General features: G+C 44.9%; 6 protein-coding genes across 22 annotated transcripts in view; 2 read left to right on the forward strand and 4 right to left on the reverse strand.

The window, feature by feature from the left end:
• Nucleotides 1-357: 357 nt before the first annotated feature.
• KIAA0753 (KIAA0753 ortholog) lies at nucleotides 358-64054 on the reverse strand. Of its 11 annotated transcripts, none has more exons than XM_008010046.3 (19): nucleotides 63948-64054; nucleotides 58142-58302; nucleotides 51191-51815; nucleotides 47851-47957; nucleotides 46601-46663; nucleotides 45934-46149; nucleotides 43757-43967; nucleotides 33424-33653; nucleotides 31505-31671; nucleotides 29869-29985; nucleotides 28703-28792; nucleotides 28376-28465; nucleotides 21885-21963; nucleotides 20757-20840; nucleotides 17694-17879; nucleotides 16509-16590; nucleotides 12510-12630; nucleotides 11781-12005; nucleotides 358-1909 (listed from the first exon to the last, which is right to left on the reverse strand). In XM_008010046.3, the coding sequence occupies exons 2-19, from the start codon at nucleotides 58235-58237 to the stop codon at nucleotides 1792-1794; spliced, it is 2907 nt and encodes a 968-aa protein (XP_008008237.2). In that variant the 5' UTR covers nucleotides 58238-58302; nucleotides 63948-64054; the 3' UTR covers nucleotides 358-1791. The 11 variants fall into 11 exon arrangements, 9 of the variants coding, with proteins under 9 accessions (XP_008008237.2, XP_008008234.2, XP_008008240.3 ...); XM_008010043.3 differs by lacking the exon at nucleotides 63948-64054 and adding an exon at nucleotides 63640-63742; XM_008010049.3 differs by lacking the exons at nucleotides 46601-46663; nucleotides 63948-64054 and adding exons at nucleotides 46699-47095; nucleotides 63640-63711.
• LOC140708596 (uncharacterized) lies at nucleotides 59304-63427 on the reverse strand. The gene has a single exon (XM_073004646.1). It carries the CDS (start codon nucleotides 63319-63321, stop codon nucleotides 59896-59898), a length of 3426 nt encoding a protein of 1141 aa, XP_072860747.1. The 5' UTR covers nucleotides 63322-63427; the 3' UTR covers nucleotides 59304-59895.
• TXNDC17 (thioredoxin domain containing 17) lies at nucleotides 63823-66123 on the forward strand. Its single transcript, XM_008010042.3, has 4 exons — nucleotides 63823-64221; nucleotides 64748-64829; nucleotides 65241-65316; nucleotides 65949-66123. Exons 1-4 carry the CDS (start codon nucleotides 63912-63914, stop codon nucleotides 66015-66017), a joined length of 537 nt encoding a protein of 178 aa, XP_008008233.3. The 5' UTR covers nucleotides 63823-63911; the 3' UTR covers nucleotides 66018-66123.
• A 1150-nt stretch (nucleotides 66124-67273) lies between these two features.
• On the reverse strand, nucleotides 67274-74587 carry MED31 (mediator complex subunit 31). The gene is made up of 4 exons (XM_008010054.3): nucleotides 74461-74587; nucleotides 73566-73643; nucleotides 73189-73285; nucleotides 67274-67623 (listed from the first exon to the last, which is right to left on the reverse strand). The coding sequence occupies exons 1-4, from the start codon at nucleotides 74486-74488 to the stop codon at nucleotides 67431-67433; spliced, it is 396 nt and encodes a 131-aa protein (XP_008008245.2). The 5' UTR covers nucleotides 74489-74587; the 3' UTR covers nucleotides 67274-67430.
• A 27-nt stretch (nucleotides 74588-74614) lies between these two features.
• Nucleotides 74615-85435, forward strand: C16H17orf100 (chromosome 16 C17orf100 homolog). Of its 7 annotated transcripts, XM_073004652.1 has the most exons (9): nucleotides 75249-75574; nucleotides 80351-80488; nucleotides 80850-81130; nucleotides 81662-81741; nucleotides 81831-81991; nucleotides 82967-83110; nucleotides 83978-84078; nucleotides 84300-84457; nucleotides 85210-85435. In XM_073004652.1, the coding sequence occupies exons 5-8, from the start codon at nucleotides 81899-81901 to the stop codon at nucleotides 84361-84363; spliced, it is 402 nt and encodes a 133-aa protein (XP_072860753.1). In that variant the 5' UTR covers nucleotides 75249-75574; nucleotides 80351-80488; nucleotides 80850-81130; nucleotides 81662-81741; nucleotides 81831-81898; the 3' UTR covers nucleotides 84364-84457; nucleotides 85210-85435. The 7 variants fall into 7 exon arrangements, with proteins under 7 accessions (XP_072860754.1, XP_072860755.1, XP_072860753.1 ...); XM_073004651.1 differs by having other exon boundaries at nucleotides 81662-81991; XM_073004649.1 differs by having other exon boundaries at nucleotides 80850-81991; nucleotides 85213-85435.
• Nucleotides 85436-108229: 22794 nt separating this feature from the next.
• Nucleotides 108230-115022, reverse strand: part of SLC13A5 (solute carrier family 13 member 5) — a 29340-nt gene continuing 22547 nt past the window's right edge. Inside the window, exons 10-12 of the mRNA XM_037987379.2 lie at nucleotides 114231-114392; nucleotides 111013-111150; nucleotides 108230-109816 (exon numbers count right to left, since the gene is read on the reverse strand). Coding sequence (XP_037843307.2) covers nucleotides 109685-109816; nucleotides 111013-111150; nucleotides 114231-114392 — 432 coding nt within the window. The 3' untranslated portion in view covers nucleotides 108230-109684. The remainder of the gene's footprint in view (nucleotides 109817-111012; nucleotides 111151-114230; nucleotides 114393-115022) is intronic.

A 115022-nucleotide genomic window follows, 5' to 3' on the forward strand; every position in this document is an offset into this window, starting at 1 on the left:
CAAGGAAGATAAGGAAAGGTGCTCAGGTGAACTTAAAGTTTGTTTGGTCAAATTATCTCCTGTGCCTCGCTTTATTCATCTATACGATGGGAACAATGATGCTGTCCACCTCACAGAGATGAGGTGAGGATGAAGTAAGTTACTACATGGTGGGCCTGGTGAGCAATGCTCTAGCAGGTGCCCAATAAATGTTAGCTTTTATTGTCATTTGTTTTTTTTCTCGGTGGGAAGGGGTGGCAAATAATCCACTATACTCATATCACATATAAAAGTATTCTCAATGGTTTCTGTAAATCACATTTCACTTTGCCTGTGGGAAAAAAGGGAGATGTAAATTATTTCAAATAGACAGGCACATACTTTAAAATATTGGGTTTATTTTTAAAAATCAGCACAGTACAAACTGCCACACAAATTACTTTATACTAGCAATGACAGGTGCTCCTATTAATTCAAGTGTACACATTTAACTCCCCAGTTGAAAGACCTTGTAATTTACCTTGAAGCTCTTTACATTCTGAAGTTATATAAAATTAAGCAGGAAAACATTAACATTAAATGAAAATCAATTTTGCACAAATAAGTGTGATCGAGCAGCTTAAATCACCTGAAATTCTCGTACTTCAGAGAAAAATCCCAGATGACAGCACTGGACGGGTTATAAAGAGTTCCCTTATTCCCTGGGGGCGTCTCAGGCATTCTTTCTGCACGGTTCCTTCACTGAGCCTCAGGCTAGGAATTGAGAGGAAGTCTTCCCAGGCAGTGGCCTGATTCTTATGCACATTCTGTTTCTTTTTCTGAATGCAGAGTTTCTGAAAACACAGGCTTTTCTCTTGGAAAACATGATCTGTAAGATGTTGGAGGACCAGGCCATGATGGTTCTTAAGTTTCTTCCTTTCTCTGGGGAGACGCAGAGGTCTTCGCGCCATCCGTCTGTTCTCTACTCCCACTCGGAGTTCCTTTGTGGTATGAAATAGAGACACTTCTGACCTCATCGGAGACACAGCGGGCTCTGTACCTTCAGCCAGGCACAGAGAAGGCCTGGGCCTCTCCTGATTCGTCAAACTTCCTCTGAATCCAGAGAAAGTTTTTTATACCAGATTGTGTCAAACACAGCAATAAAATATGCTGAGGAACTAAAAATGTGAAAATCACCTAGGAATGGAACATTGAAGAAATGTGTGTTTATTATTGTGCACTGACAACCGGGGGTGGGCGTGGGAGGGCTCCTGTTTGTAATAAGCTGCAGCAGAGCAGAGGTTTGGCAGCATAGCCAAACTGTGCTCTCCCTGAGTCTGTAGCCTAGTAGGGCCAGAGGTCCTGACAGGAAATCGCCAAAGATGCAAAACAGGGGCCCGGCGATGGGACCAGCTAGTAGCTGCACTTGTGTTGGCATCAATGCCACCAAGGGTTCAACAGCAACCTGAATCCGTGTGTGAAATATACGTATCGATTATCTTTCAAAACATTTTCATCACCAAACTGAGCCAGAGGAATGAACATCATATTTCAATAGGAAAAGTACACATTCTGAAAATATTGCCATCATCAAGTCGTGTTTCCTGGGCACCGGTAAGTGTAATACATTGCATCATACATTTCTAGAACCATTGCCATAACAAAAGAAAATGCAAAGTGAGGATGACCTCCCTGGCACTGCCTTCCTTTCCGTGGGCAGCACCTTCTGGGCCTGGATGCACAGCTGAGGATGAAAATTTCCTGTGGGCCAAAACAAAGGGTAGTGCCATCCCTTCTCCAGTGTGAGACAAAGGGCCTCGCCTTGGAGAGCCTTTATGTAGCAGCCTCTAAGAATTCTGAGGTGAACACAGCTTCTGCATAATCTTCACACATATCCTGAAGTTCAGCAGCCACGGCACCCAGAGCTTCATCTACCAGCTCTTCTGAAAAGCTGGAAGACAAACAACACAACCAAAGGTATGCACAACGCCAGGCGCAGTGGCTCACGCCTGTTATCCCAGCACTTTGGGAGGCCGAGGCGGGTGGATCACCTGAGGTCAGGAGTTTGAGACCAGCCTGGCCAACATGGTGAAACCCTGTCTCTACTAAAAATACATAAAATTAGCCAGGCGTGGTGGCGTGCACACCTGTAAACCCAGTTACTCAGGAGGCTGAGGCAGAAGAATCACTTGAACCTGGCAAGTGGAGGTTACAGTGAGCAGAGATCACGCCACTGCACTCCAGCCTGGACAACAGAGCAAGATTCCATCTCAAAATATATACAATAAAATAAAATACAGTAAAGGCATATACATCCATGGATGGGAGTCATTCTTTTACTCAGCTGTGGAAATTAACAAGTCAATTCTGAAATCTAAATGGAAATTCAGAAGGCCAAGAACAGCAAGATTTTTTTTTTTGAGATGGAGTCTCGCTCTGTCGCCCAGGCTGGAGTGCAGTGGCTCGACGTGGGCTCACTGCAACCTCCGCCTCCCAGGTTCACGCCATTCTTCTGCCTCAGCCTCCCAGGTAGCTGGGACTACAGGTGCCTGCCACCACGCCCAGCTAATTTTATTATTTTTAGTAGAGACGGGGTTTCACCATGTTAGCCAGGATGGTCTCGATCTCCTGACCTTGTGATCTGCCCACCTCAGCCTCCCAAAGTGCTGGGATTACAGGCGTGAGCCACCGTGCCCGGCCAAGATACTTTTGAAGAAGGAAAACAAGGTAAGAGGCCCTGCTCTCCTAGACAGAAGGATGCGATGGTGCTTAGATCCCAAAATCCTGCTAGAGGGATGGGCCTAAAACATACACAGGATGGACTTCATCCTCAATGTGTTTGAAACCAGAGGCGACCAGAAACGAACCAGCTGCAACCTAGCCCCACCTCTAACAGCTGCCTGACTGGCCGACGGAGGAAAGGGGTGTGCCTTCTTGTAGGTGACAGGGCAGGACACTAGGGGATTCTGCACGGGTGCTCCTCTATACACACACACACACACACACACACACACACACCCCTTTATTTTCTGAACAGTGCAGGCTTCGTATCTCCCAAGTAGCCCTACAAACAAGGACATTCTCTTAAATAACTATGGTACAATTATAACAATTATAAAATTAACATTGATACGAAACTATTATCTATTCTACAGGCCTATCTATCTACAGGCCTTATTCAGATTTTGCCAACCATTCAAATAATATCCTTCGAAAGAAAATTTTTTCTAGTCCAAGATTCCAGTCCGGGATTCCATGTCGCATTTTGTTGTCATAGCTCTTCAGTCTACGGTAATCTGAAATAGTTCTTCAGTCTTTCTTTGCCTCTCATGACCTTAACATTTTTTAAAGAGTGCCTTTTTTTTGGGTGGGGTGGGGGCGGGGAGAATGTCCCTCAATTTGGGTTTTTTCCTTAAGATCAGATTCAGGCCATACGTTTTTGAAAGGGATGCCCCGGAAGGACAGTGTGTCCTTTCAGTGCACCATGGTATCTATTTGATATCCATTAATGATGACAGTGAATTTTGCATTACTGAGTTATGGTGATGTCTGCCAGGCTTCTCCCTTGTAAAGTTACTGTTTTTCCCTTTGTAATTAATGGTATAGTGGAGGGAGATACTTTGAGACTACGTAAACTCCTGTTTCTCATCAAACTCGCCTAAATCAATTACTACAGGGTTGCTAAACACGGATTTTCTACTTCCATCATTCCTTCTCCATTTAATAGCTGGCATTCTACTGTAATGAAAGCTTTCCCTTCTCCTTTACTTATGTATTCATTCCTATCAGTTTGGCCTTATAGTTTGGTCTTATTTTATTGTATAGTTTGTAATCCATTACTATTATTACTTATTTTGATGCTTGAAAATGTCCTGGATTTGGCCACTAGGCGCTCTTGTGAACTCTTGACATGTCCCCATCCTTTGAGCACTTCCTTTCTAGCACAGTATGTCTGAGGCTTATCTTACATTTTTCCAGCCCCAGTCTTGTAATCAGCCATTCTTCCAAGAAGCCCGGGTACCTCTTCATGGAGAATGGTATTTAGAAACCAAGATGTGGGTACCAGGTGTGCTCATTGCTACTGGCACCTCTGCTTCTGGGCCTTCTCAGCAGACAAACTAAGAAACATCCTGTATCTATTTCTACATCTATAAAAAACCATATATTCATCCCAACCTTCCCCTAGAAACCTTGCTCCCATTATTCACAATGTACTTACTTATTGGACCAATCCTAAAATATAAAGTGGTTTTAGAACTGTTAACCCATGCCACTGTGTAAAAGAAACCTACAAACTAGAATCCAGTTATGTGTTTATAGTTCTTTTTGTCTTTAGCCAGAGGTATAGAGTCAATATACTGTGTTCAAAAGTTATTTAGGCTTCATTCCATTAGTGTGATTATATTATTTATTTGAAATACAGTTAGGTTCATGTTTCTGTTTGTATTCGACTTAAGGCCCCCTTCCCATCCCTGTTGATTAAAGGGGATGTATAAGAAACATTAACATGGTTTCAAAAGTCAGAGTTACACAAAAATGGTAAATGCAGATAAGTTTCACTCCCCATCTCCTATCCCTTCTACCCCATTCCCACCCAGTTGTCTTTGTTTTTTTTGCTAATCCGACAATCCTTTGTCTTTTAATTGGCATGTAAGGTCCTTTTGCCTTTAATGTTATTCTGATATATTTGAATTTATGCTTCTAAAATAATAGGTATTTTCTACATTTGGCTCTTTGTTCTCTCTTCTTTCTTGGTTTCCTTTAGATTTTGTAATTTTTAAACTACATTTGTTCTTCTCTACTGACTTGGACATTACACACACTTTTATGATTCTTTAAGTGGCCACCCTGGATTACAAGTATCTATGACTTGACGTCTAACATTAATTGACATTCTTACCCTTTTTCCCACACAATGCAAGAACCTCAGAATATGAAATTTATCCCCTTCCTTACATTCTTACATGCTATTGTTACTATATATTTTAAATGTGTGAGTACACATACACACGCATCCATAAAACATCAGTATTGTTTCATACAGTCAATATTCACTTTAACTCACCTATTTACCTATTTTTAAAATTCATGCCTTCCTATATTTCTGACCTTCCATCTGTGACTGTTTTCTTTCTGCCCCCAAAATACTCTTTTAGTATTTCCTACAGTGAAGGTCTACTGGTAATTCAGCTTTGTTAGGAAACTCTTTTCTCACCTTGCCTCTTGATGTATCTTTCACTGGGCTTAGAACTCCAGACTGGTGGTTCTTTTCATTTGGAATTTTAAAAGATAAGCCAGGTCTTCCAGTTTCCAGTGTTTTTGCTTATCTTGATTTTTCCTCCTCCAGCTGATTTTAAGATTTTCTCTGTCTGAGATCTTTCAGTAATTATTATGTACGGATTTCTTTTTATTTTTCTTGTTTGGGGTTTTTGGAGCTTCTTAAATCTATGACTTGATGTCTTTTGCTACTCTGGGGAAGTGATGGCCATTATCTCTTGGGATGTTGTTTCTGACTCATTTTCTCTGTCTCCTGTCCTGAGACTCCAACAACACGTTAGACCTTCTTACCTCCTCTATGTCCCTTTCCCTGTCTTCTTCACTTTTCATCTTTTTTTGTGTGTCTCCGGGAATCACTCTGGATATTTTCTTCTGTCCTATGCTCCAGGTCTCTAATTTTTTCTTCTGTTGTGTCTAATTTGCTATTGAGCCCAACCAATGAATTCCTCATTTCAGAAACTTTATCTTTCATTCTAGAATGTCCATTTGGATTTTGTTTAGTTCCTAGTTCTATGCTGAAGTTCTAATTTGTGTCTTTTATTTCTGTGAATGCACTAGGCACAGTTATTTTAATGTCTCTGTCTGATAGCTCTAATATTTGTACCTGCTGCAGGTCTGTTCTTGTTATTGTCTTGTCTTTCTGTTGCCTGGTTATTTTTCACCATATACGAGTATTTGACAATCGTAGAAATAACTTGATTCCTAAGATGATGTTATTTTCCTCCAGAGAAAATTCATGTTTTCTAATGTGTGGTACCTGTGGGGCAGTAACAATCTAGAATCACCTCAATCCAGTCTGAGATAATTTGAAGCTGAGTGGAGTCCCTGAGAAGGCCTATTTATATCCAGGTCACCTGTACTTCCAGAGTGCAATCTTTTGGGGGCCCAATTAAAAGTGAGGAAAGTTCACTAGGACAATTCCCCCACTTTGGCAACCCGTGAATTCCAACGTCTGTCCTCTGATTCCAGCCTCTGTCCTCTGTTCTGAAAAGGCTGTCAGAAGTGCTGCTCATCTCCCTCCAAACTGGCTATCCAGTGCTCAACAAAGGGCTAACCTCCCCAGGGCTCTGTCTTCTCCAGGACCCTGGCCCAGTTATTCTTCATTACCTAGTTAACTTCTTGATGCCTTCAAGAATATAGGTTTTATTTTTAATACAGCTTTTCTATTAAAAGTTATCCTCAGTGGGAGAGGTGGTCCAGATTACCAAGTGCGTCATCACTAGGAGCAGAAGTGATTACCTCGTTTTTATATTTGCTTCACTTTCTATATTCCTATCACTAATTTATACCTAAACTGCGAGAGAAATACAAGGGTACTTCCACTACATTCCAACACATTAGGTAAAGTATCTGTTTTTCTTCTTCCTTTTTAAATCTTTCCCGTTCTGCTTTTCCCCTTGTGGAACCATCCCTGCTGGAGTACTCTGTCCCACTACTCTAATCTGGATTAGTTCTTTTCTATGCTCACTGAAAAATCTTATCCTGGAAAGGCTTTTGCCATTCTTCTGGAAGTTCCACTGTAAAGTCTAAGTTTACTAAAACCCAAGTCTTCCTCTTTCCTAATGCTCATCTTGCATTGGTAATTTAGATCTTTCAGTAGCATGGGAACTAAATTTTTAAACACTTTGCCCACCTGAAAATGTGTTTTTGGTTTTTTTTAGAGATTCAGTCTCCCTCTGTCACTCAGGCTGGAGTGCAGTGGTGCCATCTCAGCTCACTGCAGCCTTGACCTCCTGGGCTCAAGCAATCCTCCCACCTCAGCCTCCTGAGTAACTGGGACTACAGGCATGTAGCATCATGCTCAGCTAATTTTTTATTTTTTGTAGAGATGACGTTTCACTATGTTGCTTGGGCTGGTATCAAACTCCTGGGCTCAAGCAATCCTCCCGCCTAGCCTCTCAAAGTTCTGGGATTAGATGTGAGCCACCATACCCAGCCCTAAAAATGTTTCTGTTCTATCTGCCCTTATCTTTAATTGATAATTTATCTGAGCACATAATTCTAAGTTAAATTTTGGAAGTAGGCTCTAATATCTTCTAGCTTCTGGTGTTGCTACTAAAAACAATAGGCCATTCTCATTTCTGATTATTTGAATGTGTACAGTTTTTACCCTCTGGAATCTTTTGCCATCTTTCTTTTCCTTATATTGAGATGCTCACATTTCCTTTTCATAATGATGTGCTATGGTGTGTTCTGTTCTGTTGTATTCATTTATTCCTTCACTCACTCACAAGAGGACAACTGATGAACCCTTTCAATCTAAAGACAGCCTTCTGGGAAATTTTCTTATAGCATTTCTGTGGTAATTTCCCATTGCTCCTTTTTCCCTTTTCCCACATTCTGGAAGTCCAGTGATTTAGATGTTGAATCTCCTAGAACAGGCTTCTAATTTTAAAAATATTTCTTCTCTACTACCTAGTTTCTTGTCTTTTTATTCTACCACTTGAAACTTTTGACTTTTTTCTTTGGATCCTTCTAGTGAGTTTACTTGAGCCATCATGTTTTTAATTTCTAAGAACTTTCTTTTCATTCCCTGAAAGTTCCTTTTTTATAGTATCCTGTTCTTGTTTCATGATATAACAGTTTCACTTAGCTCTCTGAGAATATTAATTCTAGCCTGTTTTTAATGTTTTATTCTTCTCACTGTATTGTCTGCTTTGCTGCCTCAGAGTGCTTATCTGTTATAATAGCCTACGTATCTTTTATCAAATGTCTGGTCATCTCAGCTGTCTGCTCATTTTCAAGAACAAGAATGTCAAGCAAGCCTCCTATTTCCTGGCTCACCTGTTGATACAGTTTGTATAATTTGTTCCTGCTCAAATCTTATGATGAACTGTAATCCCCAGTGCTGGAGGTGGGGCAAGGTGGGAAGTGTTTGGATCATGGGAGAAGATCCCTCACGGTTTGGTGCTGTCTTCATGATAGTGGGTTCTCATGAGACCTGGTCATTTAAAAGTGTATGGCATTCTCCCCCACCCCTTGCTTGCTCCTTTTGCTATGTGATATGCCTGTTCCCCACTTCGTCTTCTGCCATGACTGTACGTTTCCTGAGGTGTCCCGAGAAGCCAATCATATGCCAACACCATGCTTCCTGTAAAGCCTGCAGAACTGTGAGCTAATGAAACCTCTTCTCATTATAAATTACCCAGTCTCAGGTATTCACAGCAATGCAAGAATAGCCCAATACACCTACATCCATGCATTCACAAGCATCTAATGCTTCTAATTCCTGAGTCTCAACCAATGTTCTTTACAGAAAAACTTGGTTCTTGCCTTCCTCCTCATTAGGCACTTAGCTTTCTCTAGCCTGCTAAGTCAGTCACCATTTGTCTAACTGCTTTATGGCTTCCAAATTCTTATTGGTATTTCTTGTTTGCTGTCATTGATGGTTTCATGTCTTTTATTCATTCTTGTAATGACATATAGTGGGATAGAGATATAGGAAGTAAAGAGAAATACATACATTCATTTGTCCTTTTCAACCAGAATTCACTTGATTGTTTTTCAAGCCAGGAATTCTTAAGAATTTGCTTTTAATAAAAGCACTGTCACCTTAAGCCTTTCCTTCCACATCACTCTTTTATTTGCATTCAGTTTATATCACCTGTTCATGCTAATCGCTGGAAGTGCTTTTCTTCAGGTATAATGAGGAATAAAGACATTAAAAGAAAGGAAAAAACTCAACTTTCTCCTTACCCAAGAGGCTTTAGATGAAGTCAACTGTCTTTGGATGCTTTTTAAAGATCTGATCAACGTAACTCTCATCTTTGGAATATTCAAACCATAAACTAAAAAAGAAGAGATAGAGGCTCACGCCTGTAATCCCAGCACTTTGAGAGGCTGAGGCGGGTGGATCACCTGAGGTCAGGAGTTCGAGACCAGCATGGGCAACATGGTAAAACCCTGTCTTTACTAAAAACACAAAAATTAGCCAGATGTGGTAGCCAGCACCTGTAATCCTAGCTACTCGGGAGGGTGAGGCAGGAGAATTGCTTGAACCCAGGAGGTGGAGGTTGCAGTGAGCCAAGATTGTACCACTGCACTCCAGCCTGGGTGATAGAGTGAGACTCCATCTAAAATAAAATAAAATAAAATAATAAAAAAAGAAGAGATAAAAACCAAACAGAGCTAGACTGTTCACATGCACTGTCACTTGGGGTCAAAGAACAGCAGAGGAAAATACTGTAAAAATCCAGGCATATTTTAATAGCTCTGTCCTCTACATTTTAACCTGTTATTCCTTACAGGCTGAGAGATTTTCCCTACATTTACCTAACAACTGTGAACAAAATGTATCATTTGATCAGGTGGTAAGAACACACCAGGAACAGTCTATCTTCCTTGGCTTTTGGATTTCCCAGTACCCCGGTTAGCCTAAGCAAGTCGGACAGGTTACAAGAAAATGAGTACATATGCTACAGGAGCATGTGTTAACAAAAGGAAGCAAGTCGAGTTTACTTCTTCTCTTCTCCCAGATAATCCTTAAGAATACATGTGAAGACAAATGTGTGTCTCTACCAGAACAAAGCATCTTATATACTTTGAAGGGTACTATGATGTATACCAAAGAGAAGTCTCAGGACTTCAGGGTCAACCTGAGGGCTTAAACACAAGTGATTATCCCTGATCCCACCCAAAATCCCACTGAAATACAAGAAAATAGATACACAAATACATACATCTACAAAAAGAGACACGAGTGGATGTGAAATGTCCAAGACTTTCAGAAGATAAAAGCACACAGAAGAATCATTACTGATTTAGCAGCATAGAGGGAGCTGAAACCTAAGAGTCTGTAAGCGGGGGGTGGGAGGGATGCCAGGCAAAAACAAGCCGGTTTGCCCTATAAAATATCATGAAGGCTCAGGAAGTGAGAGTGCTGAGAATCATGAAGGCAGAGTGCAGTATGGGGTAGAAAATGAGGAGACTGGCTGAAAATTTGCAGAACAAGCAGTTGGACTGACACACTCCACCCCTATTCTGGCAGCTAAGTGACAATCCCTTCTCCACCTCCACAAAAGAAGGAAGGTATATTCTTTGGAAAAAATAAACCAGTAATTTTTAATTCAGCCAAGTCATCAATCAAGTACAAAGGCAGACACTTTCACACTTGTAAGTTTCAAGAAATTTCCTCCAATACACAAAGCAGGATATGCTCCATCAAAATAAGAGAGTAAACCAAGAAAGCAGAAGACAAAGGCATCAGAAAACAGGGCATCTATTACAGGGAGATGTAACCGAACACGAAGGGTGATGAGGAAGGGAAGCCCCAGGATGAAAGCCATCCGGTCGATCTGGAGAGCAGCCGCCCGGACTCGGGTAGGAGGAAAAGGGGTCTCAGGAGAAAAAGTAAGGGTGGGGCCGAGTCACAGAGATTAACTGATACTTTTGATCCAGACAAAAATTATATTATTGAGAGGTTGGCTACTGTGTAGGTAAAGTTAACAAACATATAAAATAACTAGCAAATAAAAAGAAATGTAATCATAGTATACTACTATTCTACTACATAAATGTAATCATAGTATACTACTTAGCTCAGTGATGAAAAATATCTTGCATGTTTGTAACAAGGTGATAACTTGTGAAGAATTTAAATGTGGGCCCTATTTAAAAAGAATAGATTTACACATATCTTTTAATTAAATATTTGTACATAAAAAAAGGGGCTACCCATTCTTCAAAATTTAGTAGCTACAGGATCTTGTTTTGTGACTCCACAAAACTACGTTACCCACATAATGAAAGAAGGAGAAGGGTTAAAGAAAATATTGCAAAATCAGAGGCCTGCTACTGATAAAAGCAAATTTGTCCCCACCAAGAAGATTCCACAGTCATGGCTGTTTCCTGCCCAGGAATATTTTGTGTTCTCTGATGGGACAACATTAGCATTAACAGCAACAGGAAATCAGCTCTGACTGACTCCTGAGTATTGTACTTCTATTGCTGGGGGCTGAATGTCCGTGTTTCCTCCACATTCATATGTTGAAGCCCTAACCCCCAATGTGGTAGTATCTGTGGTGGGGCCTTTGGGAGATAATTAGGTTTAGATGAGGTCATGAGGGTGGAGGTCCCTCAATGGGATCAGTGCCCTTCTGAGAAGAAGAGACCAGAGTTCCCTTTCTCTGTCACGTGAGGACACGGCAAGAAGACGGCCATCTGCAAGCCAGGAAGAGGGCCCTCAACAGACACTCGATCTGCCAGCACCTTGCTCTTAGACACCCCAGCCTCCAGGACTGTGAGAAATACGTTCTTGTTTAAGTCACGCAGTCGATGGTATTCTGTGATGACAGCCCGGGCTGACTGGGACCCTCTGCCTAGGAAAAGAAGGCTGCAGAGCGCCCCTGTGGATGGCACCACCCATGCTGTTTTATGGCTCCCTGTGTCTGAAAATAGAAAGCCTGTCTCCTAGCCCAAGAACAACCACTGCAACTCCAGGGCCCCAAAGCATGGAATAAGACCTTGGCTAACCCTTTCTCCAGCTTTTTCTAAGTCAACAATTTCGCACTTGGTTCCTAAACAGAAGACCGTAACATTTTACTGACCTTTCAGCTATCAGCCACGGGTTGAAGGAGCCTACAGCCTCATGAGATACGATCCGAAGGTACTGCTCAAAACGACTGCAGTAGTCGCCGATGCTGTGCCGCATACCGGGTGGGACAAAGAGGGGAGCTCGACCTTCTTTCTGTTGAGAATCTTCTGCAAGGGAGAGAAGGGGGGCCTCTCTTTTCTCTGATCCCTCCTCTGTTCCCACACTTTCATCCAGGGAACTGAGAACAAATAAAAGTGATGAAAGCATTCAAGATCATCTGTAAGCAAGGCTAAACTGTTAATTTACCCTCATGGTTTGATAGCCAAAGGCTCATCTTGATTTCTCTTTCTCACAATGAACAAAACTCAACATCCTAACACCATATATTGCTCCCCCTTTTCAAGGAACCAACCCTCAACACAGTGGGAATACCCATCCCTTTGACAACAGCATTCTTAAAGCAAATCATGCAGTGAAGATCGCTACAACCTACATGTACTGATGTGATGCTTTCCACATTAAAAAGCAGCTAAATGTTACTGAACATGGAAAAGCTCCTTAAGATGCAACACATTCAATGCCCATCTTGTAAATATGCTATTTACTCAGCCACCCTGGAGTCTGGCAAGATCTTGCTCAAAGGAAGAATTTCTCTCTGTCTTATGGGAACTGCAGGAATTCAAAATCTAGTAACATCAAAGGGGACCAACTAGAATGAAATCAAAAGTGTCTCTGCACTTACTTGCCATTACAGGGCCTTTCTAACATGATGTTCACGGCTGGATCCTTGCGATCCACTGTCTTCGTGATTCTGATTAGATGAGGAGACAGGGGCTTTCCACATATTGCTGAGATTTTTTGGTCTAGAAAAGGAGGGTCATAAAATCACTGCATATAAAGAACAGTTGGTGTCCACTTCAGAGCTGTCCTAGTGGCCAAGAACCTGAGAGCAAGTTACATGGACATCTCTTAGGCATGATAGGGTTGGCTAGCAGGGCCATGGGAAAACACCCATTTTAAATGCAAAGGTGAATTTCTATGTTACAAAGAAACCAATGCGGAATCAGTGTTAAGAAATAATGAACTTGCTCTGAGGAAAGTTTCTTAAGGAGGTCTATGAAAAGCCCCAGGCTACATGGCTTCCATTAGGACCCAGCCACCCACTCAAGGAGTCTTAAGCAATTGGGTTTTTTAACCTTTAAATGCTTTGATTACTGAAGAAGAAGAAAAAAAACCCCACTCACACCTGAACACTTAATTAGTGGATTTAATTTGTCTCCGGGCAATGCTGAAAAAATCTGCATGATGATAGTCAAAACATTAATTTATTAACTATAACTTGCAGGCTTGACAGCTCTTCTGAGTTTCAGATTATTTATAATTTTAAATGTATTTCAAGTGTAGGAAGAAAATTTGTCCTTCTCTGAAGTAGGGAGCATCTATATGTCAAGCGACTTGGGTCACATTTACATGCTTATGATTTCTTGCTGTCAGAGAGAAGTATGACATAAGTCAGCTTTTGTAAAACTATTACTGAGAGTGCAATCCAATTTTCAATTGTTCTCAGAGGGGATAAGAGACATAGATACTGCACAATGCAAAGATCACTTTAAATTGGGTTTTGTGATGAAGTTAAACAAACAGAACAACCAGAAACGAGACTTACAACAATTCCATGATTCCAGAATGTGTCCAAAACCTCATTTCAGTTCTTAGTGTCCTAGAGAGCTCCTTTTAAATGCATACCTAGACTCTGGGCAGAGTCACAGATAGTGACTAATAATTTAAATCATCCTTGAAAACAGAGAACACTAAGTTCTCTGTAAGACTGTCTTCTACATGATGCAACCTAACTTTGTGGCCAGTGGCCAAACCATCAGGGAAACGAATTGCCCTCCAACACTTTCCTTTCCTCTGCTTCCACACAGAAAGACGCTAAAATGCCCAGGGCTGACTCAACAATGATGAAAGGGGCCCTCGGGCCAGTCCCGTTCTAGGCATGGCGAGGAACACACAATGACAACCTCTCTGCTTTCAAAGAATCTGTGGCTTAGTTGAGAGAGACCAGACACCTTCACAAATACCTTGAACACATGGTAGGACATGCCAGAAAGTGCTATGGGCGTTCACGGGCCAGGAAGGGAGCTAAGTTCCAGTGCAGAGATGCCAGGGAAAGCACAGGCCGAGCAGGATCACTGAGCCCGGCCTTGAAGAATGGCTTGACTACTATATGAGGATGAAAATGGAGGCTGGAGGAGGATTGAGGGGAAGAGAGAACAACAGGAGCAAAGCACAGAGCACGTGAAAACAGAGAGCACACAAAAGGTAGCACGTTAGTATTTTGTTTAGATGGCTCATCTTTTGGTCAGAATTTGAGAGGGAGAGTACTTTTTCTAACACAATACCTCAAAGTCCTATTTGACATGACGACATGTGACACAGGCTGCTGTGGTAAACCTTCCATCCCCCATTTCCTTTTGTCTTCATGAGGGTAGTACTCAGGGCGCTTACATTCCTTACAGGTAATGTTTAACCACACTTTACTCTCCTCCTTTTCTTGAGTAAGGTAGTAACTGATAAGCACAAGTCAAACAGAATTTGAGTAACATTTCCCAGCCAAAGTGGTGACAGTAACCGAGCCATTGCAGCCCAAATACATATGTATACATTTTGAAAAGTGGAGGAGGAAAGCAAAAGTCTTTTCAGTAAGTGGAACTAGAACACATGGAGATCCATCAGGAAAAAATAAAATGAACCCTAACCTCTACCTCAAATCATAGGCAAACTTTTATGCAAGATCAATCATAGACCTACACATAAAACTAAAACCATAAAGCCTCTAGAAGAAAACAAGAGACTAAGGTTTCTTAGGTCTTAGAAAGCAAAAACCACTCAAGAAAGAATTGATAAGTTAGACTTCATCAAAATTAAAAACGTCTGTTCATAATAAAACATTTTGGAAATAAGCAGCTGAGCCCACTTTTTTTCCATGGGAAAAAAATTTTTTTGTAAAACCACTATCTAAGTAGACTGGTGGCTGCCAGGGTGGGAAAAAGAAGAATGGGGAGTGATGAAAATGTTCTAGAATTAGTTGCACAACTATGCAAATATACTAAAAATGAAAGAATTGTACAGTTTAAAAAGGTGAGATTTAAGTATGTAAATTATCTCCTCAAAATTATTTTAGAGAAACAACAAACAAAAACATGTATCTGGAAAGAGATACCCAGAATACATAAAGAAGTTCTATGACTCAAAAAGACAAGCAACCCAAAAAAAAAAGTGACAAAAGATTCTGGATGCTTCACAAGGGAAGATATACAAATGCCTAATCATCACCTGAAAGGGTCCAGGTGGGAGGGCTCATGCCTGTAATCCCAGCACTTTGAGAAGCTGGGCACAGTGGCTTACACTTGGAATCCCAGCACTTTGGGAGGCCGAGGTGGGTGGGTCACCTGAAGGCAACATGGTAAAACCCTGGCCAACAGGCAAAACCCTGTCTCTACTGACGATAAAAAAATTAGCTGGGCGTGGTGGCGCACACCAGTAGTCCCAGCTACTTGGGAGGCTGATGCAACAAGAATCGCTTGAACTCAGGAGGTGGAGGTTGTGGTGAGCTGAGATTGTACCACTGCACTCCAGCCTGGGGAACAGAGTGAAACTGTGTCTCAAAAAAGAAAACAATCACTTGAAAAGGTTCTAAATATCATTATTCACCTTCACCAGGATGGCTACCACGAAAAAGACTGATGACACCAAATGTTGGCAAGGATGTAGGAAACTGGAACAAGGCTGCTTTGGTAAAGATTTGTCAATTTTTTATAAAGTTAAACACAAACTAATTTTATGATCTGGCAAGTTTGCTATTAGGTATTTATCCAAGAGAAAAACTTAAGATATACACACAGATTATACACATGAATACACTCATAGCAGATTTATTCCTAATAGCCCAAAATTTAGGAGCTGAAAGAAACAAGGAATAGATCCTTCCCTGGAGCCTCCAGAATGAACTTGCCAACACCCTTATTCCAATCCCTTAGGACTCACTTCAGATTCTGACCCCCCAGCACTATAGGAGAATCAATTTGTGCTTTAAGCCACCAAATAGGTAGCTTAAACTTGTTACAAACTTAAATTTGTTAATAACAGCAACAGGAAATAAGCAACACAGATTTAATATATTTATGACATAAATATATTTATAAAACACTATGGTGAATAAAAGAAGTCTAGGCAAAAGGGTACACATCGTATGACTGCATTTATATGAAACTCTAGACAATCAAAGCTAACTCAGAAAGCACAGTGGTTGCCTACGTGGCGGGGCATGAGGGAACTTTCTGAGGTGATATGTTCCGTATCTTGATAGGGGTTTGCATAACAGACATGTTATCCAGTTGTCAAAAACCACCAAATAGCACAGTTAGGATCTGTGCATTTTATCATCTGTAAATTTTATCTTGAAAAAAAGAGCCATAAGTAAATATTAAACTCTAGTTGATAATAAGCACACTTTAGGGGTAAAGTGTGCTACTATCTGCAACTTTGAAATGCAAAGATGAACTGATGGATGGATAGAGGGATAAACAGATATGTGACAAAGCAAAGAGAGTGAAATGTTAATTGTAGAATCTAGAAGGTGAGTATATGAGTGTTTATTTTACAAGTTTTTCAATTTTCTGTATGTTTGAAATTTTTCAGAATAAAATGTTAGGGGAAACATGGGGGAAACACTCACCATTGTTTTCTTCCTGCATCCAGAGACGAGGATCAGCATATGCGATTTTATTATATCTCTGACGAACAGACTCCTGGTATTTCTTTAAAAAAAAGAAAAAAGTTTAATTTATGAGAAAAAATGAGTTTCATTACAAACCGGAACTGGTAAAGATGTAAAAGTTCAGCAGAAACAACTGATACGGACGTATTGCCAGACATGGGCATCTGTCAGGCTAGGAAGTAATTAGCTCATGAGACAAAGTCTAAAATAAAATGAAGCAATTAGCATAAAGGCAGTCTAGCCAGCACTGGCCACTAGAAGCTGCTGCAGTGAGGAGATGTTCTGTAAGTGCCCTGTCCAATACAGTAGCCACTAACTACTGACTCCTTAGAATGTGTTTAATTTTCATTAATTTGCGTTTTAATAAGCGCCTGTGGCTAGTGGCTACTGTTTTGAGCACCCCAGGCCTAGACAACTACTGCCAAGGGGAGATTTCAAGACTAGGGTAAACTGCATTCTTGAAACTTTCAAATCCCCCCCAGAAAAATTGTTTTTCCTCTAATGTTTCTATTTAGCAGCAAAGCAGAAATTAGATTTAAACATGGTGCAATGAAAAAGAAAATGCTGAACTGAGAGTCAGGAGACCTGGATTCTCGTTCTGGCTCTGCCAGGATTTTTTTGTGACCTTGGTCATGTCACTTACTTCCTTATTGTACCTCATTTTCCTGCACTGAATAATCCAGGGGTTAGAGTGGGTGAAGCAGTATCACAGAAATTGAAGAAGATAAAATTATCTGTGATCTGACAGGATCACACTACGGCTGGGAAGAGGAGGCAACTGAATAGTACATACAAGCTGACAGATGCAAAAGTCTATGATTCCATTTGTGGGCCCGGGCCCTGGTCTCAGAGTTTCTGGAATTACACATCAGTGATATCAGGGGGATAATAACAATGGTCGCTTACTGGATTACATGGCAAGCAGTGTGCTGAATCCTCTATGCCTCTTTTTATCCTTAAAACTCCCTACTTATCAGAGGGGTTGACAATACCAAGGTCATACAGTTAGTTGGCAATAGAGCAGGGATTTAAAACTGGGACTGTGTGACTCTGACAGATGAAGCTGCAGAGGCATGAGAAGAAGCTGCACTCGGCAGAAGCCAGCCCCTAGCAGAGGACCAGACCCGGGGCCCCAGACCTTACTTCCATCTCTTCCATTCTGCGCATCATGATCTCCAGATCTGGGCTATCCTTGCTGTCCTCAATGGTGGCTAAGGTTTCAGACCCCAAGATCTTAGCATGAGTCACAGCCCAGAGCTCATGGGCGGAATCTTCCAAAAAATCATCAAGCCGACGAATGTTGTTGGATTCAAAATCAACAGTGGCAACCTACAAGATGGGATGGGGTGGGGAGGAGAGGCGCGGGGTGGATTAGGGGTGGGAAGACAATATAATGCAAACAGAAAAACATGAAAATTATTGTTAATCGTAATAAACCAACAGCACACAGATCCAAATGCCAGAATTTCTACGGTAAAACAAGATTCTCCTAAGTCAGTAAGTATCAAAAGCAATCAGAACGATTTTTATCACAGTCATTTAAATGATAGCATTAACCAAGTAATACCATGATTGTCCATGTAAATTATCATTATCATCTGTTTTTCCAGTTGGTAGAACAAATATCTTCTTTTTGCTACATTCAGGAGAATGTCCAATATTTTACACGTCACACATTCCAGAGGATGTGGAATCTCTTCTGGTGCAGTGCTTCTGTGAAAACGTCTGTTCATATGACATCACAAAGTTCAGGATTCTTTGTCTTTGAAACCCCGTACCTATCGTCTGGGAGAGCTATACCAGCCTTTCTTGACCTGCTATGTTGTACATTCAAAAAGCACTTTCCAGTTTCCAAAGCAATTTTACATGCTCTGTATTTCTCTTGATTTGAATACATGTTTATAATCTGCCCTGAAAGAGGCTTTTGTAAAGAATGTTTGCTGGGGGAATTAATTACATCAGGCAATGGGATGAAATATTTCTAGAATTAAATTCTGGTTCTGCCCACTCATAAGCCTGCAACTTTGGGCAAGTTTACTCGACCTCTCCGGGCCTCAATCCTCTCATGTGTAATATGGAAATAATCTTGTATTTCAGAGCTGTAGGGATTTCATAAGAGCTTGCATGTTGAGACACTTAGCATAGTGCTGGGCATGAAATAAGACACTCAATGAATGGTTACAGCGATAGCAATTTAAGAAACCTTTAATGATTCACAGAAGAAAATGTTAATGGCCAATAAAGATATGAAAAAATGTCCAACCTTCATCAAAGTTAAAGAAATAAAAATCAAACTCAATAACCAATGTAATAAAATTACAAAAAAATCAGAGACAACCGATAATGCTTGCATGTGTATATTTTCCATCTATAAAGAATGGACCACCAAAAATACTATGTCCCATCAAAAAAGATAAGAAGGTCTCAATGCAATGATACAAAAAGAGCAGAAAAATATACTATAAATAAAGAAGCAGAATATAGAACAGCAATCGGCACCTGCTTCTGGGGAGGTGTAACTTTTCATATACTTCTTCTGAATTATTTAAAATTTTGGCCATATGCATGTATAACTTTTAATTCTAACATAACTCATACATTTTGGAAAAATATATATTTAATGTGCAAGTTTAGTTAATGACAATAGTAGCAGCAATAGACAGATATGTTACAATGGTACCTTTACAAGAGCTTTTTCCGGATATGAGAGAAAATCTTGCCTATAAGTAAATCTACAGAGAGTTGTATTTTACTTGCAAATGTCTCCTCCATTTTAAAGATGAGAACACAGAGAATTTGTGTTCAAGGTCTCCCAGCTCTTTTGTAAGTTAACATAGTAAAAACAGTTTTCTCCTTCACCATGCCAACTTTGATGAGTTTGTTTGCTTTTGTTTGTTTTCATTCAATTTGTAAACCCTGACTCTTGATGGTGCTGCCTGGAATACTCTGCAGTGAAGCTGCTATTTAACAGCCCAGCATTCTAAATACTAGAGAGTTACTTTTCTGTTTCAATAAATTGTGTTAAACATCATGTAATGCCTACAAAATAATTCTAATATACAAGGCTGATCACTCCTAGTATACTCGAACATGTCTATTTCACTGCCAGCATTCATAATCACTTCATTTTCCTTTCATATTAAAGTGCAGTATGGAGTGGCCTCTCTGGGTTAAATGTTAGCCTCACTATTCCTCTAGAAAAAAAAATATATATCATTTAGTGGCCAAGCTGCATAAAACACCAAGCCATAACACAGCTGAATTTGTAATGGCCAAATGTTGACTTTTAGCTTTCGGTCTTAGAAGCCTCACCTCACATCAGATTATGTCATAAAACCTTGGAACGATAAAGTCATAATCACAGAGATTATGAAAATATGTTACAGCTGAAATATTGCTTAATAATCAGAATAGGGACACATTCTTGAAATCTACCTTCTTCCTGTCCCTAAGGTCACTGGGCCAATGGAGCTTCATTCCAATTTCCTTCTGCTCTGAAACCTAAGAAGGAAGTTGGAATGAAGCTTCCTTTCCTTGCTCTGGGCAATTAAAGCAATAAATATCTTTCTAAACTCCACAAAGATTAAATGGATGTAACCTGCACCTTCTGCTCTGCAGCTCTAAGTCTAGGCAAGGCAGAAACATTTCTACAAATATTAAAAACAGGTCCTCCAGAGGAAGAGTACAGAGTGGACAACAAGAAAATGTGTTTTTATTTTTCTCAAATGTTTTCATTTTTTTCCTGGGCCACCTTTTTCTCTCTACTAGGCCAGATACTGGTCACATATTAGGCACTCAAAATATGCTTGCCTAACAATAAATATTAGGCCCCAAGTATAAAGAAAATTAGGACAGTAAATGAGTGAAACTAGGTTGAATGAAAGGAAATGAGGGCAGCCATTCTTCTGCCGCAGGCCATCAACATTCAGGGCCACACAGGGCACCGACACTCTGTGATCCAGAGGGACAGAGCCACTAACACAAACCTGTGGCTCTAAGATTTCTGTGCCCTGTTTGCAAGGCTGACCTAAGTCTAAATACTAAAAATACACTGGAAGAATTAACATGCCAAATGTGAAAAATAATATTCATACTTCTAGAGCAGGATAATCGAGTGTTTGCAAAGTAATCTGTATTTCATTTCCATTACAACTAAAGACATTATCAAGCAATAATACCAGAATGCCAGCACCACACAATGCGTACCTCCTGTGCAGGCTGGGCTGTCGCTGTGTTTACTGACGAACCATCCTTCAAATGAGTATGTGCTTCTGTAGCAGAATTGACTCTCTATTAAAACAGACAAATACATTCATGGAGTATAAAAACTTACAGCTCCTATTAGTACAAATGAATTCTATTACCAGAATAACTTGTGTGGAACGATTCATCAGCTTTAGCTACATTAGACTTTTTGCAGCAATTCCAAGCACTTTGTCTTTATGGAAACAAATGCCACGTGTTGATCTTGGCTTTCCAGCCTTTTTCTTCTCTCAACTCTGTAAACATTGTCAGAATAGCTGCATGCTTTATGCAAGTCATTCAACTTCCCTGTTCCACAGCTTCCTCAATGATCAAATGAGGAAGTTGAACTACTTTTTTTTTTTTTCCAGCTAGTCTACAGCTCAAGACTACTTGATTTCTAAGAGTCTTCCTAGTTCTATGCTACTGAGATTTCCATGGACTCTAATACAAACTCAACATTTCTCTAAGAATAGAGAAGTTCAGTGGCCTGTTTAGGGATCCCGAATGTCATTCATCCCATTTAAATTTACAATATTCTTCTGTGGCCTCATCTAGTCATACACACAAGTTTGTTTCTATTTACAGGGTGGATCTACAGGGTCTGGCTATAGAATTGAGCTTACTGCTTATGGGAGGATGGCACAACCTCTTGGTGATACCATCTATAATTTCATCCTCAAGAAAGTACTGGATTGTGCACAGAAGCTGTCCTAACATCTTTCTCCTTTGGAAAAATAGAGCCCATCATTCCAAACCACTGAGGTGAAAAAACACAGTATTCGAGTGAAAGCTGCTATTGGAACACTGACTTCACCAACAGATCTATTTCATTCGGAACAGGGATTACAATCCCAACTTGTTTCCCAAACTAAAATCTCAACTTTCTCAAAAGGAGGACTTTCCCCCTGTCCCTTTATCTCTATCCCTTCTCCACAATGGAGGGCACATCAGTAGTGTGTGGTGGTCTGGGGGTATCTTCCAGCTGCCACAGAGACACTTAGCCCTATAAAGGATCAATGAAACCTCTGTAGCAACTCATTTTAAATCTAGAACTTCCAAAAAGCATGCAAATGAAATGAACCAGATTACCTGGGCCTTGATCAAGAGAGGCTTCAAACGATCCAGAACTGCCTCCTCTACCTTGTCTGCTAACTGGGTGGCAGAAACACTATTTAGAAATAAAATTGAAAATTAAAATCAAAGGCAATAAAATATCCTATTTTGCATATTTATTTACCACTCCAGGTGAAGGAAGATAAAATGACCATGAGCTTCTCTAACCCTTCATGGCCACACCAATCTCCTGGGGATCTTGTGAAAATGCAGATTCCAATGCAGCTGGTCTGAGTAAGGCCTGAGAGTCTGCATTTCCAACAAGCTCCCAGGTGATGTGACAGTGCTTGTCCTAGGCCTTACTTTATGCACAAAGATTTAGGTAACATCTGAAGTGTGTTAGGCACTGAGTATACTTTAAAAAAATAATGGTTGCCATTAACAGCTAAAGAGGATAGTAAACTGAACAAAAGAAACTAATTTTGTTCCCTCTCCAAATTCCACTAAAACAACCATAGAGTTAGCTTTACACTCACAAGGATAAGGAAGGAAAAAAATGGTGCTGGAAAACAAGGACAAAAGTGACAACTAACTTAGCTGAACTGAGGAAGCTGACTTCTCCCATCCAAGCACTAACCAGGCCCGACCCTGTTTAGCTTCCGAGATCAGACGAGATCGGGTGCAGTCAGGGTGGTATGGCCATAGACAGGAAGTTGACTTCTAAGGCCAGTAGTGGGAAAAACTAGAACCCACACAATTTGTACTGCTGACTTCACCAGGCACACAACTGGTAGTACCAGGTACATCTAGGCCTGGGCTAAGCTGGGAGAGGGTGGTTTAAAAACTGACGAGAAGAGCCAAATGACGTTTGAGAAATTAGACTCCTCGATCCCTTTCTCTACTCCACACACTATACAGCTGCCTCTTTCCAACTCTAGGAGAAGTCTGATGGCTCATTCTCTGTGTGAGGGTCTCTTGACTAGGGGCACCCAATCACAGTTGAGGCTGTAGGTACCATACCGAAAAGAGGCGGGGGTCACGTATGCAGGCTGAATGCTGTGTTATTAGACTCACAGCCCCCTTCCCCAGCTCGGCTCCTAGGATAGCAACATCCTGATTCTTACTCTCTGGGCCAAAGATCAGAAAACTTCTCCGGGCAGTCTGACCCAGGCCAAAGGAAAGACCTGAAGACCAACCTAAGTGTCCTTAACAAATAGTCCAGGTGTTACTTTCATCAGACGGTGCTGGAATAGCCAGATATCCATTAAAGAAAATGAATTTTGATCAGTATTTCATCTCATAAACAAAAATTAATTCTAAATGAATCATAGATATAAGAATAAATGGTAAAACTATAAAGCACTTAAAGGAAAATATAAGAGAAAATCCTTGAGACCCTAACATAGGCAATGGTTTCTTAGCTAGTTCACCAAGAATGACTAACCAGAAAAGAAAAATTGATAAACTGGTCTTAATCAGAATTTAACACTTTTAGTCATCAAAAGACACCATTACGAAGATCTATGGGTGGGCCATAGTATTGTGAGAAAATATCTGCTGCACACATATCTGGCAAGGGGCTCATATCCAGAAAATACAAAGAACTCAAATCAACACTTAAAAAAAACTCTAATGGGCAAAAGACTTGAACCGACACTTCACAATAAGCGCTAGAAAAGGTGCCCAACATCATTCGTCAAGGAAACACAAATTAAAATCACAAGGAGATCCCACCACATTCTTACCAGAATCACTAAAAGACTGACAAGCTCAATCATTAGCAAGGATGTGAAACCAGCAGAAACGAATTCGCATGCACTGCCGATGGGAGTAAAAAATGCTACTACTCTGGAAAATATATATGGCTCGTTTAATAAAATTAAACAACTGCCTATCCTATTACCCAGAAATCATACTCCTAGGCATTTACCCAAGAGAAATGAAAGCATATATCTACAAAAAGCCTTGTGCAGGAATGTCTGTACCAGCTTGATTCATACTAACTATAAATGGGAAAGCCCAAATGTCAATTCACAAGAGAATGAACAAACAGAATGTGGTGTATTCCCACAATGGAATACTACTCTGCACTAAAATGGATGAACTATGCTGATGCACACACAACGTGGATGAATTGCAAACATTTTCTTGAGCAAAAGAAGCCAGACACAATGGGGTAGATCCTGATAATTCTACTCATATAAAGTCTGAAGAGGCAAAGCTACTTACAGTAAAAGAAATCAAAGCAGCTGCCTCTTTGAGGGATGGGGGTGTGGAGTAGAGAACGACCAAGAAGGACATGTGGGAACTTTCTAGGTTGAAGTACAAATTATCTATCTTGATTAGTGTTTTGGTTACCCAGGGACATACATTTGTCAAAATTCATTGAACTGTACCTTTAAGTTCTTTGCATTTTACTATATGTAAATTATACCACAATAGAAACAATTATTTAAAAAACCAAAATACAAATGGCAACCCACATACTCTGTTTTTGATCAGTAATCACTCCCCCTACATTTAAACATGAGAAGATAGCCAAGATTACTAGGTATCTGAGGAGGGAAAGAAAAAGATTATGTAGGTCAAAAGGCAGGGGAAACGTGTAAATATATTCAGAAAGAGAACAGCACTGTATCCATAAAGGAGGATATGAGACTACTGAGTAAGAGATATTTGGAGACTATAACAGAGCTCTCAACAGTTTTTAAATTTTAAAATTTAAACACTGTGGCAGAAATCACAAGCTCAATAGGTTAAACGTTAAAGTTGGAGGAAATCTCCTACTGAGGGAGGGTAGGGGTGGAGGTAGAACAGGAGAAAGAGAGAAAGAAAACAGGAAGAAACAGGTAAGAAAATCAGAGGACCAAACAAGGAAGTCCAATATCAAAGAACAGGAGTTTCAGAAAGAATAGAGAAAACAGAGACAAGAAAAAAAAAAAAGGACAAAATAAAGCACAAAAACTTCTCAGAATTAAAGGAAATAAACTGCCAGACTGAAAGGTCTACTGATGAATGAAAACACACCCATAATAAGTCCTATCATTATGAATTTGAGCTACCCCGGGGAGAAAGCAGAGTCTTTGAGTCTCCAGAGAAGGATCAAAAGCAATTCTGATTTCTCATTGGAAATAAGACAATGAGCAGAAATGCTCAGATTTTTGCTTCTGAAGAGATTGAAAAAATGTACTTTCCCCTCTTCTTCCTGTTAATTACAACTAAGAATCCTGGACATTAAATATACGCAAACCTAAGAGGACTTAGAGAGAAGTAGAGAAGGCACATCACCTCAGGACACTGGGACCAAAAGAATGACAGAGCAGTGAGTTCTCTGGGATTTCTCTTTGCCTCATATATCCCAGAGTAGGTACCGGAGAAGCCAGCAACCCAAACACCAATAGGCACAGACAAAAAAGAAGTCTCCAATGCAAATAAAGTCTGCTCTCTCTATCAAAAGAACCAAGAAAGGGGCAGTCTAGAAAGATGGAAAACTTAGAAAATAACCGCTCGACTGCAGCCAAACACTGCAGAAAAACCCACGGCCACATGCCAGCAAAGACTGAGTGGAGAGCAAACAAGTACATGAAAAGATGTTCAGAGGTCACTATACACCCATCAGAACGCCTACAGGAAAGCAGAATGACACCACCAAGTGTGGGCAGAAATGCGGAACAACTGGATCCCTCCAACACTGCTGGTGGGAACAGACAGAGCCGCTCTGGAAAACAGGATGGCAGTTTGGAAGAAAACAAAACAAAACACCACTAGCACACAATCCAGCAACTGCCCTCTGGGCATTTATCCAGGAAAAAAGGAAAACTTACGTTCACACAAATACGTGTACACTACTGTTTACAGAAACTGTATGTGTAATAGCCCCACACTGGAAAGAACTCAGGTGTTCTTTTTTTTTTTTTTTTTGAGACAGGGTCTTGCTCTGTTGCCCAGGCTGGAATGCAGCGGCATGACCGTGACTCACTGCAGCCTCGACTTCCCAGGATCAAGTGATTCTCCCACTTCAGCCTCCCAAATAGCTGGGACCACAGGCTCAGATGTTCTTGAAGAGGTACATGGTTAAACTACAGTTTGTTTGTATCCACACCATGAATACTACTCAGCAACAAAAAGGGATGAACCACTGACACATGTGATGAGCTCCATGAATTCCCAGAGAATGATGTAAAGAAAAGAAGTCCCCGAAAGTTACATACTACACAATTCCACTTATAACAACACTCTTGAAATAACAAAATTATAGACAGAGAGCAGATGAGTAGTTGCCAGAAGATATTTAGCCAAGCAGTGAATGGGGGTAGGAGAGAAGTGGGTGTGGCAACATGAGGGCTCCTGGGGGTGGGAAGGTTCTGTATCTGGACTATACCAATGTTAATATCCCGGTTGTAGTACTGAGATGTATTTTCCCAAGAGGCTACCATCTGGGGAAACTGGGTCTTCGTGTGACTCCATGATTACCTTACAGTAAGAAGTTTAATTAAAAATCTCCAATAAAAATAATCTTCTATACCCAGTAAGGCTGCCAGCAAATATGAGAGTAGTAAGGTTTATCAGCAAACAAAGACATTTTCAGACCTGAAAGGTCTGAAAGGATTTATTCCCATTATCCTTTCTCAAGAAGCTAAATTAAGCAGAGTGTGGTGCCCTATGCCTAATCCCAGCACTCTGGGAGGCCAAGGCAGGAGGATCACTTGAGCCCAGGAGTTCAAGACCAGCCTGGGCAACATAGTGAGACCTTGTATCTAATTTAAAAAAAAAAAAAAGAAGCAGTTACAATAGCACGTGCTCCATCAAAACAAGCAAGTAAACTGAAGAAGATTACAACACAATATAGGAAATGGGAGGTCTAAGCCTAGATTCCTGGCTTGTCTTGCCCTTTTGCTGATGAAGTTTCTGCTACTCCCTGCAGACCTGTTGTCTGCTAAGGATACTCATCCCATCCCCACAGTAGCTGACCAGAAGCCGTGTGTTACAGCGCAGCCCCTCTCCTGACAAGGCTTCCTCCCGAAGTCCAATGGACCTGGCTCACCGACAGGCCCTCCAGATGGAGGACGCCCTGTGTGTGCAGGACTCACTCCTGACCCTGCTCAGTGACCTCCTGAGTGGGGCACCTACAAATACTCATGAAAGCACAAATCAGATTAGGATCCAGACTCTGTTCAACCTGTCTTCCCCTAGGAGTCTTCATCTGATACTACCAGCAACACTGCCCCTTTGCATGTTCAGTTACATTTGTGCCTGTTTCTCAGTTTTTAAAATTAAACAAGATATTGTTAGGGATACACACATAGATGACAGATTTATGAAGAAGACTAATGAAAAAATCAACACAAGAATCAGGACAGTGGCTGCCTCTGGGGGGAAAGAGGATACAACTGAGGAGGGATATGCTGGAAACTTCTGTAGCAGTGGCAATGGTTGATTTCTTGGCTTACGATGGTGGTGCGTGGATGTTCATTCTGTAATATTTTGGATTCCATATGTGCATTTAGTATGTTCTTCTATATGTGTGATATGTTTAATTTTTGAAGTAAAAACACACAAGAGGAATAAATGGGACACAGAGGATGAAGCTTTTGCTATATGGCCCAAACGACAAGTGCGTAAGAGTCACAGAGAATCAAATTTCAGCACAGCCTAAGGTCACAGCTTCTTAGCTATAAATGACCATGAAATGGATTCCCTCAGACAGTAGTGACTATCCCATCACAGAGGGTGTGTGTAAATACACTGGACAGTTCCTCAGTGGAGATAGTAGAGAGGAGCTAAAAGCATCAGCTCTGGGGAAAAGATCCTTCAAATCCCAAGATTCTGGGATTGTATGACTTGAAATCTTTACTACAGACAAAAAGTCTTGGCCTTCTAACGATACACCCACAGCCCTTCTAACCTGAGACTGAACACTACATCATGAATGGTGACAGAATGCACACAGGTTTCAGAGAGTATTCTGTTCATGTGACCACAGGGTGAACTATCAGAGTTGGAAAAATGAGGCAACTGCAGCAGCAGCTGGACTAAATCTTTTAACAAGCTTCTTTACGCCGATAGTGCCTACAGTTTTGAAAACACTTATGGAGTGAACAAAAAAAGGGAACCGCATTTGAAAACCACAGCCTGCATTCAAGCTAACACGTGAAACTAAAGTAGTTATATGTTGATTCACATGAGCAGAATATGTACGTGCATCATACTAATCTTCTGCCCTTGGAAGGGCTGACATCTGGCTAGAGAAAAGTACCTTTGAGGGCAGTCCAAACAAATACACATAAGACTCTGATCTTTCAGACAGAACTTCTCCACAATTACATATTTTTTTTCAGTTCTCCTCCAAACTCCACACAAAACAGGCATTTCCTAGCAAAAAAGATGGTATAATACACAAGTAGACAAGCAAGTATTCATTCATTCATGTAATGAAGTTAAGCCTTAACAGTCCAGGTTGGTTGCTAGATCTGGATCAATTAGAACAGGCAAACATCCACTATTCTTCCTAAGAAGGAAACACATACCTCAATTTTTGGAGTCTATCCATTTCTTCGGCTTTGAGCTCATTCAGTTCCTTTGTTCTTCTAGAAGTTTCAGCATCAAGCCAGTCAAGCCTAGAGGACAGTATCAAGAGTCACCCCAACTCACCTCAAGGCAGAGCAAGGACTCCCCTGAGCTCCAGTCTTGGCTCCCCACTTGGCTTCTTAAGTGACTTCACAGTCTTTTAAGGAGGCACAAAGCCAATACACATAAGGAGTGTAGCTAGGCCTAAATAATCTCTATTTATCATAATGTATAGAGATGTAGAACAGGCCTGCTTACCTTTTCCTGCCTCAGGAGTAAATATTTACCTCTGTTTTTGCATGTTGTCAATTTCCTTGGCTTTTAATTCTTCTAGTTCCTTCAATCTTCTGGAAGTTTCAGCATCAAGCCAAGCGAGCCTAGCAGACAGTCAAGAGTCAAACCAATTCTGCCTCGACACTGCAGGGTGCCATCATCACAGAAACAGACCAGAAGTCAGGATCCCTGCAGAGCACCAGTCCTAGCTCTATTAAGGTACTCAGTAGGTAACATAACCTCTCTGTACCCCTAAAGCTCTCTAGAACGTGTTCCATGTCAAAAGACATTGATGCACAACGCAATGAGAACCTGTCTCAAAGGTTCTCAAGAAAACTAGCTATCACTTGTACTTAGGGTTTCTTATTAGACTCAAACAAAACCCTTGCTATACCTTCAAGTTTAGACAAACAGTGAGCCCCCAGGAGCCATACAGGCATAGTGAAGTCAAATAAAAACAAAAAGGAAAAGTTAAATGTGAACAACTCTGTTGTATGTAAAAGTGCTTTGATTCCTTTGGTTTAGGATATATGAATATTGTCAAATTATTTAATGGACTGCTTTCATTTTTACTTTCCCATAATTGTAAGAACAATTTCAGCCAAATGAATACAGAGAAACCTGTTTTCACTGCTCTCTTCCTATGGAATGTTCTCATCTCGTTTCCCATATTGAAATCCTGCCTGTTCTTCTGGTCCTAGTTTAATTTCCATCTGCATCCATGAAGCCTAGACCTCTGCAGCAAGAAGTAACGCTCTCCCCTTTCTAAACTCTCTCAGTTCCCAGGTTACATACCATGTTCTATCTTAAATTATAGTTAACTACATAACTTCTCTATTGACTATAAATAAGCAAGGGCTGGGATTATGGCCTTTCTGCCCTTTTTAAAGTCTCCATAGAGCTCATAACAGTGTCATATACAAAACTAGCAACTGATATATAATTGACACATAAATAATTTATGAATGAATAAGAAAAAATAGAAGAGCTCACTATAAGCTACATAGTTTGACTGAAAACTTTAATAAACTACATTTTATGTATTTATTCTATTTTTAAAAATAATCTACATTTTAAATAACCAACTTTAAACATAGGAAAGAGAAGAAAGGGATCACTGCCAAGTCTATGGAAAAGGAGCTCTTTAATTCTCAAAGATCTGAAAAATACCAGCACAAACCTGGCTGCTTCGTGCTCAACAGCACCTGTCAGGTGACTTTCCTCTTGAGGACCTTCTGGCTGGAGAGGCTCTTTGGTGGCATCTCTGGGGCTAGATTTCACCTTTAGCCATGCGGCACTGAAAAAAATAGAAAAGCATATCTTTGTCATCATTCGCTCCGTATCCAATGACTCATCCAAGTAGGTGCCAGCTCAGAGACGACAACAGCATTAAATTAATGGTGATCTGTAGCACGGGGCCCTACGGTAGAAGCTGAATGTGAAGAAAAGTAAGATCCTCCTGCACTCAGGTGCAGTGTCAAAGGGGAGAAATTCTTCTTTGCTTCAAAGAAGCCATCACCATTTTAAATGAGAAACAGTAATCAATTACAGAATATTGGGTAAGTGTCAACAAAACTCTGTTACAATATATAAATTTGGATCACTAATTACATCTCATAGTATAAGGCAACTCTGTATCTTTATAAGGCCCAACAGCACTGTGAGCCTGGAAGCCTCACCCACCCTCCTCTACCCACCACACGTGCACTCTAAAAGGCAGTCCACTGTACATTTGGTCTGTAATACAAACTTCAACCATTGAGCTTACCAACTGAATGTACATCTCCATATTAATACTTGTATACAAAAATACAGAAAACAGAATAGAGTAATAAAAACAAAAAAAGCACATTATGAAATCAGAAGACCTGATTTTAGGTCTGGCTGTTACATGAATAAGACATTAAATTCTCTGAACATTGTTTCCTTAACTTGAAAATGAGAGTGGATGGATGAGCACAGCCATTCCTTCACATTCACCTAGAATCTTAGGGGCTTCTCTTCCACCGGGCTGCTCACCCTGACTTCTGATGGCTCCAAAGACAGAACCCTGCAATCACCCATCTTCTCCCTTGTTCTCCCCTGACATCACTGCTTTTTACTTCTTCCTTTTTTCCGTCCCACCTCCTGGTCCTTTCCATTGTGTTTTCAAGAACTACTGTCTCACAGTAAACAAGCTCCCCTTTATCTTCAACCGATTCCCCCGGAGATTATTTCCACCTAACCGGACCCTGCTCCTCTCCTCTCTAACCCTGTGGAATGGCAGCTTCTCATTCTAATGTGCTCTGAATGGGGATGACAAGACAGTAACGTCAACATTACCCTAATTGCTCCCTGCAGCTTAGACAGTGTTGGTGAGATCTATATGGCTTTATAGTTCATAATTATCTTGACTTAGGAGTTAGAATTATTTTAATATATTTATTTACTCAGCAAAGATATACTGAATGCCTACTACGTGCCTAGCACTGGACATTCAAATATAAAAAGACACAGTCCCTGGCCTCAAGTTACTAGAATCTATTGGCAGAAGAGACAAGTGAAGGGAAGCCCACCATCTTCCACACAATCACACATGTCCCGGTGTTGGGGTGGCCCATGGAAGGGTGTTCCAACCACAGTCAGGCAGAAGAAGGAACTAACAAGCTTCCAGACAAAGACTTCTCATGTATGACTCACCCAAAAAAAGCATTTCTGTTTAATGGAAAAAATTAAGGCTACTACTTCATTTGCTCCTTATAAGCTATAGGTTGCCTTTGATATGTGGAGGAAAAAGAGAATCACATACACAAATGGTCCCTTGAGTTTTCACATACCATTTAGGAGACGCTGGTGGGGATGTGGGGTTTGGGGGTATCCATGGTGCCTTGCGGTCTTTCACAGGCTGCCGGTTCATTTTTAATCTGGATGAAACTGTTGTCTGCTGCACTCTGCTTTTACTGTGAGGTTGGCTTTGTCTACTTCTTTCAGCTTTGCGGAGTCCCTGTGAAAGATAAGTAAGAATTATAAAGCCAAACAAGTATCAAAGAAACTATGGTTTCAACCTCTGACTCACTGAAGCTCCAAGTTCTCCATGTTATTCATGTATCCATTCAGAAAAACCTGAGTAGAAAGCACTGTGGCAGAAATTTGGGGGAGGGTGTAAATTTCATTGAAACAACCATGGTAGGGGGCGGGGTGGAGGGTGTGGAATTGAAATCCCTGGCTCTGCCTGACACCTTTAAACATATAAACAATATATAAAATACATTTTTATTTATTTACAATTAGTTTCCTAAACAAAAAAAAATTCGTATCATATTGTTAAATTATTTTTCTTTCTTTTATTTTTTTGTTTTTAAGAGACAGGGTCTCGCTCTGATGCCCCGGCTGGAATGCAGAGGTATGATCATAGCTCACTGCAGCCTCAAACTCCTGGGCTCAAGTGATTTTCCTGCCTTAGCCTCCTGAGTAGCTGGGATCACAGGTGTGAGATACCATGTGAAATAACAGGTTTGGCTAATTTTTTAGTTTTTGTAGACCAGGGTCTCACTGTGTTGCCCAGGCTGGTCTAGAATTTCTGGGCTCAAGTAATGTGTAAAACATTCTTCGTTAAAATACTTAACCTCTCTGGGCCTTAGGTCTAAATAGAATGAATACAGCTACTTAAAAAATGTTATCGAGAATGAGGCTCTGTCTCTGGAGAAGAGCACCCATTTGAATTCTTACAGGTTCAACCTTGACATCTCGATGATTCATGGCCGCCCCCTGCCATAGAAGTTTGGGAAGAAACAGACTTGATCCTAATCCATTATCTGTCAATATCTTGTGATAAGTGCTGACTCTCCTTTTCTGGAGGCCACCTGAAAATAAACAGATTTGCTACAGAAGCCTTTGGGCAAAGCCACCAAATGTCACCAATACAATAAGGGTATTCGACCAGGAGGTGGTCTTTTGGCCAGTTTTCCACTGATAGGGCCATAAGTAAGTTTTAAACAGAAGTTTAAAATATAACATAGTTTTAAACCAAGTTGTACCCTGCTGGCTCCCAAAGCCATATTAGAAAGCATTCACCCTAGCATGCCCTTTTATTATGCAGTAATTATCCTTGACCGATATTTATCTTCAGTAGGAACTAATTTTTTTTTTTTTTTCTTTAAGACAGGGTCTTACTTTGCTGCCCAGGCTGGAGTACAGTAGCTCGATCATAGCTCACTGCAGCTTCAAACTCCTGGGATCAAGTTATCTTCCTGCCTCAGGCTCCCAAATAGCTGGGACTACAGGCATGAGTTACCACACCTGGCTAATTTTGTTTTTAGTAGAGATGGGGTCTCACTATGTTGCCCAGGCTAGTCTTAAACTCCTGGCCTCAAGCAATCCTCTCGCTTCCCAAAGTACTGGGATTATAGGCCTGAGCCACCACACCCGGCAGGAACCAAATGTTAATCCCCTCAAATCTCACACTTCCAAATCAGAAGTGGAAAAAACTGAATTTTAAAATCTCCTGCCCAATTAGGATATTGGTATCATATTAGTTAGGATCTTACCAAACCAGGAATAGAAAGAATTCTCTATTCTAGTAACAATATTAAAAATTGGGTTTTTTTTGTAAAATATATGAACGACTTAAATAGCCAGACTCAAGGACTGTTAGCATCCAACTGCCTGAGAACTGGCTCCACCGCATACCAGTTTCTGTGGCCTTGACAACGTCAGATTAATACAAATGGGCCAAAAGAAAGGAATGATTTCATACTTGCTGTCGTGCTGGCGCCCGTGTATCTTTCTTCCTAAATGGCACATTCTCAGTCACAGGCTGCTTCTTCGCTGCTTTTGTTTTTGCCACGGCTAACACCTCATCTTTGAAGCTTGCACTTTGGTCTAGAATAAACGGTCCTTCTTCCGGAAGGATATCCGCATCTAATACATCAAGCTCACTCTGCAACCTCTGGGTCTCCGGAAGCTCCGTATCAGGCTGATACTTATCTACATGGAGATTTTTGAAGAACAAACTGAGGAAAATGCTATTCAAATCAAATCTCTGAGAATGATTATCTATACACAGATAGGCTCCAAATATCTATCCTAGCCTTGCTGAGAAGCAGATGTTTTGTTGTCAACACTGTTCTTCCTCCTATGACTATTACGGCAGGTTTATAAGCAGAAACCTAGGTATCACGATTGACTGCCTGAATCTTCGTTCTCATATTTACTCATTTACCTGGTCCCTTTGATCCTAATTCTAAAATAGCTCTTACATTTATCTCTGCCCTTCCTTCCCTTTTGCTATTACCCAAGGTCAGGCTTGCAGTATCTTGTGACTAGAATAACAGTGTCTCCTAACTGATCTCTTGTTTATCTTTACACTGTCTTCTGGCTACCAAAATTGTTCTTCTCAAATGTAATATTTAAAAGTCACTTCTGGCCAGGTACGGTGGCTCACACCTGTAATCTCAACACTTTGGAAGGCCGAGGTGGATGGATCACCTGAGGTCAGGGGTTCGAGACCAGCCTGGTCAACATGGTGAAACCCCATCTCTACTAAAACTACAAAAATTAGCCGGGCGTAGTGGCAGCCACCTGTAATCCCAGGTACTCGGGAGGCTGAGGCAAGATAATCATTTGAACCTGGGAGGTTGCAGTGAGCTAAGAAGGCGCCACTGCACTCCAGCCTGGGGGACAAGAGCGAGGCTTCATCTCAAAAATAATAAATAAATAAATAAATAAATAAATAAATAAATGTCACTTCTATACTCAAAACCTTCAATGGGTCCTAATTTGATAGAGAATACAGTCTGAACTCCATATAAGACAATTAACCTGCAATGGGAAAGGAAATAAAGCTGTATTTATTTGAAAATGAGACAATACAGAAAATCAAAGAGATTGTACAGAAAGACTATTACAGCTGAGAAGAGGAGTCAGCAAGGTTTCTGGATATAAGAAGATGAAAACAGAAAATCAGTATTATCTCCATATATCAAAATAAACTAATAGAAAATATAAGAGAAAAAAATCTCATTAACATGACAACAAAAACTATAAGGCATGTTGGAAGAAATCTAATGACAGAGGTATAAGGCTTTTACAGAAAAATTTAAAAGGTAAAGGACATGAAAGACAATCTAAATAAATTGTTTTCATGAATGAATAGACCACAACGATGTCAGCTCTCCACCCAAATAATCCATAATTTCAAACGCATATTCAATTAAAGCCCTAACAGATTTTTTTTCAATGATCTAAATAAGTTGATCCAAAATTCATACAGAGTAAAATCCCAATAGCCCAAATAATTTTGAAGAACAACCAGCGAAGTGGGGAGTTGGTGGAGGCAGCAGTCTTACTTGACCAAAGATAAAGTCTTAGTGAGAAAACATCAAAGGCAGTGTGGGAGTGATGCACACACAGTCAGAAATCAATGAGACTTCATGGATGTGACAAAGGCAGCATGATAACTCAGTGAGTATGAACTACATTGTTCAAAAAACAGTGCTAAGACCACCAGCATCCATAGAGAAAAAAATAAAACAGAGTCCTTGCCTCGCATTGGACACTTAAAGTCTAAATGGAATGAAGACCTAAATGTGGAAAGAAAACTTTAAAACTTTAATTAGAAAATACACGAGACAATCAGTATGACACCAGGGCAGAAGTGACTTTCTTAAGCTCAAATGTAATACTGACATATTTGAACTTAATTGAACTAAACTACAACTTCCATTTGACAAAAAGACATCCTTAAAGTCAACAGACAAGCCAAAGTCTGGAAGTAGATCTCTGTATAATTAACATAGGACCAATATCCAGACTATATAAAGAACTTCTACAAAACTATAAGACAAATAAACAATCCAATAGAGAAACAGACAAAGGATAGAAACTGGCAATTTAGACAGAAAATCTGAATTGTCAATAAAAATAGGAAAAGATGATTGACTTCACTAGAATCAAAAATATTCAAACAATGAGGTATTTTAAATCCATAAAAAGATGTGGAAAAACAAGTACTCTCACAGACTACTAGCATGGCAGTAAATTCCCCAACTACTTTGGAAAGCAGCTTGACTGCTATAGTAAAGTTGAAGATTCCTGTAAACTGCAACCCAGCAATCTCACTCGTAGGTATATCCTCAGCCTAAAGGAACTCTTACATGTGGACAGAGGAAGCCAGGAACACAGATATTCACTTCACTTCATCGTTGTTTATAAAAGCAAAAAACTGGGAACAACCAAAATATCCATCAATAAAAGCTGAGAAATAAACTATGGTATATTCATATAAGGGAAACCTATACAGCAGTAAAATTCATAAATTAGAATTCATGTGTCAATGTATCAATATGAAAAAAACCTTACAAACATAAGTGGAGGGGGTAAGCAAACTGCAAAATGATGCATACGGTAAGACATTTACATAAAACAATTCTATATATGACAGATATACAAGCAGTACAAATGTAAAAACAGAACGGGTCTATAATATAATAACAATAGTAACTTCTAGTGAGGGAGAAAGAGAATGGAATGAGGAGAAAAATACAAAAGGGGCTTCAACTGTACTGTCATCGGTTTCACTTTCCTCAATTTTAGTTACCCCTCATCAGCCCTGGGTCCAAAAATATTCAATGGGAAATTCCAGAAATAAACAATTCATACGTTTTATTTTTATTTTTTTATTTTTTTTTTTGAGACGGAGTCTTGCTTTCTTGTCCAGGCTGGAGTGCAGTGGCACGATCTCGGCTCACTGCAGTCTCCGCCTCCTGGGTTCAAGCAATTCTCCTGTCTCAGCCTCCCGAGTAGCTTAGATTACAGGGTGCATCACCACGTCCAGCTAATTTTTATATTTTTAGTACAGACAGGGTTTCACCATGTTGGCCAGGCTGGTCTCAAACTCCTGACCTCAAGTGATCCACCAGCCTCAGCCTCCCACAGTACTGAGATTACAGGTGTGTGCCACCACGCCTAATTTTTGTATTTTTAGTAGAGATGGGGTTTCACCATACTGGTCAGGCTGGTCTTGAACTCCTGACCTCAGGTGATCCACCCACCTCAGCCTCCCAAAATGCAGGGATTACAGGTGTGAGCCACTGCGCCCCGCCCATAAGTTTTAAACTGTGTATCCATGCTGTAGACGCTCCCTGCCTGTTAGTCACCTAGCAGCTGTCTTGGCGATCAGAGCGACTGTCTCGTATTGCAGTGCTTGTGTTCCAGTAACCCTTACTTGCCTTCATAATGGCCTCAAAGAGCAACTACAGCAATGCTGGCAATTCAGATATGCTGAAGAAGTTGGAAAACGTCCCCTTTCAGTGAAAAGGTAAAGTTCTCCACTTAATAAGGAAAGAGAAAAAAAATCATATGCTGCTATTACTAAATCTAGTAAGAATGAATCTTCTTTTCATGAAATTGTGAAGAAGGAAAAAGAAATTCAAAGCTAGTTTTGTTGTCACATCTCAAACTGACAAGTTATGGCCATAGTGAGTGATACTTAAGATGGAAAAGGAATTAAATTAGTGGCTGGAAGACATGAACAGAAATGTGTTCCAAATGACAGCAAATGAGTTAGGTGCTATCCTCAGTTTTGGGTATCCCACTTTGGGGTAAGTTTTGAAACGTATCCCCATGGATAAGAACGGACTACAGGTTGAGCATCCCAAATCCCAAAAAATCCAAAATCCAAAATGCTCCAAAAGTGGAAACTTTCTGAGCACCAACATAATGCTCTAGGGAAATGTTCACTGGAGCCTTTTGCATTTCAGATTTTCGGGTTTGGGATGTTCCATCGGTAGGTAGAATGCAAATATTCCAAAATCCCGAAAAAGTTTAAATCCAAAGCACTTCTGGTTCCAAGTATTTTGGATAAGGAATGCTCAACCTGTGCTGTATTTTATTTCTAAGAAACAAAATTCTGAAGTAATTAAAGCAAAAATGTTAAAATTTATTAAATTTAAGTAGTGAATATACAATATTATTCTTTTTATTCCTTTCTGTATATTTTAAATATTTCACAACAAAGGAAAACCACATTCAGACTACTTTAACAGTCAGTCAAGGGTCAGATTTCCTGTCACTACATCCTTTAATTAGGTACTTTAATTAGGTACTTATCAAAGCTACAGAAGTCACACAGAGGCCGGGCGCAGTGACTCACGCCTGTAATCCCAGCACTTTGGGAGACCGAGGCGGGCAGATCACGAGATCAGGAGTTCAAAACCAGCCTGGTCAATATGGTGAAACTCCATCTCTACTAAAAACACACAAACAATTAGCTGGGCGTGGTGGTGTGCACCTGTAGTACCAGCTACTCCCAGCCTGGGTGACAGAGCGAGAGTCCATCTCAAAAAAAAAAAAAAGAAGTTACACAGCAAGGAAATATAAATCAGAAGAAAAGAACGGTAAAACTAAATCCTTGGAGGCAGGCGGATCATGAGGTCGGGAGATCGGGATCATGAGGTCAGGAGATCAAGACCATCCTGACTAACACAGTGAAACGCCGTCTCTACTAAAAATACAAAAAATTAGCCAGGCATGGTGGCAGGCACCTGTAGTCCCAGCTACTCAGGAGGCTGAGACAGGAGAATGGTGTGGAGCTTGCAGTGTGCTGAGACCGCACCAATGCACTCCAGCCTAGGCGACAGAGCAAGACTCTGTCTCAACAGAAAAACAAAACAAAACAAAATTCCTTGGTCTGTAATTTATTTAACTCCCAAGCTTATATACATCAAAGCAACTCTGATTATAGGTCCTGATACCTTTCCAGTAATGATTTGCATAAATCAGCATGTAAATGCAGCATAAGTTTTAGGAGTGAGTTTGAGGACACTGCTGGTAGTGGGAAGGGAGCCACCATCCTCATCGCTGACAAGTTACACTAATGGAATCAACCAATGCAAGAACAGTTCAGAAGCTGCGAAAAAACTGCACCAGCCAACTCTTACATAAATCACAGGATAGCTGATCAAATCAGGCTCAGGCGTATATTCCAAATGAAGAGTACACAGGGAGGGTTTTCCATCCGAGTGGCTCCCTAGGGTATTTTTTCAGGGGTGGGTGGGGAAGAGAAGACCTTAGGAAATCAGAATGGAAGAATTCGGTAGAGTGATACCTAAGACAGAAACAGAAACTCTGAAATCCAGAGAACAAGAAAAAACAACAAATATAAAATAAAACTAGGAGGGCTACCACAACCTTAAGTGTTTTACTCAAGGTTCCCAAGGAGTGGCAGAGCCAAGTCTTCTGGCTTTCGGTCCCAGGTAAGTCCCATTCATTCTGCCTTGTCAGGGACCATAGAGCTGTTCCCCATAAATACATTTTCCAGAGAACTGAAGTTTACTTCTCTATAGCCACGAAAAACTCCTTTTTTTTTTTCTGAGACAGAGTCTCACTCTGTCGCCCAGGCTGGAGTGCAGTGGTGCGATCTCGACTCACTGCAACCTCCGCCTCCCAGGTTCACACCATTCTCTCGTCTCAGCCTCCCAAATAGCTGAGACTACAGGCGCCACCATGCCCGGCTAATTTTTGTATTTTTAGTAGAGACGGGGTTTCACGTGTTAGCCAGGATGGTCTCAATCTCCTGACCTCGTGATCCGCCCGCCTCGGCCTCCCAGAGTGCTGGGATTACAGGCATGAGCCACTGCACCCAGCCCAAAACTCCTTTTAAAATAGCCACCAAAGATTTGTTTTCTTAGTTAGAAAATGCCTAACATAATCTAGCCTTTTCTTAATAAATAACTTAGTGCTATTATTAAAACTAAAAATGCCACCTTAGATTTTTACAGCATTTAGCAACTAGATAATTTGCCACTTACAACAACTAAGTCACAAAACACAAAGACTATCCTTCCCATTTTATAGATGAAAAAATTCAGATTCAGGCCGGGCGTAGTGGCTCACATCTGTAATCCCAGCACTTTGGGAGGCCGAGGCAGGTGGATCACCTGAGGTCAGGAGTTCAAGACCAGCCTAACCAACGTGGTAAAACCCTATCTTTACTAAAAATGCAAAAAATTAGCCAGGCAGGGTGGAACGTGCCTGTAATCCCAGCTACTCCGGAGGCTGAGGCAGGAGAATCGCTTGAACTCAGGAGGCAGGGTTTGCAGAAAGCTGAGATCATGCCACTGCACTCCAGCCTGGGCGACAAAGCAAGACTATGTCTCAAAATAAATAAATAAATAAGATTCAGACAGATTAAGTCAACCCAGATTCACAAACTGGCAGGGGTGGGACTAGAATCTAGGTCTCCTTGGTCCAAATTTCCCCCCTCTGCCTCCCAGCTTTCCTACATTTGTTCCTGTAATGAGTTTTAGGTTAGCACGTTTTCCAGCTTCTCTCTGAAACTGGTCTCCATTTTTCACTAGTCAGCTGATGAGCACCTCAAATCTTCTAACTCATTCAGCAAACACTTCTCTGTGTGTAGGCCTGGAACATTCTCTCCATTTCCTCCAGTCTATCAAAATGAGCTCCCTAGCACCCAGAACTCAAGTTACCTATGAGTTCTATGTATGACTTGCTGCTCACAAATCTTTTCTTATTCAATTACACTTCTTCATAGAGTCTTTTAACAAGCACTTAAGTGCCTAACTATGTGGCAGATGCTGGGCTCATCATAGAGGATATAAGGACAAATAAATCTGACACCCACCCTCAAGGGAAAGGCTGGCAAAAGCAGACTTCTAAATTAGAAGGAAAACACTATATTAGTTCTACCTGCCTACCAACGAAGGAGAGCGAACATCCCATTAAAGCGAATAAATATCCAATGGTGAATGAACAAATTAGGTTTTTATTGTAATATAATAAAAAATAAACATCTGGTCTCGAGCCCAGTTTCTGGCCCAGAGCTCCTAAAACTCTTCTAATTTCCCTAGCACTAGGGGCGCTAGGTTCATCTTTTTTTCCTAATATTTGGTCTTTAACCCCAGTTCCTGACACAGAGCTCTTATCCCTTGGAATTTCCTGGCTAAGGAAGCATTTTTCTTTTTTTTTTCTCTAATGAGGTGACTCTTGGAGCTGGTCACCAGAAAGACCATGCCATGATTAGAAGCTTGGAACTCCCCAGTCCCGTCCTCCATCCTACAGGAAGGGGACAGGGGCTGGAGATTGAGTTCATCATCGATCATGCCTATGTGATGAAGCCTCCATAAAAATCCAAGAACTAGCTGGGTGCAGTGGCTCACGCTTGTAATCCCAGCACTCTGGGAGACCGAGGCGAGTGGATCACCTGAGGATGGGAGTTCAAGACCAGCCTGACCAACATGGAGAAACCCTGTCTCTACTAAAAATACAAAATTAGCCGGGCAAGGTGGTGCATGCCTGTAATCCCAGCTACTCGGGAGGCTGAGGCAGGAGAATCACTTGAACTCAGGAGGCGGAGGTTGCGGTGAGCCGAGATCGCGCCACTGCACTCCAGCCTGGGAAACAAGAGTGAGACTCTGTCTCAAAAAAAAAAGAAAAAAACAAATCCCAGAACTGCAGGGTTTGAGGAGCTCCCAGGATGGTGAACATGTGGGGGTTCCTGGAGGGTGGCTCCCCTGGAGAGGGCATGGACGCTCTGTGCCCTTCCACATATTATACTTTGTCCTACACATTTCTTCCATCTGGTGGTTCATCTGTATCTTCCATAATACCTTTATGATAAATGGGTAAACATAAGTAAAGTGTTTCACTAAGTTCTATGAGCCATCCTAGCAAACCCCAGGAGGGGGTCAAGGGAGCCCCAATTTTATAGCCTGTTGCTCAGAAGCATAGGTCACAACCTGGGACTTGTGACTGGTGTCTGAAGTTGGGTTGTCTATGGGACTGAACCTTAACCCGTGGTATCTGACTCTAATTCCAGGGAGACAGTGTCAGAATTGAGTTGAATTACAGGATACCCAGTTGGCGTCCCCTGGAGAATTGTTTGGTGTGGCAAAACCCCACACATTTGGTGTCAGAGGTGAAGTATTGACAGTCTTAAGTAAGTAGGAAAAACAGTTTGGTTTTTCCTGTCTCTTACAGTTACACTTGTGGTAGAAGTGGAATACTCAATTATTAAGGTTCCACAGAATAGTGGCAGATTGAGAAATAAATCAACTGAATTCTGGACTGATAAATATAACTTTCAAATCAATGAGGAAAAAATGAAATAAAATTTTGATTAATGTGGTAAATTACAACAAAGAAAAAAACTTTGGCAAATGAAACATAAAATCAGGCAGAAAAAAGTTCGAATATGTCATTAATCTCATTAAATGTAAGTAGATTGAATACAGAACTCTAAAACAATTAAAAACTCCAATAATAGGCCAGGCGCTGTGGCTCATGCTTATAATCCCAGCACTTCGGAAAGCTGAGGCAGGCGGATCACTTGAGGTCAGGAGTTCAACCAGCCTGGCCAACGTGGTAAAACTACGTCTCTACTAAAAATACAAAAATTAGCTGGGCATGGTGGTGCGCACCTGTAATCCCAGCTACTCAGGAGGCTAGGCAGGAGAATTGCTTGAACCTGGGAGGCAGAGGTTGCAGTGAGCCGAGATCGCATCACTGCACTCCAGCCTGGACAACAGAGTGCGACTCCACTTCAAAAAAAAAAAAAAAAAAAAAAAAATCAGAATACTCTGGGGAAAATGAAGGAGATAAACATTGAAAGGGGTAACTCAAAGGGGGACTTCTTAGATGTCAGTAATGTTCTATTCCTTGACCTGGATAGTAGTTATACAGATGTTTTTGTTTTCTGGTAATTAATTGAGCTATAAATCTATATTATTTTATGTACTTTTCTATCTGTATGTGTCACCCAGGCTGAAGTGCAGTGGTGCAATTTTACCTCACTGCAACCTCCACCTCCCAGGCTCAAGTGATCCTCCTGAGTCAGCCTTCCAAGTAGCAGGGATCACAGGCGTGAGTCACCACTCCTGGCTAACCTTTGCATTTTTTGTAGAGAGAGGGTCTACTTATGTTGCCCAGGCTGGTCTCAAACTCCCGGGCTCAAGCGATCCACCTGCCTTGGCCTTCCAAAGTGCTGGGTTTACAGGTATGAGCCACCGCCCCCAACTTGTATGTTCTACTTTAATTAAAAAAAGAAAAAAGAAAAAAAAACAAAGTTTACTGGATCTGTCCATACTTATTTATAGGTGATCTCATCTATCTAGAGAAATACAAGAGTTAACCAACAAAGTCCCATATTTCATCAAATCTAAAACATCAATTATAAGACACATCAGTATTTTACACCTCACCAGGAATTTTCAAATGTTTAAAATGTTTACAATTTTAAACTGTTACAATTAACTACAAGTTGTCATCAATTAATAATGATTTCAGGAGCATTCAAATGTGTACCTCAGACCAACAAAATGCAGTATTCTAACATACACATCCATAAGCAAAACACTTAAAACCGAGCAGGGAGATGGATACAGAATATGAACAGGCAAATTACAGAAGAGGAAATAACACGGCTAAGGAGCATGTGAACAAACGACAACCCTCACCAGGAATCAGGAAATGCAACAGAAAACAAGAAGATGCCACTGTCCACTGAGACCGGAAAGCTTTCAAAATTTTTTATATAACATACTTGGTGAAGATGAGTGGAAATACATACTGATGTCACCGCTAGTCAAGACATAAATGTGTGCCCACTTTTAAGGGGCAAGTTGGCAGTATCTGTTTAAATGCACATACTGTATCACCTAACAATTCCACTTCTTAGAATAACAAAAACTTACCTGAGGAAAAAAAAAAAGAAAGAAAAAAAAAATATATAGAAGGTATGTGTGTGTCTCTGTGTGTGTATATATCTCTATCATTATAAATAAACCTTTTTTTGAAGTAGGGTTCTAACTTCCAGCTCTATGGGAATTTGCCTGGGGTAGCCCAAACACTACGATGTAGCAAAAGGAAATGTTACTTTCTCAACCTTCCTCTATAGAATATTCCAGCCTGCAGCCTGAGAAGGCATCTTGGTTGCTATCTACTGATCCTACTTAAAGTTCATCTGTTGTGGGCTAGGTCCTAAATCCTGACTTTCCCCTCAGTGCAGTAACTGTTACAGCACAGATAATTGTAATGAATAAAATATCTTGCAATAAACACTTTAAGACACATACCGGCAAGAAGCTGCTTTGCCACGGAAGGTTGACTTGTCTCCTGTGGGCATGTGCCCTTTGCTGTGAGGGGCCTCCTCTCACCCTTTGGTGATATACTTGGCCATCTCTCTAAGGCCTTTTGGCTACCAACAGGAAATCTGCTCCGAATTTCACTGAAACATTTTTTCACCTTTTTTGGTGACAGTTTCTTTTCCAGGAGAGATTCCAAAGCCTGCCACGAAAACAATCAATTATTCTCTTAGTTTATCTCAGAAAAGTATGACTTTTAATCACAAAACTGAAAATAAGGACTCCAGGGAAATGTGTTATTAAATGGCTATCTCTAACAGTTAATACAATCTTAATTTTAAAAATGTTATTATTTAGGATATCTAATAAATAACAATTTCTGCGAGTACTTTCAGATGCGTAGCTCACTAAAGCCAATAGCAAAGACATAATGAATATGATTACTTTTAAAGGCATCCAAATCTTAAAGGATCATCATTTTAGAAATTAACAATAGTCTTCAGAACATTATCCCATCTGCTTCAAAAGCATTTTAATCATCAACAAAAATCTCATAAACTCAAATAGTCTTTCAAGTGGACACACATACTGTATCTAACATACATTTTCATGAACTAAAGAATACTTAATAGGTCAATAAGAGTAGAAGATCTGTGTCTCACCTTCCTAAAAAGAGGCATATCCTCTAATAAGTTCCCACCCATTCATTACTGGGAAGTCAGGGCCCAGTCTCCACCTGGTCAGTACAGATTAAGGACAACTGAACACAGTCAGGAAGATTTAGTTCAGAGAATAGTAACATAGTAAGACAATACACCGTAAGATGGTGTAGGGCCACAACAGGAAAAATAACCCATTTCTTGCATTTTGAAAAGCAGGGGAGATAAACATTCTGTTGAAGAAACATTATGTTAAAGGTACTCTTGTTCAAGCTCACAATGTAGGAGAGGGACTACAGAGTCTCTTCAGATCCTTTCTAGGATTATGAAGATATGTACTCTAAATGAATTTATTTCGGCCAATAAATGTTTCTTATGGATACGTTAAAAAAGCATCACATGACTTGAGATGTGGCCTAAAATTCTAAGGTCTGCATTTGACAACAGCATTCCTCACAGTGAGTTCTATATACACGAACGCAACCAATGAAAATCACAATCATATTTGCTTGACAATGAAACTGTGAAGGCAGAAGGGGCCTTAAAGACCACCGAGAGCTGGTTAATGGTGGTAGAACCGGAGTGTCATTTAGTCTAGAATTCTCTCCACTATCCACCTTTCTTCTACAGCTAACAGCTTACTATGCCACACTAACATGAAGATCACCTTTCTAGTTGTGGATGAAAATGTATGGCGTAGGGGAACTAATACTAGCATGGGAGTCAGAAGACAGAATTTGATCTCTAGCTCTCAAGAAAAATAACTGTTATCTCTCCAACTTTTGCTTTTCTAAAAAAGCTTAATCTGTACAACAGTAGTAAAACCCATTGCAAAGCATACTGCCATAGAAAGGTTCAAATGGCAAAATTATATGGTAACACCATGCAAACTTCAGAGAGCTATAAAATTGAGGTATCTTTGTCACCAGTGAAAAAAAAAACAAAACAAAGTTTACTGGATTTGTCCACACTGATTCATAGGTGATCTCATCTATCCAGGGAAATACAAGAGTAAGAACACTATCGATTCCTGTCTAATGCATGCCAGTTGTGATTTCTAGAACTCTCCAGCTATATCACAAGATTGAAGGTTCTGATTCCATAGACTGTACCTTTACGTGTTTCTTCTTTTCTAAAATCCATCTAAATTAAACACTGATATTCTAATCTAAGAATGCTTTACTGGTTTCCTTTTCTCTGCTAATACATTTTTTTCTCAAATGGCATGGGCCAGGGAATGGGACGTTCCGTTTAGTTAATGAACCTGGTTTAAAGTTGTTATATGTTTTATATTCAAGTCACCAATTTTTGAAGTAGTGAAATACGATAACATAGACTAGACTGTAAAAATAACAAAATAAAAATAAGTGTTTCTTCTGCCCTCTGCAAAGCTTTTAATTCACTAGGTAATGGCTTTGTCTTGTATTCTCCATAAATCCTAACGAAACTAGGTAATAGTAAGCATTACTTCCGATATACCTCTAACAAAAATTGGAATCAATTCCATACCTCAATTTGTTGCAGAATATCTATAACCACATCAGGAACAGAAGGGCCCGCATCCAGCTTGGCAGAACAAAGTGAAAGCTGGCGAATAAGGCTGCCCAGTTCCCTACACCGAGCAGGAAGTGGATGCTCCCCTCGGTCAGTAAACTGAGTGACAAACATCTGTAAGGCCCGAATGGCTCCTCGATGGGCAGCCGCCAGCTTAGACATTGCCCATGACTGGTAATAAACAAGATGAGAGAAGTTATTTCCATACTCAGAACTTGCTAACAATCACCCAACTTCTAAGAATATGCATAGCCTGTCTTCTTTCTGTATAAGTGCTTCCTATTGTGAAAACTTTTCATAGTAAAGTGAGTTTAAAGTTTAAAGTTTTCCAGTGACAGTCTTTTCCTTACTATTCCCAATTTCTTACACCAGCAGCAACAAAAATAAAAATCTTTTAGAACCTGCTCCTTGGAAGGCAACCATATTCAGAATATTTAAAGTGCTTGCTCCCTCACTAACAGGTTTCTACAAGTACTGAAAATAACATTAGTGCAGAGGGCCCTACCCTACACAATACTAACAAAACACTGGGAAATGTGATTTATAAGTAATTTATAACATTTATATTTATAAATATTTTTAATTTATAAATAACTTAATAAATAATTTAATTGCAGCATACCTTCTTAGTGTGTTTAATTTTATGTGGACTCAATTTATCCAATTCTTCCTGGATTTCTTTTACCTGTTTTGTAAAGGGGAAAAAAGAAAATTTCATACCTTTCCAGGATCTTTTTTGTGGAAAAGGATACATCGATATATCTCGTCTTGTCCAAATATAACCATTATTAATTCAAGTCACTTGAAAATGAAAAAAGGCTCTTCATTCATGCACCCAAAAAACAGTTACTGGTTTCCAGTTCAAGATGGTAAATAGGCAGTGTTCACCTTCATCCCTTGGTCCCCAGTGTAATAGGAATTTAACATGAAGGAGTGAAGGTGGAGGTGACTCTGGAAACGCAGGCGGGCCGGATCGTGAAGTCTTACGTGCCACGCTGAAGAGTTTAGCTTTCGTCCTCTAAGTTACAGAGAGCCACTAAAGTCTTTTAAGCAGAGGTCTGACATGGTAAGATTCATGTTTTAGAGCAATCTCTACGGCAACAGTGTAGAATAAGAACTGAAATAGAATCCAAAAGAATACAGTGCAAAACCTAACTCAGGCATGTTCTTTTCAATGAAAAAGTACAGTTTTTGGTTCAAGCAATAAGGCTAACATGTGACTTCACTGACCAGAAATGAGTAAAAGGCTCACTAATGTATAAGGCTCATGAAAGTCACAACAAACACTTTTTCAAAATCCATCACAACATAAAGAATGTAAATGCCTGTGTATCAGCCACTAAAGGTGTCCTCAAAGACACTTAACATGGTCTTTACTCTTTGCTGTTTACCAAATTATTTACTATTACAAGCTTCTATACATTATAAACATGAAATAGATGGGAAACTAACAAGGTACCTTTCCTCTAAGACTGGGGTCCACAGCTAGGACCAAGGGTTCAGGGTAACTGATCCACCTGACTTCCTATGCAAAAAGATGTGCTATATAATGTATAAGCATCTTGGGGGTGGGGAGGAGAGGCTTTTAATAGATTCTCTAAGGTCTATGACCTCAAAAAGTCAAGAACCACTGTTTAAGGAGTTTGGCCACACCCACCCACCCACCCACACACACGCACACACACACACGCAGATTACAAAAAGAATGAGAATTATTTGCCCATGTGTTCAGGAAACTGAGCCTCACAAATCTCTCAGAACTCATATGGGATACTCCAGTGCTAATCTTTCTGAGACAAAAGGAAAACGGAAACTCTCTAAGGAAGCAGTACACAAGGCCGACTGCCCTACTTCTCCCTGAACTTTTCACACCTGCTGCTGGAGCACGTAGAGCATTCGGGCAGAGCGAGCAGCTTGCTCCTGTCTCCTGACACGGATTCGACGTTCTTCATCTGGATCCAAAGCTTCTTCTAGTCTATCTGAAAATATTAATAGTTTTCCCCAAAAGTGGATTATAAACCATATATTAAAACTTACTTCGATTACTTACAGAAATAATAAAGTTGAAGATCTCTGGTTTTATTAAGAAAAAAATGAAGCTATCATAACACAAAATTTCATTTTTCATCAGCCAAGAAACCAGCAGTAACTGGACCTGTGTACTGACTGAGAGATGGAAGGGATATGAAGACATTTACTCCATCAAGCTCCTCTCCAGCCAGAATTCCCACTGGACAGCGATTTCACTATGAGGCAACTCTTACTATTTTAAAATTCTTTATATTGAGCCAAAATCTGTTATTCTTGCTATTTTTTCAAAAACTTTTTATTGGCCTATTGTTATGTTTAGCAAGATTAGTTTTACAATGTAAAGAAGATATTAATAAATGCCTATTGATCAGCCACTAAATATGTCCTGAAAGACACTTAACATGGTCTTTATTCTTTGCTGTTTAATAGAGAATAATCAAATGTTGAATTCAAAAGAGAAGTCCTGGCCAGGCATGGTGGTTCACCCCTGTAATCCCAGCACTTTGGGAGGCTGAGACGGGCAGATCACCTGAGGTCAAGAGTTCGAGGCCGGCCCGGCCAACATGGCAAAACCCCGTCTCTACTAAAAATACAAAAATTAGCCAAGTGTGGTGTTGTGCACCTGTAATCCCAGCTACTCAGGAGGCTGAGGCAGGAGAATTGCCTGAACCCAGGAGGTGGAGGTTGTAGTGAGCTGAGATCATGCCACTACACTCCAGCCTGGGTGACAAAATGAGACTGTCTTAAAAAAGAGAAGAAGAAGAAGAAAAAAAAAGATACTAAGATAGCATCTTATTATAATCTTTTGTTTTCTTTTTCTTTCTGAGGCAGAGTCTCACACTGTCACCAGTCTCACACTGCAACCTCCACCTCCCGGGCCAAGTGATTCTCGTGCCTCAGCCTCCTCAGTAGCTGGGATTACAGGTCCACACCACCACACCCAGCCAATTTTTGTATTTTTAGTAGAGACAGGGTTTCGGCATGTTGGCCAGGCTGGTCTCAAACTCCTGGCCTCAAGTGATCCGCCTGCCTCAGCCTCCGAAAGTGCTGGGATTACAGGTGTGAGCCACGATGCCCAGCCTTAATCTTGATTTCAAAAGACAAGTCCTTTCTCTAACACATTAAGATAGCAAGTCTTAAAATTATTTGAGTGCCTAGAGTCTTCATGCATTTCTCAGGAAGCATACCCTTGTACACACTGGTGCTCTACATCTTCAAAAGACTGGTTCAAAGAAATTGTTTCTGGAAAATTGCCTGAAGGAGATGTAATCTATCTATTCCTTTCAGGCTGTGGTTTCCAAATACACTTACACAAATTCTTATACAAAACTCCAATATAGTCCAATTATCAAAGAAAAGGGAATCTTCAATTAGTAAAAGTGTATTTTATAAGTTCAAATTTTTCATATTTACCCTTTAAAACATCAAACAATGCAAAGAATATAAGGCTGTTTTGAAGAAAGCAAAAATCTGAAGTCAGAAGTTGTACATACAGATGCAGTCTCATGAGACTTTATATGTCTAATTATTTTCATCTCGTTTGGGCTGCATGGTAGGGAGGAAATCCGGATTCACATACTTACACGAACACAAATGGAATGGGCTTAGGTGGGGGCTTTGAAGGCTCATTGCAGACGATTTCTGATGCAGCGCTTGCAGCTGTCTACAGAGCAGCATTGGGAAGCACAAATGGGCCTTCGGGGCTACTTTAAAGGGCGTCTGCAGCCAGGGGCTATCGCAAACTATTATTCGTCCATGAAAGGTTAGGTACAGAAATTTAAAGCATACATTTACGTGTTTCCATAGCAGTTTGCCACTACTGTGACATTTTTATTATAGTTCACAAAGTACTGACTTATGACACACTGAAAATTTATGTAAATAAAAAAACCAACCTAGTCCTTCCCCACAGAGGCTTTGAAAGCTCTAACAGTTCCCGGTACTAGGCCAGATCACCGGAGCAGTGGGCCTTGTGGCTTTGTTCCCCTGCTCGCAGGGCTTCCAACCAAAGTGTGCAGGGGGCCATGCCACAGGCTGACACTAAGGAATGTCAAGAGAAACAAGCCACAACATTTCTGTTATTTTTATACTGGAATGTTTTTGAATTGTTCATGATATTATACAGCACATTCTTGAAGAAGACCTGAAGGAGAAATTTCTTTCTGGCCTTAATATGTGGAATCACTGTTTTCCTTACACAATTGTTTTTTTCCGTCTCAGACTTTGTAAATTCTCCAAGTGATTGAAGTTCCCTCTTTAGCTGGCTCCTAGGAAGCTCGGAAGCAAATCTGTGACTCACCCCTAGTAAATGTTTTTCCTTTCCTTTTGCTTCATTTGCCAGTGTCGTCATGTGCATTTTTGTTTTATCTCATTCAATCACAGGTATTTCTTAAGGTACCTTAAATTCTTTACATAAGATGCATATATGTACATATGCATAAATTAAATTGAAAATGCAAAAAATAATTCTAGACTATGTACTGCCCTAGCGCAACAGTTTCTTCTGATGCTCAACTCCATACCCCTTGCAGTCTGAAAGCTGGGCTTGATTCCCTACTTGTTAGTTACGGTAACCCCAAATTCTCCACGTGGAACCAGTCTTCTACTCAGCAGGGAAATGCAAGGGCCCTGAGAACACTGCAGAACTGCAGAAACCCATATACAAGGATTAAACTTCTTCCTTCCTACCCTGTGCTCATTTTACACATATACCCACAACTTCCCTTGTCACTGGTGTGTACTCACCTAAATACTGCCCAAGTGAGAGCTGGTTTTACCTATAATATAAATACTTTATGCTCTTTTTCTGAGCAAATTGAAAAATAATTTTCCCAGAAGAGGGAAATCATTATAGGATAATTTGCACTCAGGTCCCAGAAGACCTAAGGTTCAGCCAACATTAACGCCACCTCCTAGGCTGGGCCCTCAGTCAGTGCACATTCGAAGGGCAGCCACAGTGAAAAAGTTCTTTCATGTCCCTCCACTGGAAAGAGGAGCTGGGGCAAGACACTGTTCAAACTCTAAGCCTAACTGCCTTGTCCTGAGTGCTCACACTCCAGTGAACCAACTCACAGAAGGAAGGAATGAAATTGCTGTAGGGGTTGAGGGTCCTCAAGGAATGCATTTAAACTACCCCATACTCACAGCCTTAAGTCGAGGAAAAGAATCTAATTTTTCTCACCTTTTTTAGTTACCTCTTCAATTCTGTGGATACAACTGCTCAGTTCTTTCTGGAGTCGCTGGACTTCTAGCAGGCTTTTCTGTTCACTTATGCTTTTGTGGTCACCTGTCCTGGGATGAGGCTGAAGTCCCGGATCACGGGTGGGTGGTGAATTTGCCACAGTGAGATCTGACTGGCCTGGATGAGATGAGTAAAGGTATACTTTGGCACCCGAGCTGGAGATTTCTACTTTGGACGGCTGGTGGCTGCACTGACAGGCTGCTTGACTCTTTGATTCCTTCCTTTCCACCCTGTGGTCAGGTATTTTACACTTAGTATGTCCACACTTCCGAGAGCTTTGAGGCTGACTTCGGAGATGATGTTCTTTCATATGTTCTTCAAATTGTCTTCGTTTCACATCTCTTCTGGCTAGGTGGACAGCATAACTAAGTCTCTCTTCTGATATGACAGAAAATGAAACAGAACCGCCTAGGTCAGGACCAACTCTACAATCTGCATCTTTACAATGGTATGATTCATTGTACGAGTGCTTCAGTTTTTCAATTCTAATGGCATGCGGGCAAGAATATCGGATTGCCAAGTTGCTTGAATGTGTAGGAACATTCCTATTAAACTGCAGCTGGTTCTTTAAAAAGCAAATAAAAGCAGACATCAGAAAAATTCCATATTGCACAGTTGGTACATGTCTATAACCAAATTTCTAAAATTTCGCCACCAGATCATTAGTGCTAAGAGGCATTTTTCTATTTTACTGATAGACACAGCCACTCTCCTACACCCTTGGGTTCATCACATACCCCTGGTTCTATCCTACAATCATCCAGTCCCATACTATTATCCTTCTGTTTACTAATGTCATACTGGGACCCACTTCTAAAAGTCGACCCAGAAAGTTTCAAGCAGCAACCACTAAGTCCTTCAATTTCCCAGTTATGGACTTCTGTCCTATTTCAAAATGTCAGGCCCCAGCAAGTGACCAATATAACCCATTGGAGCTTTCTTAAAATTTGTTCCATGGATAGACCCAAGCCATCTGATAATACTTCTTCATAAGTCTTCCTGAGACTTCATTTGGTGGCTGGATCCATCTTTTACCCTGCCCCTCAGTGTACCTCACTTGAAGCAGTCTACTTATGCTTTCTTACACAGCCTCAAGTTTTTGTCAGTTTTCCTCATAATAAATACAAGTTTTGTTTCATTTTGCACTTAAACATAAGCATGTTTCCATATCCCTACAGTTTTATTTGTCATTGTTGCATTTTCTAAAACCAATGAATGGTCTTTTCATGCTTAACTATAATGCTATTATTAAACATTTAGATTGTTCCAGTTTTTCCACTAATAGAAATATTACCTCAATTAATATCTCCATGCATTTAGTTTTTTAACCTTTTAAAATTATTTCGTTAGGATAAATGATCTGTTCTGGGATTATCAGTGTAAAGGAAAGAAAGGATTTTAAGGCTTTAAATATGTACCCTCCTTAGGTCTTCCAGAATGAACCTGTCAAAGACAGGTCAATAGCCTGAGGAGAATCCATGCCTACAAATTCAATGAACCCAGTCCTGTGATGCTTTGACCTTGGAGATGACCTCCCCAGCTCTCACAATCAATGTGTTTATACAATCACAGCCATCAAGGGTCACTTAAAAATAATCCATTATGACAAAACTTCAGGAAAGTATTTCAGATTTTTTAAAAGTAGTTAAAAAGCTCCCTAAAGAGAAAACAAGTAGTTACCATCTGAAAGGTACATAGACTGATGAACAGTGTTTGTCATTTGAGGTCAGGAGTTTGAGACCAGCTTGGCCAACATGGCAAAACCCCATCTCTACTAAAAAAAATACAAAAATTAGCTAGGCGTGATGGCGCACGCCTGTCATCCCAGCTACTCAGGAGGCTAAGACACAAGAATTGCTTGAGTCTGGGAGGTGGAGGCTGCAGTCAGCCGAGATCGAGCCACTGCAGTCAAGCCTGGGTGACAGAGAAGATTGTCTAAATAATAATAATAATTATAATTATTGAAGTATAAAAAGATCAAAATTCAATAAAAACAGGGAAAAACATGAGTAATTTATCAAAAAAAAGGTCCTTAAGTACGTACAAAGATGTTCAATCTCATAACACAAATTAAAAATACATGGAAATACCATCTCTTACCCAATCGATTAGCAAAAATTTAAAAGTATAGTAATACACGCTGTTGGTGAGGCAGTGGGAAGCAGGCACCCTCACAGAAGAGGTGCTGGTGGTCATGCAAATTGGCATAATTCTTATGGAAGGGAATTTGGCAATCGGTAACAAAAACACACGCATTCATCACTTTTTTCTTTTTAAATTAAAAAGCTTTAGAGCAGGAAAGAAAGAAAAGACACCTGAAAGAGACCCAAGCAGGCAACTTGGAGGACAAGTGTCACATTTACCTTTTGACCCAGGAGTCTCACTTCTAGGAGTTTACCCTGCAGATACACCGCCAACAATACATATGTATAGGGTTACTCTGTGCCATATTGTTTGTAAATGTAAATTATTAGAATCAATCTGAGTCCCCATGGAGGAGAGTAGCTAAATAAACAATAGTCTATCCACAAAATGCAGTAAAACGAAGATGTAAAAAAAAAATGAGGAAGATCTCTGTGACACTTCTATGAATTAATGTGGCAAGATTGGAATATATTGTTTAGCAGAAAGCACTAAGTGCAAAAAGTATATTTATAATACACTACCCTTCATATAAAAAAAGGCACAAGAAAATATATATGCGTCTGAATGGCTTGTGCAAAAAGAAACAGAAAACAAAAATCAGAGACTAATGAGCCTAGTTATCTACAGGTAACCGGTAGAAACAGGATGGAAAGGACAGAGGGAATGGGGTAGCAGATAACTTTTCTGAATATATCGTTTTGTATATTTGGAACCATGTTAATGTTTCACATATACACGAGAGACAGGAAGAAAGAAATGAATGAATGCAGGGAGGAAGAAGGAAAGGAAGGAAAAAAAATCCATTAAGGATAGTGAAAAACCCTCAAATAAATACCAACAGAAACCAATGAACCAAACTGAATCTCAGATAAATAACATAACCACGCTAAAAAGTGAACATGAAAAAATTAACCCCAGTAACTTTTGAACATAGTATTTGGACTATATGCCGTCAGGCTAAATTTAGACAAATGTACTCTAAACAAATACTGAACTCTAATTTTGCAGGCTTCGTTTTGAGCAGAGACACAGATTACAATTCAGAAACGACTTTTTGTACATTCTAGAATTGAGCAAAAAAGTAAATACATTGTGGATAATGAGAGCCAGCTTTCATGCTCTTGGACAAGGGAGTTGGAAATATGTAGTGTTGGATTTGAATTGGAGGTACCTGTGTGAACTTGTGAGTTTTAATACAAACATCTAGGCAGACAGACACAGAAAGATACACAGACAGAAACAGAAGGAAGAAGGGAAGAGAAAGAAAGAAAGAAAGAAAAAGAAAGAAAGAAAGAAAGAAAGAGAAAGAAAGAAAGGAAGGAAGGAAGGAAGGAAGCAGCTGAGAAAGTGTACATACAGATATGTGAGTATGGATGTGCATTTATGAATGTGTGTACATGTATGTATATGCACACAAGTATACATCTATTTCCTAGTTGTCCTCTGAGAGGGCCTAGAAACAGTGACAAAACAGTATCAAGGAGCACATCCAGCACCAGACAGTGATTTTTTAAATTTCATTCTCCACTGAAGAATCAAAGTCTCCTTGGATAAACGGTTAATTCCAGGGCCAGGACAAGGAAAAGACAAGCTGAGCCTGGAATAGCTTTTATTTATTTATTTATTTATTTATTTATTTATGAGACGGAGTCACCCAGGCTGGAGTGCAGTGGTGCAATCTTGGCTCACTGCAACCTCTGCCTCCTGGGTTCAAGTGATTCTCCTGCCTCGGACTCCCAAGTAGCTGAGATTATAGCTGTACACCACCATACCTGGCTAATTTTTTTGTATTTTTTAGTAGAGATGGGGTTTCACCATGTTGGCCAGGCTGGTCTTGAACTCCTGACCTCAAATGATCCTCCTGCCTTGGCCTCCCAAAGTGTTGGGATTACAGGCATGAGCCACCGCACCCAGCCTTGGAGTGTCTTTTTACACCATAAAGTGGTCAAAGACTGATAAGATCATGTCAAAGAGACACTGGGGCCAACTCGAAGTGGTTCTCACTGGCTAAATCAAAGACCATTTGAACATCAAAATAAATATCTGCACAACAAAATAAATAATGGGAATAAAAAATAATACTGAGTCTGTGCTGAAATAAGTAAGTAAGTACTACGAAAAGAAGGGAAAGTTCTTCCTTATAGTAGTAAGGCAACAAGTAAATGTAGAAGGAAGGGTAAAATTAGAAATCCCCATTTGCCAACCCTCATAATAAAAAACTGATTCAGGCAAAAATACTAAAAGTAGTTGGTGAAAGTTTGAGGTGTTAAAAAGACATTAACATAGTCTCCAAGACAAATAATTACAAAAAGCAAAGGAGTAACTTTACAATGGAAAAACTAGGCAGATACCACCTTCATCAAATGATGGAAGTCCACACCGCTAGTGCTGGGACTGAACTGGCAGCGTGTCCTTCCTGAGAGGGTGCACTGAGAAGCACTCGGTGTCATTCAGTGGTTCTCCTGCCAAAAGTGCACTACCTGAACGCCATTGTGAGAAGACATCAGGCAAGTCTAAACTACCTGAACGTCACTGTGAGAAGACATCAGGCAAATCTAAACTGAGAGAAAATCCACAAATAACTAGCCTATATTCTTAAAAAAATCAATGTCACAAAACATAAAAACAGACCCAGGAATCAGACTAAAGGAGACTACAGAGGCATGACAATGTAATGCACGTTATGATCTTGGATTTTCATTTGCTATAAAGGACACTATTGGGACAACGAACAAAATCTCAGTAAGGTCTGTAGATTACATGATAGTATTCACTTAATGTTAATTTCCCGATTCTGATAATTGTACTATGGTTATATAACAGAATTCTTTAGTTTTAGGAAAAAAATACTTAGAGGTAAAAGGGCACCGTGCCTGCAATTTACTCTTAAATGGTTTAGAAAATAATATATGTGTGTACAGAGATAGTGAGAGAGAGAAGGAGGGAATATGTAGCAAAATGTTAGCATTTGAGGAATCTGGGAGAAGAGTATCCAGGATTCTGTCGACTATTCTTGCAACTTTTCATAATTTAAATTTCATTCTGAAATTTATGTCAAAAAATTATGTCAAAAATTTTTTTTAATTTCTTTGTACACCACGATAAGATATTATTAAACGTCCACCAGAATGGCTAAAAAGACAACAACAAGTGTTGGCAAAGATGTGGAGCAACTGGAGCTCTCGTACATTGTCAGCAGGAACGTAAAATGGTACCACCACTTTGTAAAAAGGTCCAGTGGTTTGTTATAAAACTAAATATACACCTACTTCATGACTCAGCAATTTCACTGTTAGGTATTTACCCAAAAGAAATGAAAACATGTTCATAAAAAGATCTGTATAAGAATGTTCATAGCAGCTTTATTTATAATAATCCCAAATTGGAAGCAGCCCAGGTATCCATTAATCAGAGAATGGATAAACAAACTGTGGTATACTCATACTATGGAATGAGAAAAAAGGATTAAAAAGGAATAAACTACTGATACATGCAATAACATGGATGGATCTCAAATACTTTACAGCTAGTGAAATAAGTCTTAACACCAAAAAAAAAAAAAAAAATCCCATTTATATAAGGTTCTAGATCAGGGAAAACTGATCTGTGATGGGAAAAATAAGAATAGTGGCTGCCTCTGGAGGGGAGGAGTGGGGACTGACTAGGAAGGGGCATTTAGAGAACTTTTTAGGATAATAGAAATGATCTGAATCTTGATAGAGGTATGGGTTACACATATGCATGCATTTGTCAAAAATCAGCAAATGTGAAAAGATGTACACATTGTAATGTGTACATCTTTCACCATTTCTGATATAATATGTATATTGAAAGAAAAAAATCAGTAAATGGAGTGAATTCTTTTCTTCTTTTCTGAGATGGAGTCTCGCTCTGTTGCCCAGGGTAGAGTGCAGTGGCACAATCTCGGCTCACTGCAACCTCCGCCTCCCACGTTCAAGCGATTCTCCTGCCCCAGCCTCCTGAGTAGCTGCGATTATAGGTATGTACCACACCTTTTTGTATTTTTAGGAGAGACAGGGGTTTCACTATGTTAGTCAGGCTGGTCTCGAACTCCTGACCTCAGGTGATCCGCCCGTCTCGACCTCCAAAAGTGCCGGGATTACAGGTGTGAGCCACTGCGCCCGGCCCTAAACAGAGTGAATTCTAATGTGCAATATGCATGCCGAAGTAGTTTGGGTATTCATGTCTGCAATTGATTTTGAAATGTGTCAAAAAATAAGATGGATTGATGGATGGATCTCCAGAGGGATGACTGAGTGACAGATATGCAATGAAACAAATCAGTGAAATATAATGGAATCTAGGTGTTCATTGTAAAATTCAACTTTGCTGTATTTTTTAAGATTTTCATAATATAATGCTAGGGGAAAAGACATTTTTGAGACAACTGAGTAAACCTGAATAAAGGCTGGTTATTGGATAACAGGGAATTTTTTGGGTCCATTTTCTTAGGTTTAAGAATAGTATTATGATTAAGTAGGAGAGTTCATTTTTAGAAGAAGTATTCTCAAATATTTAGAAGTGTCATGACTGCAACTTACTTTGGGGTGATTCTGCAAAAATTTTAGAGACAGATGGTTGAGTAGGTAGAAAAACCGACAGAAAAAATTGTCAGCATTTCTGAATCTAGGAGGTGATTTCAAAAGTGTTACACTGTCCTTTTCTCTCAAATTTTCTTTATGTTTAAAAAATTTAATAAAAAAAATCAGGCAAAAACAGAACTACCTGGGTCTGAAGAACTGTGGGATCGCTCCTCCCATCAAGTTGGGTCCTAGGTGCTAGATGAACACAGGTGGAAGCTGGCTGGCCTGGTCCCATCATGGCAGGTAGTACACAACAATAGTGACAGCCTTGTCATCAGGCAACAGTCTTCCCTAAAACCATTCCTAAAACGAAGCAAAGCCACTTCAGACCAACAGCGTTCAAACAAGAGAATAGATAAAACACAGTGCCATGTGCCTGTAGCAATATACTAGAAGTAGCCAATAGCAACCTCATACTGAGAGTGATTGCTTAAAGACAGGTAAATGATAGTTTCTTCCATTTATAAAAGCAGCCACACTCTGGAAGTTCCCAATTTCAAAAAAAAAATAGGGGAACACTTACTATTTTAATAATAATCTCTTGATCCCTCTCCATTCCAAATTTCAAATCTCAAAGGTCTCCAGCAAGAGGTTATTCCCAAAACAGAGCTTTGCCATGGTAAAGTAGCACGTTCCAGCAGGGCGGTTTCTGGACACGCAGTCTATATTAACAAGTCTTAATACTAGTCAGAAAGCAGTATGCTTCACTCTACTGGGTGGCCCAAAGGCACACAACGCTCAACGACTCTAAGTAAACCTGTAGCATCAGAATTCCTTGATTCAAGCCAGGATCTGCCATTTGGAGAGCTGAATCATCTCTTTCAATCTTCATTTCTCCCCATCTTTCCCCCACCCTACATATATGTATACAAGGTAACAGATATGAAAGCACTCGGAAAGCTGTCAAGGGCTATACCCTTATCATTGCCTTGCCCTACTCTGAAGGCCTCATTATAGACTTTACTATCCCTGCCACTCACATACTGATCATGTATAGTGTTGTCTCATACTGTTATTTACCTATTTCACATGTGTATGTCGCATCTTCCCAGCCAGACAAGGCACCTTGAGGGGAAGGGCCTTGTCTTGCTCTTCTATTTCCCATAACAAAATGCTTTGAGCGTAGTACACGATTTAGCGTTTGTTAAGCCGATTTTCTGTGAACTGACTAGTTTTAAATCCCTGGGGAATTTGTTCTCTCAAAAAATCTGCTAGTAAATCAATTGGGAAATTCAAGGTTTAAAAAAAAACCCTAATTTAAGCTTTTGAATAAATCCAAAATTTGAAGACTAGACTTGTTTAAAGACAGATACTTCTTAGGAATATAAAGACAGCTTCTAAGAGTCCTTATTTCTAAGGCTGTAGACACACGGTGAAAAAAGCAGATGGGAGGAGGCAAATGAGCGAGGCAATCCCAACTGGCTTGACATCGGCACAGGTTGCGCGGCTGGAGTTGCAGCATGAAGTCTGCAGAAATGGGGCCCAGGGATCTGCAACTTCTGAATGGTCAGGACTTTCCCCTGGCTGCTTCCAGGTGCCAAGGGCCAAACAGTCCATTCTCCACTAGAAAAAAACTAGGTGATCCCCCCAGTTCCAGGATGCCTCAAGTGATGCTACAAACACACATACACACACACACGCACAAAGTCCAGGGACATCCAGCCCTAAACTGTCCCCCTATACAAAGTTCTGGGACTCTCCTTGCAATCTGGCCCTTTCCCACTGCTCCAGAAAACTTCCCCATTTGTCCCTCTACATACCCTGGTGCATCTCCACAAAAACCCTCTCTCCCCCATGCCGAGATGCCCTCACAGCCTGCGCTTCACCCACAACCCAGGACAAACCTCCCCCTAACCTGTTCCCTCCCACAGAGCCCCAACTTCTTCCCTACACACACTACTGGAACGGCCCCCTCAATCTCGCCTCCCCCACATAACTCTCTCCCAAATTGCTCCCCCTCACTCTGACTGCAGACACTTCTCCAGCCAGCCTCCTCCCACTTGGCTGTAGGTGGTCTCTGAAATGGCCAAGGCCGATTTCCTCTCTTGAAACTGGGGGTACCCCCACAGCTGTTCTTGTCCCTGACATGTCTAGAGCATTCTCAAAGGCCATTTCTTCCCCCACAGACCTTGGACAACTCCATAACCTGGTCCCGGGCACATAGGTGTGAGATGCCCCCACAGCCTGGCTGCTCCCGGCCAGTCCCAGAATATTCCTACCACCTGTCTCATCCTCTGAAGCCCCCACTCCCCCTGTGGACTGTCTCCTCAGCACCGTCACACCTGAGACACCCACATCCGCTTCTGCTCCCGAGGACCCAGTCACCCACACTGCAGCAGGTGTGCGCCCTGCCATGGGAGCTCCTACCGCTGCAAGCACCCCCAGAGGCATAGGTACCCTCCCGGCCTCGGGAATGGCTCCACTGTGTCTCCTTCTCCACAGGCCTGAGACACCTTCAGAGCCTGTCTCCCCTTCCACAGTTCCAGGAACCCTGGCAGCTGTGGGCCCTTCAGTAGCCAGTCTCCTTGCCCATATGCCTGAGCAGTCATCCCCAGAGCCGGTATCCCCTACCATCGGCCCAGGGAGCCCGGGAGCTGTAGGCACTCCCACAGCCATGGAACCTCTAGCAGCTACAGGCCTCCCAGCAGTCTGCCTTCTTCCAGACAGGCCAGAGACACGCTCAAAGAGGGTCCCCTCCCCCACAGAACCCGGAAGCCCCACAGCCATGGACAATCCTGTAGTCTGTCTGCCTCCCAACAAGCCTGAGACACCCCCAGAGCCAGTCTTCTCCCCCACGGGCCCAGGCATTCTGGTCGAGGTGGGCACCTCCATCTTTGTGGGACCCTTGGCATCTGCAGGTCCACCCACTGTCTCTCCTTTGCCCCACAATTCTGAGCCAGTTTCCTCTTGCACAGGCCTAGGCACCCTGGGAGCCACGGGCACCCCACTAGCTGCAGACAGCCCCACAGTGCCAGGCATTCCTGCAGTGTGCTGCCTCCCTGACAAGCCTGAGAAGCCCCCAGAGCCAGGCTCCAGCTCCACAGAACCAGGCGCCCTAGCGGCCAGAAGCACTTCGGTGGCCACAGGAGTCCTTACCCTCTGTCTCCGTCCCCAAGGTCTTGGGACACCCCCAGAGTCAGTCTCTTCCCCAAGCCCAGGCCCCTCAGGTGCCACAGAAACCCCAATAGTCTGTCTCCTTCCCCATGGGCCCGGGAAGGCCCCAGAATCACAATCCTCCCCGCCAGACCACAGCTCCTCCCGATCCACAGGTGCCCCTGAAGCCAGAGAGATTCTGGCAGCCCGAGCCCTTTCCCACAGGTTCCAAATGTCTCTGGAGCTGCCTTCTTCACACACAGGGCCAGATGCCCACACAGCAGCGGGCACTCCGGCAGGCGCCTTTCCAGAGCCCGGCACACCCAGCGCCACGGGGACCCCTGCTGTGGCACACCTGTGCTGGGCCACATCTGCTGCCCTGGGTATGCCCACCGTCTCAGACCCCCCCACAGCCTGCCTCCTCCTACACAGACATGAAACAACGCCACAGCCAGCCTCCTGATCCACAGACCCAGGGACCCCTAAAGCTGGAGGCCTCAGACTCTCTGGCTCCCCCACAGCCTGCCTCCTCTCCCACAGGCTCAGGACATTCCCACCACAGGTCTCCTCTCCAAGCCCAGGCACTGCCTCGGCTGGGGGCTCCGCAAGAACTTGCTGTCCATCCCACAGGCCCAGGGCCCCGCTGTGGCTCAGCTCTTCTCCCAGGGCTCCAGGTACTACCACAGCCCGGGGCACCCCTACCACCTGTCCCGCTCCCCACAGCCCTGGGACATTCACACAGCCCGTGTCCTTCCCCAAGGCCCTGGGTACCCCTGTAGCCTGTTCTATCCCCCACAGGCCTGGGGCACCCCCAGAACCTGCTGCCTGCTCCCCAGGACATGATGGCTCTGCAGTCTGTGCAGCTCCCCGTGACCCTGGATCACCCCCAGAGCCTGTCTCCACCCATACAGGCTGTCCCCGTTCCCCGAACCCTGGGTCACCTCCACATCTAGTTTCCTCTTCAGTAGCACAGGGCACCCCAACAGAGTGTCCCGTGCCCCACGGGCCGGGCATACCCACAGAGTCTGTCTCCTCCCCAGCCTGTCTCCTGTAACACACACCTGTGGCACCCACAGAAGTAGGCTCCTCCTCCACAGCATCGGACACCCCCACGGCCTGTCCCCTCCCCCATATGCCAGGGGTGGCCCCACAGACTGCTTCATGTGCCAGAGCCCCAGGAATCTGCGGGGAATGTCCTCTCCCCCACAGCCCTGCAGCACCCCCGCAGTCGAGCTCTCCCTCCACGGCTCTGGGCGCTCCCACAGCCCCAGGCCACCCCACGGTCCCAGGCTCGCCCACAGCCTGTTCTTTTTCACAAGGGCCTGGGACAAGCCCATAGCCTATCTCCTCCCCAGTCCCAGGAACCCCCACAGCTTGTCCCCTCCACAGGTGCGGGGCCATCTCAGAACCTGACGCCAGAGCCCCAGGCACACTCACAGGAGGAGGAACCCTCCCAGCCTGTCCCTGTCCACAGAAGCCTAAGGTTCTCTCGTAAGCTGCCCCTAAGCCCAGAACTGTAGGCCCTGAGGGGGCCCGAGGGATCCCCCTTGCCTGGCCCTTCACCCAGGGCCCTGTAAGACCACCACGGCTTGTCTCTACCCAGGAAGCTCGGCCAGGAACACCCCTTTCGACAGGTCCCTCTCCGACAGGCATGGGATGGAGCTCGACTCTACTTCCTTCCCCACATCCCGAGGCGGCCCTCATAGCCTGCACCTTCAGCCACAGGTGCAGAATGCTCTCATGGCCCAGAGATCCTGGGCGACCTTTTCCCTCGCAGCCCCGGGGACTCCTATCTTCAGCCTCCTCCTCCCCAGACCCGGTCACCCACACAGCCCCGGCAGGCCCCACCACCTCGGGCTCCCCAACAGCCCCATTCACCCACACAGCCCCAGGGTCCCTTGCAGCCTCGATGGAGCCTGGGGGCCCAGGAGCTCCCAAAGCCTCATTCGCCCCGGCGGCGTCGGCTGTCTCCGTTGCTTGTCTCGTCCCCCACGGGCGCTGACAGCCCTGCGGCCTTTCTGCACTCACACAGCGTGTCTCCCACTCCAAGGACCTCGCCCGGCGCCTTACTCCACGGCCTCGGGACGTCCCTGCGCCCCGTCTCTTCCCCCACGGCCGCCGAACTCCCCGCCCCGACCTGCTGGGCCCCACGCAGCGACCCGGCATCTTAGCCGCCTGCTCGCCCCGGCGCAGCCTGGGCAAGGCCCCACGGCCAGTCGCCCGGCTCATAGCTCCAGGGCAGTTCCCTTCCTCCCTACCGCGGCCCTGGGTTGTCTTAGCACCTCGCTCCCTAAGCTGCTCCACACAGGCACTCACACACTCAGCTCCGGCCTCGCAGCCTTTCTCCCTCCCAGCCCCTCACCCATCCCACCCCCGCCCAGTCTCGGGAACCCGCCCCCAGTCCCAGGCCCCCCTAAAGCCTAGACGGCAGAAAAGGTAACTGGGGGGAAAAAACAACAAAGGCTTTCCGAGTCAGATCTCCTCTCCCGTAGGTCCATGACTCAAAGCAGTTTCCCAGAATCCCCCCTAGTCCCATCCCGAGCCCACCTGGCTGGGACGAGGCGCCGCTACCGGGAAGCGGGCAAGGGGGGCCCCAACTAGGCCGCGCTTCCGGCCGCCCGCCCAGTCGCCATAGCAACAGGCGCAGGGCGGCTCGGGAGCCATTGAGACGCCGAACTACTGAAGGATCCAGGTGTCGCCAGGCGTTAAGTTTTGCAGCCAGTGTCCATGGGGTCGGAGCTGGGACTAGATTAGGGTAGAGGCCTGGGCTTGGGAGTGCAGCGAGCGCAGAAAAATCTGAGAAACTAGAGCAGAAAGCCATGTGGATGGATTGTGGTCCTCAGAGGCTCCCGTACCTTCAGCGGCGCCGGCTTCCGCAAGCTCCGCCCTCTCGCCCATCCGGAAACAGCCTCGCCCCGCCCACGTGGGCCCCGCCTGCAGCAGCCAGACGTGCACTCCTCCAGCAGCTGCTGCACGTCGTGCCGATGGCCCGCTACGAGGAGGTGAGCGTGTCCGGCTTCGAGGAGTTCCACCGGGCCGTGGAAGAGCACAATGGCAAGACCATTTTCGCCTACTTTACGGGTTCTAAGGACGCCGGAGGGAAAAGCTGGTGCCCCGACTGCGTGCAGGGTGAGGCCGGGATTCGGGGGCTGCTGTCCAACGGAAATGGCAGGAAGGCCGAACCTACGACCAGAAAGGGGGCTTAGCAGAGGCAGAGTCTTGGTTCCAGACATCCGCGGGGCAATCTAAGCTGTCCCCATGTCAACTCCTATTAAATTCTACCCCGTCCTGCCAAGATCGCTCTTCCTTTTACCATTTAACCCGGATGATCTTGGAATCTAGTTCCTTAAAACTTCCCACTCCCCCAGTACCATTAGAGTCTTACAGGATACGTGAGTTGGTCAGCAAATACATGTGCTTTCCATTGTTATGGGCGCGGTGGTGCGGGGGCAAATCGGGACTGGGATTTGGTCCTTACCCTTAACGTGGGCTCTAAGACCAGAAGTGAACACCTGACTTCTGTTGACCTCTTCAGTTAGCTGCAGGTTAAAGTCTGAGTACTTACCAAGACTGGCGGAAGGGGAAAAGAACACTGTTTATCAGTGCCTGATTCTGGAGTTGATGTGCGATTATTTTATCTCAACTTTTTTTAAAGCTGAACCAGTCGTACGAGAGGGGCTGAAGCACATCAGTGAAGGATGTGTGTTCATCTACTGCCAAGTAGGAGAAAAGCCTTAGTAAGTGGCAACGTATAATCTACTTCACAGACATGCACAAATTGCAAACTGAGGCGGGAAGGGCCTCAGGGATGCACCCAGTTTCTGTGTTATAAGGCAATGTCTCACAAGTTAAACAATTAGAAGCTATTAAATACAAATTTAAAATGCCCACCTGAATTAAGTAGGGTAATTCAACGAATTTGGCCTGGTGTAAGCTCAGAACTTAGCTGGCTTTACTTTTATATCTTAGTCACACTTTAAAACTTTGCACAGGGTAATTAACAAATTAAGCCATAGTCCACAAGGTTTTTTAAGTGTTTGCAAGAACAGTGATTACTAAAAAATTAAATGTAGGAATATGTCAAATATTAAGCAAACCGTAATAAACCAAGTAAATTTTTTTCATGATCACTTTTTCTTTTGGAACAGTTGGAAAGATCCAAATAATGACTTCAGAAAAAACTTGAAAGTAACAGCAGTGCCTACACTACTTAAGTATGGAACAGTAAGTATCTTTAAATATGCTGGGCCTGTAATTCACTGTCAAAACTTTTAACTTGCTGTGGATCCAGATTTGAAAAGATCTTGACATGTCATCTCAATTCCATTGCTGTTGAGAGTGCTGCTGAAAGTTCATTCCTATGGCCAATCCCAATACACTAATAATGTAAATATCTAGCTATTAGGTCTTTTTCATGTTAAGTCACTCTTTAAAAATTCTATAGCCAGAAAGTAGGTTGACTCATAATTCCTTAAAACACTGGCATCAACAGTTGTTTTCTATTTAATTCATAATTCTGGTTAAAAAGTAAGGGCACCTCTTCTAGTTCAGTCATGCCCCTGGGATCCTAAATTAAAGAGTTGAGGGGAAGAAGAGGGCACTGGGCTTGCTGTTTCCTGTTTTAGTCTGTGGAGCTTCCTGGTATTTGGGGTTTAAGTCTCTTCAGCCAAGTATGTTAGTGATTCATCTTACAGCAAATATCTTGATTCTTTCATAAAACTTGTTATAACTAGTTGATAGTTTCTGAATTGCATAATTTCTGTGTTCAAAGATTAGTGTCATTCAAGGCAGAACCTATTCCACTCCTAATAACGTTTTATAGGAGTAGTGAAGATTTGACTGTTCTTCTCTTACAGCCTCAAAAACTGGTAGAATCTGAGTGTCTTCAGGCCAACCTGGTGGAAATGTTGTTCTCTGAAGATTAAGATTTTATGATGGCAATCATGTCTTGATTTCCTGATTTGTTCTAGTATCAATAAACTGTATATTGCTTTGAATTCATGTTAGCAATAAATGAGGTTAAAAAACTGGCATGTGTCTAAACAATAGAGTGCTATTAAAATGCCCATGAATCTTTAGTTTGCCTGTAATATATGGATATCTTTAAGATATAAACAAGTCTTCAGAAGTAGCAGTAAAGGCTCAAAGGAATGTATCATTGAAGGTGACGGAAATACCTAAAAACTCCTAAAGGCGCAGAGCACACCTTCCAAATCTTTCAAAAGATCAGGATCTTTTATTTTAAATTCTCTGCATCTGCAAAGCAACTGATACTCCTGAAACCCCTTCTTTGATTTTGGAATGTAGAACCTAACCTCACCACTGAAGGAAAGCATATTACCTCTGATCCAGCCTCTGCTTAATTCAGGCAGTTTTGTTTTGTTTATGAAAAAGCCGACTCCTGAGCACTAGAGGCAGTTTGTTTTACGGCTTTCTCAATGTGCTTTACTTGGGAGAAGGCAGGTGGCGGAGAGCGGCTGGAGAGACTGTATTACCCAGTGGTGGGAAGAACTCCAAGCTGGAGTCAGTCACACTGATTCTACCACTTACTAGCTGTGTAACCACAGGCAAGTTACTCGCCCCATCCAAACCTCAGTTTTCTCTTCTATAAACAAGGTTCTGAGAATAAAATGAGAATTCAAGGAAGCACTTAACATAGCACCTGGTATGTGGTACCTCCCAAATCAATGTTAGTTTTCCCAAATGAGCACAAGTATTTGAGGCTCCTCATGTTTGTTCTCAAGTCAAGAGTCCAATTAGTAATTAACCACTAGTTGTCCTGCCATGACTAGGTCAAATGAGGCCACAGTGATTCTTAAAGCCACCTTGCAAAGCAGGTAATACAAGTATTTCCTGTCCTGCAGAATTTAAGAACCTTTATGCAGTTCCTATCCTGTGACTTAAAGAGGTCACTGACTCCGCTACTCTCACTACATAGATAAGAGTGGTAGAGTAGTTGATCTGAGAGACAGTAAGGTTCCAGGAGATGGCCTTGCGCTACTATATGTCAGGGAGAGCTACCCTTAGAATTCAGTATACTTGGTGGCCCACCCCTACCCCATGCCCCAGTGCCTCATTTGGTCTAAAGCACCTAACTTTTCCATTCTTAATCAGCTGATTATGCTAAATGCATAAAAAAGAAAACACCTTACAAATCCACAGGGAAATCAAAGTAGACCAATTCAGGTTTAAAAGAAATAGTCTATTAACAATAAAAAGTTGGATTAAAAAGCACACTAAAGGTTCTAGGGGCTACCATAATAAAGGTATTTTGTCTTCACTGTACAAAAGAAATACATTATATACATGTATTGAGAGCCTCATCTGTATCCGGTTTTTCATTTTCCCGACGTGTTATTTTGCTGCTGCTGCTCTGCCAAGGCTTGCTGAAGGCGCATCCGCTTCCGGGAATAGTGCTGCCAATGTAGAATCTGCTGTTCATCAATGAATTTCGCACACTGAGCATTCACCAGCTCCTTTCGGAAGTGTTCGTATTGGAGCAGCTCTAACATGTGTAAACACTGAGGGTACCTGAGTTTAAGTTTATAAGTAAATGAACAACATAATTTGAGTAAATAATGCCAAGGTCTAATTAAGTTATTCTCTTAAAAATGATCTTGTAGCCTACCATTTCTTTAATAGTAACTTAGTACACACTGGTAGCATAGGGTGTTTTCCCTGATTGGTCATCAAAGGTCAGTGTTCAGCAATATTTTCGAAAGTGAGAAGGTTTAAGTTCAGAAAGATTAAATTTAAACTTGCTCAGGGCCACACAACACAGTAACTGGTAAGCAGAGTGAAAATGTAGGGACAAACCATGCTATTCCCTTCTAGTGGTTTCCAACGTGAAGAACATGAACATATTTTACTAATTCTGTGTTTAATTGATAGTTCTTTGTTTTCCTATCAATAGTGATAAAAAGACAACTTTCATTTAAAAGTGAGTTGGTTTGAAAGAGAACTATGCACATACATTATACTCTTGTTGTCCACAGGGATATACCAACTCTGAAATTAGATATACTCTAGGATTGGACAAGTAAATATACTGTGGATAAGGACAGCCAAATTTCTGGCTATCAGAAAAGGAGTTATAGACAAGGAAAGGAAAAAGGCTAGAATGAATCCTGTGTTACTGAGCTGGTATTGAAAACATTAGTATGTACTTAGGGTTTTTAATATAGGTAGACAGGATAAACAGATGTATACATGTGTGCATGTATACACATACAAACATAGAGTTCTTGAGCTTTGTGTACTGAGAGGGCCTAGAAGCAATGACACTGTGGTACTAATGAACACACAATGTCCAGATTGTGGTATCCAAGGAGCAGGTTTCCTTGGAGAAAAGGGTGATTCAGGGATAAGAGAGGGAAAGTACAAGATGAGCCTGGAACATTACGTAGTGCCAGAAGAAAAAGTGCTAAAAATTATTGGGACGATCAAAAGTATTCAGGAACCAACTTGAAGGGACTCCCAGTGGCCAAATCTAGAATACTCAGAGCAAGAAAATACATAATTCTAATTCACAGGATAAAAATAAGAATCCAAAAGTCCATACTAAATGGATGTAAATTTCTTTAATAAAATAATAAATAGAAAACAAGGGAATGTACTGCCTTACAATCGAATTCCAAACTAATAAATGCAGAATGACAGAATTCGAAAATCACAGTAAAAAATGTTTCAAATAAATATCTTCAAAAGATGCTAAAATGGGCATGTAATATGATATTTACATAGTCTCAAAGGATTTCCCCATAAGATACTTATTAAATACATAAGGAAAAATAGTAACTTAATATGGAGAAACCTAGAAGGTACCACCCTCAACCAAGTTATCAAAATTAATGTCACCAGTAGTGGGACAAATAGACTTCATGTGACTGCAGATACATGAAGGATACAAAATCATTTCTGTCATAGTCATGGAAAAGAAAAGACCACTGAGATGAAAGGAGACTAAGACGTGACAGCAAAATGCAACATACAGGCCTAGACTGGATCCTATACTACATACAGCACCCCAGCAGGACAACAGCCTAGACTGGATCCTGTACTACATACAGCACCCCAGTAGGACAACAGCCTAGATTTGATCCTGTACTACATACAGCACCCCAGCAGGACAACAGGCCTAGACTAAAGCCCATACTACATACAGCACCCCAGTAGGACAACAGCCTAGACTGGAACCTGTACTACATACAGCACCCCAGCAGAACAACTGGCAAAATGTGAGTGAGGTCTGTAGATTAGGTAACAATATTAATGTGCTGATTTTTGCTGATTGTAGTGTTAGACATTTGGAATATCTGGGTGAAGAAAATACAGGAATTATCTTTACTATTTTTCCAGCTATTTTGTAAGTGAAATTATTTCAAGTTGAAAAGACAAAAACTAACTGAGACAATTAAAATACATTAAAATATAGGAAGTGTGGGGAAAAGAGAGATCAGATTGTTACTGTGTCTATGTAGAAAAGGAAGGCATAAGAAACTCCATTTTGATCTGTACTAAGAGAAATTGTTCTGCTTTGAGATGCTGTTAATCTGTACGTTTAGCCCCAGCCCCATGCTCACAGAAACATGTGCTGTATTGAATCAAGGTTTAATGGATTTAGGGCTGTGCAGGATGTGCCTTGTGAACAATATGTTTGCAGGCAGTATGCTTGGTAAAGTCATCGCCATTCTCCATTCTCGATTAACCAGGGGCACAATGCACTGCAGAAAGCCGCAGGGACCCCTGCCGAAGAAAGCCTGGGAATTGTCCAGGTTTCCCCCGACTGAGACAACCTGTGATATGACCTCGTGGGAAAGGAAAGACCTTACAGCCCCCAGCCCGACACCCGTAAAAGGTCTGTGCTGAGGAGGAGGAGTGAAAGAGGGAGGCCTCTTTGCAGCTGAGATAAGAGGAAGGCTTCTGTCTCCTGCTAGTCCTTGAGAATGGAATGTCTCAGTGTAAAGCTGCCCATTCCCATTCATTCTATTCTGAGATAGGAGAAAACCGCCCTGTGGCTGGAGGCGAGATACGCTGGCAGCAATACTGCTCTGTTGCTCTTTGCTACACTGAGATGTTTGTGGAAAGTGAAACATAAATCTAGCCTATGTGCACATCCAGGCACAGCACCCTTCCTTTAACTTATTCATGATACAGATTCCTTTGCTCACATGTTTCCCGGCTGACCTTCTCCCTACCTGTTGCCCTGCTACACTCGCCTCACCAAGATAGTAAAAATAATGATCAATAAATACTGAGGGAACTCAGAGACCGGCGCCGGTGCAGGTCCTCGCATGCTGAGTGCGCCGTTCCCCTGGGCTCACTGTTCTTTCTCTATACTTTGTCTCTGTCTTATTTCTTTTCTCAGTCTTTGGTCTCTGCCTGACGAGAAATACCACAGGTGTGGAGAGGAAGTAAGCAGATAAAGTCAAAGTTGCACAAGTGATATGCAAATGACTCAAGTGTGGAAAATAGGATACTACAGCAATGATTCTAAAACTTTAATGTGTATATGAACCACTTCTTAAAATGCTGATGGATTCCTTAGGCCTGGAGTGGGGCCTGAGCTCTGCATTTCTACAAAGCTTCCAAATGAAACCAATGCTGATGATGTGAACACCACATTGAATAGATGGCTTAATACATGCTTCTAAGATAGTAACTTCCAAGACAGTAAAGGTTTGCTATCTACGCACTAAAAATACACAGTTGCTCTAATTGTTGGTTGCTTATGCTAGAATGCTCTATTCACACCTGCCCTGGCTAACTCCCTTTCATGACAGCATTAGCAGTTAAAATGAACCAGGATGTAAGTTCCAGCCGGGTGGCCTTTAACAAGGTACTTAACCTCCCTAAGGTTCAGTTTCTTCAACTGTAAAATAATGTGACAACCAAGAGAATGGTCTCAAGCAGCATTTAGTCAGTAACTAGAATTCAGACATGCAGTGAGTACATCAGAATACATTAGATGACAACAGAGAATCGTACTCTGATAGGCTACATGTCAACAAGATGAAACGGCAGCAGTATAAAAGGGAAGTTCCGCATTTGGTGTTTTTAAAAATAAACAAGATAGGGAGAACATTGATGAAAATAACTGAAGGATTTTAATGGACATAATGCTCCCAGCAAGTCAACAATGTGATCCTCTCCCCACCCCCACCCTCAAAAGTAACATAAACTTAAGGTGAATTAATGGAGGTATATGTCCACGGGAAGAAAAGAAAGGACCTCTGGCCCACTGTACTCTGACCACACATGAAGGCCTGTGTTTAGTTCTTGGCTGAACTGCATCAAGTACAACTGCCAAACATCCAGTGGAGGGAGCCTGAACTCCTGGACACCTCGGCACCACGGCTGAGGGCAGTTGAGAAAAACAGATGGAGAGAGATGTTACAGTGACACCTACTGGCTGTCAATGGAGCAGGCCAAGTGGTAGAAAGTGTCTCTTCCGCCAGGTGGAAAGCAGCTAGTAGTGACAGCTGCTCTCAGCTTCAGCCAGTTGTTGACTTGGGAGAATTAAGATCTATGGTTACTAGATCTTCCAGATTTGAAAGAGTAGCGGGAAATCTGCATTTGTTATATAAAACTTTCTGATCTTCAAATGTTGGCAAGTATTAAAAAAAAAAAAACTAAAATCTTCTGCAGACTGAATGCCCAAAAGGGGTTAATCTGCAATCTCTCTTGAATGTAAGTATCTGGAAGGTTGTTGTCCTCAAGAGGGTACAGAATGGTTCTAGCTCAATCCAGGGACAACCAAGTTATCAAAATTAATGTCACCAGTAGTGGGACAAATAGACTTCATGTGACTGCAGATAGATGAAGGATAACACTACAATCAGACTAGAGCTACAAGGAGAGACTTTATATCACAATATAAGGAAGAACTTTCTAACATCTGGCTAACAATCGAATCAGCTGTCCCTGACAGAGTAACATAGGTTCAATGAAAACCTCCAGAGTGTAGATGACCATCTCTCAGCAACGTTGTGGGTAAGATTAAACTTGTTGGTGGCTAAGGCTTCCAACACTGAGTCTGTAAATCTACATACATACAACATTCGTTGAAATCTATTTTTCTTAAAAGTCTTTTCTTTGGATTATTAAATGGATAAAAAGCCAGAAAAGGTGCAAAGGGTCCTGCAGGCAACATAAGATGTATATGCTTCGTGAGTCAATTGTTATTGGACACAGAAAAGTGACTTCAAAACAAGTTTGAAACATTTTCCTCTCAAACTTTTTTTTTTTTTTTTAAAGGTTCACTATTGCTTTCTACCTGCTTAAGACAAAGCAGGGATGAGTTCAAGGTGGTTTTTTTTGTTTGTTTTTTTTTAAATCATTAAAAGGGAATAGGTTTGTGGTTATATGCTTCTTGCAATTCAGTAAGCCTTAACATGAAAGTGTCTGCTGAATGACCTGAATGGTAAAAAAAAAAAAAAAAATATATATATATATATAAAAATAAGTTAATGCATATGAAGCATTTAGCACTGTTTCTGGCACATAAGAGGCCTTAAATAAAAGAAAGCAACTCTAAGACTCAGGTTAAGATCACCTCCTCCAAATAACCCCAGAAACACCTTCCTTACAGATACCCTCTTTTAATTTCAGCCCATGGCTTACGTCACTTCACTTACAGACTGTGAGTTCTTCGGGACCAGAAACCTGGTGAGATGGGGAGGGTGGTGAAAGACAAGGTCAGACAAGGCAGGGCCAGATCATATAGGGCTTTAGCCCAAGAAAAGAGACTGGATTTTATTCTGCATGGTATGGAAAGTCATTGAAAGGTTCTAAGCAAGAAAGTAAAGTGTTCTGATTTATATTTTTAAATGATTAAGTTGGTTTCTGTGTAGAAAGCTGTTTTGCTTGGTTTGGTTTGGGGTGGAGAGGTGGGCAGGAAGGTAAAAGTGGAAGCAGAGATAACCAGGGAGTAGATTACTGCAGTGATACAAGTTAGAGATGAGGGTGTCTTGTATTAAGATGGTGACAACGAAAAGAAGTGGAGAGATTCCAAATACATTTTTGCCAATGTGAAACGAAGAAATATATTATATCATAAAGTATACACATGCTTAGGATTATAAAAATTAAACTTACTTTAGATACTTGGCATATTCTGGGTCTTTCCAGTAAAGCAAGTATTTAAGATAATTAACAAAAGCTTTGTCTTTGAAGTAACCTCTTTGGGCAAGAACTGAAAAGCATTAAAAAAAAAAAATGTCTGTAGGTCAAACCAATCTTTAAACTATGCTTTGTTACCCCTAATGTAAAGGATCTATTTACATAAAACCCCCACCACCAACACGCATTGAATTCAAAACACAAATCCCAGTGCGCAATTATATCTATATACCAGCGTAAGTGTAATGTCATTCAATTGAGAATGTGTAAACGTAGATACTATTTTGAATTGCAACTCTTCTGTCAGAAATCATTAATAGCTACTCAATTTAATGAGGTGCTTAACAACTTACAATTAAGGTAATTTGGGTTGGCTAAACATTGCACAAATTCCAACTCCAACTGAAACCGAAGTCGATTTCCAGCATCATCTAGGAGACAAGACAGCAAAAATCATGGAAAGTAAGGGTTACTGCATATAATACTGATTTGTAGTAAGGAAAGAGCAATAAAGAAACCTGACTAATGCTGAGATAGTCTTCCTAAACTGGGAGTGGGGAGAGATAAACCTTTCTTCGAAATCTAAGAAAAGCGGAGCCCTGATTAAAAGGCGTTAGAAGTTTCTCCAAAATTAAAGAGAAATCATCAAAGAAAGCAGCAACACAAACGGAGAATTCCTACCACTCGTGGGCCACTATGTAAGAATTTTAACAGTGATCACTAAGGTAGGCTGTAACATCTATGGCTTCCCCTATTTTAATAATGCGTTATAACAATTGTTAACAGTGATTAAGTTTTGCAAAAGCTACGTGCTGAATCAGTTAAGAAAAAGTTAGGATGCAAGAGACTGCGGAGAACCTAAAAGATCATGGAGCGTATGCATATAAGAAGCACCAGTAGCAGAATGATACATAAAGTCCGGCGACGATATTTCAAACTTAAGCAAGCTCATGTGAGAAGCAGAAAACCAATCAAGGAGGACACGGTTTAACACACAAGTCCTCTCCCTTAGTCTCACCCACGCCGGGGAGCTGGTGGGGTGGTGTCTGAATAGCAAAGATGTGCGAACAAACCAAATTAGGAAAACTGCAAAGAGTACCTTAGTCTTTCTAGACGCTACAAGAGCCTTCTCACCTTGTCCAAATATTAACCCTGCCAAGAATAAGGCCTGGAAGGAGGCCATGGGGAAGCGGTCTGGGCCGAGGGGAGTTCCATCTGCGAAGACTCCAAGATCAGAGAGCTACTCACCTGTCTCCATAGCGACGGCAGCGGCCATAACAAACGAAGATACCAAAACGCCACCAGCCTGACCGAGCAAAAGCCCAGAGTGGCGGGGGAAGTTCCGGAAACCACGGCTCTCTCTTCCGGTCCCGGGGCACTGTGGGATATGGGGCCGGGCGGCTCCGCCCATCCCCGGCCAGCCCTGGGATGGCTCCACCCGCGCTGGCTCCAAAGTAGCGAGGGGGCGGGGCCCGGGCCGTGGGAGCGCCTGAGGGGCAGGAGCCCAGTGTTTTTAGCCTTCGAAGGACCATGGTGTTTCCACGTCATCGTGTTGTGGCGCTCCCGGCTCTGGCAGTACCGTAGTTTTCCTCTCTTCTGCCTGCGGTGACCGTTGGGCTGGGGGGTGCCCCGAGGCCTCCCTGGCCCCCTCACGCCGGCAGAATGGCCTCAGCCCGAGGGGCCAAGCAGTCTTCTCCCCGGGTGGGGACCACCCGCTACACAGAGACGTCCACAGTCCGCGTGGAGACCTCGTCCCACCGTGTGGAGACCTCGTCCCACCGCGTGGAGACGTCGTCCCGGCGGGTGGAGACCTCCCAGCGCCGCAGCGAGGGGCCCTCCCTCTCCCCCTTGGGGAAGCGGCTCCCTGGCATCCTCGAGGCGTCCTCCCGGCACGTGGAATCCTCCTCGCAGCGCACGGAAACGACCTCCCGCCACATCAGGGCCTCGTCCCTGAGGGTGGAGACGGCTCTGCACTTCGCGGAGAGCCCAGCCCCGCGGGCCAAGCCGGCCGCCCGCCAGAACGAAAAACCGGCCCGATGAGATGCTGCTTCCCAAAGGCCACCAAGGGGCCAGGGCCCTCAGCCAGGACAGAAAGGCCTCCAGTTGCCAGCCAGCCAGCCAGCTGCCAGGTGGACCAATCATTTTCGGTTTCATGGAAACAAACCATAAATCAATGTAAGAAACAGCCAAGCCGCAGTTTCTGAACACAGCCAACGTTTATTGACCATCCGGCGTCTTGGACCAGCCTACTTTTGACCCAGTGAACTATTTTCACTTGAAGCCAGCACAAAAGATTTTCATGCCCAGGATGCTGTCTAAACCGGCTTGATGGACAAAGAGGCTGTTTGAGCCTCTGAGCCAGGTGAGTTTGGGATCCACAGCCCTCCGAAGACCTTCACCCCTTAGGAACAGAGACCAAACTGAAATCATGACCTGTGGAATGATTCCATGCCTGCTAGCAACTTGAGGGGCAAGGAACAGACTCATAAAACATTAATGGCCTTTGTTTATGTTTCAAAGTAACTGGTGGTTGTCTTTATGCTAAGTCTTTGTACCTGGCACTCCCATCCATACACTTTTTCTAGGTAGGTTAGATGTAGTTAAAAATGACAGTAAACTCACCAGCAAGCAAAAATAATCTTAGAAGAGAGGAGGCCATTGAAACCTGGTCTGAGGTTTGAAGAAGATGGAGAGCAGTCATATTTATTGAGAACCTGCTCTGTGCCAGGTACTAGATACTCCCCCACTTACAATGGGGTTACCTCCCATTAAAACTATTGTAAGTTGAAAATATGGTAATTTGAAAAGGCACTTAATATCCCTAAGCTACTAAACATCATAGCCTAGCCTACCTTAAACATGCTCAGAACACCTAACGTTGAGCAAAATCATCTAACAGAAAGCCCATTTTATAATAAAATGTTGAATATCTCATGTAATTTATTGCATACCATACTAAAAGTGAAAAACAATGGTTGTATGAGGGCTCAAAGTACTATTTCTACTGAATGTCGCTTTTGTACCATTGTAATGTCAAAAAATCATAAGTCAAACCATCTTAAGTTGGGGACTGCCTGTATTCTGGGAACTTGGGCTATAGCAGTAAAAAAAACCAAAGTCCCAGCTGTAGTGGAGCTTACACTCTGGTGAAAAGGCAGACAAGCAATGACGAAACGAGACAATTTTCTATTGTGATTAGCACTATGAAGGAAATATATGGGTCATGTGATAGAGAATGGAAGTAAGGGGCTTCTTTTGATAAAATGGTCGGGGAAGGCCTTGCTGATTAGGTAACATTTAATCTGAGATATGTGTGAATGAACAGTGATCTGGAACATGTGCATTCTAGGCAGAAGAATAGCAAGTACAGAGGGTAGATGGGAACAAGCTCTGAATGTTCAAGGAACAGAAAGAAGGCCAGTGTGGCTGGAGGGAGAGAGAGGCAATTATATAGACACGGAAGCAGAACGGAAGGGAGGAGTTAAAAGCAAGCAGGGGCCAGTCCACAGAAGGTCTTCTAAGCCACAGTAAGGAATTTGAAATTTATTCTAAGGTCAATAGGAAAACATTGAAGGGTTTCCAACAGGGGAATGACATGATGCCATTTACATATTATGTGGGACAGTGGTCCTCAACTAAGTGTGATTTTGTCCTCCAGGGGATATATGGCAACCTCTAGAGACATTTTAGTTTGGTGGACAAGTTGGGGGGTGGGGGGTAGAGGCCAGGGATGCCACCTCATATCCTACAGTGCACAGGTCAACACCCTTCCCTCTGCCAACAATAAAGAATCACTGGTCCCAAAATGTCAATAGTGCCGAGGCTGAGAAACACTGACAGTTCTAGCAGCTCGGAAAGCTAGAGCATGGTCCATTGGGACAGCATGCCACCTCTACATAGCAGGATTGTAGTGAGACATAACAGTCATGGAAGAGGGTTGACTTTAAAGGTAAAGAGAAATCATTAAAGAAAACAGCAGCACAAATCGGACACAATACCTACCACTCGTGGGCCACTGTGTAGGAATTTTAACAGTGATCACTAAGGTAGGCTGTAAGAACTGTGACTTCCCCTATTTTAATAATGCATTGTAACAATTGTTAACAGTGATTAAGTTTCGCAAAAGCTACGTGCTGAGTCAGTTAAGAAAAACTTAGGGGCCGGGCGCGGTGGCTCAAGCCTGTAATCCCAGCACTTTGGGAGGCCGAGACGGGCGGATCACGAGGTCAGGAGATCGAGACCATCCTGGCGAACACGGTGAAACCCCGTCTCTACTAAAAAATACAAAAATTAGCCGGGCGCGGTGGCGGTGCCTGTAGTCCCAGCTACTCGGGAGGCTGAGGCAGGAGAATGGCGTGAACCCGGGAGGCGGAGCTTGCAGTGAGCTGAGATACGGCCACTGCACTCCAGCCTGGGCGACAGAGCGAGACTCCGCCTCAAAAAATAAATAAATAAATAAATAAATAAATAAAAACTTAGGATGCAAACTGAACAAGAGACTCCAAAGAGCCTAAAAGATGATGGAGCATATGCATATGTAAGAAGCACAAGTAGCAGCATGATACACAAGTCTGGCGACGATATTTCAAACGTATGCAAGCTCATATGAGAAGCAGAAAACCAATCAAGGACACACTTTAAGACACAAGGAGGACATGCTTTAAGACACAAGTCCTCTCCGTTAGTCTCACCCATGCTGGGAAGCTGGTGGGGTCGTGTCTGAATAGCAAAGATGTGCAAATAAACCAAATTAGCAAAACTGCAGAGTACCTTAGCCTTTCGAGATGCTACAAGAGCCTCCTCTCCTCCCTGTCCAAATACTAACCCTGCCGAGAGTGAGGCCTGGAAGGAGGCCCCGGGGAAGCGGAAGAAGCGGTCTGTGCCAAGGAGAGTTCTGTCTTCGGAGACTCCAGGCTCAGAGCGCTACTCACCTGTCTCCATGGCGATGGCAGCGGCCATAACAAGCAAAGACACCGAATGGTCACCTGCCCAACAGAGGAAAAGCCTGGAGGGGCGTGAGAAGTTCGGGAAACCACGGCTCCCTCTTCGGGTCCCGGGGCATGGAGGAGTAAGGGGACGGTGGCTCCAGCCAGGCCCACTCAGCCGGCGCTGGCTCCGGAATGGCGAGGGGGCGGTGCCGAGCTGTGGGAGCACCTGTGGGGCAGGAGCCCAGGGAGGCAGAGACTTTTACCCTCAAAAGGAATGAGTCCCAGAGCCTGGCACAAGGAAGACAAGTGTGCAAAGTTGGTGGAATGAATTTCGGTGGCCTAAATGTACCTTCCTGAAATGCCACGGCTGACTGGGTCTCCTCGCCTACTTCACCCTCTCTTGCAATCCAGCTTGTGAGGCGTGTGTATCTGTGTCACTGCGCTTGTCTTTACATGGAGGTTGGCTTCCCAGCCATCCAGGCTTGCATACACGTGCATAAGTCCTACCGCTGCCTCGCCTGCCTGCTGTACCAGGCGTTGGTTCCTTCTTCCTGCCTGTTTTCTGTCCAAATCCTTTTCTGATTTGGACAGAAAACACGCAGGTGGCACACAGTAAGCGCTTAATAAAATTTCCGGCTACCCGAACTCCTTGGAACTGGGGAGATGCTCCTGTGCGCCCCTCACTGCCCAGAGCTCCCTTGTCTGGAAACTCAGCGGTCACCCGAGCGGCCGTGGGTCCTCCCGCTTTCTCTATTTTAAAAAACTGTTTCAACTGCTTGCGCTGTTGGATCTCTGACCTTTCGGGCTTTATCACCTGGGGTGGGGTGGGTGATGAGAGGGAAGGGATGGGGAGTCAAGACAGGAGAGCACTCTCGATTTCCCGACCCACCTCCTGTCATATCTCATGTCATATCTACCCGGTCCTATTACTTCTTTTCTTCCGCGAAACCCCAAATTCCCATCACTGCTCTAGCCCTCTCCCAGATCCCCAAATCTGGATGTGTGTCTCAGGAACGTCAAAGGAACATGCCCGAAAGAGGTCCTCGCCTCTTCCCACCTCCCAGCCCTCTCCTCCTGCCTCCCCCGGTGTCTCCCGCGCCTCCTCCCTCGCTTCACCTCCCCCTAAACAAGAATCCGGCGCAGTCAGTTCTAGACCCTGAGCATCTCCCGCATCGCTGGTGAAGGGAGCCAGAAAGAGAGAAAATGCGCACGGAGCAGGTTGCCCCGCGACTCCATGGTGAGGGGACGGGGCACGGAAGGTGGAAAGGCGCTCCCTCTTCCCTTTTTTCCTCCCTGTGGTGGGCAGTTGGTGACACACAGTAAACGCTCAATACATGTTCCCGCTACTCCATCTCCTTGGAATTAAGGGGATGGCCCTGGGCGCCCCTCATTCCACACAGCTCTGGTGTCTGGAAACTGTGGTGGCCGGAGCCGTCGTCGGTCCTCCCGCTTTCTCTGTTTTAAAAGCCATTTCAAACCTCCAGCGGCCTCACCGCCTCTGCTGCAGACCTTCCAAGGCCTTCTGAAGCCAGAATGATTTCTCCCTAATTCACTCCCCCTGCTTAACGCATTCGAATGGCTCCCGCTTGTTCTCGGGACCAAATCCAAAGCCCTTGGCGCCACCTTCGAGAGCCTCTGGACCTGCTGACTCCCCACACCTGGGCTCTGAGCTCCAGCTCCAAGATGCTGCGCGCCCTCCCATCTCCGCTGCTCGCTCTGCCCGGCGCGCCTTTCCCCTGCCTTCCCTTTCTCTCACTCTCCCTGGCTGAGCCCTCTCCGCCTCCAGGTCTCCGGGAAGGTTGTCCCCAGGCCGGTGGGGCCCCTGCAGGTCCTCAGTCTTGGGCGGGGTGGGGGCGGGGGATGGTCGCACAGCGGGAATTGCCACCGGCGCGTCCTGGCTTCACAGCGCGCTCGTCCAAGGCGCGGCGCCGGCCCAGTCCAGCGCTTGGCACAGTCAACGACCACAGGGAGAAGAAAGTGAGAGCAGGTGCGGACCTTCCCACCTGCCCTCCCCGTCCCCGCAGAACTGAGTCCTGAGGCCACCAGCTCGGCGCGGTCCCTCTCTCTCTCTGGCTCAGTCCCCCCACCCCGATACGTCTCCTCCTCTCAGAGCCTCCAAGGAAGGGCGTGGGCTCTGGAGGGAGCAGGGCTCAGCCGGGTGCCCCTCCCGCCCGTCCCCACCGGGGCTGAGCCTCTAATGTCGCCCGCAGGAGACAGAAGTCAAGGTGAAAGAACCGGAGTACCTGGGGCCGCTGCTGTTTGTGAAACTGCGCAAACGGCCCCTCCTTCAGGACGACGCCTGGTTCTGCAGCTGGATCTCCGTGCAGGGCCCCGGAGCCGGGGACGAGGTCAGATTCCCTTGTTACCGCTGGGTGGAGGGCGACGGCGTCCTGAGCCTGCCCGAAGGCACCGGTGAGCGCGGGGCTGGGGGTGTCAGGAGGCCTCTGGGGTGCGAGAGAAGCTGGGGGGATGCGCTTGTGGAGAAGAGAGCGCAGGATGGAGGTGCTGGAACCTGGAGCGCCGGGGTCTTTGGGGGTGTCGAAGGGGCGGTGGCTGCAGCTGGCACAGAGTGGCTGGAGCCTGGGGGAGGGGCGTGATGCTGAGGGGGCAGGGGCCACACAGAAGGACGGGGTGATGAGGCTCTCCTGGCAGGGGCGAGAAGAGGATCTCACCAAAAGTCACTGGCCAAGCCCTCCCCTGTCCTTCTAGGCCGCACTGTGGGCGAAGACCCTCAGGGCCTGTTCCAGAAACACCGGGAAGAGGAGCTGGAAGAGAGAAGGAAGCTGTACCGGTGAGCCCTTCTCCCCTGGCCCCACCTGAGCTGCTGATGCTTCCAGCCCCCAGGCCTTATTTCCTTCCCGCCCCACAGGTGGGGAAACTGGAAGGATGGGTTAATTCTGACTGGCTGGGACGAAACTAAGTGACCTCCCTGTGGATGAGCGATTTCTGGAAGACAAGAGAGTTGACTTTGAGGTTTCACTGGCTAAGGGGTGAGAGCAAGGGGAGGCTGGGTGAGAGGGCGGTGTCCTGGTCTAGTGGAAGCCAAGGGGCTTATGGGCTGCACTGCACTGGACTGGCCCAAGATTGGTGCCTGTGGTGGTCATGCTGGAGTCTCAGAATGATGCTCAAACCCTTTGCCCATGGTGGCTCATACCTATAAAGACTGAGGCGGGCAGATCATGACATTAAGAAATTGAGACCATCCTGGCCAATATGGTGAAAGCCCGTCTCTACTAAAAATAGAAAAATTAGCTGGGCGTCGTGGCCGGCGCCTGTAGTCCTAGCTACTCCGGAGGCTGAGGCAGGAGAATTGCTTGAACCCGGGAGGTGGAGGTGGAGGTTGCAGTGAGCCGAGATTGCGCCACTACACTCCAACCTGGTGACAGAGCGAGACTCCATCTCAAAAATAAAATAAAATAATGTTCTGACTTGCTGGAGCCATCTGAATGACTTCAACTGGATTTTTGGTGTGGCCAGAGCAAGGTGGCTGGTCAGTCCCCTCACCCCAATATGTCTCCCAGGACTCTTACCCCCAGATCCCACCCAACCCAGAGGAACTGAAAGAAGCAGGGTGTGGAGACCAGAGACTGGGGTCCCTCTGGTAGGCTGGTGTCAAGGGGGCATGGTTGGTGGGGTTGGAAGGACCAAGAGCTCAGATCCCACAACTTGCTAAACAACTGCCTTCCCCAGAGCGCGTGCAGGACTCCTGGAAGGAAGATGCCTTATTTGGGTACCAGTTTCTTAATGGCGCCAACCCCATGGTGCTGAGGCGCTCTGCTCACCTTCCTGCCCGCCTTGTGTTCCCTCCAGGCATGGAGGAACTGCAGGCCCAGCTGGAGAAGGAGCTAAAGGTATGGACATCAGAGCCCTGAGGAGGCTCAGCAGTGAAGCAGGGTGGGCTAGTGTCAGTGATGCTGCTGCGGGACCCACTCTGGGCCGGGCTTGCTGCCAGCCAGCAAGGAGGGATTCTGCAGGAGAGGTGCTGAGGGATCCTGGAGAAGCTCAGCGACTCGGCCTCCTTCCCACACGAGACTAGCTGCGGAGGGAGGGCGTGCAAGGTGGAATGGTTGATAGAAACAGGGTCAAATGAAGAAACATAACTGGCCCTTGGTGCTAGGGATTCAGGGAGTGTGCAGAGTAAGAGAATCAGGGTCAGAGTGCTGTGGCTGTTAATCAAGAGGCGACATGGAACAACAGAGAGGAAATTCATGGGACTACAGGGCAGATAGGCTTGGATGTGAATCCTGGTTCTGCTATTTGTAAGCTGTGTGACCTCAGCAAAATACCCAACCTCTCTGATTATCTGTTTCCTCCTCTGTGCAATTGAGGCTCATTCAACTATGTATAAAAATTATAAGGCTGGGCACAGTGGCTTGCACCTGTAATTCCAGCACTTTGGGAGGTCGAGGCGGGAGGATCACCTGAGCCCAGAAGTTGGAGGCCAGCCTAGGCAACGTGGTGAAACCCTGTCTCTACAAAAATACAAAAATTAGCATCTGTAATTTTTGGTGTAGTGGCATGCACCTGTAGTCCCATCTGTTTGGAGGCTGAGGTGGGAGGATCACCTGGGCCCAAGGAAGTCAAGGCTGTAGTGAGCCGTGGTGATCCTGCCACGGCACTCCAGCCTGGGCAACAGAGTAAGACCCTGATTCAAAACAACAACAACAAAAATGATATGAGGCAATAAGAACATGATCCATTACCTGGAAAAAGTAGGTGATGGAGACAAGTTAGCTCCTCTCTCTCTCTCTGCCCCCTTGGAGGAATCAGAGTAGGAAGAAGATACTTTATGCTGATAGCAGCCCTTGACCTCTTCCCCCACCCAGGGAGGCACACTGTTTGAAGCTGACTTCTCCCTGCTGGATGGGATCAAGGCCAACATTATTCTCTGTAGCCAGCAGCACATGGCTGCCCCTCTGGTCATGCTGAAACTGCAACCTGATGGGAAACTCTTGCCCATGGTCATCCAGGTGAGAGGACTCAGGATTTCTGCTCCCAGTCTCCAGCCTTCTTAGCTCAGCCCCTTATCGAAATTCACTGAGCACCATCTGCAAAGGCGCTGGGCTAGAGCACCGGGGAGACCCCAAAGGAGGAAATGCGCCAAGTCTCTGATTCAAAGGCCTTGCAGTGTAGCTGGAGAGACACTTGGGGCCAGTCTGCAGAAGCTCTGGGACTGAAGAAGTGGACAGAGACAGCCCAGGAGGGATCAGGGGAGGTGGGATGTCATGAGCCTTGGAGGAGGGCCAGGTCTCAGACAAGCAGGAGGGAGAGGAAGGACTGGTCCTCAGGGGCAAGACAGACTGGGCAGAGGCTGAGGTAGAGGAGTCAGGAGATTCCTAGGGGACAGTTGGACCAGAGGCCGGACTAAGCCAGGCTAAGGATTATGAGGTGGGAAACTGGAGAAGGCTGTGATGAAACGTGCTGTGGGCACGCGGTGTGGGCAGTGGTGTTCAGGGTGCATTGGAGAGGGGAGATGCTAGAAACAGGGACTGGGGCAATGTGCTCCAGCACTGACCCAGGAGGAGGGGAGCTCGGATGTGGGTGGTGATCGTCGGGATGGAGAGGACAGGTGGATGCGAGTGCAGAGGGAGAGCAAGGAGAGGGGAAAGCGGAGCCAGGCCAGCTGCCTGCAGAAATAGCACCAATAGAGAGAACAGGGTGCCCCGGTAGACTTTTATCTGGCCAATGTTGAGGTAATGGAAGACATTTAAATTGTCCAGCAGGCAGCTGAGAACGAGATTCGGTCATTTGTGTAGAGGTGGGGCCAAAAGATGAGATTTCGAAAAAACGGTGTGGGACGAAGGAAGCAGCCGGTTTGAATCTTGTTCACACTGCAGGGACTGAAAGGGGAAGTGGAGGCTGGAGGAGGCACCAGAAGAGCAGTTTCTGCAGAATGCTGGAGGCAAAGCAGCTTGCAGGGTGCTAATGCACCGAGCGGGTAGGAAGGGGAGGGGAGGAAATGGGAGCTGTAGGGAGCCGCAGCAGTGAGATGGGGAAAGCAAAACACGTTTGGAGGATGAACGGCAAGGTTAACATGCAAGGGGGGGCGGGAATCGCTGCGTGCCCCGCACTCATGCCTTCTCTCCCCACACCTTGTCCCTGCTCCAGCTCCAACTGCCAGCACAGGATCCCCACCATCTCCCCTTTTCTTGCCCATAGATCTTCCAATGGTCTGGCTTCTAGCCAGATGCTGGGTCCTCAGCTCTGGCTTCCAGCTCCATGAGCTGCAGTCTCATCTTCTGAGGGGATGCTTGATGGCTGAGGTCATTGCTGTGGCCACCATGAGGTGCCTGCCATCGATACATCCTATCTTCAAGGTAACACCTTATCCCCTTCTCTCCTGTATTCAGCTGAATACTTGATTTCTCTAGAGTTCTCTTTCTGTACAACACCCTCAATTTCAGCATACTGCCCTGTGTATTCTGGCTGTACTGGCCTCCCAGTACTGCCAGCTCTGTCTCCTTAACTCAGGAAGATTATAGGACTTTGCCAGGGTTGCTCCTCCCTACTCTGCAGCTGGAAAGCTTTCTCCAGGCAGTAAGCTGGGGCAATTATGGGGCCCGCTTTTGTCTGTTTCTTCAGTTACTTCAGGCAAGAGGGTAAATCCAGCTCCTTACTTCAGTCCAGCTGGAGGTCTCCTCATTATTTTATATACATTTTGTGGAAGATTAACTTTACAATTTAGTTTTTAGATAACAATATTCAGACAGGACGGCAACTCCATTTATGGACTAATTATCATAGCTCAGAGATGAATATTACTACTTTCTTCCAGAGATGGATGCAGTGACTTTTGCGACTTTGTGTGTCTCTTTTCTCAAGGAGAGACGAATAGCATCTTCATTTCTATGAAGAATAGTTGCATTGTGTTAGATAGAAAAGAACATTTTATTTTATTTTATTTTAGAAACAGTCTCACTCTCTCATCCAGGCTGGAGTGCAGTGGCACGACCTTGGCTCACTGCAACCTCCATCTCCCAGGCTCAAGAAATTGTCCTGCCTCAGCCTTCCAAGTAGCTGAGATTACAGGCATGTGCCACCACGCCTGGTTAATTTTTTGTATTTTTAGTAGAGACGGGATTTCACCATGTTGGCCAGACTGGTCTCGAACTCGTGACTTCAGGTAATCTGCCCGTCTCTCTTGCTCCCCTCTCTCTTGCTCCTTTGCTCTTTCCCTATGATGCCCTATGATGCCTGCTCCCCTTTGCCTTCTACCATGAGTAGAAGCTCCCTGAAGCCCTCGCCAGAAGCAGAGGATGGTGCCATGCTTCTTGTACAGCCTGTAGAACTGTGAACCAAATAAATCTGTTTTCTTTACAAATAATCCAGCCTCGTGTGTTCCTTTATAGCAACGCAAAATAGACTAAGTCCCGATGTACATAAAGTATGCGTCATAAATAAGATCTCCAAAAATAAGAATGTGTATGACCTGGGAAGATCTCAGAATGGCTCTGTCAAGGTGTCTCTACCCTGATATCCGGGCTCCGAGGGGATGATCGTGTGGAGCCTTCTCTCTAAAAGTCCTAAGACTGATAGATTCAGCACAGCATTTGGCCAGGAGCGGCCTAAGACAATACATTTCTTTTTTTAAACTTTATTGTTTTGAGATGGAGTCTTGCTTTGTCGCCCAGACTGGAGTGCAATGGAACCATCTCGGCTCACTGCAACCTCCTCCTCCTGGATTCAAGCAATTCTCTTGCCTCAGCCTCCCAAGTAGCTGAGATTACAGGCGCACGCCATCACACCCAGCTAATTTTTTTTTTTTTTTTGGTATTTTTAGTAGAAACGGGATTTCACAGTGTTGGCCAGGCTGGTCTCGAACTCCTGACCTCAGGTGATCTGCGTGCCTCGGCTTCCCAAAGTGCTGGGATTACAGGTGTGAGCCACTGCCCCAGCCTGTTTCTTCCCATTGACTGAGAAATTACTCTGATGAGTAGGTGGCCTCAGATAAGTGAATTCATCTCACTGGACCTTACCGTCCCCACTGTAAAATGAGGTGTTTGGACACATCTCCTAATCTGTGATTCCCAAAGTGAGAAATGCAGGCCACTGCTGGTGTGCAAGGTAATGTTCACTGATATAGAAAAAAACTTTTTTTTAAAAAAACGCATTTTTGTTCTGTCGCCTAGGCTGGAGTGCAATGGCACAATCTCGGCTCACTGCAACCTCTGCCTCCCAGGTTCAAGCAATCCTCCTGCCTTAGCCTCCCGAGTAGCTGGAATTACAGGCGCACATCATCACACCCGGCTAATTTTTGTATCTTTAGTAGAGACAGGGTTTCACCATGTTGGCCAGGCTGGTCTTAAACTCCTGACCTCAGGTGATCCACCTGCCTCGGCCTCCCAAAGTGCTGGGATTACAGGCGTGAGCCATGGTGCCTGGTTGGTAAAAATTATTTTGTGAAACTTTTTTGTTTGGAATCACAGTGTAAAATATATTTCTGGGAGTCATGGTCAAAAGAGTTGGAGAAAAGTGCGTCTCTAAGGTCTCTCCCGATTAGTGAGTGCCCCCTCTTGAGTTCCTGGCCATCTGTCAAGCATGTGCCATGACAGACAATGTACAGTAGAGGGCAGACAATCCCCGCACAGCAGCAAAGGCTGGACTTTGGAGGAGTTGGAAACCGCAGGGGAATGCCAAGCAGGACAGAAGCCTGAAGCCAGGCCTGAAGCTTCTGAAAGAGACAGGGTACAAGTACCCCGTCCTCCTGGGCATCACAGCACTCTCTGTGTGATATGACCGCAGCCACTTTCCAGTCGCCATTCACAGGCTGGATCCTTGTCTTTGGATATTTTTCACCTCCCTGGGAATACTTCAGGTGTTTAGTTAGTTAGTCTAGTTACATTTTTCTTTCTTTCTTTCTTTCTTTTTTGAGATGGAGTTTCACTATTGTTGCTCAGGCTGGAGTGCAGTGGCACAATCTCGGCTCACTGCAACCTCCACCTCCCAGGTTCAAGCGATTCTCCTGCCTCGGCCTCCTGAGTAGCTGGGATTACAGGCGTGCGCCACGACGTCCGGCTAACTTTTCATAGTTTTAGTAGAGACGGGGTTTCGCCATGTTGGCCAGGCTGGTCTCAAACTCCTGACCTCAAGGGATCCACCTGCCTCGGCCTCCTGAAGTGTGGGATTACAGGTGTGAGCCACCACGCCCGGCCGTGTCTAGTTACTTTTCAACCAAGGTCCTGTAAAACCATCTTCGTCCTGTCGCCCAGTCTGGAGTGCAATGGGGTGATCTCAGCTCATTGCAACCTCCACCTCCCAGATTCAAGTGATTCTCCTGCCTCAGCCCCCTCGAGTAGCTGGGACTACAGGTGTGCGCCACCACGCCCGGCTAATTTTTGTATTTTGAGTAGAGACAGGGTTTCGCCATGTTGGCCAGGCTGGTCTCGAACGCCTGACCTCAGGCGATTCACCTGCCTCAGACTCCCAAAGCGCAAAGGGATTACAGATGTGAGCCACTGCACGTGGCCTGAAGCTTTAATATTGAAGAGCAGCGAACACACACTGAGCTCTCAGTCTCCCCCAGGCACTGTTGGCAGCACTCTACATGTACTGACTCATGCACTCCTCGCACCTAGAAGAGGTAGGTCAGGACGCTGGGGATTGAGAAAGTTAGGTGACTTACCCAGCATTCCTGGCTGGGAAGAAGCAGAGCCAGGACGCAAACCCAGGCCAGCTGGCTCCAGAGCTTATACTCTTAACCACCAGCCACTGTTGGTACAAGAGGAATAAATGCCTAGTCTTCTACCTACTGTATCTACTTCTAAGGATACTGAGGGTGTGATGTGGTTAGGAGAAACCCTGGAGGCCATCGGAAGAGCAGGGGATATTCAAGCCTAAGACAGGAAGAATGGGTAGACACCATACTGCTATCTGAAGGGCTGTCTTTGTCAGAGGCAGCCTCAAGAGCAGAACTAGAATGGTGAAAATGGTGAAAAGCTAGGAGGATTTCGGTTCAGAAAAAAAAAAAAAAAAGACTTTTAAAAATGTACTATAAAATCTGACCGGGCACGATGGCTCACGCTTGTAATCCCAGCACTTTGGGAGGCTGAGGCGGGTGGATCACGAGGTCAGGAGTTCAAGACCAGCTGGCCAAGATGGTGAAACCCCATGTCTACTAAAAATACAAAAATTAGCCGGGTACAGTGGCAGCCGCCTGTAATCCCAGCTGCTCAGGAGGCTGAGGCAGAAGAATTGCTTGAGCCCGGGGGACGGAGGTTGCAGTGAGCCGAGATCGCACCACTGCACTCCAGCCTGGGTGACAGAGTGAGACTTCATCAAAAAAAAAAAAAAAATCTTTATTCTACAGGCAAACATAGGAAACCATATCTATCAAAGCCTCATTGAAACCCCAACACCGTGCCACGTCTGCGTCAGATCTCCAGGGAAACCATTCTCACAGTTGAGGCAGCCCTGTGATGGTGAGCTCTCTGTCTTCCTAGCAAGAGCAGACAAACGCCGGGCACCCACTGCGGGGGCAGGTGCCACAGAGGACATTTAGCTTGGTGTTGGACAGGAAACCTGGGGGTCCCAGGTAGCCCGAGTTTGAAGGGGTGGGAAGGAAGCAGTGGGAAGTCCCTGGGTCACAGCTTCCTCCTTAGAGTCTTTAGCTTTTCCCTCTCCTCCTGGTCCCTTGCCTAGGTCAACAAAAACGTCTCATCTCCCCTCTGCCCTAACTGGACTGCCTTTTCTCTGCCTGTTGCCCAACCCTGCGCACCCTAAGCCATAGTTCATTTTATTTCCCAGGCTCTTCAAAAAGCGTCTACACTCGCTGCTCACGCATCCCCGTCCTGATCATTTTACCCTGTCCTTGCACTGCAGCCTCACCACATCTGTCCTTCCCATTGTAACTTCTTGCAGTTTCCCGTTCTCAATCCAATGGCTTCTTCTCAACCCCCAATCTCTCTGACCTTTCTATAGCATTTGGCTCTGGGGAAAATTCCCTCCTCCTCAAAAGTTTTTCCTCTGTTTTTCTCCATAAGCCTGAACTCTCTCTCCCTTTCCCCCACACCCAGCAAATGTTAATGGTCCCCAGAATTCTTTCCTCTGCCTTAGCCACTGCCTGACTGCGGATATCCCTTTCGCCCAGGCCTCTGTCCTGAGCACCAACCTCTCATGGGCTCAGCATCTTGTTCTGGATTAATTAGTTTCGTCGTCGTCGTCGTCGTCGTCGTCGTCGTTGTTGTTGTTGTTGTTTTGAGATGGAGTCTCACACTGTCGCCCAGGCTGGAGTGCAATGACGCCATCTCGCCCACTGCAACCTCAGCCTCTCAAGTTCACGCGATTCTCCTGCCTCAGCCTCCTGAGTAGCTGGAATTACAGGCGCACACAACCATATCCGGCTAATTTTTTGTATTTTTAGTAGAGACAGGATTTCACCATATTGGCCAGACTGGTCTTGAACTTCTGACCTCGTGATCTGCCTGCCGCAGACTCCCAAAGTTCTGAGGTTACAGGTGTGAGCTATCATGCCCAGCTTAGATTTATCTTTTATTCAGAGCATCCAAAATGCCCATCTGCCCCGTGTCCCCAGCTCCCTACTGTAACTTTGGCCACATTCCCACACACATCGGCCTGCATCTCCTCAGTGAGGAACACCATCTGCCCAGCCACCTGGTAGAAGCCGCCACTATCTTTGACTTTTCTCTCACATTTACCTGCTGTCCCCACCATACAAGTCATCCCAGGGGATCTACCTGCTTTGTCTCTTGAAACTGGCCCCAAAGCCATTGCCCTAGTTCAGGGTTTCGTCATCTCTTTGCCCAGTCTCCTTTCCCTTCTTCTGATCTATTTATAAAATGCTTCTAGGCCAAGGCACGGTGGCTCATGCCTGTAATCCCAGCACTTTGGGAGGCTAAGGTGGGTGGATCACCTGAGATCGGGAGTTCGAGACCAGCCTGACAAACATGCCGAAACCCTGTCTATACTATAACTACAAAAATTAGCCAGCTGTGGTGGCGGGTGCCTGTAATCCCAGCTACTCGGGAGGCTGAAGCAGGAGAATCGCTTGAACCCAGGAGGCAGAGGTTGCAGTGAGCCGAGATTGCACCATTGCACGCCACCCTAAACAACAAGAGTGACACTCTGTCTCAAAAAAATAAAATAAATAAAATAAAAAGTAAAATGCTGCTTTTTTTTTTTTTTTTTTTTTTGAAATGGAGTGTCACTCTTGTCACCCAGGCTGAAGTGCAGTGGCACAATCTCAGCTCACTGCAACCTCTGCCTGCTGGGTTCAAGTGATTCTCCTGCCTCAGCCTCCTGAGTAGCTGGAATGACAGGTATGCACCACCATGCCCGGCTAATTTTTGTATTTTTAGTAGAGCCAGGGTTTCACCACGTTGGCCAGGCTGGTCTCGAACTCCTGACCTCAGGTGATCTGCCTGCCTCGGCCTCCCAAAGTGGTGGGATTCCAGGTGTGAGCCACTGCGCCTGGTCAACCTTTTCTATTTCTCTAGAGCACCTACTAAAATGGGACTTGATATGATTTATTCATTGCTTAATTGTTTCTGATCTGTGTTCCCCACGGGAGGGTAAGGACTGTGACTTGTTTGCTCCTATATCCCCAAACCTGGAGCAGCATCTGGCACAGAGCCAGCATGCAGTAAGTGTTGGTGGAAGGAACAAATGAATGAATGAAGGAAAGGTCAGGATGAATTTCTTGCCAGTGGTTCACTGATGAGACACTGGGGAAGGCTGAGGCGAACTCACACGTGCCCCTGACCTCAGTTGCTCCTTCTGTCCGATAAACTCCTGTTTGTCCTCAAATTCCTGCTCCATTTCCACCTCCCCAAGGAGACTTGCCCAGTCCTTGACTCTGAGCCCACTTCCTGGGTGTTCTCACTCCCCACTGCTGCCGCCTGTTCTTACAGCACCCATGTGGTCACTCTGTGAATGATTCTTTGTTGTTTACTCCTGTCTCTCCCGTGAGATTGAAAGCACATCAAGGGCAGGCCTGTCACAAAGCCTCTTTGTGTCCCGTAGCTATCCGTGGAGCAAATGAACAAGGTTGGGCTTGTCTGGACCTGGGCACGGTCCCTGAATGTTCTTGGCCTCTGTAAGGAAGGGCCTCCCCTTGGCAGTTAGCAGGGCAGGCCAAGGGGCATAGCATCCCCAGAACACAATAAAGGGCACATTTGGAAAGCTAGACAGGCTTTGGATAGAGATGGAATTGTCTGGTGACACGTACTCATTCATACTACACGGTCATTATACTACGTGGTCTTAGAATATGTCAAATTCTCACCTTTTCATTCACCCATAATTCACTGAGTTCTCGTTCAGTGCCAGCTTCTGTGATGGGTAATAGCGGTGGGGAATATGCAGAACTGGATGATCAAGTTTAGAATGAGATCGTGCCTACTGTCAGGGCAGTGGAGGAGGGGTGACCCCAGGATCTCTTCTTCCTTTGCCTTCAATCTATTCTAAATTGTTTTCAGCCGGTGATGTGCCAGCTGGGAGTCCAGACGTCAGCTAGCTTAAACAGACCGCTGTGCTTGCAACTAGCAAGACACTTCAGAACTTGCAGAATCACTGTATCCCTTTCTTAAATGAAGACCCAACCCCACCATCTCTTTCTTTCCCTTTCTGGTTTGGCTTCTGTAGGTGTGACATCAGAGTCACGCCTCAGCAGATGTGACTCAGGGAGCACCACTCAGACTCGCCAGGGTCACCCCCCATGAGCTGGCCAGGTGGGCAGGCTTTGCTGAGCCTGTCTCCCCACCGGTCTGAGGTCTGCGGATTAGGCTTCATGACTGGGGCGGCTCCAGACAGGGAGCGGCAGGGCAGGCCCCTCAGTGGGAAGACAGGAGTGTCTCTATGGCCAGCCGGGAATCAAGACCCGTTCACCCTCGACCAGCAAGGGTGGGGCTGCCCTGAGCTTTCAGGCAGCTGTTTTATGGAATTATTAATTTTAATGTAAGATGGTTTTATTTTCGGCTCATTTTCAGATATTCTAAGAACCCTTAAATGTTATACTATATAGTCTTTTTTTTTTTTTTTTTTTTTTTTTTTTTTTTGAGACAGAATCTTTCTGTGTCACCCAGGCTGGAGCGCAGTGACGCAATCTCAGCTCACTGCAACCTCCACCTCCCGGGTTCAAGCAATTCTCCTGCCTCAGCCTCCTGAGTAGCTGGGATTACAGGCACCTGCCACCACATCTGGCTAATGTTTGTATTTTTAGTAGAGACGGGGTTTTGCCATGTTGGCCAGGTTGGTTTCAAACCCCTGACTTCAGGTGATCCACCCACCTCGGCCTCCCAAACTGCTGGGATTACAGGCTCAAGCCACCACGCCCAGCCTATAGTCTTAATATTCCCTATTTTAAAAAATATTCACGGTGGCCATACTGGAGCCCACGGGATGTAGCAGAGAGCACTGCCCTCATCGTCTTTAGATACACATCTTTCATGGTTCCGTTGAATGACTTCCTGACAACACATTTTCAGGAGCAGAATCACCACATTAAAAGGTATGAACATTTTCATAGCTCGGGAAGTGTATTGCCCAATTTCTTCCCTAAACAGGCGGCGTTAATTTACATTGCCCCTGGCAGTGTGTGTCAGCTGGTTTCGCCACAGCTTCAACAGCATGAGACATTATAATTTTGTGAATGTTTGCTAATTTCGTAGGCGCGAAATGAATGGCACATCAGGGGTACTTTAATTTGCGTTCCCTGATGATCGTGAGGGGGAGCCTGTTTGGAGGTGCTGATGTGCACAGTCTGCCTCGTGGGGGCCTCTCCGCCCTGTCTCAGGCACTGTCTGTTTCTCAGCCTGTGTCTCCCCACACCTCTGCCTGCCTCCCGCCGACTGTTGTTCTTACTATCTCTTTAAGCCTGTCTGTCTCAGTGTCTTAGCCCTCTGATTCCTCTGACTTTCTCTGGTTTCTAACTGGCCAGGTGTGGAGCTGGTTCCTGGAGGTCCTAGCCAAGCCCTGACAAGCTGCAGACTAGAGGCTGGGCTCAGGGTTCTGGGCACAGGGCTCTAGGCTCCTGCCTCCAAGGGCTCCCTCCCTGGGGAGTTCCCTCTGTAAACTCACATGGTGCCCTTCCTTCCACCAGGGCCTCACCAAAGGCCCCTTTCCTTTCTCCAGGTAGCGTCACCTGGGCTGACCTGCTGGATTGGATCCAGTGATTCTGAGATCCCAGAAGTAGCTGGGAGTGAGCAGGCTGTCCCTCGGTGACTCCCTCTGAGGAAGTGTTCCAGATGCCCCACCCTCAGGACAACTCACCGGACAGTGTTGTGTGTCCTGGCCGTTGGAGATGTGTGATCTGAAAGAGCCAGAGAGTGGCGTCCCCAAAGTCCAGATGTGTAGACAGCAGAGAGGTCCACGGAGGTGAAAATGGCTCAGCCTGCCTACCTTCTCCAATCAGCCCCTTACCTGAAGTGGCAGAAAGAGCTCACCTCTCAGGCCAAACCCCACTTGGCACCAGGTGGACAGGGGGCCACCAAGTCCCCATGGTTTAGCAGGGTCAGAGCAGGGCTCTCACACTGCCCACTTTCGATGGCACTGAAGAGTCTTCAGCACTTGGGAAAGTTTCAGAAAGACTTTAGGAAGGCTGCTGGCTTCAAGGGAACTCTGCAGATGTACTTGGTGAATCCTCATGGTCAGTGAGTTGCTGACTCCAGGCTCTGGACCTGCCCTGTTGCTGTTTGTCTTTGAGGCAGGCAGGTCTTGAGGGCTCTCTACAGTCTTCTCTCAGCCCCTGTGGGTGGTCCCAGCCCATTATAATAGTAGATTGATTATAGCCAGAAGGGAACTCTGACATCAAGTTCTACCCTCTCTTTTTTCTTTTTATTTTCTTTCTTTTTTTTTTGGTGTTTTTGAGATGGAGTCTTGCTCTGTCGCCCAGGCTGTAGTGCAGTGGCATGATCTTGGCTCACTGCAAGCTCTGCCTCCCGGGTTCCAGTGATTCTCCTGCCTCAGCCTCCCAAGTAGCTGGGACTACAGGTGTGCGCCACCATGCCCAGCTAATTTTTCTATGTTTTAATAGAGGCGGGGTTTCACCATATTGGCCAGGCTGATCTTGAACTCCTGACCTCGTGATCCACCTGCCTCAGCCTCCCAAAGTGCTGGGATTACAGGCCACCACACCCGACCCTACCCTCTCATTTTATTTAACACTTTAACGTTAAGCTTTTAAAAAATTATACAAGTAATGCATGCTTGTTTCTAGGATATTTGGAAAATACAGAAAACTGTAAAGGAGAAAATATTAATCCTCCTATCAGTTCATCAAAGATAACTGCTATTCTATTTCAATATCAACCTTTTCTGTGCTCACATATTTTTATTATCACTGAGATCATACATTATATGTGATTCTGTATCTGCTTTATTTACCTCAGATTATACGCATTTTCAATATAACGAAATATTCTTTAAAAGCACTGTTAATGACTTCATAATAGTCTTTTGAGCTGACACACCTTAACTACTATTACCTAAATGTTAGGCATGTATATTTTCAGTTTTTCAAGGATATAAAAACATACCAAAGTAAACATCTTGGGACAGTCGTCGTGGCTCATGCCTGTAATCCCAGCACTTTGGGAGGCCGAGGTGGGCGGATCACTTGAGGTCAGGAGTTTGAGACCAGCTTGACCAACATGGTGAAACCCTGTCTCTACTAAAAATACAAAAATTAACTGGGTGCAGTGGCAGGCGCCTGTAATCCCAGCTACTTGGGAGGCTAAGGCAGGAGAATCGCTTGAACTCGGTGGGGGGTGGAGGGGTTGCAGTGAGCTGAGATCATGCCACTGCACTCCAGCCGGGGGACAGAGTGAGACTCCATCTCAAAAAAAAAAATACTGGGCATGGTGGCACACGCCTGTAGTCCCAGCTACTTGGGGGCTGGAGTGGGGGAGGCTGAGGTGGGAGGATCACTTGATCCTAGGAGGCAGAGTTTACAGTGAGCCAAGATCACCCCACTGCACTCCAGCCTTGGTGACAGAGTGAGACTCCATCTCAAAAACAAAACAAAACATACTAAAGTCAGCATCTTTATGCGTAAATTTTTGTCCACAATTTGATTTGATTTTTCTCTTAGCTTAGATTCCTACATCGTAGGGTACAGGCATGTTTTAAGACTTCGCATGTGGGCCGGGCGCAGTGGCTCAAGCCTGTAATCCCAGCACTTTGGGAGGCCGAGATGGGCGGATCACGAGGTCAGGAGATTGAGACTATCCTGGCTAACACGTTGAAACCCCGTCTCTACTAAAAAAAATACAAAAAATTAGCCGGGCCACGTGGCGGGCGCCTGTAGTCCCAGCTACTCGGGAGGCTGAGGCAGGAGAATGGCGTGAACCCGGGAGGCGGAGCTTGCAGTGAGCTGAGATCCAGCCACTGCACTCCAGCCTGGGCGACAGAGCCAGATTCCGTCTCAAAAAATAATAATAATAATAATAATAAGACTTCGCATGTGTATTTTTATTTTACTTTTGAGAAAGGTTGAACTAACACATGCTCATGTTGTCACACACCATCAACTACACCAAGAGATATCATTGAAGGAAACATCGACTAACCCGAAAGTCAGTATTTCTGTCGCCTTCTTTCAGTGATGGGTGAACTAAGATTTGGAGAGGAAAAGGGACATGCTGAGGGTGGTTCTAGGAGTGTGTTATTTCATTCTGTCTTCACAACAACCCCACATCAATAGCAAGAGGTGGAGGAGCTAAAGCATGCAGATCAAGGTTAAGGAACTTGCCTAGCCGGGCGCGGTGGCTCACGCCTATAATTCCAGCACTTTGGGAGGCCGGGGCAGGTGGATCACCTGAGGTCAGGAGTTCGAGACCAGTCTGGCCAACATGGTGAAACCCTGTCTCTACTAAAAATACAAAAAGTAGCCAGGCGTGGTGGTGGGCACCTGTAATCCTAGCTATTTGGGAGGTTGAGGCAGGAGAATCACTTAAACCTGGGAGGCGGGGGTTGCAGTGAGCTGAGATGGTGCCATTGCACTCCACCCTGGGCAACAGAGTGAGACTCTGTCCCCAAAAAAAAAAGGCCAGGTGCAGTGGCTTATGACCATAATCCCAGCACTTTGGGAGGCCGAGGCAGGTGGATCACCTGAGGTCAGGAGTTTGAGACCAGCCTGGCCAACGTGGCAAAATCCCGTCTACTAAAAATAGAAAAATTAGCCAGGCGTGGTGGTGTGTGCCTGTAATCCTAGCTACTTGGGAGGCTGAGGCAGGAGAATCGCTTAAACCCAGGAGGTGGAGGTTGCAGTGAGCCGAGATTGCGCCATTGCACTCTAGCTTGGGCAAGAAGACGGAAACTCCGTCTCAAAAAGAAAAAAAAAGGAAACTGCCTGTACTCACATTCAGTTACTAAGAGTTGGAGCCCGAGCTGGAGCCTGCGCCATTGGGCTCCAGGGCCCTAGTACTTCATGTCACCTCCATGCCATAGCTCCTGTTCCCAGCTATGATGCTGGAATGTGGATTGGAGCCAGGTCATAAAGAAACTTGGAGTTTGGATTTACCCTATAGACAGAGAGAGGCCCTTAACAGGTCCTTAAGCATCAAAGCTGGGTTTTGCAGAGATGTTTCTGGAGGACTGGCTTGAGGGAGACAGGAAACAGGGAGGCGAGCTGGGAAATGCAACATACAGATAATGCGATCGACAAAGAGGGCTCGCACAGATGCACACGTGCCTGTGGTTGTGGGAAGTGGGCAGTTGGGAACACTGAGGGTCTCAGAGGCCTCCCACCATGCCCTCTTCACTGAGCAAAGGCCATTTTTATCTGCTACACGTCAGGCAAAACCTGCGTCAACTGCCAAAGCCTCCACCTCAAATCTAGCAAATAAGAGAGAGGACGGTATGGATTACGTTATATTTAAAACAAGCCCACACAATGCCTGTAATTTTTTATTCTGACTCCGTAATTATAGCTCAAGACCAGTCAGATCATAGTTATCCCCACACCGACCTGCTGTTGGGACACATGGAATTAAAGGCTTTGCTCCCTTCCAATTCTATTTTGGAGGCCGAGCACTGGCAGGTAACGGGCCTTTCTCAAGGCCCGTCTTGTTGGAGCCCCTCCCAGGGCAGCCTCCACGAAGGCCAAGTCAGCAGCAGGGTTTCGGGAAGACCACGGATGGCGTGGGAGCAGTTGGGATGCTACCGCTTTGCCTGACCTGAGCCCTGGGCCTCAGGCCTGAGCCAGGGACCCGGAAGTGGAGGTGAGCACCGTCTTTGGACCAGACCTTGGGCAGGCCTATCCCAGAGCATCTGCACCCTCGAAGATTCCCAAATGCTGCTCTCCCCTGGCCCTGACCAGGGTCCCAGGGTCTGATGGGCCAAGCCCTGGTTGTTTGGCACACATGTCACAGACAGGCTGGTATTGCCCGAAGGGGCCTAAATTCAGAGGAGAAGGAGAAGGAGAAGGAGAAAGAGAAGGAGAAGGAGAAGGAGAAGGAGAAGGAGAAGGAGAAGGAGAAGGAGGAGGAGGAGAAGAAGAAGAAGAAGAAGAAGAAGAAGAAGAAGAAGAAGAAGAAGAAGAAGAGGAAGAAGAGGAAGAAGAGGAAGAAGAGGAAGAAGAGGAAGAAGAAGAAGAAGAAGAAAAACATCCAAGGAGTGTGAAGGGGCCAGGCTTACATGGACAGCCTGGCTAACCAGACCTAGGCCAATTAAGGTTTCCTTCCAGTGGGAGCACCACCTCTCAGCCCCATGATGGCACCCCAGACAGAGCCAATGTGGGACGGGGTCCCTGCTTGTGGACCTGGGTTACCAGCAGGAGTCAGGAGGGCCAACTGCCCTTTCTCCACACGGCCCTCCCAGGCCCAGTCCTGCCTCCCCATAGCCTTGCCGGGGAGGCAGAACAGCACCCATTCATCCAGGTGCTGCAGGACCCGCTCTATCCAAGCCCTTCATGCACCATCTCATTTACTCCTCCCGTCACTCTGCCAAGGGGGTGTGGTTAGTGTTATCACAATTTCCAGTTGAGACATGAACAGATGGAGCTCAGAGAGGTGGCATGCGTAGCTCAAGGCCACTCAGGTCATAAGTGAGGGGGTCAGAGCTGGGACTGAGTCGTCCTAACACCCTGACCACACAGCGCTTCCATAGGCAACTGGCCCGAGACCACCAGGCCTGCTCCTGGCTGTGCCTCAGTGACCCCTTGGTGGACCCATGCCCTTGGGCAACTTGCTGAGCCCTTAGTCCTACGGAAGCTCAGGCCCAGTGCCTGTCTCCCAGCCCCCTCTTCTCCGGGTGCACACTGCACTGCTCTCTTGCCTCAGTCACACCAGAGGACAAACCCACTCCCTGCACAGGTCCTTGTTCTCACGTCCCCACATGGATGGTTCCCTCTTCCAGCCAATGGTACATCTTACCAATGCTTCTGTTTTAACCCTCAAGTCATTGTACTGTCACTATTCTTATCACTGTCTCCTGCTAGACTTCTCAAGGGCAGGACCTGTATCCTGTCTCTTTGTTGCTAGTTTCATGCATAGCATGCAGTAGGTGCTCAGCAACTGTTCTTGCAAGAAAAAAAGGAAGAATCTAGAAAACTCCTATTTGTCTTTAAAACTCTGCCTAAAATAGATCCAATGAAGACTTTGCTGATTCACATAGACCAAGCTAACCCTGTTTACTAGGCTGTATCCTCAAGGACAGGGACAGAGCCTGATTCTTTTCGGTGACCCCATCTCTCAGCACAGAAGAAGCATCTACCAAGGGTCAGTAAATGTAGAACTGAATTGCTCTTTGCAGTTGCAAACACACACACACACACCCCCGCGTGCACGCGCATGCACGCACACACACACATACCACACACTGCTTCAGCCCCAGATTAAGGGCACCATGACCTGAACCAGCCAAGTGCTCGTGTTCCTGGGCCGAAACCACCCCGGGCTGGCATGCCAGAGATGTTTGCTAAGGAAGAAAGCACTGAAATCCTTACTTTAAAAAAAGAAACACTCTGAATAGGTGTTCTATTTTTATGAAAATCAGGTCTGTTTTTAGGTAACAGCCCTCCCTTCTCACCTCCCTAAGGTGGGTCCTGCCCTTGCACCAGTTCCTTCTACACCCTACCCAGTAATCATGGCCCTACCTGCTCCACCTCCCCTCCCCTGTTTGCTCTCTGGGGTTTCCCTCGATTGCAGGGTTTGAGCTTTCAGACATTACAGGGGCCTGTCTCAGACTGGCCCCTTCCCTCCCTCCTTGAGGCTGGAGTTAGTGAGAAGCAGGCCAGAGCCAGGGCCCTATGAGAGGAGAGGGGGCAGGTAGGGAGTCAGTCTGTCGCAGGATCTGTCGCTTACCTGATCCAAAGCACAGAAGATGCACAGCTGCTGCACAGGAGCCAAGCCCTGCTTCTCCCGGGCCTCTGTCAAGCCAGCAGGGTCCCACTCCCTAGCTCGGATCATGCACGGGGACGCCCCATGGTGCAGTGCGAACAGCAGGGGCTTTTGAATCAGGGTTCTGGTCCTGGTCCTGGCTCCTTCATGTAGACAAACCCCTCCAAGCCTCAGAGTCCTCAGCGGCCAAAGTCATCACCTGCAGAGAGAACCCACCCAGTCACACTGTGAGGCAGGGATGGCACAGGACCAGCCCCTCCAGCAGAGGCACTGTTTGTGAAACCCAGCAGGGAAAGAAATTCCAGTTTGAGAGCAACAGCTTTGACAACTTAGAAATCATTCGGAGGCTGCCTGTGCACACGTCAAACCTCAAGCTCCAGGTAGCCCAGCCCTGCTTCTGTAAGCAGCCAGATAGGCCCACCTGGGCTCTTGGCAGCAGGGGAGGAGCTGGTGGCTCTGAAGACAGCACTGGCTGTGGCACCACAGGGGCCAAGAAGACTTTGTCACCTGGCTCCTGCCCTTTCTCTAGCCTCAGGACTCCTTCACCTCCTCCGACCATCCCCTTGCCTTCAGGAGTCCCACTATGGCCTGAGGAGCACCCCACTCTCTGGCAAGTTTCCTGCGCTTGCTGGAACACCAGATTACAGCAGGGGTGCCGAGAGCCCCTCAACATGCTGACGGCTCCCTCCAGCCTCAGTCAGGTTCTAGGAAGAGACCCAGGCAAGCCTGAAGCTGCGGGCTGGGCCTCACTGTCCTGGGAAAATCCTGAGCCTCCCTCACAGCTCAGCGCTCAGGCAGGCACCCAACAAACCACAGCTGCGGTTTCCAGAGAGCCAGGCCTCCCACCGCAGGGACAGTAAGCTGAGAAGCACTGTAGCTATAAATGTGAAGTGGCGAACCGCGGGACACTGCCGCAGGCCAGCAGCGGGCAGGAGCCTGCTCCCAGCCTCCCTGCAGGGCCAGCCCACTAAGCTTCAGACCTGCCCTGCCCACGGGGTCTCAGAGCTCTGGGCTCCGAGCAGAGCTGTTGTCTACACCCCAGCCGGTAATCTCCCATGAGGCCAGACGGAGGGGGTCCCAGAGGCAGTGCAGGGAGAGGGGCAAGCAGGGCCCTACACAGCATTTTCTCCATAGTCAGTGGTGCTGCTCTCCTCACAAGCGTAGTCTTGTTTTCTGTTGACTTGCGCAAGAAGGGGTGGGGGCCACACAATCATTTGGGTGCTTGGTGCCTCTAAAAGTCTTACTCCTTTCCTGGGTGGCACCAGGTCACAGCTACAGCCCCATCTGGAGGTTGCCTTGGGGTGGACCTGGGACTCTTGTGGTCCTGGTGGGCATCCTCAGAAGCACTGCAGAGAAAGAGAGCCTGGGGAGGAGCCACAGTGGTTGACATGAGCCCCCAGAAGCTCAGAAGGCACCTTATGCCCATTTCACAGGCAAAGAACTACACCCCGCGAGGAGAGCCCGGAGCTCAGCGATGCCTCCCGGTCTCCCAGACACTCCTGCGCGGTGGACAGGGGTGGCCCATGTGAAAGAGTCAGGAAACAGAGGAAGGAAAGGAGAGCCGAGCCTTTTCCCCCTCTGTCCTCTCAGAGTCTGCCAAGGAACGGTCTTTCCTCCAACATCCTCCTCCACTGGACTGTGTAGGGAAAACATCACGGGTTGAGGGGTCATCTGGTATGGCTCTTCCCGTTAGGCTGGGGAGCTGATCATCTCAGCCTGTGTGTCGCCAGCCCATGGGAGAACTCAAAGACGAGATCAACCCTCTTCTTATGGGAAAGAGTCCAGAGCTGTTCCAAGGAGCCCCTTCCCAGATCCTGACCCTCTGGGGTTGGCAACAGGAGTGCACAAAACAGAAAAAAATCCCTGTCCTCAGAGGGCTTACGTTCTTACAGAGGTGGGGGAGACAGACCAAATAAAAAGTAAATTGCATAGTATGTCAGAAGATGAAAAGTGCAATAGAGAAAAGTCAAGGAGGCTGTAGAGAGAGAGTGTGGAGCAGGTGAGGGAGTTGTCGTCTGAACTAGGCTGAGAATGGACCACTGAGCAAAGACTGGAGCAGCGGGGGAGCAGGAGGAGAGCCCGCATGCTCTAGACAGCAGGGACCAGGGTTCTAGGTCAGAGTGAGTCAGTGGCTCTCAACCACAGGCAATTTTGCCCTCCAGGGTACATTTGGCAATGTCTACAGACATTTTTCACTGTTACAGCTGGACGGGGAGAGGGTGGCTATTGGCACCTACTAAATATTAATAGAAGCTAGGATTCTGTGCACAGTGCACAGAACAGCCTCTTACAACAAAGAAGTATTTGGTTCAACATGTCAATATTGCTGAAGTCAGGAAATCCTGGAGTGAGTGAGAGGAAGAGAAATAGGAGAGATAGCCAGAGAGATAAATGCCAACCCATTTTTTTTTCTTTCTCTCTTTTTGGAACTGAAGAAGCTGACTTAGAAATTCTTATGGAAAAATATGTGAAAATAGCTAGGCAAAAATAATGAAAAAGAAGAATAAACGAAGTAGCCTCAGCAGATCTTCACATATATTATAAAAATCCCTGTGATAGCCAAATGACTAATTTCTTAAATAGGTAAAGAATTCTTACGAATTAATAAAAAAGGGCTTTAAAAAAAACAAAAAAAAACCCAAAAAACTCTTGGGGCTGGGTGTGGTGGCTCATGCCTGTAATCCCAGCACTTTGGGAGGCCAAGGTGGGCAAATCATTTGAGGTCAGGAGTTCAAGTCCAGCCTGGCCAACGTAGTGAAACCCTGTCTCTGCTAAAAATGCAAAAATTAGCTGGGAGTGGTGGCAGGCACCTGTAATTGCAGCTACTCGGGAGGCTGAGGCAGGACAATCACTTAAACTCGGGAGAGGTTGCAGTGAACCGAGATTGTACCACCGTACTCTAGCCTGGGCGACAGAGCGAGACTCTGTCTCAAAGAAAAAAAAATAACAACAACAACAAAAAACAACTCTTGGAAAAAATAGGCAAAAGACAGGGAAGTCATGGAAAAAGATACAAATCAATTATAAACATGAGAAACAATATTCAATGTTACTTGCAATTTAAAGAACCGCAAATAGAAGTCATGAGATGACTTTTTCAGCTATCGGATTAGCAAAGGTTGCTGGGGGTTTGTGAGAGCAAGTCTCATGAGCAGTTCTCGAGAAAGTGTATTGGAACAGCCTCCTGGAGGGCAGGGTAGTATCGGTCTCAGATTTAAATACACATCCCTTGACTGAGCGTGTCATTCTAGGGAACTTTTTTTGTTTTTTTTTTTTTTTTTTTGAGGGGGAGTCTCGCTCTGTCACCCAGGCTGGAGTGCAGTGACGCGATCTCAGCTCACTGCAACCTCCACCTCCTGGGTTCAAGGGATTCTCCTGCCTCAGCCTCTCAAGTAGCTGGGACTAAAGGTGCGTGCCTCTACACCCAGCTAATTTTCTGTATTTTTAGTAGAGATGGGGTTTCACCATGTTAGCCAGGATGGTCTTGATCTCCTGACTGTGATCCACCCGCCTCAGCCTCCTAAAGTGCTGCGATTACAGGCGTAAGCCACCACATCTGGCCAGAAACTATTCTGACATAAATACACAAAGATGTACGTACAGATATGTTTATTACAGTATTAGCAATCCCCTGGAAATAACCCCACGCCCATCAATAGGGGACTTGATTATTCTGTGACACATACTTACAATAGAAAATCTTGCAGCTTTTCACGCCTGTAATCCCAGCACTTTGGGAGGCCGAGGCTGGTAGATCACGAGGTCAGGAGATCGAGACCATCCTGGCTAACATGGTGAAACCCCGTCTCTACTAAAAATACAAAAAAAGTTAGCCGGGCGTGGTGGCGGGCACCTGTAGTCCCAGCTACGTGGGAGGCTGAGGCAGGAGAACGGTGGGAACCCGGGAGGCAGAGATTGCAGTGAGCCGACATCGTGGCACTGCACTCCAGCCTGGGCGACAGAGCGAGACTCTATCTCAAAAAAAAGAAAAAGAAAAAGAAAACCTTGCAGCTTTTAAAAAGACAGGGGCTCACTCTTAGGTATGCCTCAGGAGAAGTGAAAACATATGCTCACAAAAGAAACTTGTACAGAAATGTTTATAATGGCCTTATTTATAATAGCCCCAAATTGGATCAACCCACATGTCCAACAGAAGACTACACAAATTGTGGTATATTCGTACAATGGTGCACTATTTAGCAACAACAATAAAATGAACAGATATACAACAACAGGAATGAATTTCAGAAGGATTTCATTAAACAAAATAAGTCAGACGCAAGAGTACGTATTGTACGATTCCATTTATATGAAGTTCAACGGACACAACCCATCCATGGTGACGGAAGTCAGAATGTGGTTGCCTGCAGGAAGTGTTACTTGAAAGGGCAGAGAGAACTTTGGGTAGGGGCTTATGGAATTTGGATGTTGTTTACAAGATGTAAGCCTTTGTCAAAATCATTGGATGGTACACTGAAGATCTGTGCAGTTTTCCAAATTTAATCTCACCTCACTTTATTTATTTATTTAGAAACGGAGTCTCACTCTGTGCAATGGTGCGATCTCTGCTCACTGCAAGCTCCGTCTCCCAGGTTCAAGGGATTCTCTTGCTGCAGCCTCCCGAGTAGCTGGGACTGCAGGTGCGCGCCACCACGCCCAGCTAATTTTTTTGTATTTTAGTAGAGACGGGGTTTCATCACGTTGGACAGGATGGTCTCAATCTCCTGACCTTGTGATCCGCCTGCCCCAGCCTCCCAAAGTGCTGACATTCCAGGTGTGAGCCACTGCGCTCAGCCTAATCTTACCTCAGTTTAAAACTAACATTAACTATTGAATAAAAAAATTTAGCCAAACTTAATATGTCCTGAAATAGAATGATCTCCAAATAAATTCTTAATTGGTGGAGGGGGATGTGGAAACAAGAACAGAAAACCTGTATAGTATGCTCCCATATGTAATACAGTTAATGGGTGTCTATTACATGATCTTTCTGGATTATGTAATATTTCTAGAAGGATGTGTAACAAACTGTAGACAGCGGTTCCCTTTCGGTGAAGTCGGTTTGGGGACTCAAGGTCTGAAGTAAGAGGCAAATGTCTCAATACATTTTGTGCCACTGGAATTTCTTTTACTGTGTTCATATTAATTTTTTACTATAAAAAGTAGTTTAAAAATTTCTTGACCAGATAACAGGGTGTTTTGGGATTGAACTTTAATATTTCTCTGCCCTCGATAGCGGGAAGCAGGGACACCCCTGCCGGCCATTGGTGGCCTGTGGCTCTGAGGCTGGAAGCGGGCATTTGTACCAACGATCAGGGAAGCTGCTGGAAGATGCTCCTGGAGCAGGCAAGAGAGTCCTGGCTCAGGAAGCCAAGTGAAATAAATGGAATCTTGATTGCAGAGATTTCAGCCTGAAGTTGCAAACTTCCGGTTGAGAAACATAAAAGCCCATCCTGTGCTATGGAGGATTTATCTTGATAAAACGTGTGTGTGTGTGTGTGTGTGTGTGTGTGTGAACAGATTTTTAAAAAGTATCTGGTAGGTTGGGACACAAAGGCTTTTCAGAGGCTGTATAACTAGGGGGAGAAAGTACCTGGAAGAAGGGATTCTGGGCTAAGAATAGGACAGACAGCTGTAGTTAGTTAGTTAGTTAGTTAGTTTGTTTGTTTGTTTTTGAAATGGAGTCTCGCTCTGTCACCCACCCTGGGGTGCAGTGGTGCGATCTCGGCACACTGCAACCTCCGCCTCCCAGGTTCAAGCAATTCTCTGCCTCAGTCTCCCGAGTAGCTGGGATTACAGGCGCCCACTCTCATGCCCAGCTAGTATTTTTGTATTTTTAGTAGACACAGGGTTTCACCATCTTGGCCAGGCTGTTCTTGAACTCCTGACCTCGTGATCCACCTGCCTCAGCCTCCCAAAGTGTTGGGATTACAGGCGTGAGCCACTGCACCCGGCTGCCAGCTGTAGTTTTTAACCGGACAATACAGCTTTTGGACTCTATTTCCACAGACAAGAACATGCCATTACAGGTCTCACCCAAGAACATCCTGATTTGTTCATCTCAAGGACTGGGCTTTGTGCTAGTGAGCTGGTATCCTGCTTGGAACCTAGAGCAAAGACTTGTTTTGTTTATGCGCAAGAGATGGTGGGGAGGAGAGAAAACTTCACCTGTCCCAGGTAAATGCCAGACGGGGAGACCCCGGTCCTTCTCCAAGAAAGCTCTCAGCTCATGATGAACAGGGGAGGAGACCTGTGTCCTGCCCTCAGGAGCATCTCATTCAGAGATCAGAGGCTACGGAGCCCAGGAACTTATTTTTGGAATGCAAAGAATCTTTGTGGAGCCGTAAGTCCCTGCCAAAAAAAATTAAGAAAGCAATCCTGGTCAAAATTGTGTGTTCAGCTAACCTCAAGCCCAGATGTCTGATCCAAGCACTAAGAAGAGAGAACTCAAAGGCCTAGGGTGGATCCTCTTTACAAAATGTCAGAGGCAACATATAGACGGGGGAAAGGCCTTAGATGGCCTTCAGTGAAGCCCCATAGGGAAGCAGGCAGTGGGACCTTGGACAGGCTCCAAGATGAGACAACATGGGAGATTGGGATGGGGGTGCTGCATCTGGCCCAAGCAAAGGGAGGGTCAACTAGGGTAAGAGGATCCGTGACTCTGGGAAAAGCCCTTAGAGACCCTCTGGTCCACTGCCATCATGAAGAAAACCGAGACCCAGAGCGCAGCATGATTTATTCAGTGTCAGATGTCAGGACGGAGCTCCGTCCGTGGCTCAGACTCTAGCCTCCCAATCCACAGGACCCCTGCAGAGGGCCTACCTGTTGGGAATTGGAGGCATTGTTGAAGCTCTTGACCAGACAACCATGTACTCACTTCCTACCTAGCAACACGCTTCTACTGAATTCTGTGGAAAGAGGGTCACTCAGATCTCATGGAGTGATCACGCTGGACACTTATCATCGCCTACCCAACACCTCCTCCCACTGTTTTTTCCTGCCAGAGCCCAGATTTTGTAGTGGGTGGAAATAGCTCAATTTGGGGAAACATAGGCTAATTCCCCAACCCCAAGAAATGAGTCTTAATTGGTCACAGTATTCCAATGGGACTCCGATTCCCCTTTGTGAATGGTGGGTCTAAGGGTAGGCATGTGACCCACTTAAGGCCCATAAGACATAAAGGGAAGTCTGCATGGGGCTTCTGAGGAAGCTTTTACTTTCCTAGTAAAAAAGATGCAGCTGACACCATCATGCCCTCACCCCACCCACCTTTCTGCCTTGAAGGAAAGCAGCTGTGTATGTAGCCTGGGGATCAAGCATGGGGATAAAAGTGTGATGGCTTTAAGATGACAGAGTGGACTATGGAGCCCAAGTCCTTGGAGGCTGAAATGAGCTGTTGGGCCAATGCCAGCAACCACCTACCTACAGACTTCCAGAAAAGCAAACATTAAATGACCTTCTGGTTTAAGCCACTGTTTGCTGGGCCTTCTCTTATTTGCCGTCAGAAGCAAATAAGAGAGCACGTATGGCCAAGTTAAGCATTCAAAACCACAAGTCAAGTTAGTGGCAGTTACAGTTCCAATCCAGATCTTCCAACTCCATGCCCACTGCTCCTTCCGCTAGCCATGAAGGGCCTTGGCCTCACAGGACTTGTAGGGAAAGGTGAGTGACCAAGAGCAAGTCATGCCAAGGGAAGATCTCCGAATATGGGTCCCTCCCTGTTGCCTCCCCTGAGATAGGCTCAGGACAGTGATCAATGAGACAGAGTGGTACTTGCCCTAAGAAGCAAAGTGTTTGGTTGGGGAGACCATACATGTTAGTGCAACTCTGGCCAACTCCTAGAGAAGTTATTTAGAATTGGCCTCTGGTCAGCCTCTTCAGGTGGGAGCTTGGCACTCTGGAAGCCCTCCACCTAGCTTTCTGTCAGCCCTCAACCACATGGTGTCTGGAAGAGTCCTCCACCCACCCACCAGTTCCTCCCCCATTACCCCTGGCCATTCTACTCATCCTTCAATGCCTACCTTGGATGACCTTCATTGACCTTGCCTACTACCACCAGCTTGCACCTAACGGACCACACTGACCAATCATTTATTTATCCATCATACTAACTATACAGCCTGCCCTGGGTCAGTCATAATGCTGACACTAGACTCGGTGGGCAGTCAGAGCCCTCAGTCTGGTGGGGCAGGCCAGTCAACAGCAGCAGCACGGAAGGCAGTGATAGAGGGTTGGGGAGGAAGAACAGTTGTACCTTGGTAGGGGGAGATGGCAGTCTTTTCCCTACTTCCCTCCCCAACCAAACACTTTGCTTCTTAGGGCAAGGACCACCCCGTCTCATTGATCACTTGTCCTGTGCCTATCTCAAGGGAGGCAACAGACAGGGACTCATGTTTGGATCTTCCTTTGGCATGGACTTGCTCTTGGCCACTCACCTTTCCCTACAAGCCCCATAAGGTCAAAGCCCTTCATGGCTAGCAGAAGAGCAGGGAGTATGGAGTTGGAAGCTCTAGGTTGGAACTGTAACTGCTAGTAACTTGATGTGTGACTTCGGACACTTCCCTTGGCCTCTCTGAACCTCACTTTTTTTTTTGAAAGATAAAGCAGGATAATAACACTTTCCTATCTCACAGGGTTGCTGCAAAGATCGAATGAGATGACTAGTGGATTCAACAGGGACAGGGAGGCCTGACACCCAGTCGGTGAGCAGGGAGTAACCGTTCATTCATCCGCCTCCCTGGGCTCCCCACACTGCAGAAAACCAGAGACAAGTCAGCAGCACAGTGGAGCTTTCCATGGGAGACAGAGCATTTAATGAGAGCAAGAGCTGGACAGTGTGGTCAGGAATCATCCCACCCAAGGAACCAGACACATACTCGGTCCTTGATGGGGTTTCCTGAGGCTCTCATACTTTCTCCTGCCCTGGAAAATGCCATCCAGGAGCCCATCTCTTTGCTACTGCCCCTCTTCCAGAGCAGCACAAGAAGGAAATAAAATGGACTTGCGGGGAAAGGAGGTGCTTGTCTCTCATGTCCGTCTCTTACAGGGGGGTTCTGAAGATTCCCACAGCCACTCTGGAGTTGTTGCTCCACTTTGGGGTCTTTGTCCAAGTAAATTCAAGTAGATTGGCCCACAGGCAGGGGTTGTTTGCTGAGAGATCAGCAATCCTCTGTTGTCACCAGCTATGGCTGTGAAGACCACTCAACAAAGGAAAGGCTTTCCCCAGAGGAGCTCAAACTCTGGCATGAAAGACTCTGAAGTGGCGTAGCCAGTGGAAATTAACAGCTGTGTCCACTCTGGGCCTCAGGTGGGGGAGGACCTAGATAGCCCACTGTGGCCCCCGGAGCACCATCACTGCCCATACTTGGAGTGTGATCCTAGCTATTTGGGGACGGCAGGGGAAGCATTTCCCAGAAAAGATGACCTGCCTGGGAGAAAAGGGGGACCCCCAGAGAGTGCCAGCCAGGGCATCTCGGCAAATGCTGGCCCAGACAACAGGGGACCAAGGAGTTGAAGGAGGCTCACTGGACAGGTGGGACAGGGGTCCAGTCGATTAAAACAGAACAACGTGACAAAGGGAGTAGGTCAGCCTGTGGTGCGCTGTGGGTGGGAAGCCAGGTGTCATCCTGAAGTTAGCAACTCAGATTCCTCATCCTTTGGTGGTGGCCACACGAGGAGTTCCCAGAGGCTCCAGAAGGTTCTGATTCCCACTCTCGCAGTGGAAGGTTGCGCAAGACCAGGCATTCTGTCCCTGGCTGGGGTGTCCCTTTCAGAGTGACAGAGATGATCTCAGGCTGCTCAAGGAGAGCCGGAAGGGGCATGGGCAAGGGTGGGTGGTTGTCTTACCTCTCAACCAGGGGGTCTGATTCCCATTTAAACTACCTAGGACGAAGCGAGTGAAAACCAGAGCCCCGTGTGGGGGATGCTTGAGGCAGAGCGGGTACAGGAGGCTGCATCTGATCCCTCAGCTACCTGCCCTCCCTCACAGAGATAATGGCAAGGCTTGGGAAAGATGGGTCCAGCACGCCACTGAGGGGTTCCCTTCATTTCTGAGCCTGCCCTCCAGCTGCCCATGACCATCTCTGCACCCGAGCCTGGAAGAAGAGGTGGCCCATTGGCTGGGTTTTGGTGGTGTGTGGACATCATTGGGTCGCTTTGGGGTGTGAATCCCAAAACTCTGTACAAGGTGTGCCAGAAGGTTCAGTAGTCCTGAGGAGGGCGAGGGCTGTGTGCGTGGTCTTGTGGCTCTTCCTAAGTCTCAATATGTGTCACATTAGCCCAGTCAGGGAAATGATCCAAGTCAAATATGGCCCGTCCCCAGGTGTTGACAGCCAAAAACACACAGAAGACTCCAATTATGTTCATTATGACTCCTGTTTTCACCTGGAAAAGAGACAGTGTCAGAGTCAGCACCCTGAGGCCTGCTGGGAACTAGCGCTCTCAAAGAGGAGGACAAAGCGTCGGCTCACTGGACCTCAGTGTCCCCATGCCATGCTCTGTCCCTGGCTGGGGTGTCCTGACCCCCAGGACAGAGCGACTTCATGTCTCCCAGGTATCCTCAGTGCTCAAGGCATCCCTGGGAAGTAGGCAGAACAGATGGGTTCTCTATGCCCGTGAGCATTTGGAAAATGACGTCAGAGAGGTGACAGGAGGCAACAGCTTAGGCCATTCAGGGAAACGGTGACAGAGCCCAGTGTGTGAGTCCAGGTTCATTGCTCACCCCAGTGCCTTAACCATCCTACAAGGACGTGCCAGCTTCCCCATGGACCTCCTCAGGCTCTTTCTGATGCCCGCTCTGCAATCTTCCCTCATGATCACTAACCGTTGCTTCACTAGCCTGTTGTAGATATTTTACTGGGGACTGTAATCAAGTTTGCAGTCCATGGTTTCTGGGACCCACCCTATTTATGAAAATGCTCCTTGGAGTCCCCGAGATACCCAGCCGAGGTTCTGAGATAATGAACATCAAATGTCCAAGGGACATTTCTGGCCTCCTGGGCTCATACACTTGCCCCTTTCCCAGCCCAGAGCTGCAAAGCTGCCCTTCTCCCAGCAAAGGTGACAGAGCCAAGCCAGGCATGAAGAGTTCTTCCGCTGACTACATTTGTTTCCAAGGCATCATCTACTCCCAAGCAGTGGTCTCTCTCTTCCTCTCCCTGCTTCTGCCTCTTCAGACACCCCTACGAATCTCTGTGACTGTCACTAGCATCTCCTGCTGCCTAAGCCTGCCCTGCCTATCTTCACGGTTCTTGCTAATTTGTCAAGTCCATCCTTGGCCATGTGAGTCCCTCAGCCCCATCTTCACCCCTTCCAAGGACTCCCCTGGTGCCTGCACGGGCTTCTCCAGGTGGGAGAGTCTATAACCCACCTCAGAGAAAGAACAGTGTGTGAGGCTTGAGATCATCTCAAAAAAAGAAGAAAAGCTCCCTTATAAATGTCAGCAACGGCTACAGGTCTGGATGCCCCGCGGTATTCCCAAATCACGTGACATCGTTTCGCAACTCTGTCATTCATAAATGGGGCATCCCTTATGACAACAGCATTATAGTCCGATGGGAGTAAATAAAAACAGCTGTTACCATGTCAGCAACCTTGAGGTGCCCGTAGGTGAACACGATGGCATTCGGAGGGGTGGCCACAGGCAACATGAAGGCAAAGGAGGCGCTCAGGGTACAGGGCAGCATGACGTACAGAGGATTGAGGCCGATGGAGCGAGACTGCCGAAAAACACAGCACTGCAACATCACTGTACAGGACACAGAAGCTCTTGGGGACGCGATTCTGAAAGGGATTCTCTGAATGTGCCGGGTACGTTTGAACCTCTGGGCCTCTGTCTTGATTCCTCTCCCTTTTGCCACGTCTCTAGCAGATAATTCCGCCTACAGAGCACTGAAGGCTGCGCTTAGAGGTTACCTGCCCTGGAAGCCCTTACCCCCTCAATTCATTCCACATGTATTTCTTGGGCACCTACTATGTGCCAGAGACCATGCTGAGTACTTAGACTGTGCTCAACCTTACAGTGCCATGTGCACTTGTCTGTCTGTCCTGCCACAGAGACAGCCTAGAGGCCAGGGACCACATCTTCTCTCCTGCATATAAATCTGTGGATGTGTGTGTTTTTATACATGCGTGGGGTCATTTTGCACATGGAATTTGGTAGCCCACCATTTAAATTCTACACTTTAAAATTCAGCCACATCTAACAGCACCTACCAGAGAGTAGGCACTCATTAAATAGTTGTTGAGTGTATGAATGAACGATGTAGTTCCTAAAATCTATCAAATCAATCATGTATCATCCAGATTTACATGCACATGAGGGCAGACACATGCAAACATGTTTGTTGCAACAATGTAATGGCAAAACGCAGGAAGCCAACTCAATGGTCATTAATAGCGGGATGATTAAATAAAATGTGACACATACAAATGATGGAATAGTATGCAGCTGTAAAGAATTGATTGGTTTTTTGTGTCAATAAGGAAAGATCTCCAAGACCGATGGTTAGATTTTTAAAAAATTAAGATGTATGGCCAGGCGCAGTGGCTCATGCCTGTAATCCCAGCACTTTGGGAGGCCAAGGTGGGCGGATCACCTGAAGTCAGGAATTCGAGACCAGCCTGACCAACGTGGTGAAACCCCATCTCTACTAAAAATACAAAAATTAGCCCTGCAAGGTGGTGGGTGCCTGTAATCCCAGCTACTCGGGAAGCTGAGGCAGGAGAATCGCTTGAACCCGGGAGGTAGAGGTTGCAGTGAGCTGAGATCACACCATTGTACTCCAGCCTGGGTGACAAGAGTGAAACTCTGTCTCAAAAAATAAATAAATAAATAAAAATAAGATGTGTAATGACTATAGAATGATACCCTTTATTTAAAAAGAATGTGTATGTGTGTGTGTGTGTGTGTGTGTAAAATATCCAGAAAGATACCTGAGAAATTAATAACAGAGGTCATCTCTAGGGAGGAGGCTAGAGGATTAAGGTCTGTATACATCTTTGCATTATTAGACATTTTTAGCCATATATCATCTGCAATTTAAAAAATCTATACTATGAGCATGTTCCCATTTTATTACCCTTTGAAACTGATTTTTAATGGCCTGACAGTGTTACATTACATGAATATATGATAATTTATTTCAGCAAACCCCCTTTTACTATGGATATATTTGTATAATAATTGTGTCATACATCATCATAACATATGTTGGTAGGCATCTCTGATTACTTTCCTAAGATATATTCCCAGACACGAAATCGCTGAGTCAATGGGTCTGAGCAGGTTTAATGTTTTGGTTCTCCGACTATCCTCATTTTCCTGGCTGTGGGTACCTCATGGTGTCTGCACCCCACACTCCTCTGCAGCCCAGCCCAAGGACCATCACCTTTTCCTTTCTCACAGGTGGGCGTGAGACAGACGTGTGATGGGCCTTAGAGGTAGCTAGGGGAAATTTTACTTGGGGTTCCTGGTTCTAGAAAAGCTTGTTTTCAAAGAGCCCATTAGGGCCTGCATTTTCCTGGTTGGGGCCCTCGGTGCTCCCAGTTAGGGTTGGAGATGACAAAGCCAGGGTCTGTGCTAGGAGAGAGAAGGCATCACCACCATGTGCCTTGCCTAGCATCAAGGGTGCTCCTCCTACCGGGCATCTGTTTGGACAGTCTGCTTAGGAGAAGAGGAAACAGACCACTTCGTTATTTTTAACACTTTCACCTCCTTGCTATTTTTAACACTTTCATCTTCACTTGGAAGAGGAAAAAAAAAAAAAAAAACCACTTAGGTTTACTTTTTATACACACAGACACCCAGGCAGCTGAATGGAAATTCACCACCTTCAATCCTGTGTCCAGGCCCTCTGGAAATCTGTCTCCCAATTCCAGAATAATGACAGCCTCTCCCATGCTCATTTTGTAGTCTACAGAGGCTTTTCATAGCCCTCATCTTACGTGGCCATCAGCACAGCTCTCAGAGGAAAGCACTTAAGGGCCATGTTCAGAGATCCCACATCTTGAACTCGGGTCTTCTGACTGCGAAACCAGGGATCTTTCCATACTACCCTGAAGCTGGTGTGTCTTTGCAACGGATGACAGAAGGAAATGCAAAAAAAAAAAGCCACTGATTTTCCTATAAGCTCTCCTTTCTTCTCAATCCCAACCCAAAAACATGCTTGTCCATAGAACAGAACGCTTTAGCCTGGCACTCAGCAGCTTTTCCCACGACCAACAGCTACCCCTCTCAATTCCCCGGGATCCCTTATCCCTGTGCTCACCAAGCAAGGCTTCCAGGGAGTCCTCGGTCATGTGCACCATTGCCTTTACTTGTGCTGCTCCATCTTCCCAGAATTCTCTCTCCCCTCCTACCTACGCCCAAGTCCCCACTCCTCCAAGGCCTCTTCCTGGGGGGTTCCGGCCAGTGGTGCTCCTGGTCTGCAGTCCTCCCGCACACCTGTGCTACGTGCTCAGAGACCATGGCACTGGCCTGCTCCTCCTTAGCCCAAGTCCTGTCTCCCCAGCTTGAAAAACAATCCAGTTAGATTTATAAAATAAACTCGAGCACTTGGTCCATGGTTGGTGCTTTGGTCAGCACGAGGGGTACAAAGAGGAGTGGCAAAGCAGCAGAGGCCTCAGGGCCAGAGGCATCCAGGGTGCACAAATCCATGTCACAGCCAGACCCAGGTCTCCAAAGCCTGGTCTGACTCTGGCCTGGATATCGCTGCCTCGTCAGGAACCCACAACATGGCCATGGGTTGGCAGCTTCCTGTGAAGTGGAAGGACCCCTCCCCACCATCACGTTACTTACCATGGAGGCAAAGATGGGCAGGAACAAGGTGGTGGTGGCCACGTTGCTTGTGCACTCAGTGAACACGGCAACAAGCAAGGATAAGATCAAGGTGATGGCTGCTGCGGGCACTGCATGCAAGGGCTCCATCTGCTTCCCCATCCACACGGACAGCCCCGAGGCCTGGGAAGCACCAGGAGGGCAGTCATCTGAGGGCTCCCAGCTTGCAGTTCCTTCAGGGCCAGAGCAAGCTTGGCCCGTCCTCCCCTCCCCACCCTGTTTCTCTACACCTCATAGGTGACCTCATCCATTCCCACCATTTTCATTCCCATCCTCACTCCGCTGTCTCCTAAATCTGTATTTCCAGCCAGCTGGTCTACTACGTGGATTTACACACCCCTACGCCTTCTGGAAGTGTCCACCCAGATGTCCCAAGAGCACAATAGACTCAAATGCTCCACCCTGCATTCATCCTCCATAGACCGGAATCTGCTTCTTTCTCTGGGCCTCCCAGTCTGGTGAAGGGACTCACCATCCACCAGTCATCCAGCCCAGTAGGCTGGGAGTCATGCTGCTGGTCTCTGTTCCCCTCCTTCCTTAAACCTAGTCAGTCACCAAGTCACCCAAACGTCTCACATCCATCTCCTCCTCAGCCCTCCACAGTTTTGGAAGCTCAGAAGAATGATTTCGGCCAGAAATCGAGGGTTTAGATTTAGGGCTTTGGGCTGATTGTCCAGGGACAGAATGAAGTGTGAAAAGAGGAGAGGCCAAGGACAGAGCCTGCGCAGACACTCTTATTTTAGGGAGAACAGA

This window comes from Chlorocebus sabaeus, chromosome 16 (assembly GCF_047675955.1).
Source record: "Chlorocebus sabaeus isolate Y175 chromosome 16, mChlSab1.0.hap1, whole genome shotgun sequence".
Classification (NCBI taxonomy): domain Eukaryota; kingdom Metazoa; phylum Chordata; class Mammalia; order Primates; family Cercopithecidae; genus Chlorocebus; species Chlorocebus sabaeus.

Coding starts and splice junctions, on each gene's coding strand:
- LOC140708596 (XM_073004646.1), bottom strand. CDS start 63,321: ATGAGCCGGGCGACTGGCCGTGGGGCCTTGCCCAGGCTGCGCCGGGGC.
- KIAA0753 (XM_037987380.2), bottom strand. CDS start 63,756: ATGGCTCCCGAGCCGCCCTGCGCCTGTTGCTATGGCGACTGGGCGGGC. Junction 43,968..45,933: donor ATATTCTGCAACAAATTGAG/GTATGGAATTGA, acceptor TTTTCGTGGCAG/GCTTTGGAATCTCTCCTGGA. Junction 28,793..29,868: donor GTTGAGCACGAAGCAGCCAG/GTTTGTGCTGGT, acceptor ACTGTCTGCTAG/GCTCGCTTGGCTTGATGCTG.
- TXNDC17 (XM_008010042.3), top strand. CDS start 63,912: ATGTGGATGGATTGTGGTCCTCAGAGGCTCCCGTACCTTCAGCGGCGC. Junction 64,222..64,747: donor GTGCCCCGACTGCGTGCAGG/GTGAGGCCGGGA, acceptor CTTTTTTTAAAG/CTGAACCAGTCGTACGAGAG. Junction 64,830..65,240: donor CAAGTAGGAGAAAAGCCTTA/GTAAGTGGCAAC, acceptor CTTTTGGAACAG/TTGGAAAGATCCAAATAATG.
- MED31 (XM_008010054.3), bottom strand. CDS start 74,488: ATGGCCGCTGCCGTCGCTATGGAGACAG. Junction 73,644..74,460: donor TGCCGTCGCTATGGAGACAG/GTGAGTAGCTCT, acceptor CTTGTCTCCTAG/ATGATGCTGGAAATCGACTT. Junction 67,624..73,188: donor GAATATGCCAAGTATCTAAA/GTAAGTTTAATT, acceptor ACTTAAACTCAG/GTACCCTCAGTGTTTACACA.
- C16H17orf100 (XM_073004648.1), top strand. CDS start 81,899: ATGGTGCTGAGGCGCTCTGCTCACCTTCCTGCCCGCCTTGTGTTCCCT. Junction 81,992..82,966: donor AGCTGGAGAAGGAGCTAAAG/GTATGGACATCA, acceptor TCCCCCACCCAG/GGAGGCACACTGTTTGAAGC. Junction 83,111..83,977: donor TCTTGCCCATGGTCATCCAG/GTGAGAGGACTC, acceptor TTCACACTGCAG/GGACTGAAAGGGGAAGTGGA.